This window comes from Gavia stellata, chromosome 1 (assembly GCF_030936135.1).
Source record: "Gavia stellata isolate bGavSte3 chromosome 1, bGavSte3.hap2, whole genome shotgun sequence".
Lineage (NCBI taxonomy): Eukaryota > Metazoa > Chordata > Aves > Gaviiformes > Gaviidae > Gavia > Gavia stellata.
Window position 1 is genome coordinate 101,058,014 of NC_082594.1, and position 144,179 is coordinate 101,202,192.

Consider the following 144,179-nt stretch of genomic DNA (forward strand, 5'->3'; position numbering starts at 1 on the left):
GCTTTTTCCATAGCCAGAACATTTCCATACCAGATGCAACCCTTTCCACAACAATACCTTGCATGCTGCAGTCTCTTCATTAGTCATTGTGTCAGACGATCAAGTACTGGTCAGGGAAGAACTGTCTGCCTCAGACACAAAAAAGCCACAAAAGTATCTGCAAGAACTTGAGCCTCTCATGCTGGGGAACTGATCAACTAGCCTAAGGGTAAAGCTTCACAAGGAGAGCTGATCTGATCCGATCCAAGAGCTTACTGTCACCTGAAGAGGTAGGTGGTCCCACCTCCCTACTCCTACCTTTGCATTCCTATCACTTCTGCCTTAGTACTACAAAGACAACAACTCTCTAACAAGGCCCTGAAAAACAGTTTTGTCCCAAATCCTGGTACGGTAACAGTTTCATAATTGGGTAACAGAATTCCCCATACAAAACCGGCCATCTGAAGCAGCAGAGCTGGCCAGCTGGTTTGGGGCTCAGTTAGGATGCCTACCTGGTCTGAGGACATGCTTGGTGTGCCCGTCTTCTGCTCAAAACCAGACTGAGCCAACTTTCTCCTAATACCAAATACTTAAAATATGCCAGAAACATTAGCCATTCTGCATAGTATTTATTTATAAACAAAAACATTGCATTTGATCACATACAAGTTTTGATCCTGCAAACTCAGATTTATATATTGTTTTTTATTTTTATTTTTTACAAAAAATACATTTTAACAAGTAAATAAAAACCATTTCCATTAGTCCACTGTTCTCCAAAGTGTAAATGTACAGCGTAAATTTGCCATTTTTAATATAGACATATGCTATATTTTGCCAGTTGTCTATAAGAAATTCAACTATAGAGTCTGATGAAACATAATAAATAATGATTAAGAAACGGAAAACTACACACCAATAAATGGAAAATATAAACTTTTTAAAACTCATACAAACCGTTATATTACAGCCACCTCTTAAAAAAATCAAACATTCAATTTACCCATTATAAAGTACAACAGCATTGCATTACCCTTATTGGCATATTAGAATAGATAGCATCTTAAAATTGAAATACTGTCCATCGAAAGAAACTGACTGAACTACAAGTAAAACTGAACATAATCTAATTAGATCAGGACAGTAGCAGTGCAAAGGCCAAAAAATGTTGGCTTCATTAAAAAAAGACACTTCCTAGGAATGAACATATTGAATGCTATTTCATGATTTTTTTTTTAATTTTTTTTAAATTTTTTTAAAAGCAAGAACCATTTTTTTTGATCACTGTTTGGATGACAAATACCATCACGGAGTAAAAGGTGGATTTGCTGTCTTTGCCACCTTTCTTCTCATTCCTGATGACTTCAAAAGAAAAACGTGCAATTGGCTGAGAATACTGTCACCATTATAACAGCGATTTCTCTCAGTACCATTTCTTCCAGTAAGTTTTTGCATGAGCATTAGAGCACAAAACTAGTGGCTTAAGAGTCACTGTAAAACATTTACATAAAAAAAAAAAAGGGGAGAAAAAAGAGGGACTCCCCTATCTTGCCTATAATAAAAGGTGTCTAAACTTTAAGATAGCATAAACAAGTTATATTTGAATATTTTCAGCTTTAGCTCATTCTGTAGTTAACACCACAGGTAAGGAAACATGCCTCCTTTTCAAAGTACTTCCATTCAACTAGTTAATAAAGGATTTAGTAGTCTGACCCATTCGTACTCAGCATGGTACATTCTGACAGGAAGGTAAGTTTCAGAGACAAACCTCAGCACCCTCGCATCTCAGCCTGAAAGACTCCAAGGCAGACTATATGTTTAATACTGCAATGATTCGGTTTTTGAAATAATATATATTAAGCATTTGTATACACCACAGAACCTCTATGTCAAGCCTGTTCAGCACAGGGCTTCCCTGAAAAAAGGTCTTCAGGTCTCAAGAGGCGGTGTTTGATGCAGAGCAGAGGTTGCCCAGGAACCCTACCTAGCTTTGAATATGCCACCTCAGCCTGATCTCGTCAATGGTCCACCAGGATGCTTCCCATTCCACCAGCTGCCTTTGACTTGGAAAAAAGTAGGCAAGAGCTGTGTGTGAAATCTGACCATTGAAGCTGTGTACTGGTACATACCTGGACTTGAGAACCAGCACTGCTGCGTTCAAATAGGAGCTATAGGGCAGAACTGAAGATCCCTCTGCCCACACTCAAACACAAACAGGTTCTTGAATGTAGGCAACAACAATCAAGTACCAAGGGCAGGACACAAACAGGCATATCATTTCCACCAATGAAAAGGCTGAAATATCCTAGCCATACCCCATGGAGTTGTTTATGCTGCAAAACTATGTACAGGTAATGTTCTTTAGTGACATAAAAAAAATCAAAAGGGAGTCAAAGATCAGCAGTTTTTTGGATAAAACCCTTAAAGAATTTTTCTTCTTTTGGTAGTAAACCACAAATATTACCCATGTGGCCAAAATTTTCATCTACTAGTTACATTCTATCCTATTAATGCAACATACAACATTGCTGATAGTAATGAAACAATACTGTAGTATGCAACACCACCACTAAGGTTTGTTCTGAGAAGGAAATCAAGGAAGGTTCTTTCTTGCATTTTTAATATATTCCACTACTTAGATTTTAGAAGAGGAAATAATTGCAAGTATTAATGCTTATATAAGATCAAAAGTCAACAAAAAAGCTTTTGTAGAAAAGTATTAAGATTCCTAATAATAAAAATATTTGTAAATTTAATTACAAATACATTTTAAAAGCAAAATCCTTAATTAAGTACATCAGGGTTGGTCAATATTGACAGTGCTCCTTTAAGAGGAAGTGAAGATAACACCCACTGCATCTGTGGGAACATCTAAACGCATAGAGTATATACACTTATTGATCAAACTATGTCAAGTATATAAAGTGAAGAAGCAGTATATACAATTTTGAACCTAGACAAAGGTTATAATGGAAGATCAAGAGTCTGCTAAAATCTTAAGTACTACTGATTTCGTGCATTTGTTCTACAACTTGTCCTAAAATTTCATCTACTACATCAATATCATAATTTACTTGCTGCAAGTCTAGATCAGGCATGATTGTAGCCAGAAGTTGTCCAACATTCACTCGAAGAGAGCGTAGTTTCAGGCTGTAAAGAAATAATTAGACATGATTAGATGTGGATGAAGTTTTGTGTTCAGATACACAGTGCTTTATTTAACAAAGCTGGACTAATACTTTATGCTGGAAAGGCTCTGTACATGACTTCCATAAACCAATAAAAAACTGATGCAGTTAAAGCTATATCAAGATAATTTCAAAATCTACCAGTTTTTCAAAGCTGACCCTCTCGAGTTTTAATTTTGAAGGTGTATATTCCCTTAGTTTCAAACAAATACTAAGGGCTAAACTGAATTCTGCCTTTCCCAAAACAGATGAGAAATACTTCTGAACGCTTTTATTTAAGTTAACAAATAAGCACTGGCACAATTCTTTATCCCACAACACCTTTTTATTTCTCAATATTAAACCCCAGTATTTTTATACATTTAGAAGCACAAACTACTACCACCAATGGGAACAAGAGAAGAGAAAAAGAAGAGAGAAGAGAAGGCAAGAAAGAGTCGTTTGTCCAAAGGTTTTAGAATATAAAGAGGAAATAAGGTAAGAGTTATAGTACAGGGAAAATGCTATGCCTCCTCTTTTTGCTTTCTTTCCTGGATCCCCTTGCTCCGTCCTCTTCCTGAGGAAATTGCTTTGAAATCATCTATCCCTTCTCTTGATAATTTCCTTCTACCATCAGTTCCTTTATCATCTCCAGTAGCCAGTCTTCACAGTGCCATGATATCCCAACAGGACTTGTGGTGGAAGTTACTTACAAGTTCTGCATATATTTGCTAATTTTTTTAGGAAGCACAAGTCAGATGCTATAAGAAGAAAACAAAACGCTGACAGATCAAGGGGAGATTTAACCACAGAAAAAAAAAATTAGATTGAAACATGTCTCTGGAAATCATCCAGTCCATTCTCCACCCCACCCCCCTCACTGCAACACACATTCAAAGCAGAGCTAACTCAGATCAGGTTGCTTAGGACCTTCTTGCGTTTTGAAAATCTCCAAAGATGGAGATTCCACAATCTCCCTTGGTCCCTTTTTCAGGGTCTGACTACCCTTGCTGTGAACTCTTTTTTTCCTCTAATATTTAATCAGAATTTCCCTTGTTGCAGCTTGTGTCTACTGCCTCTCATCCTATCACTGTGCTCATGACAAGAGGCTGGCTTCATCTTTTCTACACCCTCCCATTAGGCAGAAGAGAGCAATAGGATTTCAAGGTAACCCACAGGCTGTTTTCCTCAGCTTCCCTTTCTATATCAGATGCTCCAGGCTCCTACCCATCTTAGTGGCCCTTCAGTACACTTGCTCCAATATGCCAGTGTTATTCATATACCAGGGAGCCCGAAACTGGACACAATACTCCGTGTTTGGTCTCACAGTGCCCAATAGTAGAGAAGAACCACTTCCCTCCAACTGCTGGCTGAACTCTTGCCAATATAGACCAGTAGGCACTGGGTTCTCCCACAACAAGAGTACACTGCTGACTAACATTCAGCTTTTAGTCCACCAGCATCACAGACCATCTTCTTCCAAGCTGCTTTCCTATGAGTAGTCTCCAGCTAGTTCAGCTACACAAGATATTTCCAACACAGGTGCAGAACTTTGCAGTTGCCTTTGTTGAATTTCCAGGAGGTTTCTTTCAGCCTGTTTTTCCAATTTGTCTAGGTCCCTCAACAGCAGCCCCACCCTCCACAGTATCAATGGTTCCCTCCAATTTGATGTCATTATGAATTTACTGAGTTAATTTTGCTCTATCACCTAGGCCATTAATGAAGGCATTAACCATTACTAGGCTTGGTATTGAACCATGAGCTCAGCAGTCTGGCCAATTTTACAACCCACCTCCTAGTCTACCTATCCAAACCATGTCTAACAAACTTCGCTATCATCACATTATGGCAGCCCATGTTGAAAGTTTTGCAAAAATGAAGGTCCACAGAGCTAGTCATCTCATTGTAAAAGGCGATGAGGCTGCAAAGGCATGATTTGCCCTCAGTAAATCCATGCTGGTTGTTCCTAATCACCTTGACTATCATGGGGCTGCAGGTGGCTTCCAGGTAGATTTGCTCCATGGTCTTCCCAGGGACTGAGGCTACACTGACCAGCCTGTAGTTCTGCCTGTCCTAAATATGGGCATGAGAACTGTCTTTTTCCAGGCATCAGGAACGTCGACTGCCACAACCTTTTGAGATATCATCACAAGGCCAACTCTCCATCTATTGGCCAGCTCCCTCTGCTGCATCTCATCTGGTCCCATGGACTTGTGTATGTCAAATTTGCTTAAATGGTCCCTTAATTCAGTCACCTTTTATTACAGGTAATGCTTCACTCTCTAAGATTACCACTTGGCTCAGGGACCTGGGCGGCCAGAAAGCAGACCTTACCAGTAAAAACCAAGGTAAAGAAGATCCTGGGGACGTCAGTAATTTGTGCCTCATGCACCTCATGTCCTTTGCTACTCAGCATCTGCCCCACTGAGCAGCAGGCCCACATTTTTCTTAGTTCTCCTTGTTGCTGCTACTATGATTACAGAAACCCTTCTGGTTACCCTTCACAGGCCTTGCCAGGTTTAACTCCATCTGAGCTCTGGCTTTCAATTCCATCCTACATGCCCAGGCAGTATGCCTATATTCCTGCTGGACTGCTCATTCCTGCTTCCATCTGGTATGTGTACTTCTTTTGTGTGTTTGCCATTTCTATTAACTGAGAGCTGCAAACTCTCTATTTGTAAGTTTAAACCCTCATTTAGTTCAAAGGTACACTCTGGACACAACCTAGTTCCATAGAACTGGTCTACAGCAAGTCATCCTTACAGGAAATGTAAGTTTCAAAACCAAACGAAAACTCTTTTCAGTAGAGTACTATTAATCCAAGAAAGAAAAACAGAATATAAAAGTGAAGTTCATCTATACAGCATAAACTAATGATCACCCTCTTTCCTGCTTCCTTTCTCTCTTCTTGTTCTGCAAGTCATGTCTAGAAATTATATAACATTTTTGATATTTTAAGTGTCAGTATGGCATTCTCTTGTGCTATGGCCAACCCTGCTCACACAATACCTAAATCATAATAAAAATTAAATAAATCACTTGATAAAAAAATGTTATTGAGTTAGGAGTCACAAGAGGCAGCAGAAAAGAATTCCAAGCATCACATTTTATTATATGATTAGCAAACATGACCTTCATCAAGATGTTTCAGATACAATCAGCCAGCCAAAATCTTGTTTGAAATATAGTCTAGAAAGAACAAAATTGATACCTTTCTCCATCAGAAAAATTTACAGAGTCTTCTACATTACTTGTGGTAGAATCATTTGCACGTGCTACTGCTTGTGGAATTGAAGCTTTTAACTGTGCAATTTCTGCTTTGAGTTCTTCACATTGACAAGCAATTTGATTTTTTTCCACTTCTAGTAGTTCAATCTGGCAAGTAAATAAAAATAATTTTATATACCACATAAAATTGTGGTGGATTAAAATAAAGACAACTTACACAAATTTAAATAATTTAACTTTGTTAAGTTGACTACTTTTAATTAACTTTTCAGTGAGATTTTAAGATACAATAACCTAGACAAACTGCTTTAAAATAGCCAGATGTCAGCTGAACCACTGTATGTGTGCTCCCTCTAAGCCTGCTCAGTCTCTCTTGTCTTGCAGTCAGAGCCACTCAGAGCCTTGCAGTTTCTCTCAGTTTGCTTATTTCTATCTATGGAAGCAAAAACCCAGAAGCTCTTAATATTCCTTCCCCTTTTTTAGGTGGCTTGATGAGTTAGCGGACTGAACTATATAGCACACTGTGTACTAGAACTGCTACGAAACACCCATTAAAAAAACAAAAATAATTTAATTGTTAATATGAAGGAAATCACTGTTTTAACAAACATACCTCACTTTTATATCTGTCTCTCTCAATGCTGCACTTGTCCAATTGCCTGAAAACATCATCCAGTTGCACAGCAATTTCATCTACCTCACTCTTAGTTTCACCATCAGCACACTTGCTGCATTCAGTTTTTAAATTCTGCAGGGTACTGCATTGTTCCTTTAGTTTTGTTATTTCTTTTAAGGCCTGTTCATAAAGAATGGTCACTTCTGCCAAACTTCTTTCATGAATGTTTTCTTCTTCAAATGAAGAAATTGTCTCAGTTGACTGATGGCACATTTCTTTTTTTACATACTTATTATTTATTTCTAAAATCCTCTGTTCCAGTGTTTCTACTTGTTTGGTTAGTACTTCACATTTGTTTTGGTACATTTCTTTTTCTTTGTTTAATAATTGCAGCTGATTTTTCAGTTCATTTCCAAGATCTACAGATGTCTCAGAAACACCATTAGCATTGTGCTGTTTAGTTTCCATCTCTGCCCTAGGCACTTGAATATCCGTGTCATCTTCCACTTCTTCCTTTTTAACAACTAAGTTTGGAAGCTCTGTCTGTGTCGCTGAGGTCAACTGTTCACTCTTTGATTCTGAAGTAGCTGCACTGCAAGGTTCTCTGACATCACAGTTTTCTTTCTGCTTCTCCTCTTGATCCAAATTAATACATTCAGTTTTTACTACAGGAACATCAGAATCTGTTGAAGGCTTTGGAGTACTGCTCTCCTCTAAAATAATGACATCTTCATCATCATCATCATGATTATTGAATGTTTTGTCATGTAATCGAGGTGTCTTTAAAGACACAGGTGTCATGCAATTAGGTGTCTTCCGTTTAAGACTGAGAAGCAAAATATTAAACTGATTATTGTATGGCTCAAATACTGCAAAGTCATTTGTTTCAAACTATGTTTAGTCTTTCTATAAGCACTATTAAAAACTACCACTCAATAATGAGAAAGGGATGTCTCCCTGCGTAGTATTTTAAGACATGTAGCCAGAGTAAATACCTTTCCTGTAAAAACAAGTGGCTGACATCCACACACTAAATTATTACCTTCACACATTATTTTGAAACAGACTCAGACTTAGTATTTGCAGGAATAACCCCCCCGACCCGTTCCTTAACCAACGGAGATTAAGGAAAACGTACTGCAAGTGTGGTTAACACAATACAGTCTCTTCCTAAACAGAAAAGCCACTAAGGAATTTTCCTTGCCAATGCACAGTATTTTTTTGCTGCATTCACTTTTGTACTTCACAGGGTTTCTAGGTACCTTTATCCCTGCTGCCTCCTATACTCCCAGAAGTGACATGAATTTTGGCAACTATCACCTGAAGATGGGACTACACCCAACACCATCATTTTAATTAACAAGTTACTAATTTTAGAAATAAATAGGAATCTACTTTGTACAGGTTCACTAACCTGTTATCAGAATCAGAATGAGGTGAAGATACTGATCTATTTAAAATAAGTGGAGGTCTTTTGACAGAAGCATTTGATGTTTCGGGTAGAAGTGATCTTGGAACAGCTTCCTTTCCGCTCACAGCTGAGAATGTTTTCAAGTCTTTACTTGAAGAAACAGGTGTTTTTAAAAACATTTCGTTACTGGCCTATAAGATAATATTAGTTAAGAATGAAAAGAAACAGACATTAGTAGATTCTTCAGAATAGGTTTCAGCAGTTCTCCAAACTATCTGCCAACACCTAAAATTCTGATCGACTTTTCTTACACATACTACAAGGATCTGCTTGAACCTGGGCTTAGTATTTTGCAATAAGAAAAGCTAACTAGACTCCATGTAGCAAACCCCAGTTTTCTTAACGTATTGATTGCACAACCCTTCCCCCCCCCCAACCCTATTGATGCGTGTGAAGTATTTCCTTCATGTTGATTTAAGACATACAACATATTAGAAAGCAACAAGTTCTGTATCATAATTACAGACTGCTGGCAGATTTCTCAGAGGACTTTGAATGCTGTACACCAGCTGCACACTCCCCTCCATGAACAGATTTATTGCTGTCAGAAAGCAGCTTTCTGTTCTTACACGTCTTTCTCTAGATACAGCTATTTTAAAGTACCATGTAGAATCTCAGGCAAGAGCTTTTACACAAAGTGTGGGACAACCATCTCTGTTAAAGCTACTCATAGTTAATTCAGTTTTTCTAAAATGAACAATGTTTTACTTTTAGAAATTACTTCTGTAGTTGGGTAAAAGTAATGGTAGAAAAATTCATACAATGAAGTATATAAGTTAAAACAGCACATTCAAAATCTCTTCTCCAAAGTGGAGTGATCTTAGGTTAGCACTTCACTTTGAAAGCAACCTAAGCTAAATTACACTTAGGAAATTTGATTCTGAGTTACAGTCTACATAGTTTCATCGCTCAACCATGTTGATTCGCATCTGCATTTAATTTGAATGCCTCCTTGCAAAAGTACAGCTACTACAAGTCTGTCCATTCCTGCCCCAGTTTTAAGGGCATCTTTACTTTTATATCCTCATCACATCTCTTTACAACAAATCCACTTTCAATAATTATGTTGTGCCATAAAACCAGGTATGAGCGACTGACATCTTTTCTAGTACTATTTTATGAGGGCTTTATGCCTCTCAAACTTTTTAAGCACTACATCGAAAGCAATGGTGTATTTTCCATCATCAGACAGCAAAGACAGGGGATTTTTGATTTACTAATAGTGAGCATAACCTGTACAGCCATCAAAACAAAACAGGATGTTGAACTAGTCAGTTGGCCACTAGCTAAAGCAACCTAACTCAAAGCATGGCCTATTTGATCAAACTGCATAGTATTGTTGCCAGCAAGAACAACTGCTACCAAAGTCAGTTTCCTATCAACTTCAAGAGTTACCTGGTGGCTGTACTCTAGTCGCTTCTTCAGTTTTTCCCTGTCTCTGCAGAGCAGCAAGGAAAAAAAATTAAGAGCTTAGATTCAAAATGTTAATTCATTATAAAACCAAACCAACCTCAAAATCTAAAAGCAAACACAATGTTCTTTATCTCACTTAGATACAATAAAGTTCTCATGAACTTATTCTGAACTTATGAATGAAAATTTTCTGCGTGAACTTAGAAGCTAGTATAGCTTAAAGTTAGCTTAAACTTCAAACAAGTTTTCTCAGATTAAGATTTATTTTAAAAAAATTGAAGAACCCCAAAACTCCCACTTCTAGAATGCTAGCTAGCATTAGTTAAAATTACCCAAGTCAGTTTTTTTACCACACACCTTAGCTAAGAATCCTCTTATTCTTCTATCCTCATACTGCTTACTACTATGAAACAATGCTCTTCCAAGAGCTGTGCTTGAACACCAATTGCTACATTGCTTTCCTTAGTAGTTATTAAATGAGAGGCCCCTTTTGTTATGACTTTCTTAATTTTGATTTAGGAGGGCAAACAGGTATTAAGTCAAAGAGAGAAATTCGAATGTAATGCCAACATGCTAATAACAGAGAAAAGAACAGTGCTATTCATCTATTCACTGCTACAATCAAGTCTTGATTTCAGGGCACTATTTTCTGCCTGGATATATTCCCAGAAGAGAAAAGGGCATTTAGTTTTCACATTCCTTTTCTAGTGTTGAGACACTTGTAAGAAAGTCTCTAGTACTCACTTTTTCTTGTAAGTTTTCTCATATGTAGGATGTATTAAGTCATCATCTTCTGGTTCTTCTGGCACATTACAATTCCTGAGTTAAGGAGAAAAAAAAAAAAAAGGCAACAGAAAGAACTTAACATCCACGCTTATAAAAGGTGATGAAATAAGAACTAAAAGCAGTATTTAGATATTCATTGAAATCTAATTTTACCGGAATTGTGGGTCAGGGTTCAGTGGGCAGTACCACTTTTCCGGCAAGTGCTCTATTCCATCTGGCAGCTTCCGCCATTTCAGACATGCATCACATTGTACCCATGTCTGATCAGGCTGTTTTCTGTAATGAAAAAAAAATATCGGAACTTTCACATGAAAAGTTCGTTTTCATGACTGAGTGTAAAACAGTAATAACAGTATGTAAAATTCTTCTATTTAGAAGTGATACTCACTGTATATCCTCAACTGGCAAAGCTAACGGATATTCTTCGTTTTTCTTTGTTTTCATTTCATTCCAGTAATCGTTAAGCTTTTCTCCTAATGCTGCTATTGTAAGTCTAAAAAGGAAAGTTTTTAAAAGACCACCTTATATAATCAAATCCTAGCACAGGAAGAACCTTTATCAACAACAGTGGAAGAATAAATGTATAAACCACTCTAATATTTCTATTTGCACAACAGTAAGCTTTTTGCTTTTAGGAGACCCTAGAAATTAGGAATTGTGTGAAGTCATGTTCGTCAGCAAAGAAATTACTGGAAATACGAGTTGGAGCACAAAGACCGAAATCAAGAGTGCTCAATTCAGAAGTGCTGTGAATGTACAGTGCAAACCCTGAAGCTACCTCACCAGTTCAACCACAATCATAGAAGAAATAAGTACAAAACCACCTCTGTCAATCCAGTACCTAGCTGTGTATTTGGCTGATGTTTCTGTACATCCATTAACCGCAGGTTCATGACTAGTCTAAGTTGACGTACAGCAATACTCCACGGAGACTGCAAATGTATGATCACTTTAATGCACTATAAAGTCTATACACTGCTAAAACAAGCAGGCCAGTCTTACCCTAGTTTAATTTTTAGCTGGATTAGTTTCCTGATCAGGGCTCATAGTGCAGCTCAATGACTACTAGAGCTGGCACACACAAGAGGGAGTGGTGCGGAAGAACAACAACAAGCCCCACAGGTGACATAGAGGTAAGACTGCCTCTTGTCAGCATGCTGAATTTACGTCAGAGTAAAGTGGCTGGGTAACCACAGCCTGAAAGTCAGTCCCTCCCTGCCTGGCCTATTCCGACACCTACACCACCCCATCCCTTGAACTAACACAAATGTTTGTGCAGTGAACTAGTTTGACCTAGAGAGTTTTGATCTAGATCACCTCTGAACCCAAGTCATGAATTTCTGTGCCAAAAAAAGGAAGTACCACAAGGGCAGAAATGAGCAGCAATGCATGGATGGGATCATGTCTCTCTTCTGGATAGGGAAGAGGGGGGGGTCAGCTTATACTGTATTACAGTATTGGTTTTGTGTTTCTGTTTTGGGCTGGAAAGTTACCTTTTGAAAACCTGTAGCACTCTTTGCAGAAAAACCTTTATAGAAGATCTTTCAAGTGTAGTATCTCTATGTCCACATTACAAGTGTTTTTAAAAAAGAAAAAAGTAAAAAGCATTCAATGCTCACTGTGTCAACCTGTGGGAACATAGTGCAAACTTTGGTCAACGGAAACAGCGTTCCTAATTCCTCCCCACTCTGCCAATGGAACTGTTAGTGCCATCACACAGGAAATAGTTCAGGGAACATCTGTATTGAAAAAAACTAACACAAGAGCTGTTTTCCAGTTTGATTCCCTGATCTGCTTTACCATGTGTTCTCATTAACGGCTCTGTAGCACAATGGCGGTAGAAACACGGGAACCGCTTAAAGCTGGCAACATCAGTATGAAGAGCAGCACAAACTGTGGGTACCATTTAAAGATGCAGGCAGATTGAACTGTAGTGTCTGTAGCAGCTCTCAGGCTTGCTGCTCCTCCTCCAGAGGGCTGCTGTTTCAACAACAGCAATGACCAGATTTATCTTGCTATAGCCCCTCAACTGCTGCAATTAACAGCTCTGTTTATTACAGCACTCTAGTGTGGTTTCTAGGTTATGTTTATATGCAGAGCTGCATATAAATCAGCAATTCAGGAAAGGCATTGTGGACAGTTCAGGTTGCCAGTGGAAGCTGAACCACAACTGGTTGAAGGGCAAAACATGCAGCTTGAAAAAAGGTAATGACTTCTGCTGCCAAAGTTAACCCAACCTATGTTTGCAAGTCAATACCCTAATTTCTAAGTCCACACTGAAAACAAGTGTTACGGCACGTAGAAGGAAAGTACCTGCTCCTTTAAGGGCATATGGTCAAAAGAGCCATAAACAAGAACATACAGAGACAAACCTGACTGACTAGGGAGGTAGCGATAAGAACAAACCTGGTCAATCACACTAACTGGTAAGGATATGTGGAGTGTGAGAATGTTTATTTTTTCAGTTGGGAGGATAAGGAAAGAGAAGGAGACAAACACAGAGAGTCATAAAACCAGACAGATTAGCATTAACAAAGACAATGCCCAGAAACAAACCTGGTCAGTCACACTAATTGACAGGCTGTCAAGAAACTGCAGGCAAACTGGGATTATGCAACTGATAAGGATGCAAACCTGAGGGTCCGGGATGTTTGGAGGGGATCAGTGGAACTATGCCAACTGACGAGGCAATGTGCACAGGGAAGGGGGAGCAAGGAGGAACAAAGAGGGGGGTAGATAGAAAGGGTATAAGAGGAGCTGGTTGCGTGTAAAACAGGTTCAGTTAGTACAGTTGTCTGGCTGAGCCCTATGCCTGACCACCACAGTCTGCCCTATCTTCTTGTATCTGCTATTTAATGTTTTCTTAACTCACTACATAATCTCATTCTCTATCCCACGTGGATGTGTATGGCAAGGAATAAGTGCCAGCGACTGGTAAGAGCTCTGTGTGTGGGAGTGGATTTGGTGCCAGCTCCTGGAGTCAAGACCAGGCGTGTGGTGTCAGCTACTGGAGCAAGTGGGGGTCGCAGCTGCCACCTACTGAGGCAGGAACAGTGTGTCCCCCAAAAAACAGCTTCTGGGGTGGACCAGCATGAGTGAGGCGCTCAGCACTGGCAGCTGGAGCAGGACTGTGGGTCACAGCCCATGTGCGGGGTGCTGGCTGCTGGTGGTGGGGGATGAGTGTCTGCATCTTCCCCAGTTCCGGTGTCGTGGTGTGCATGAAGTGCGCGTGTGTATTTGCTAGCAAACTCCAAACGGGACTCAGCAACAAATAGGAGGCCGCAGGTCTGGGCAGGGATATCAGGCAGGCAAGGGTTCATGCTGGTATACCCAGGGGGACTTGTGAATATGGAGTGTCTGTGGTACGAGTGTGTGGGTGCGCACATGTTTGCTAGCAAACATCAAACTGCACTAGCCAGCACGTAGGGGACCAGTGAAGCAGGAAAGAGGGTCTGGAATCCAGGCAGGGGTACCAGGAGGACAGAGGGGCCATGCTGGTACATAGGGATCCACAAATGTACATGTGTTTGTGAATCTAGAGTATCATGCATATGCCTCCACCAGTAAGCTTCTATCTCAACCAGCTGGAGAGGAGGAAGGGGGACTTGGCTGTTCATGTTTTATGTGAGTCCTATATGTAGGTGCACCTTGTCTGTGGCAGTCTGTGTAACCAGCCATGCCAGTGTTCTCTGCATGTGTGTTCCTGGGGCACGTGCTCAGCTTTGCTACTGATTGAATGTGTGCTCAGCTTTGCTACTGATTGAATGTGCAAACAGGAAAGTGGCAGTCGCATCCCTCAGCCTCGGCAGAAATCCTGGGTCCCCAAGGCTGGGCAGGAGGGAATCCTGGGACAGAGCTGCTGGAGGAGGTGGCTGCTTCTAATACCTCTTAAAACAAAGAAGTACACAAAACAGAAAATAGCCTTGTCATCGTGACAAGAAAGAAAGTAATACAGAAGGGAACAATTCTCAAGGTTTGTATTCAGCCTGAAAACTGCTTAGGTAACTCATTCCCTCTAACCTTTCCTCCTTCCACAATGCCAGCACAACTGATTCACAACAGAGCAGTGTAAAAAGATTAGGAAATTCACCTGGCTTAAAAATAATTATTATCTCTGAAAATTTTAAGTCAGACTAGATAACCAATCTGGTTCACAGTTTAACTATAGGAAATATCACATTAGATACTAACTGATGGGATGGATGCAGATTTGTGAAAAAGTGGCAAGTCTGAGTTAGAAATAAGAACTGAAACAAAGCAATGTCCCAAATCACTGCTGCCTTGATATGTCAGATATTTTAAAAGGCTCTGTCAGGTAGCAGAGGATTTAAGGGCATTCAAGTCCACTCTTAGGAAAGAAATTGAAAAGAAAGGCTCAAAAATATCCAACAAAGCTTTTCCAAAAGATACTGAACGAAAATTTTTATGAACGAAGTTGACAGTGTGAGATTCATGTATCACAATTTTAGTCATGTGCCATACAAATATCCACATCTCAGCAAGTGATTCTGTGCTCATTTTACAACCAGTGAGGGGCAGAATTGGAACCAACCACTTTTAGGGCATCTGCATTAAAGTGATGTGTATATGATACTCTATAGACTTCACTGACTGCACAATGAATGCAGTATGACCAGTGTAGATTTAAACATCCCACCTCTACTGTTCAGAACAGTCATGCAGTTTAATGATGGAACATAAGTTTTTATTCTTATTACTTAGAAATAAGAAGCCTTTATCGTCACAGTGAACAACACTCTTCAATAGAAAGTCTACATAAAAATATACATTTACCTGTATTCATTTGTGTAGTCAAAATCTTGTTTGTTATGTGTTGGTTTTAGGAAGTTGCATTCAATAATCCCAACTACACCAACACCCATGTTGTTTGCCTGTAAGAAATTAAGATCTATCAGGAAAAACAACATATATTCTATGCTAATACTGCAAGAGTTTGTCAGAGGTAATTATAAGCTATATATACACTAGGTAAAAACAATTTTCTGGCTTACAATTCCTCTCCAAAAAGAAACTCTTCACACAAACACCCTAAATAAGAAGTCCTCTGTTCCACCCCCTTTTTGTCCTGAAAGATACGATCAGGCCCGTATTTTGTGTTATCAAACTTAGTTTCAAAAAACAAACATTAAAACAACTGCATATAATTTAATACAATTTTTAACTGCTGCACAAACTAAAAAAGGTGGTTTTATAAAGGATACATCGATATCCTAGTTTCCATCTGTATTCTTTTTTAAAATCAGCATTTGAGTGAAAATTATTTCTAAAGTTGTTAAGATGTTTTTGAGCTTTAATTTCTTACCTTTAATTGACAGCCAACTCTTTCATAAGCTTTGATGAGTCTGTTTTTATGGTACATCATTATTCCATAATGATCTTTGTTTCTGCAGTTAAATCCAAAAGTAATTCTTACAGTTTTAGCCTTTTACCAGATATTAAGGAAAAATCTGGCTAATCTCATGTAACACAAAAATATAGTTACTCTGCCTGTTCATTCTGAACTGGGCCCTGGAACTTTCTTTTTTTATATTGAGATAATTCCTTCAGTATGTCTTTAAAAAAAAAAAAAAAAAATCACATGAATATAACTGCAACATACCCAGCAGAATCCAGAAAGCTTACATAAAAAGTCACATCATTAAATTCAGTGTGCACTGATATAAATATTAGCAAAGGATACATTCAAAAACTTTGGCCTATATATATCGTGTTCAATGAAGGCAAGGCTTTTGGAAACCAGCTGTGTTTTTACTTTTTGTCCTCGCAGAATGATCTGCATTGTTGGCTTCAGATACAAAATACTGCAATAAGCCTACAAAACATACAATAACTCCTGTTATTAAAAAACACCAAAACCTCAAGATATTAATACTTTACAATACACATTATGTTTAGGAAGACAAACTCAAGTTTTTATTTAATCTTATGAAATGTGGTTTTTTCCAACTTGAATCCAGAAATATAGGAAATGCAAGTGTGCATAATAAGCATACATATATCACAAATTACATGAATAGCAATTGAAGGACAACTTTTATGACTATGACAAGGTTAATCAAGTGCCTGAAGATGCAGTTTTACCACTAAAAGAGCTCTCAATTAAACACACAAGTCTCTTTTCTTATTCCCTATTGAGAGCTTAAAAATTCTACTACAAACTTTAAAATAACAAAACTAAGCGTGTTAACCTTGTTTCAAACTGCATACTATCATAGCTTGATAACAGCTATGTGATCTTCTTATAAACATGTCGATCTATGAATTTTAATTTGCATTTCATTTATCATTTTATTTACAGCTTCAAACAATTGAAGTGCATACAGGACTTCACCAAGTCTTAGAATAATTGAAGGTTTTAGTTCAATTGGAATAATACTTCTGAATATTATCCACAAGAAGTGCTCAGAACACCTAGTAATTCCAGTTGCACTTTCTTACAAAAAGAAGCCTTCAAAGCTTATGAATTAATAGTGGAGACAACGGTCCTATCAGTTAGCCTACAGAAAAGCCTTGTCCCTATCTGCATGCATGTATTCAAACAACGGAGCTGCTTCCCCATTCCTTTACCTCTTTTTGAAACCTAGAAATCACACTTTGCCAACCAAAACCTATCTGTTTTAAAAGATCCACATGGGCATAGCATCAGCACTATATGCATGTATACCTGCACTACAATGGAATGTTTACTCTGCTGACAACGCCCCCCCCGCTTTAATTTCTGAAGCTACTGTTTGCATTTCCTTCTTGCTCCTTAGTCAATAATGATGGCTACGTTTAACAGCAAAAGTTATTCACAAGACTACATAAAACCCAGTAATTTTCTTCTAAATAAGCAGCAAATGTTAACACAAGTTCACAAATACATTCCACCTTCAATTTTCAAAATTAATGTTGACATATTGCCATAACATTTAAATTCTGACATTCATCCTCCACCCCCAGTCAACACTTCTGTAGTATACTACATTATATTAAAACAAAAACATACACCCTCCAGCTTCCAAAAATGAACAAACACATTTTAAAAGATGTTATACATACTCGCAGTGAGTAGTCACTTTCTGGAACAATCTGGTCCAGTCTCTCTTGTTTTTTGTATCCTCTTTTGCCTGTTTCATCTAAGTCTTCCGGAATTCTGATGTCATATTTATCCTTGTCAAAGTCAAACTCTGTTTTTTCATTTTTATCTCTAAGAAATAAGATTAAAAAATACACTAATTATGGAAAAAAAAAAGCCAACACAAGATGAGATATTGTGGTGGACGTAGCGGTTATCACAAAGATACAAGAGAAAGGGAATTCGTTTGAGCCATGGTGCTTTTCCTCACAGATTTGCTAAAATTCACAAAAATGAAGTTCACCAGTTCCTTTCTGATATCCAAGGAATACAAGAGAAGTGATAGCAAGTGAGACAGTCATGAATTCTAACTTAATTCTAAACAGGTCACTCTTAAAAAATAAAAGCAGTCAGTAGCGGCTTTAAATTCTGGATGCACAAAGACACAGGCATTCCTTCTAAATCCAAAAATTTCTGAACACTACAAATTGCCTTCCTAAGATTTTTAATAACACTCACCACAACCTTCCAACTCAATAATTATAACAGTTTCTTATCACACCACTCACCAGATGTATACACTATATTTAGTTGCAGATGCATACACTGCAGTATACTGGCAGTACCTTTGCACAACATTTGAGATATATTGTAGTTAGCACAAATATTCCGGAAATAAAGTCTTTTAATTCTGAAATAGCTGGGTTTCTTTAAAGCAGATTCGACTACAACATATGAGAAACAACATGAACCCCCCAAAAAGTGTTCTTTCTCACTACTTCCCATGAATACACTCCAAAATTCAGAACACGAAAGTTATCCTGCCCAGTCAGTTGAGTTCACTGTATTTTCTTCTGCTTAAGCAATGAAGTGAAGCACATTCCTAAAAATGTTCATACCTAAAAATAAATGAAAGTCTACCTAGGCAATGTAAATTCATTTCTGAAGCGTAAAGGAAGTGAGTTTTTCTTATGAAGCAGGTGGCAAGGGAAAACAACCAGAATTATACAGTAATACATTTGTTACCTCCAGCTTTCCTGTATTAAAATCTCCTAAGCTAAGACTGATTCAGGGCTCTAATATTTGCAAGAAATTAATAAAATAAAAAAACCCTAAACTCTTCACTTGCTATAATTGACCAAGATATTTTTTGTCCTGTAACATGTAATCTATACTCATCCAGGTGTGGTTTCCTGCCACCCACCCCCCCACCCCCCCCTTTTTCTGACGGGCAACAATAAAGATAAGAAACTGAAAAACAAGCTAGTTTCTTGCCAAATCCATAGGACTGACACAGTTCAAAATTGCTTCCTATGGATACCTTGTTATTTCAGGTATTCAAAAATACAGTAAGCTAAACATTTAAGAACACAATACAAAACAACATCTTCCCAATCAATTAGTGCCACCACAGTTAAAGGCATGCTAAAGCTTTTCTGGACAGACCATCAGACAGGTTCCCTGCTAATAAGGCAGCAGCAAAAATGTGAAGGAAAGGGAAAGAAGGTGGGAAGTGATGACACCCATCTGCCACTGCTACAGCAATAGCTGTTTAAAAAAAAAAAAAGCAACAAGCAAGTCAAAGCTAGAAAAGGCTGGAAATCTATACTGCTGTGAAGAATCCAACAGAGGCAAGTAGATAAATAAGATAAATAGAAATCCAAGTAAAAAAATACAGTTGTGTGTATTTATCTTATGATAAACAGTTAAGAAGTTTAGGAAGGTCTAGATCCCTCTAGAAGGATACTGCTGACTCCAAACTTAAAAAGCTAGTACTATTTGCCTCTACATACATTTTTTTTTTAATTTTTGCATTTATAATTTCATAGGTCTGAAATAACGGATTTATAATTTATCTATTTCAATTTTCCATCTGGCAAAGGCAACAGTATCTTATCAAAGGAAAATATGAAGTCCTTTACATTCTCTTTCCTTCTGCTTTGTTGCTTGAGATATTAGCAACAGTTCTCAATGCTACATTACAGCCCTTCAATCATGCGAGTTTGAGTCTAGTTTCCCAGTTACAGCTAACTGCTCACAACCTTTTGGAATTATTCTACAAAAACCCCCTTGTATGTTTGCATACACTGAAAGATAACAAACTAAACGAGAGATTTATATAAGAGACTGGACTTCACCTTACCTTCTAAGATTCCAAATGATAATTCTCGTTCCTTTTTTTCCTATTACAGCATCTAGCTCTGCCAGTAATTTCTCCTCAGTAGAAAATAAAGAATGTGTCAAGATGGCCTTCAGGCTGTTTTTGGATTCTGTTGGATCACTTATCTGTCGTAAGCATTATGTTAAGGAGAGTAATGAAGTAAGCTTTCAGAAGATAAGGAAACTTCTGCAACAGTATCCTGTACTTACTTCACAGGTTCTCATCCCACATCTCAGAGCTCCTACAAATTTAAAGGCTTTAGCAAATTAGTCTTCCTTGCATCTTACAATTTATTTAGGGTATCCATAAGACTAGACAAGGAGATTTCCTTTACTGATATTATAATCTAAATTTTGCATGCACCCACAACTTTACATTCAAAAATTGTTGAAAGGATATGTTGGTTGTTGAACGTCACTATAGGAACCATGACATGTTCTGCTTTTGTGACTTCAAGGAAAGTCTGAGATAACAGGCCCACACTCATGGTTTCTCCATTCTTGGTGAAGACTATTGCATCTTTTCCCAGGCGCATGGACCCCGATTTAAACCCATTTCCATACAGTCCTACTGGAACACGGCCATTCATCACAGATTTCTCACTGAAGCCAAAGCTGAAACATACGAACACATTAGCAGAGTGTAAAAAGCCCTATAAAACTTGAAAACCCAAAAGATGCATGCAAGATTTACCAAATTAGACTTAAACACAATGAGCTAATCTCTTGTTTTAGAGACCAGGAACTACTGTACAATTAAACAATGTACAGTTAAGCAAATCCTGAATGTTACCCATACAACATTGCTAAAACCACACTGCAAGAATTCAGGGAAATTTACTTTCATCTTTAAGTATGCAAAAGAAGTATCATCTGTCTGGAATTATGCAATACACTTTCTTATACTGTTCTACTAGTTATCCCTGTGGCTTCACCATAAACACTAAGAAAAGCCCCTAAAGCTTCCCCCCCCTGCTTGCTTGAAAATGCGTGATCTACAAATTTTCCATTAGTAACTACACATTACATTTACAGTAAAACAGGTAACTGTATATGGAACATGGAATTTAGCAAGCAAGCTATTAATTATGGTATCTAACAGAAAAAGAAAAACAAGTTTGAAATCAAGTTTAAATCCAGAGATTTATCTGCAGGCAGAGCAACCTTTCATACTAAAAAAAGCAACTGAACAGCAACCTCTTTGCTAAATGTAGAAACAAAAGTTGCAGAAAGATCAGTTCAAACCCTACAGAATAAAGATAAATAGACAAACCACATCAATATAATTATCATTCCCTTAATTTTTCCACAATACCCTCTATTTTCAATACTCCAAAGGGTTTGAACTGAATCTCCCTTTTTCTCTTGCTTGCTAACTTAAACTAAAGCAATCTTGAATTAAAAAAAATAAAAATAGAATATTAAATTCTCCTTAGCTCCACTAAAGGGCATTACAGAGAGTTTACGCAGCACAACTGCACAGAAAGTTAGATGGAAAGGTTGACAGAAAGGATAAAAGGAAATTGTGAGATAAAAATACACTGACAAAGTTGTGTGAAAGTTTTACTAGCATCTGTCTATTCCAGAGTTTCACTTAAGTAATCGCTCACCTTCAGAAATGTTAAGTTCATGGACAAAATTAGTCGATTACATATGAGAAAAAGGAATAAGTTGAGCAAAAACAGAACTAGAAGCTGGAATTTTTACAAGAAAAAAAATGCAAAAGAGGTTATCCACCTTAGCATTTTGTGCAGCTTCTCTGAGTTCATACCGTTTCCATTATCAGTGAATGTCAAGCATATATTGTCGTTTATCACCGTTTTGTCTATCCATATCTGTTTAGCACTCACATCTGGATCATAAGCATTATCTGAAGAGAAAGGAAGCAAAGAGGAGTGGGATACTAAAAAACAAAAATTAAACAGGTTTAAGTGTGAACATATTTTACAGTGTTTAATTCCAGTGAAGATATCAGATAGTAACTCTTCCAAAGTTACTTAAATTCATATGTAGCATGCAACAGAGCCTTATCCAGCAATGTGCCAAATGTTAGCCTTGCAACACTGCCAAACAGCTATATGGTCCCTAACTTTATTATGGTGCTATGCTTGCACATATGTTTATTCGGTGAATACGGCAGCTTAACGTAGTTCCCTAATCGTGGGCCTATGACCCTGAAAAGTGACATGCTAAACTAATGGAGCTTTAAAATTGCAGCCATTTTTCAGCTCTGCAGTTAGGTATGTAATATAGTTGCAGAAATTTCGTGCTGGCATAGATATAAATTTCTCAGCTAAGTCACTGAATATTAGTCAGCTTTTGCACAGAAGCAAGCAGCCATAGTTTTTAATAAAGTAAATGTTATGCTAAAACCTAAGTCTCCTAAAACACTATCTTCTTTATAGATGACAACACTAAATCAAAACATTATGATGAAATAGCTGCATCAAAACCTGGCAAACCTTGCCTGAAAACAAAACACAATTTTGCAGCTATTACAGATGACAGTAATATATGGGCAAAAACTTAGGTGGAGATGAGTGACTCAAACACAAGAACAGAAAATGAAACCAAGACAAGTTTCTACTTTCATTTCCTGTCTCCCAAGCAGCTGTTGCAATATGTACTTTCTCCCAGCCACATAAACATCTTTTCTGACTGGCTCTCAGGAGGCTAAGGTTATTGTCCACAATGCAGACAACGGCACATCACTAATACACGTGGCTGCAACAACATCTTATCTGCTGCACGCCTGTGGGCCTTTTAATTGGGAAATCAGATTTGAAATACTATCACAACTTCAGATAATCAAATTTGAGACACTAAAAAAAGCAAGCAAAAACACTGAAGTCCAACTCCCTGCATCCCAGATAGTTCCATGAAATACAGAATTTTGACTCCACAGGTGCAGGAGATTTAGGTGAAAAAGTTATTGCTACTCTGCTACCACATCAATTCCATATTAACAGAGCTGAGCATCACAAATATGTATTTTACTAGTGCAAGTTGTTCAAATCTAAGAAGGTATGACTTTAACAGAATGGAAGTTCAAAATGCTTTAAACTAGATTTTCTATTTACAGGATTTGAAAGAGCTTGCAGCATTGCTACCGCAAATGAAACTGAAACCATGGCTCCACAAACATTTCTTGGCAGCAAAGCCAGTTTAAATCTCATCTGCCCTAACACCACTTTCTCACACCTCTTTCCCTCCCACCCTCCCCCTTCCCCAGCACTGTGCTACTCATGGAATTTGTGAGGGGGGGAAGAATACGGAGGAGGAGGAGGGGAGTGCTGTGATGGCACAGCAGGAGGCAGTGCCCCTGCCTCACTGCCTGTTTTGCAGGTTCAACTGAGAGCTATAGATAAACAGCTCAAGCCAACTTCGCGGCCTATGAAAAGAAATCACAGTTTTGTAGCTTGCTTTCTATAAGCATGAAGTACAAATTGCAACCACAGTGAAAAAGTTCATAAAATGTATTTCAGCATCAACAAAAGACGACATTTCAAATACAATTGAAAGTTTGCAAGCATTCTTCTAAGACCATACTTTGTAGAAGTCTTCTCATTTGCTAGCTCATCAACTCTCTCTAGATGTCCCATTTATCCTCTTCCAAGTATCACCATTAGTTCACCTAAATTTAATCTGACTGAGGACTAATGAGAGAAGCCAGCAACATAACCAGCAAAAAGTTGACAGGAAGGACTAGAGCTGAAAAGGCAAGTTTTAGCATACAGACCATTATCGTTTTAGGTAAGTTTGCATAAACTAAAATTCAGACCTCCATAATTAACCCTATTTATATTATTTTATATTTGGCATAAGGTATAGCCTTACATAGCATGCAAAAGACATTACAAAACTTATTTAAAATCAACATGACTAACTAGAAGCCTTTACAACCAGTATGTTGCTACTCTGCTTTTGAAGCTTTGTTAAAGCAACATGACAAACCAGAGGTAAAGGAAGAAGACAAGTCTGCATGCCTTGCACAGCACATCTAGGATCATTCCAGCCAGGTATGGCACGAGGTGATAAAACAGCTGAAACAACTTAATATTTTGTTACCCAACACAGCCAGCCCTTCCCACAGCCATGTGGTTCTGGCTTCCTCCTTTGTGACAGCTCTGGCCTTATCTAGCTGAAAAAAATCCTACTTTCTTTTGTTAGGTTAATTTTCTGGATTAGGAACAGCAAAACTCATGCACAGGAAGCGAAGGAATGTGTGACCAGAAGAGTTGCTCCCTTTGGCAACAGCAAACTTCTAGATAAGCTTGGCAAGTCTTTCCAAGCCACACCTTTATCTTGAGGAACCAGTTAAAGAAAGTCTGCTAATCACTCCCTAACTCGGGGAAACAAGCAACTCTGAAGATATCCAGTTAACAGCTATTCAAAATAAAAGGCGAGACGATCAACAGGAGCTAATAAAGAGATACACAAGCCCTAGCTAACAGGAGATGACGGAAACAATAACAAAGAGCAGAACTCTTAGGACACTGATGGATGGACCATTAAAAGGAACCACTCAAGTATAACCCTGAAGATGTTCAACCAGAAACTTGGTAACCCAAAAGAAGAAAATTAGGATGTTTGAGGGGTATTGTGACAATGTGCAAAAATTACTACTGGATGTTTTCAGGAAACACTGAAGAAACGGGAAAGGTCCAAGTGGATGGCAGAAGAATCGTAAAATATGGGGGGCGGGGGGCGCGAGGGCGGCAAATAACACAGGCTGATTGCAAGCTGGCTGCTGGTCAGTACACTTGTATGATTGGACCCCGTGCTAGCCTGTTGTACATTCTTACTAAACACTATTTCAAATGATTTCCCGTGTGAGTGTGCTCTCTATTCTCAGTGCGTACCTGTATGACGTTTGCTAGCAAAGCAAATGCAAGTTAGACAAGACAACAAGTTGGAAGAAACCAGCAACCGTTGAGATCCAATGTCTAAGCCAGAGACTGGTAAAAAGCCCAGGACACAGGTACTGGAAGGACTCCTAGGTCTTGGCGAAACACCCAGAAACATGGGCAAGCATAAGCGAGGAGTGAAAGTATGCGTACGCACCACTAATGAACTTTAAACCTGGTTAGCCAGGAAGCAGGAATAGAATAAGGCCATTTGTGCTGTTCCATGTTTCAAGCACTGCTTGTGTTTATGTGGGTTCTTGCAAAGTTACTGTCCTCCTGTCTGTGCTAATCTGTCCATGGCTACCTGTGTATGTACAGGATGCAAGTGTGCACACACATCTTTGGAACGTGCACTCAGCCTTACTACTCTCTGGGCCTGGGAACAGCAAAAAGCAGTAGGCTTGCATTTGGTGGACTAGAAGAGACGGAATTCACTTGCTGGCACAGTCTTCTGTATTTGGCAATCCTTAATAAATTCAGTAAGATGAAACTGGCAAATCCTACAAGGCCCCAGCAACTGATGTCAGGTAGTATGTATGCTGTTAAGAAAGAAACAAGTCAGTCTGACTGTGTCAAAAAAAAAAAGAAAAAGTTGTAAAATTCTAAATGGTAACAGGATCAACTCCTTCCCCTACCTGAAGGAAAAAAGTTTTACAACAAGAAAAACGATTAAATCAAGTATTCCGGCAAACTAACTATTGATCCACATACCTATAAGCTCTGCAATTGCACTGAAAGGCCAGGTGTGACTGGTAGAGTTGGTATGCAAGAACTTTGGACAAAGCTGAAACAAACCACAAACAATGGCATTAGTTTGCGCTCTTCAGTGATACCACACCAGAAAACAGTACATTAAATAAAGTAACATTAAATGAAGCTGTTTCGTACAACACTACCAAAAAGCTGTAATTTAATTCATTTTTAAATATTGGCATACTAACACCTTTCAAGGGGAACATTAATACAGCTATTAAAGACAAAAGAGAAATACAGAATTCAGCACAATATCATACTATATTCTGAGCATGGGTTATATCATCATCCTATCAAACTCTCTTTATCTTTATAAAAATATAAGGAACTATTGCTATATACTGATGCTAGACGTTACAGAAAACATCAGAGCCTTAGTCCAAATCTAGTAACAGAAGCACATACTGTCAAATGTTAAAAACATACATCTTAAACCATGAGTGTTAAACTTAATTCGAAAAGTGAGCAGCACCTAATATACTCAGTGGCTTACTGTCCGATGCCATTGCTCCTTTTGCCCATATTGATCAAAATCAACCATCAGATTCTCTCAACTAGTGGTTTGTGCTTTTAGCAATTTGATCCCATACATTTTATCCTCACTTGCAATAAGATGTAACCAGGGGAATGTAGCCACTGCTAGGTTTCGATGAGAATATGCAAATAAAGTACCTATTTATGAGATGTAGCTTATAGACATCAGTGACAAAAGTATTCTCAAGTAATTTATGAAAGCCTGGGTCATATACATTCACCTTGATTAAAAGACTAGGAAAACCAGAACTAAGTATCCATGTAACTTAAGGATTTGTCAATGCAATGTTTGGAGAAATTTAACTGCTGAAACTGATACAATTGCACTTGCATTATCACTGAGAATATCTGTAATTATACTTTCACAAGGACTTTAACACAAACTCACTGCACATATATGCTTAAGTCTCACTGGCATCGTTACGTTGATGGCATAAAAAGCAGTATCTACCAATACACAACACTGGAAATAGTCCTTGTACAGTGCAGTTATATCAAAAAACATAATTTTTATATATATGATAATGTGGATTAAAATCATAAAAGTAGTTTAAAATAGTGTGTACATATCCATACTTCATAAATTTTATAGAACTACTACACTGACAAGCACTTTTATTTAGACTTTACTAACTGTATAAAAGCAAGCAACCACTCCAAGTCTCCAAGTTCATTTATCAGCAAAAAGGAATAATGCTACAAGCAAATTCTAGAGCCGTGAGCCAGGTAAGGCAGGAGTAAGGCAGCAGCAGCAGCCCTAGTTCAGATCAGCGTAGAATCAAGGTGAGGTTTCTTGGCAATTTAAGGTCATAAAAGCACAGGACACGCTTTCAGACTGCAATTTAATCCCTGCATTTCTCCATCAAGCTAGAGTACAAGTATGAATAGACATCATGTTCTTCATTGCCATCTGTGCTTTAAAACTCCAGTTTTATAAAATCTGGTAAATTGAGTCAGGCTAAGTCACTGTGCCCCTTTCAAATTCCTAACAGATACTTATAAATAACTCAGAATCCAAGAAGAAAATGACATCAAGCCTATTAATGGAAGCCTCACATATTCCATGGCACATGGTTAAAAGGATCTTTTTATTTCTTCCTCTGCCAAACAGTAACTCAGTGGATCTTAAGATCTCTGTATCATTCTCTGCACTTCAACCTTTCACAGTGCTGGCAGCATTTGTTCCTTTGCTTTCTAAGCTTCTTGATCAAAACACACAAGAAACAACTGGTTTTGTTTGGTGTCGCCCCCCCCCCCCCGCCTGAAATCCCTCATCAAAACAGAAACACTAACACTTAAGAAAACCCCACCACACAGATGCACATTTAAGCATTCAGCATGTGCTCAATTCACTGCTAAAATATTTCTCTGCTGCTAGCCAGTGAAAACTCCAACCGTACAACTCAGGTAGACTGGGACCTCTGGAGTTACTACTGGCATTGTAAGCTCAGCAATATGGACTTGGCAAAAAGTCCTGACTGTAGTTTTGGTAAAGGCATGAACTCAGTCGTGAACCTCCCCTGGTCACCAGACAATGCTGATGAAGGAAGGAACCTCAGTGTCACCAACACTGACATAATCACAGATAAGTGTACTTTTTTCTGTGAAGCAAAGCATACATGTATACAGCAAGAAAATCTCTGCAGGCGTTGCCTGTGTAACACAATGCTTCTCCATCCCTCATTTCACTGCTGCATACTAGTGATTAACTTTGCAAAGAACAGCCTTTTAAAAAAACAGCATCTTCTGTAAACAAACACAAGAATTATGCTGATCTTCTCTGGATTGTTGTTTCAAGTGGTAAGGTTTTGAGAAAGTCTGGAAGATGGTACACAGAACTGGGAATTTGTGAAGAGGTGCATTAAGTGAGAAGATATGGGATGGAACATGGGAACTGTAAGAAATTGATTCTTGGCTTTAATACCTCTCCCAGCAAAAGGCGAGTGAGTACCCCACAGGGTATTTCACAGGAAAGACTGCCTCAGAGCAGATAGCACCATTTGCTCATGTAAGGCATTGAAACACGGGCACGCAACAAAACCAGATTAAAAAATGGAGAATAGTGTTTTAAGGTGTTACCTTCATAGTTTGCTTCAGAGCATACCCAGCTGTCAGTAGCAACTCTTCATTTCCTGATGAGTTCATCAGGAAATATTTAAGCCCATTTTGTCCCCTAACACTTCATTTCATCAAACCACCACTTTAATTAGCTCATGAATACCTGAAGTTCAATAAGTACCATAAGAAAAAGTTAGTCCCCTGGTGAACACTCACTTTTGGCTATGTTAGCATGACCATAGCTGAGATGATTCAGTTGCTTTGTTCACTGGACCCAAAATATTTTGTTACTAAGTGGGTTTTTGTGAGTTTCACTTTTTCTCCTGTGATCAAGTGCAGCCAAATCAATTGCTTTTGGAGAGACAACTAAACCTCCCCCTCCTTCAAACTGCATATAGACTTCAAGTTACAAAGAGACTCGGCTGCAGTAAGAGGAGCATCTCCTACAATTATGACCAGCAAATATTCAAGAATAAGGCAGCTTATCTCTCAAAAATGACAGACTGCTTTGGGAATTCTAATTTTCCAAGAAAACTGGAACTCTTCCATCCCTTGCAAAGCATAAGGCATGCACAAATCAAATGACCACTGAACAATTTGTCTTGACTTATAAAAGTATTTTGCAACTTTTTGGGAAACAACCCCACTGCCATTTCCCCCCCTCTTGTTTTTATTCCACCTGGCTGCTTGTTTCTTCCCTGATATGTTCTCCTTTCTTCCTCCCTCCCAATTATCCTAGTCCGCTTACATGACTGTAATGAACCACATCAGGGAGCTGATCCAAATTAAAAATAATTTTTAAATCATATTTTTAACCTGGATCACTTCCCTGATCTGTCTCATCATGCAACTGAGCAACAGAAGGAGATACATGCCAGTGTGGGAATGAGTTACCAGGCCCGCTCACACTGCCTGTGTTGTTTATATATGCTTCTGAAACTAACAGAAATATTTTGGTGAAACCTAACGTATTTCCAAAGAACAGCTGCTGACAGAAGAGACTGTGACCATCAGCTCTCTACTGTTCTCTAGAAAATAGAGCCTTTTACACTGTAGCATACAACCTGTTAAAAAAACTGGATCAGCTGCTTCACTTCTTTAGCAAAAACCTACAAAAATCACAGCTTTCACTAGAAATAGACTGAATGTAAACTTTCAGTTATGACTACTGACAAACAAAACCAAACAGCATCCTAAAAATAATTCAGAAAGTTACCAACTGCACCAACTTTAGCTTAAATTTCTCATCTGTATCTGTAAGAGTTCAGCTTGCCAAAGTGATTTCAACTTGAGAACAATTCTAAAACACTGCAGTCTGACTTGCGATACGTAGGTTTTTTGCAAAAGCTGATTATTAATGCTGATGTATTTTTCCCCTCAAGGAGACTAACAATGCATCAAAAACAAAAGACAGACCTCCCTCCTCTTCCTTTTTTAAACAGTTATCTAAAGAAGAACACTTCTCTAATAAAATATATCAGACAAACTGTGGATTTCAAACACTTACAAGAATTAAAGACTTGAAATGAAACTGTAATTCTTGAACTTCAAGTAGATGACATTTATAGCTAACCTCTACAATCATGGCAATTTATATCAAGGTAATTTAAGCAGCGCTGAGAATATACTAACATATGTTTTTCACTCAAATTTTTGACAAGTTAGTTACTGTAATGATCCAGCTTCTTTCCACTATGCTATAAGGAAAGTTATGAACCAGGTGTTTGTAACTGTAAGTGTGACTTACAGGCATAGATAGCTTAAGTCAGAAAGGCTTTAAAAAACCATCCTGTTTCATCAATGATGTATTAAACAACCGAGAAAGCAGCTTTAACTTCATTTGTATTAGCACAAATAAGGAAATGACCAATTGCCACCAAAGGACAGGAACGAGCAATACTGTGACTGAAAAGCACAATACAGTAGTGGATTTAACTCCATGCATATTCATCACCCTCGTTAAAATGTGATTAGGCCTCTCACGAGAAGCAGTTAAGACTTTAAGTTACAAGCTTCCAATTAGAGGTCACTACGTTCACAACTAACCCCGTCACAACAGACTGAGAAATCCCCCCGCCCCGCCCCGCCCCGCTCCCAATAACCAACCCACCCACAGACTGTAACCTCCCCTCCCGCACAGCCCCAGCTAACCTAGCTGATTTTGCGCCGAGATGGATGACAGAGCCCCCACGGCCTGCCACGCACCCCGCCCTGGAGCTGGGGACCGCGGCCCCCGGGGGCTCCCGCTCTTCCCCCCGCCAGCGGGGCTCCCAGCGCGGCCGGCGGGCGCTCTACCCGCGCCTTTTCTCGTCGGTAAAGCGACCAAACCCCAGCGCGCAGGGGCTGGGTAAGGACACTACCGGGGAGGGCGTAAGACGAGAGAAAAGTCTGAGGCAAGAAGGGGGGTGCTGGTTTGTTTTAGGCGAAGGGCTCCGGAGCCCGCCCTTCCCAACACTTGGCCGACAACTTTTGACCCCCGGAGAGGCGAGGCGTGGCCCCCGGCCCGGGCAGACTCCGCTCCCCGCTTTCACCGAGGGAACGCAACGAGCCGTACAAGCGGCGGCACGGCAGCTCCCTCCTCCCCAGAGCGCCCGGCCCCTCCGCCACCGCGGGCCTCGCGCAGGCACCCCCGCTTCCCCCGGCTGTCAGACAGCACCGGCCCCGCGCGGGCCCCCGTAGCGGGGACCGCCGAAGGAGGAAAGAGACCGTCCCCTCAGGAGCCCTCCCCCGCCGCGCCGCCCGGGCCCCGCTCGCCCTGCGGGGGATCCGCGCCACTCACCGCGCTGAGGCGGATGCCGCCCTGTGTTTTCGCCGCCATCTTTTGTGCCGCAACGAGAGCCGGGGCGGGAAGCGTCGGGGGCGCGGGAGGCGCGCGGGATCGCCCAGGGCCCGCACTTCCGCCTCGCCCCCTCCTCGCACGCTTCCGGCGCCAGGCGCGCCCCCTCCCGGGGAGAGGCGGGCCTTGCCGCCCGGGCCACGCCCCCTCACGGAGGGCGGGCGGGGGCGGCTGTTACGGGAAGGTGGCGGCTCCTGCGTGAGGCGATCCAGGCGTGGCCCGTTCTTGGTGCAGCGTACCGTAGCCCTGCTCCCCTGAGAGCGGCGGGGAGGAGCGGCGTAGCCCGGGGGCGGGTAAACGCTGCGGCCGCCCCTCTGGGCAGAGCTCCTGTCGGCAGGGGCCGTGGCTGCCGGTCTGCGCTCCCTCCGCTGGCGGCGGGGATGGGCCGCCGCTTTGCTGTCAGGAGCGCAGCGTAATGCCGGTCGTCCGGCGGCGACGCCATCTGAATGAGTACTTGACACGGAGGAATGGGGGAAGAGTGTCGATACCGGCAACTGCCTGCCTCAGGCTGGCCCAGCGAGCCCGGCTGCGCGCCCCGCAACGCGAGGTGAGGACGGAGGGCTCGGTCGGAGGGGTCTGGCTGCCCTCGCCCCCCTCAGCCGGGCCGTCGGGTGCGTTGCACAACCGCGATTGCACGGCCGCCCCGCTCCTCTGTGCCCTGTGCCCGTCAAAGGCAGCGAGGGGCAGATTCCGGTGCCAGTATTTCCAACAGCCGTTTTCCCCGCAGAAGTCACGCAATTAGGAACGTGAGAAGGAGCCTACCTGGTACAAGTAACAGGAGTCTTAATAGGAAGGCTTAGCACTACCTGTATTCTACGGAGCCACGCACAAGTAACACGCAGTCGTCTTCTGCAGGAGGAGTAGAAGCCAGAATTCCTCTTTCGCATGTTGTTTACTCACAGAACTAAATTCCTCAGGTGTTTCATTACAACTGCTGTGGTTCAGCTATTGGCACATATTTTGAGCTGTACATAGTTACTTACCTTAAATCCAGATTATCAGTTTTCTTCCTGGAGGATTTAAAAAACCTAGCTGCTTTACATGCATTTATAGCTGGGAAGGACCCTGGTGTCTGTTAGAAACTAGGTATGTGCTGGTCTCCAGCTCCTTTTGTTGTTCTCCCAGTTTTTCATTCTGTAATCTCAAATTTCTGCAGCTGGAGGGGAGCTGTGATTTTGGTGGTGGACAGATAGAAAAAAAAAAAAAAACAAAACACCCAGAGGTGTAGGTACACATTGCAAGAGAAAATAAAAAGAAAAGCCTGAGATAATTCATGGTGACTGAAACCTTACAAGCCACTTACTCTTTAGTTGAGGAGCAGCCTTCAACAGACCTTGAGGGAAATGCTTTCCCCTGCTATCTTCAACAAAAGTCTTTTTTTTTTTTCTTTGTTTTTTTCCACTCTAGGTGGGGCCTCACAGCCCTGCCTGCCAACATAAATGAGACTAATGACAGTATTGAGGTTGTGAGGAATGCATCGTGCCTCCATGGATGCCTCTGCTCAGGAAATTATCATGGAAAACATACCTCCACTGCTATCTGGAAGCGTCATCAGTTTCGATCAATCATTTTTCTCCATCTGCCTGCTCCCTCCATTCCTTGGATCTGTTTGCAGAAAGAGGATCTCATGACCCAATCTGCTGAGTAATCACCACTGCTGTTAGCCTCACCTGAAGCTCTGGGAACTGATCACCAGGAGACAACCAGTATTTAAGTAGGGGAGCTGCACTGGGACAGTAATTGCAAAAGATGGAGGTTTGCTGTTACAGCCAAACATAAATGGCTAACCCTGCTGTTCTTGAAGCAGGCACTTGAGAGACATTCAGTGCTTCCGTATTACTAGCTGCTATGCTACAGTATTTCCCAGCATACATACAGCACTTATCAATGATTTTCAACATATGCAGTGTAATCAAACATTAACCTAAACGATTCTATGATTAGCAGCTTCTGAGGTGCAAGGTACATCACACAACATTACAAAAGATGTACAGACTACAGAGAAAGGATGAAATCTGAAAAGCAGCTTTCCAAAGTCATCGAAACCATACTTCTTTGGCCTTAGTTTTCAAGCTCAGTTGTATGGAAGAGTTTTCTTCCTTCCAAACAAAAAGGCAGTACTTTCAGGGCATTTGCCCTGAACATACAAAAGCGTACAGACTGAAGTTTGGAAAGCTCTGGTGCACAGAGAAAGCATTATGCAACAGTAGCCCCCAATTTCCCAGGGAGAGGCGCCCCCTTCATACAGGGTGTCAGTGCCTGTCGGTCAATCAATGATCCCCTGATGCTGCAGCAGCAGCAGCTTCCTCCATCTGCTCCACACAGTTCTTCCAGACACACAAATCCTTAAAACTTGTCCCACAGGACTGGGATCCCAGACTGGAAGGTTTGGGAATGTGAAAGATAGATAGGGATGTACGAACCGGAGCAGCAGGGGCTTGTGATGAGAGGATTTAGGGAGGTGGTGGCACAGTCTTTCCCTAGGCAAGTGTAGGGGCTAGCACAGATTAGCATTGAGCCAGTGCTGCTGTGAGCCAAACAGGTTCGTAGAGTTCTGTACAGAGCCCTCATCCATTGAAATTGAATTTGAGAGCTTTTACAGGACCAGATAAAAATTAAAGTTGGTGTTTGAGCCGTAAAGGTGCTCTGAAAAATGAGAATTGCATTTGAAAAGGTATTTCAAAATAACATTTAATATTACTGGAAGAATTACATTCAAATATAGTATCGAATACACTTAGTCATTATTTAATGCTCTGTATTTCAAGTTCTGCTGTTCTTTGGCAGTTACCTTGGTTGCACCTACTATTTTTTTCCTTCAGGAATATTTAAGTATGTCCCCTCTGTGTATCATGCACTGTTGCTATGCTATCTCAAAGCTGAAGTACCCAAAAGGGAAAGCTAAGCTTGGTTATTCTGAAAACAAGCAAAGAACTACACAGCAAAGTAAAAGCATTTTCTCTTTTGTTCTTGTTACTGAGTTCTAGGCAGAAGTTTTTCAGATTTATCTGCAGTTAAGTTATTCTGCTTTGACAGTACTACTGTTAGAGCAGTACAACCCTCCTTCATGTGGATTTAACAGCAGTAGCATAAGAAGTAAAATGACTACAGTTAGTCCCATATAGAAAAAGAATAAAGTTATGCTACTAGACATACCTTTAGGCCTATGTAACTGTGCCCCTCCACCACCCAAGTAGGACTTTTTTAGTTAGAACCTTTTCCTCCTTATTCAACCCTATTTATAATGATACAAGATCTGCTTATATACTAAATTTTAAAGAACTTCATTATTAAGAATTAGATTCTGTTTCAGTGAGAGGATTCTGCAAGTCACAAATATCTGAGGTCATTTAAAGCAGCCATCCGCAGAACCACAGGACATAGGTAAATGTACGTGCGGAGGCAGGCGTTAGAAGCAAGTAGTGTTTTTGTAGAAGGTAAGATCATCTTAGAAGTTAGAAGGGTATACAGACTAAGTCACAGATTCTGTTTTTAAAGTTCACCACCACAGCTGGTGGGGAAGTGACTGATGTCCAATCCTCTGCATATCTGAAGTACAGGCAGCCAGAACAGGAATTCCCTTTCAAGGGGAAGGATGACAAAACCCTCAGTCTAAATTAGTGGTTCACCACCTCCAGTTAGCGAGGAAACTATGTGAAGACACAGGTTTATAGCTTATGGGAGAATGTAAAACAAAAGGTTTGATGGCAAAAAGTTGTCTTAGATTTTAATAGTCCATTTGACAGCATCTCATCAGGATTTTAAGAGAAATACCCAAGTATAGAATGCAACCACCAGAAAGCTGAAAGTAAAACTACCAAATCATCCTGAGTATTAGCAGTATTCTTTTTAAAAATTATTGAAGATATGTAAGTAATGAACACAAACATTTTAAAAACATCCTGCTCCAATTTTCAAGTAATGCTTTAAAAGGATAACTTTTCACTTGTGCTCATTCCAATAGCATTAGAGATCATTAATAATTTATATTAATACAAATAATTCACATTCTTAGTGACTACACAATATTACACTTCAGCCTATCACTTTCCTTAACTGTAAAAAATGCACGTAAGCTATTTAAGTTTAGCATAAGCCTATTATAATATTATCTTCATGAAGCATTACAGCATTATCATAGTAAAGCATATTGTTCAGTGTTTCAATATTTTAGTTTATAATCCAAAGATGAAAACTTCATATATCTGTAGGTAAAAAACACTGCAGAGTAGTCGTCCATGTTTGTTGTGTGAGTTTTGAAAAAAATAAATCCCTGACGTCACAACCTGGTGACATTAAACCATACATTTTGTATGTCCTTTTTTAATTAGCAAAAACAAGAGTGGTGAAGTCCAATACCCAGCACATTTACCTCAGTTGCTATGTTCAAAATAACACAAGTAGCACGTACCAGTCTGCAGGTATATCTTACAAAACCAATTTCTCTAGAGGCAAAGGTCATTAAAAAAAAAGCAGACAAAGCTTTTCATCATGAAAAAATAGGATAAACTTCCCCTCTCAGACAAACCAGCATTGCAAATTCAGTCAGCTAATCCACTAAATGAAAATTCAGTGGAGACCACCTCCTCATTTAAAAAATGTTCTACTAAACCTTTTGTCGTATGTGTTGCTACGATGGTGCTCATCCACTGACGTCCTTCAGACATGCAGCTGCGCTGTTTGGTGGTAGGACTAATCCCTCTCTCCCAGGTCCTGGGTGGCTGTAGCAGTGCAGTTCTGAAATAAGCTGCACCTTGAACATTATTGTAGTCATGGCACTGTGATGATCTCCCTATCTCTTTTAACACCTAGGAACAGCCAAATACATTCTTTTGTATAAAAAGTGTTCTTTAAAAAAAAAAAAGAATTTTCACTTTAATTACGCTGTTGGTATACAGCAATTTATATCTTTACAGAACGATCTTCATTTGGTTGCATTTCAGAAGTTGCAAAGTGACCTTAGTCACTGAAAGAACAAAGTTTTTTAATTTAAAAAACTGATTTAGAATGTTTTTAATCAATTAATTAAAATAAAACCCCCTCATGTAATGTAAATTACAAAATGTTACTGCGTTGGTTTGTCTTTTATGCATGCGTTTGTCTTTTATTTAGGAATCTCCAATCCTGAAGAATGCTATTATAGTACAGAGTTGAAATTGCAAACATGGTAAGTCTGCAGTTATTTGCACAATGCTAAGACTTATGAAATACATGTGTTTGAAATTTAGGTGATTTGTTTAGAAGTTGATAAGTTTTATGACAAGTTAAAGAAAGAGAAGTAGAAGCGGGCTTTAACCTCAGGAAATGGCTTATCTGCAAACTGATTGTACACTGACATGCAATATTAGCTTTTTCTTAAATTTACTTTCAGAACACAGTTCCAAAAGCAGTTTAAAATACTTACTTGAGAAGTTACTGGATAAATGGGACAATTGCTACTTTCACCAAGTCAAAAATATTCTTCCTTTATTTACAAAGTGTCTTTAATCCTTCACATTGAAAACAAGTAAAAGAATACAGTAACTATGATAAATTACCACTAAACCGTATGTTTTTTCCCCCCATAGGAACTGAAGAATCCTGCTTTTTAACACCAACTCAGAAGCCTGGATTACTGAAGAGCACTCCACAACAGCAGGAAGAAAATCCAGAATGTAGTTTCAAAACTGGGGAAAAAAAGAAGAGAAGAATTGCAGTAAAGTTTTCCCTTTTTTCGCTATTTATTCACCACGAGCCAAGTGTCCAACGTGTGGCTTAACTTTCCATGTTTTCAAGGAAGTCACATTCAACACTCTCTTCAAGCTGTTGCAAGATCTTTATGCCATTACTGCCAACATAGTCCACAGAGAGAGATGCAGAAGTATGTGAATTCTGGGACTCGCTCCCATTTGCTGTAAATGCGCAACACAGAATCTTGAAGAAGGGCATAAGCTGGGTGATGCTAGATATAGAGTGGAAGTTCAAAAGAGGACATTTGTGCTTCTTGGAAATTCCCTCAGTGTTGTTTGTTTCCTGTAAGCAAACAAACTAAGATTTACTAAAGGTTTTGCATTAAGACACAATGTTGTTATGGCTTGTCTGAACCCTGTACTATACACTTTTTTCATACTAAGTGATCCACAGCCTGCAACTGTATCACAATATAAATTGTATAGATGGTACACCGAGTTACTTCTATATTTGGATTCAAGGTTCCATTAAATAAAAGTCTCACAAGTCCAGAAGACTGCAAATTTGGACTAACCTTCAGAATCAGATATCAAACAACAACAGAATACAGAGATATCTCTGAGAAATACTAATGCCCCTATTTCCTTTTCTGGAAGAATTAATATGAAGCTTTAATCGTAATATAAAATGCTATTATGGTGAACTTCTTTGACAAAGTAGAGCATGCTCTGTTTTATAAATACTGGTCCTGGCTGAGACAAATTGTTTTCCCTGGGTGGTTGTGGGCAGATTTAAGGGAACGACAGGAAAACTGCCTGTTGTTCCCTCACACTCAAAAGCAATCTGACATCTTCCAGATATGTATATGAAAGCAGGCAGATAATTTTTAAAAGACTCATGAATTTTATTAGAATATCTAAAAACCTCTTGCCTAACTTAGAATCTTGTAACTTGTTTAGAAAAGTAAGTTAACGGATTAAAAAAAAAAGATTCAAGTGAAGCATTCTTTCTTTACCCCATATTTCATCTTCAGCAGATCCATGATTCTTATAATGTGTGGTCTGCATTCCTGATGATTTTCTACCAGATGAGAGGTCACAGTGGATGACTCTGTGTCCACTTCTGGGACAAATGCCCATTTGTACCTGAAACAAATGGATTACTTGATAAGAAGGCAGGCAGAAAAAATGCTTGTTTGGATCATACATAGTTTAGTAGCGCACTGGTTTGTTTACAGAAAGAGCTGTCATAACTATAATTTTATGCTATTACCAGAGCCAAACTTAATGAACAAGAACATTATTATCATGTCAACTGGCTCTAAAAAATTCCCAAGTGTGTGCAAAGGGAAAACAAAAGACAGTCACCGTCTTTCTCTTCTCCCAATTTTCCCAAGTTAGAGAACCTCCTAATGAGGATGGTGAAGTCCTCCTATACTGACAAGACCAAATTGTTTTTCCAAATACCCTGAATTACATTTGTCCGAGTATCAACATCTGTGTGTGTAAAAAGAACTGATGGCAAAATTACATCTAGAAGAAAATAGATCTGGAATTACTTTAAAGGATAAGAATGGTAACAACCTGGAGAACAGGTAAGTAATAGAGGACTTACATTTGAAACAACTGCATCCTGTCAGGTGGAAATGAAAGTGCTGTGTCCAAAAACTTACAAGCTGATAAGTACAAGGACAGCTCATTCTGCTGTTTGTCAGATCCACTGCCATCACCTGAGACTTTCTGTTTGCTTATTTTGCTGTTGCTCCTGTGTTAGTTACAATTAAGAAATGTACCATTAAAACATAAATCCACTAAATGTTTTTCATTCAGCAAGAGAAATGTACACATACACAAATGAGCACTTGCACCTGTGTGCAACAAAAACTATTTTTATTCTGTATGAGCACTGTGATTAATATAAAAGGCTGTTAGAAGAAAAAGTAATCTAAAGTATTGTATGCAACTGATAAGTGGTACTTATGTTTTTTGAACATATCACTATTTTAGCTGCTGAAAAAAAATCCTAAACTGTGATTCACCAGTACCAGAAATACACAAGTGCAATAACAAAAAATCCTGTTGTCTCCTCCCTATCCCAGAGAATTAATTAATTAAATAAATAAAAAATTGCAGATACGGAACAAGCATAATAGTCCAGCTTTTACAAATTCTCTATCAGACAAATGGTAGTTCTTACTTTGATGGTTCATCTTCTTCAGTTAAATCTTCTTCCAGCTGTAGGAATGTCTGAATCTTTAAAGAAATAAATTATTTATGGGGATGCTGAAATGTTCGTACAACTCAATCACACGAAAGATATGCTTCACATAGTATCAGGAACCACAGACTCTTAGTTTACTCTTATGACTTGCAACAAATTAACAAATCATGCAAGAGATTACATTAGCAACAACAAAATTAATCAAAAAAGCATTTCCTAATGACAATGTTAATTCTTTTCCCAAATTATCAGACTAATGTAAAACTATGAAAACAGTTCCTTTTTCAAACAGGGGTGTATTTGGGAGGAAGAAAAAGGTGAAATGGGAAAAAGCACACACTAATTAGTTTCAAATTACTACTTATTCCTTACCAATTCAGTTACCATAATTGGCCACAAGGAGGTTAGATGCTGAGGAGAAATCCTTAACAAAAGAACTCTGAAGAAGAGAAACATCTGTGCAGCAGCTATAGAAGTCTGCCCAACACGGAGGTTCTCAGTCAGTCGTTCTGAAATAAACATAAAAAAGAGAAAAAACAACAAAAAAAGAGAAGTGTTTTCCTGAACATGTGTTGTTTGGGAAATAAAAAATGTAGAAGGTGGCAAAACAAAATTTGCGCTTTATCATCAGTTTTGGGTTGAGTCCCTTGCACTCTACTAACAAAACTGTGATTCAGAAAAAGTCTGAAGACACGGTGGTTTTATATTGGACAAAATTTTGTCAAAACTGACATTTAAGGAGAACAACAGCCCAAGAGTGGCTGGAAGATTGCCACAAAATAATCATATTTCCAGTTATATTTCCAGACCAAAGGCTTTGGAACCCAGATACCTGTCTCCCTTTTAATGAGATTATTTATTTGCTAGAATTCAGTGATTCACAGCATCATAAATTTTGTTAAAAACTTTTAAAAAATAGAAGTACGTGTTGGAAAATAGGTGACACTCCTTTCTTATATGATTTACACACGTTACAGCTGAAAAAAAAAAAGGCATGCGAAATTACAAATGTTACCTTGTATTAAAGGAAGATAGAGATGATACTGATCAATCTCTCCACTAAAGACAGCGAAAGCTTGCCGCTTTAACAACATTGCTTTTTGCTCAAAACTTGGGTACAGTTTTAAGGCGCTGCTCTGCATATCTGTAAGAGAGATAATAATTATCTACCATATAAAGACTTCTTGCATTTTGGGCTGAAAATAATCCCTATGTCCTGAAATCTTTTAAAAACGAAAACTCTCTGCAGGTCTACTAATTGGAATAATAAATTGGTGTTGATCCAGATCTGCTCACGCTAGCAGGAAAATTATATGAAACAAGCACTGCAGCTCTAATGAGGCTGTCCACTATTTTAAACCCCTGTCTTTGCCCTTATGTACATGAATCTTCCCTTCTTTTCAGTCTCCTAAATCCATAGATGAGTGATCTCAGAGCTTTAAGACTTACTGAGAAAAAAAAGGAGATAAGTTTAAAAATATATACTGTTTAAAAAAATGCACTATGAATTAGTCTTGCACTGTAACCCTTCAAATATTCTTTTAAAAGATCTTTTAAAAGAGAGTAAAGCTGCTTTTTCTTTCAAAGCTCCATGCAAATTTAAGGTGTTCCATCCCACCCCTTCCCCCACTTTCTTCTACACTCTCCTCAAGCCTGACTTAGAGGTCAAAGCACGTTACTCAAAGGTTTGCTGTACTGGTGCACGACATTCCTACAGCTTGATGCCAGTATACAGACACCTGCAAAGTTAGCTAAAGTCTCCTTGCTTTCCAACAGGGAACGGTTGCAAAAGGTCACAATTCAGCAACTTAAAATTATGGCAAAATGTGAATGCAGGAGTCTAACATTGGCATTTCTAGAACAAAAATACTTTTGGGGTGTTTTAGACATGACCAAAATGCAGAATTAACTTAGCACAGCTTTTAGCTGTGAATAAAGTTGGCAACATACTCAACTATGCAGATGCATTGTCTGCATGTTATTGATACATTAGTATATTAAAAATGTACCCAATAGCTCAAATGCAAATAGATTTCAAATTAATGTAGAAATAAGTTATCAGTAGCTGATACTTACTCATCAAATCTTTAAACATAGTTTTCTCATGTGTTAGAAGATGATCAATAATGGATCTCCAACTGAATAAGATACAGAAGGAATTAGATAACCAGAGAAAGCTTTGGTATGGATTCACCTCAGAAAAGATCTTGGTCAAACATTTCATACAAGGAAACAGTTTCCAAATGGTATTCAATATGCAGACTCTTATCTGGTTTAGCACATACTGCATTCTAGGTCCTCCAGCTCTACTTCATGCAGTTCCCTAATCACTAAGGGGAATATCAGCATGAGACAAGTTTATTCTTCTGCAGTATAATGAAAACTTCAGTGCTTATAATGCATTTAGTAGAATTAGTTGTTGAGACACGTTTTTAACACTACATTCCTTAAGAAAGTACTAAATAGAATTTTCCTTCCAGTATTAGCCATCCTCCTTTAAAACCTTTGCAAATTCAGAATAAAATCTTGGAGTGCTACAATCTCGTGTCTTACTGAGTGCATGAAGTGTCCATCTGGAAAAAAGCTGGATCCATATACAACTCTACAACTTCTTTTTTCCAGGCTCGCTTGGTATAGGCATATCCACTCAATGAGCTGAGCAACTGAGCACCAGCACGAAAACTAGGAATGTTGTAGGCACTGGGGGAAGAGAACAGTAATGATAAATATATATATATTTTTAAAGTTAAGTTTATGTAACCAGAAGATAAACTCTGGGGTTCCCCAGAACTTCTAAACAAATTCTCTCAGTAACAGGCTATGTCTACATTAGCTTGTAACTCAGAGCTGCAAGAGATCAGTAGATCAAAACAGTTTGTGCAGAAGCTCCTCACATTTCCAGTGTACCTGGTTCGGGGAGATATTTTCAGATTAGATGTATCACAGCACAGCATTGCCTGTCTCCACTACAGATGTGGTTCAAAACTTCTCCAAAATAAAGTTTCCAATAAGCTTTGAAACCTTGTCAGCAGGCCCCTTTAGAAGGTACCACACTAGACTTCATCTGTCACCTGATAACATGCATCAGTTCTCATGTCATCACCTGTATAAAAATCTCACACATAACCCTTTTTCTCATTGTGCTGCCCTATGCACCATCCCACTGCAAATTTGGACACCATGCTCTGCAAGGCACAGTAGGGAAGGACTGTGGAGCTCAAGTCGGAATTGGTAGGAGCAAGGTGAAGGGACCTTGCATGAGCTGATGCTTGTCCTCTGGCTCCTCAGTTTCACTGAAGACACAGATGTCAAACAGCGTCCTGCTACAAATAGTTGCTACAGTAACTGCTTTGACCATGGCTGAACAAAGGTTTCAGGTTGGTGAGGTGGTGCTCAAACTGGCAGGAATGTGACTTTCAGTTGAGAAGGGATGCTGTCAAGGCTCTCTGTTGTGAGGTGGCACCACACCTTCACAGAAGGCTTCAGCAGCCCCTGCAGTTTCAAGGGGGAGGCTACTGCTTTTTTGTGGAGCCCTGCAACTAAACTCCTGCCAAGCTGGGGAGGACAGAGGCATGAAGACAGTCTTGGAGGTTATAGTCCAATTGCTGAGCAGCACATATAAGTAACATGAAAATTATCCAGCACATCTGTGGGCCTGATGGGGGCTCCACATTCTTAACCAGTGACCATCTTGCTATGGTTATGGCTACACAGATCACAAGGACGGCTGGCCTTGCCAGGCTGACACTGGAGAACCATCAAGGGACATCTATAGGCATCTCAGCAACTTCATCAGGACTCTGATGCTCATGTCTTTTGAACCATCAGTCTCAGATCAAAGGGGCAGGTAGTATCTTCCTTGCAAGAAAAAAAAAGCTGGATGACTCCTGGCATTCAGATCCCCACTTGCATTGCAGAAGTTGTCATTTATCCCCTGCACCAGTTCACAAGGACATCCTGACAGCAGTGGTGTCCATGCCAATTTTAACTGTGCCGTTTCCACATATGGGGCAGAGATGGAACAAGTGTTTGGCTTGCAGCCACTGGCTCACAGCAGGCTCAGCACAGCAGGGTGATGACAGCATTCCAGAAACAGTTTCAGTGGTGGCTGTATGCAGGGTTTTCCATATCTTCTGCAAATGGTGAGGGCATCAGATATGCGTGCACCATGGTATATGCCCTGTTCAACAAGAGTGACATACACTCCATACATCAAGAATCTGACTGACTTGGTTAGGGGTGAAGTAGGCAGAACACATTGTAGTAGATACAAAGGAAAATGCACAAATATAATGAATAGAAAAAAATAGCTTCCCTAAATTTCTGTGCATCATTTTTAATCCATCCCCCTCGAGAGGGAGTATGGAAATGTCTTCAAACCCTGCTGCACCCTGAGGCTTGCTGGCTTTACTTGCTCACTCCCCAGTGACACTCAACTGATCATCCCATTTCAGCATGCCTGATTACTCTGGTATATGTTCCCTGACCCTCTATACCCTTTTTTTGTCTTTACTGCATATCGGTTAGTGGTTTTGACTGTGACCTAAATAACGCTTGAGGCAATCCCCCTTCCCTTCCTCCCTGCCGTGAGCTGTGGCTGATGCTCTCCCACACCTCAGTATAGACTGGTCTGCTCAGAAAAACGTTGTAGCCAAAAGGTAGCAGCCAGGAGGAGGGGAAGCTTGATACCTATGACAGCAGGAGCAGCTGCAACTCAGAAAAATGGAACTGATAACGAGCAGGGAAGGTAAGGAGAGGGTTGCTTCCTGCCACTTAGCAGAGAGCTGCTAGAGAAAGTAGGATTTGCTTTCTAAGAGATCTGTGAATAGCACTGGGAGAAAGGGGGGGAGAGATGCATGAGGAAGGCTGAGGAAGCAGGACCAGGAAGGCCCTGGAAGAAAGAAGGAAACCTGCACAACAAGGAAACGTTCTCCTCTCCCTCCTCCTGTCCCTGTGGGAAAAGGGTTATACTGTTTAGCTGACAGAGGATATCATCTATCTCTCCCACACCTATGCTTTTGGCTGAAAAACTAGGCAGAGTATAGGGAGATGTTGCACTCTTTCTACTTCATGATGGGTCCTGTGACCTGCCCAGTGTTCTGCTGTAAAGGCCAAAAACCCAGATGGGAAGAACACCTACAGCTAAACAGAAACAGCTGTCACAAAACAAACAACACAAGGCTTCAGTTCCTGGAGGAAATACAGCTCGTACCTTATTAGAATGGAAACAGAGGAGAGGACAAACACAACCATGTATGTTGCCCTGTGGGCCAACAGAGACTACACAGACAAAATTAACAGAATTTGGCCAACAAGGCCTAACTAGCACAATGCTGGTGGGAATGGAGAGGGCAGGAGAGGACCTTAGAGTCTCCATGCCTCTTACCATACCTCACCCTTCTAACCTGACTTGCATACACGGATGGGGGCTCTGCTGTCCACCCAGGCATCATCCATAAAAGGGTTGGCAGCAGGCGGAGCTGCTTCTTCCAGCAAGTGCCCAGCAACCGCCACCACCAGGGAAGATAGTTCACTGGTCCTCCTGCTGGGGCTGTCCTTCTCCCACCTCTTCAGAGCATCCTGCTCCCAAGCTTTTGCCAGTCTGGTATCACGTGAGCCATGTCAGTCATGCTCAGCATCCTGCAGATGCCTTTCCGCTATGGCCTCTGTCATCTTCCTCCCTCTGCAGCGCTGTCGTGGCCTCTGGGTGCTCTGCTGTGCTGTTCCTTATCTCTGATTGCTGTCCTGGTCTTCATCCAGACTACCAACAAACTTTTGACCACTTCACAGGAAAGAGTCAGCAGTGGCATTGTTTCCTTGTTGCTCTTCTTCCCCAACAGGCAGAAAAGGTAGGTGCCAGATTGGCAGAAATTGAAAAGCAATGATAGTAAAGGACAATAAAAGCAATAATGTTCAGCAATGGAGAAAAGCAACAGGGCAGATAAAGTAGGAAGGGACGACATGTCAGAAGAAACACAGAAGGATAAGGAAGAAGCAGCAGAAAGACAGGTATCAGTTGCAGTGAAGAGCTGAGGTCCTGCAGTGGACAGCAAGTAGTAGGGCAAGATAACTTGGGTCACAAGAACAGCTTCAGGATGTCCCAAATTTGACAGCCTTCTACTGGCACATCTGGTATGTGTATGCTAGATCTCCTCGTGGCAGTGTAGTCAGGAATTAGCGACCCTGTTGGGTCATTTTTGTATAGGAGCTTCTATTAGTTTCCTCCAAAAGGAATTCAGTTCATGTACTAAAACTGCTTGGAGTAGTGAACCAGCCTTTCATAAATGGAGACGAATCAAGAGGTTCACTTCAAAACGACACTACTGCTCTAATCAAATTGCTAATGTAAACATAGCCACCAAGTATTATCCTGAATTCTGATCATCCATTACAGGAAAAAGAATGGTCAAGAAAAACACTCTAAAAGCACAAAACCACAATTTAATGCAAAACATGGCAACGTCCCTAATGCTGCAAACGTTTGGTACGGCAGGGTTGACAGACTACTCTTAGATGTCTACGCTGAGAAGGGATTTAGCATTGTTAGCATAAACTTACTGGATATGTAAGATAATCCTCCCAAAAGAGAAGTTTTGTATTACCCTACTGTGGAGGATGGCTCATCATTCAAGCTGTAAGATCACCAGAAAACTAAGGCACAGAGAACTTAGAACAGCTGACAGGCTCAGTGGCTCTACAGCTGAGCCACTTTGCAAAATAATTGTTACAAAATCTTACTGGCCCAAATACCAATTAGTTATGCTCGTTACCTGTGCTTTTCCAGTTGAGAGGCATGTGTGTGTGAACAGAAGGAAGAGGGTGGTGAAAAGTATTCTCAGAGGTTTATTTTAACTAACTGTGCCTCACTCCCTAGGTCTTCCACAGCGAGTGGAGAGAGAAGCTCTTCTGAGGTGTGATTCAGGACAGCAGTGTCCGAGCAGGAGTTTTACAGGGCTAAGGCTCGTAAAGGAATCTGCCCTTCCTTGGGGAAAATTTCACTTGTTAATGAGAATAATGAGACTTTTTTTTTTAGAGCAAAAGATCAACTGTATGGTACGGGAAGGGGAGAGCATACTTCTCTGTCCTACACAGTTGGTGACTAAGTTAGAGAATTATTTATATGAGATTTTGTATCTCAGGTCTCCAACTCTTACAATTCCCCTTGACTATTAAGCACTCCTGAGAAGAAGAAAAAGAAGTTGTCTTACAGTGCGGTCAAAAACAGCAGACGTAAGAAAAATCACATGTGCAGAGAGAGAAGTCACCTGTGGTTGCGTAGATAAGGAAATACATAATAAAGCAAACGTGAAATCAATGGCACAGCTTTCTCCTTCTCATCGCTCCGGTAAACCATGTCCAAAAGAGAAGCAAGAACCTTAAAAATGAAAAGAATGTCTCTTTAAACCTTTAGTTGGTATTTCCGACAAAAGGGGAAAGCATGCCATATTTCAGGCTAGAATGTGTGTGAATATGGGATGCCTCAATAAAGATTTAAGCTCCCATTTAATCTACCAGGAAAACTTAATGTATTCCTCTGCTCAATAGTATCAATAAACAACCACCCCACAGATGAGAGCAGCAACTATAAAACTGTTCCTACTTACTTCTGCAAGGAGGGAAAGAGCTTGAACACTGTATATCGAAGGAGCAGAGGCAGAAACCATTGAAGATGGTGCCACTGATGTATCTAAAAGAGGCAAAATCATTTAGTTTTCCCTTCAGACAAGACATGTTTAAAATTTTGCTGTTTGCTAATTTTCTCCCCAAACAGAACAGTTATTTGCATATTGGTATTACAGTGAAATGCTTCTGGGCATGTTGCCACAATGACATATCTCATGGCCCATGCTGTTCTGTCACATGTGTTGCATGCACCTGCAATAAGTCTTCCTCTGTATCATACACAATCTGCAGATATTTACTAAACCCACTTAGGCTGACATTGTTATTGGAGGATAATGCATATTTTTAGTTTTACTTTTTGTCTGTATTACTCCCTTCTCATGCAAACTACACACTATCAAACACCTTGTACTCTTCCCTGACTTAAGCAGAAGAGAAAAAGCAGCAGGAAGTCAGACAAAACCACATTACCATTCACATCTTCAATGTTGAAGTCATCTGGTAAAATCTGAGGCTGAGCTTTTACTTCTAAGTTCCGGCTCAGCCAGCTAGTCTGTTCCAGAGAAGAACCAGCAACAGTCCCTACAGCCTCCAAGATTTTTTGGGTCACGTCCTATAACATAACCAGACAATGCGGCATCACATGAAAGGTATCATCACTTGGCCAATCCAGTGAAGTTCTCTTTATATGGAACATGTCGGGAGGATCAGAAATAGGCACGTTTATCTCTTAGAACCATAAATGCTTCTCTGATTTAACTATCTGTGCTCTCAAGATAACTACTGCTTACTTCAAATAAGAACAGGCAAGAAAATGAGAAGCAGGAAAAACTTTAAGTTAGCTTATCATGGAGATTTTAGTCATGATTTTCCATGCAAGCCATTATCATTAACAAAGTATCAATTTGGCATCAGTCCTGCCACACTTTACACATCAGCTGTCATCTGTCAAAGATACGATCTGACTTTTTCAGCCCCTCAGAAATGGCATACCAATGCCTTTTTTGTTTTGAACACGGCTCCTTTTTATTGCTTTTATATTTGGAGAACATTAAGTGAGGCAGGGTTTTATTTTATGTCAATCCATCTGTTCACATTTCAGTCTTTCTATTAGGGGTAAGCAAGACAGAGCATCAAACTATGTGCATAGTCACGCTTAAGCATATTTAACTCCCAGTGAAATGAAAAGCTCATTACTCTAAGGAAACCAAATCCCAAGTATCCAAAGCAAAGCAGAGGTCACTTGCGCAGAGGCTATAAGATGGTAAGATGGCAAAACTGTCTTTTCATCATCATTTTGCTGGCCAGTCTCTGAAGCAGAAGTGGAGACTTAATTTCTCTGTTGGCACACTAAAGTAACCATAACACTGTCTCACTTCATAGGTAGCATTACGTTGGCTCGAAGCCCAAACCACACATGTAGGTAGTGCTTAAACTGTTCTGGTGAAATCACAATCAGTATAGGAAGGGAATCCTGCTCTAGTCCACCCCTTCTTTACATAAAAGGTGAGCTGACAGTCATTTTACATTGCCAAACACATCTATGAGCTTCAAGGATAATTATGCTCCTAGATAGTTTTGAGATTTCAATACTTACACATATGATATGAACTCATGACATCACACTTGTGTTATGATTTAAATTCTGAGAAAAATCATAAAATTACCCAAGGAAAACAGTTTGAAAAGTCCATAGTTACCACTGCGATTTCATGATTTTTCGATGAAATTGTGTTAGAAACATTCTGTGTATCATGTCTCTCGTATTTGAGTCTCCCATATTTACCAAGCCTAAGCCACAATGTGTGGCTGCACATTCACACATTCTAAAAGTACAGGTGAATTCAGATACCAAGTACAGATCAGGCCATCTCCACTTTTACTTAGATGTACAGTGCCAGATTTGTGAAGTAAAAGGTATACATGTATACACTGTACCTGCAAGTCTTTTTGGTCTTTTTTGTTCTCTAGGGTAGGTGTCCTAGTCACAAAGTCATTCAGAGTACTGTGGGAAAATTAATTTACTCCAAGTTAGTAATTGGACAGGTCTACTCAATGCATCTATAAACCACCTTCTCTCTTACACAGTACCTGAGAAGAAGAAAGTGTCCAGGAGGAGCCAAGTTCAACTGCACAGACTCTTTGAGAAGTCCTAATAAGGACTGGAAGTTCTCCTGCAAGGCTGAGACAGGCAGTCTGCCAAAAAAACAATACCAAAACACACCCAAGTCTTAAGTTAGAGTTAAGGAGAAAACAAAAAACAACATACATGGGTAACTTGGTGGCCTAAAAGCTTCCATGAAGATCAGTCCTTTAGATCCTGTGCCTTCCTAACAGATCCAACAACATGGTATAAATATCTGGCAGCACAGGCAATATGCATACAGTGGTAAATGCTAGCAGCACATGCAGTATGCCAGCCAGCACTTTAAGAGGGCTGGGTCTTCAGGGGGAAGAAAAGGAATAAAGTTTAGCTAACCACTCTGCTGCATGCCAGCTTATTTATCTCCACAGCTTATTGCATACAGTATATTGTACAGTCTGATATATCCCAAGGCTTCCATATGGGAAAAGGCAAGTATGTGAAGAGTTTTGATCAAAGGAATATTTCCAATCAACTGCCTGACCCACTACATGTCCAGCACAGACTGCAGTCATAGCAGTTTTATTGAATTTAGAAGTTCTCTATCCATTCATCTGGCAACACAGAACAGATAAGGAGAAAGACCATAAAAAATTACACAAGTATCTTGTTAATGAGATGCCTGAAGTATGTTGCTCTATTAGTATGAAATGAGGCTTTCAGACTGGCATTATCAACAGATCAATGGAACATAATGTCATAGTCCAGTTACTTTGTGTCTATCTGTTACCTAACAATGAAGTGGCAATAATAATTTCCTACATAAAAGTGTTCTGTGACATTGTGACATGAAGATCAAAGTAAAACAAAAATAGTGATGCTGGCTGTTATCCTTACTAGAGTCAAACAGAAAATTCTCTTTTGTCATGACTGAATTACCTTTGAATGAAAGCATAACTGAACTGCAGCACTGGAATATCTACAAGAGAAGATTTCTGAAAAATAAAAGCAAACCAGCAATTATTTGCGATCAGAAAAAAAAGAAGGTCCAAGCTGTTGAGTACTTGTGTTCAATGGTTAACACAGCCTTCTTAGGAGCCACTTGCACTCCAACAGATGACTGACTATGATAAAACTATCTATACAGCAGCACAAGGGAATTCAGAGCTTTAATAGAGGACCCTAGTTCAGAAGCAGTCACATTACTTTGGAATATCTGCTACAGTTTATTCAGAGCTGTAGGAGCTCCTACAATGGTGTGCATTGTAGCAAAACTAGCTTCCTTGAAAGCCAACTGAAAGACAGCAGACTCACTGTGAAGTATTTCTAACTGTTCAGAGAGGGTAGAGAGATAGAAATGTGCCACTGAGTTGTGTACCTGCAACAGCTTTACAAAAATTGTTATCATCTTTGGTACTAGAGGACCGCACACCTTTTCATTACCAGCAACTTCTTTAGCAAAATATTCTGAAGAACCTATTCACACTGACTGATCAAAACACAGAAACCCACATTCTAAAAACTTAGCTTATTCAGGAGCAAAAGAGAATCTCACATTTTAAAAAAAACCCCAAACTTTCCTTCTAACAATATTACAAGACACATTGGAATAGATCCAGAATAGAATATATTAAGAAAATGGAATTATCTTCATGGTTACCTCTTCGCCCTTGATTTGTGATGGTTTCTTGACCACCTCTTTGACTAGATGTAATATAGTGTCAATTTTCAATGTGTTAAGTGCACATATTAAGTCCACAAGAATAAGCTGAGATGCACTAGCCACTGGAAGAATCTGAAAAAGCAGAACAAAAGACACACCCCTCAGATCACCAGGCAAAACATGAAGGTGAAAAAACAGCTTTTTGTGTGATTATTCAAATATCAATACTTATACAAAGCATAAATTAGACAAGTTAAATCAAGCATGCAACAACTTGTCATATACAGATCTTCTCCCAGCATCTTCATGAAAACAACTTCATTATGCTCAAATGAAAGCAGAAGAAGAAAGAGGTGTTCTAGCTTAGTTCCAGAGAAAACTACAACTCTAACCTTTTTCTGGAAATGGAGCTGATCCAAGGTATTTAAAATATAATCGGCAAGTTGCAATTCTAAGATTACAATCCAGTATTAAATAAAAAATGGCTATTACTATCAGACTTAAACTGCCACACTGTCCTTTTTATTTGATTAGGTTTAATTGTAGCCCACATATAAATAAGAGCATTTCAGATTTTTCAGTGGCTTGACATTGTCGCATGTAAAAAACCCCAAAGAATCTATAAACAAGCCCAGAGTTTAGAACTGGTCATATAAATGTAACATTTGCCTTTACACTGGAAAACTAAGGGTGCCTTTCTTTAGTTTCACCTTGATTTTACTTTGATTCCTATGAGGTTTCTTGCTATTCCATACTGCTGCAATTGCTGCCATCAACTGGATTCCAAGTTGTGCTGTCAAGGGATTCATGAAGTCCAGTATTTTAGTTCTTAATGTCTATAGAGGGGAAAAAAATAACTGTCAATGCTAAACTTTGCAAGGCAAAGGCTATCTCATAGTCTGTAAAACATTATTCCTTTTCCCAAGATGTTCAGAAAATACACAACAACAAAAGAATCTATATACTTGGCAGTCAGACTAGTTTTGATAATTTATTTTGAGTTAGTGTATCCTTCTTACAGATGGAAGGCACATTTGTTGGAAAACAGATTGCAAAATGGAAAAAATAATTTCTTGTGTTATATTCTCTCTTCTACAGGTATTTTTCACTACTATGATTTGCCAATATCCACAGAAGAAGGGAAAAGTCTAGTATTTTTATTCCTTCAGGTACATGTTCTACTGCCTGCAGAAGGTGCAGACAATTCAGAGGTGGTTGGCTTTACAGCAGCTATTAACAGAAGCTCACAGAAAAAGCAAAACATTAAACAGATCAGGTAAGGGTGCAGATGGGCAAAAAGAACAGGGAAAAATCTACTTTTGTAGGTAGGTACTGTGCAAGCCTATAGCTCATGAGAGTTCTTCAAAAATTCTGTGTGGCCCAATATCATACTGGGAACGGCAAAACTATTCCTATGAACTCTGTGTAAAATACACTGGTGAGGAAGGGGATGATAAGGATGATGAGATACACAGCAGTTTAAAAGAACTCCTACTTTGGTTGCTTTAAAGTAGACTGAAGAAGAGCCTTTAGTTGTTCCAAAGAAGTCAGTTGGTCTTTTTTGAGAGTCTTCCCTCTTTATAACACTCCAAAGGAGGGACATGGTATTAATAATGCGAGGTAATTCTTCCAAAATGGCATTCCTAGCGTTTCTCAGGTTTGCAGGTTCAGCTAAACATGATGACTAGAAAAAACAAAAATAGAAATATTAAAATACATTATATTATGCACCACAGAGTGACTGCTTTTGTTCTATAATTAGGAGAATTATAGTCAACTTTGTAATGACAACTTTAAAAATAATTCAACCATTCTATTTCTGAAATATACTGCTGCTATTACAGTCTACTGGATTTGCTGTTCACTATTTTGGCACACAGAGAATTGATTTGTCTAGGAAACTGTTAGGATAATATCCTCTTCTGACAAATGTTCTAGGAATAAAAATTGTAGAGAACACAGTAGCATGTTATCAACTCAAAAGAAAATAGAAGACTTTGTTAATGACAGAGCAACTCTAGACAAGCTACACAGGACTAATATTTGCGTGACCAAGATCATCATGAACATCTTCTATTTAAAATTAACTTTCCTGTCTTCAAGTAAAAAAAAAATGAAGTTCAGTCCCCCTCCCTTACACTTTTATTTAGTTCACTTTTTTTGGTGTGCTGTGAGGCTTCTCTAAGGTTATCTTCTCGTACAAGTGCCACTTTACTACTTACATTCTCCTCTGAATGAAAAAGGGATGCATACTTTGACAAACTGGTGCTGAGGCATCAAGTGAGTGGTAGGCATTAAGCACTTACCTTTTTAGTTTGGTTAGGGTGATCCAGAAGGCAGAAGTGACCGATGGTTGTCAGACCTTCCAAAAGGGTTAGTGGGTAATCAGGTGTAACATTTTCTCTTTTAGAAGTTAAGCTTTGGAGGGGAAAAAAAGAAAAAAAAGATTAAAAAAACAAAAAAGGGTTAACAGGCCAAGTGGTATTTCCTTGATTAAAAATTCCAGTTTCTATCCAATGGTTAAAAGAACACTGGAATGACCAGACAGGAATATCAAATCAAAGGATTCACAAACTATGCTTGGACAACCCTGTTTCCTTGTCTAGATATTTCAGAATATTATTCCCCACCTGACCATAAATCTTTCATGTCTAATTATTTTTCCTTAGTCCTTTCACTTAGTGCCTGTTCCGAACAGCATCACTGTATTTTTCTTCTCCAGGATGTCTCTCCCTAATTAGTCCTCCAAAATCCTCAGTTTTTTCAAAACTGGGAACTTCTGTTTACTCGGATGGCAGGCAGAGGGGGACGGGAACATGCAACCGCAGTGAGCCCTGCTGCAACAATACTGGCTCCACCACACCTGGGCTCAAGGGACAGATGCCTGCATGTGCAGCAGGGTTTGAGGATCAAACTCTGGGAGCCACAATGCTAAACCAGTAAATTACTAGGCACTACACTCTAGTAAGAGGAACTTAAAAAAGTTTCAGCACAACACATCCCACACTGCAGACTTCTTACCTTGCAGATGTTTTTGCAGATGTCTTCACAGCTTCATTTTCATACTGTTTGACAAGCTCATCCAGGTTTTTACATATCTGTACAACAAATGGTGCCACAGTCCAGCCTAAAGACTTCCCAAAATAGGGCAGGGAACATGTGACTAAGCCTACCCAAGTGGGATGCATCCCATAGCCATACTCTGGTTGCAAACCTCGAACCACAGCAGAGACGAATAATCCCTGTGAAGTTATTGGGTGCGGATAGACATACTGCATTGCACCAATAGCCTGTTGGAAATTAAGAGCCTGCTGCCACTCCTTAGAGAGGTCTGGCTGATTCTCCTGCTCCTCATGAGTCTGTCCAAGATGGTGCTCCAAGACAATCAATACCTGTAAGAGCTTCAGCAGCTCAATCTGGAGTGGGTGTTCGCTCCATATTTGATCATGACCAAAATTGATTAGGCTCTCTTCAAAGAGTTCTTCTTCAGGAACATTATTAACCCCATCTGCCGTAAGCAGTTCATACCGTTTCTGACTTGTATACATAGATGCAGACAAAGAAAGAAGAACAAACTCCTGAATTTTGCATCTTCCTAGCAAATTGCGTATGAACTCCACGTTCTTACTCTCTGCTGCCTTTGCCATGGTAGCTAGCTGGGTCATCATTCGAATCAGGACTTCCACACTTTTTACCTGAACATCTCTGTTGCCAAGCACATCTCTGTGTGTGACCTTCAAGTAGCATGGATAATAAGAGCGCAGAAAACTTAGACAGAGGTAAGTGAGCAATTCTATTAGAAGAGAATGGGGACACATGGTTGGGGACTGAGTCTGAAGCTTGCCATAAAAACTCTGCCCTACAAGAGCTTCCTGATGGCGAGCTAAGAGATTGTAAATAAGATTCAAATGTGCTGTGGAGCTGGTATCCATGCTTGTACTAGCGACAGCTTCAATAAATTCTTTAGGGTTTGTTTTAAGCACTGCCTCCAGAACAGAAAAAGCATACAATACCCTCTTAGAATCATAAGGCTGCAAATACAGCAGCATGTGTTTGAACAGAGCCTCAATCATCTCCTGTTTTTCCTTCTGCTGCTTGAGCAACCTAGAATGGGTAATTTCCTGGAGCTCCAAGTCCACCTCTTCATCACTTGACAGAGACTCTGACGCTTGAGTCCTCTCAGAGTCAGCACGCACAAGGTTTAGCGCTACACTGGATTTGGAGCTTTCAGGAAGGAATGCATTGAGAGAACTCACATGGTTTGTGGTCTCTTTGCCATCGGTTGCAGCACTGTCATTGTCCTCATTGCTCACTTCTTGCAGCTCCAGAGAAGGAGAAAAAGAGGACGTATTTTCACTGTCATGGCCTGTGCTGGTGTCTGCTGATTCTGTGTGCTCACTATTATCTTGGTCACCATCTGCTTCATGGGAAGTTACTGGATTACAAGAGCTGCGGTTTTCAGACTGTTCAGTTTTTAACTCCTGCTTCTCTGGATCTTTTTCCACTTCTGCCCAAATTGCTTCTCTGTCCACGGTAGTAAACTGGCTCAATGGAAGGTTTTCCTCGGAATTACTCTCAGAGATGCCAGACTCTTTCAAAGAGGCCTTTTTCTTGCAAAGCCAATCACGTATATCTTCTGAAAAAAAATTATTTTTTTTTTTTTCAAAAAGGGCGTATAATCATCTATTCCACAAAACATGCTTTTTATTGAATAAATCATTGTTTAAAAAAAGGGTCAAAAAGCTACTCTGCTCTAGTATACTATTAATTGTAACAAGTGGAGCTAAAAAAAAAACTGGGTTAAGGTAAGAATTACCTTTTTTTTAAAGTGGTAGAGCAGTCCTAACCTACTGTAAGCGCAAGAGAATAGGTTCAAAACATAAAGCACATGCTGTTTCTCTTATGCTATGACTCCCTAGATGTGATAATTTTTTTTATGCTTCCTGAGCATAAAACGTTTGTTGAAATCAGGAGGGAAATGCAAAGGATAGCAACAGAGGAATTTTTTAAATTAAAAAAAAATAATTTTTTTTAAAGAGCTAATGTTTTCCTTGATTACACACTGTGGAACAAGGAAGGAATACATCAGCTCTGTGTTTGTATAGCATCTAATAAACAGGTCCCGTTGGATGCTATAAATGTCTGCCATCTAACTATTTGCCAATCAAGACAGAAAAACAGTTATGCAAGCCGACAGCTAGGTTAACAGTAATGAGACAGACAGGTGACACGGAAGTCTCTTTGCACAAAACTACTGGATACTTCTCCACTGTCTTCCTGCTCTGCTCCAGGAAACAACCTTGGATACTTGGGCCAAATGGTGCAGAGTGTCTTACATCCACACCACTCCCAGCAATCCCAAACCTGAACAGACTGCCAGCCTTCACAGGACTCTGCACTTGGAGCAAACCTTGGCTCCATACCTGTCTCAGCCTTCCTCAGCTGCTCCCCACAGGTCTCTGTCACACCTGTCTGTTCCACAACTGACACATAGATCATATGTGGTTGACAATGGTTCTCATTACAGGTCTTAAAATGGACATCTTCCAGCTGTCAAATTTAGCCTGTCAAGGTAAAGACACCCTGCCACCTTCCTAAATTTGTGTGGCTGGAGGTCATCTTCAATTCCAAATATCTCTTTGATTCTACATCCTAGCTCTGGGATACCTCAAGACTTACGCCACAAGGGCTTAGCTCTCCTCTTGAATCAAGATGGATCTTCTTTGGACAAAGACGTCTTAATTTTTAGAAGTTAGCAGAATTAGGGTTTTTTTGTGTGTGGTGTGCCCTAAACAGCAAGATGTTCCTCACAACCTGTCTGATTATTTTAATGTGATGCTGAATAAAGAAACCTGGTATGAGGGTGCATGGTGTGCTGGGGCAAGACTGGGTGGAGAGTGTAAGATTTGCGTGTCCATCCTGCCTACTGGAACAGTTCCTGGACTGACATAGTCAACAAACTGCTCCTGGATTTCATTTGGTTGCAGACCTAGTTTTGCTCGAGAAGGGATCCTGTGAATAGTGAACACACATGCAGTGTGGATCATCTAGAAACGGCAATGAGAAGTGTGGGACAAGATCTCAGAGCAAAGCAGGGAGCAATCCAAACCAACAGTATAGGTGCAGCCACCATAATAGAAATTATCATTAGGCCTTCAATTAGCATGACTTACTCCTGAACTCTATTTTAGGCATCACTAGCGGTACTTGGATGAGGAGGAATCTATGGAACTGATACAAGACAACTCAGGGTAATAGGATGCCATTGCATTTCAGAGACTACCTTCAGTAGGTGTTCAGGAGTATGCAATGCTATGTTAGCACTTACAGTTTCAGTCCAAGAACAGTTTTACCTGCTGAATTTTTCTGTTTGATGTAGTGGATGGACGTGCGCTGTGTCTTTGGATGAAGCAGCAGCAGCAGGACTGGTTCAAGGATCCGTGCAACATCATTAAGTGAAAGAGCACGGATCAGCCAGCCCTGTGCTGCAGCACCAATTGCGCCATCTGAACAATTGAGACTGTCCAGTACCACAAACAGAGACCTGAGTGGAGAAATCAGAATGAAGAGTACAATTGAAATCCCTAAAGAAGTTAATGCAAACAACAAAATAGTGACAGGGAACAGACATAGTGCATGTTCAAGTAAGCATCAGCCAATGGCTCATGTCTGCTAACAATAGCTGATCATGCACATTTTCCTGAGTTGAGGTCAAGTACACATGCGTTTGTACAAGCAAGGCCATACATATACTCACAGTCTAGAAGAGCAGCATATTTTAAAGTTCTTTCACGTATTTATTTAGAAAGACTCTAAATGCTTCTGTCTCATTTTATACAAAGGTTATGATCTTGTAAATAGGAAGTAAAACTAAAATAAGACTTTTTTTTTTTTTCTTTTTTTTTTTTTTTCCCCACAAGTAGCTGGTTCTAGTTCTTTGGGAAAAAATCTAACCCACTCCAAGATAAAAAAATGTCTGCTATACAGAATCTTGTTTCCAAGCTACTCTTCATATATGAAGCTCTTTATATTTTTACAGAAACTTTCTTCACACAAGAAAGTGCACTATGCACACAGAGTGCTTTGCAAAGGTAATAGTGCAAGAAAGTTGAAGATCTTTCTTTTTCTCATTTTTTTGTTCTTTCTACACAGAACTTTTTCCCACCTCAGAAAAAAGAACAGAAGAAAACATGATATAGTTAAATATATAAATGTAAGTCTAAGCCAGTGGAAGTGGAAAATACCTATCAAAGGACCGATTGTGAGAAGTCACTCTGCTGCCTTGGATCTCTCTGGTCAGATGCCACATGACAGAGAATCTGAACAGTGCTTCCAGCCTTGTCCCCTTTGCAAGGAAACAAGACAGATACATAGTTTTTGCAGCATTTATCTCCAAGTAAAGTTTTAGTGATTTTTAAACCTCTAGCAGAACAACAGCTAATCTTTCTCAGGTAGTTCGAGAGCACTTTTCTATTTTGCAATAGACTAAACCAAAATGACACGTATCCATGAATGCACAACCAAAAGTTAACAGCCATAGTGTTTGTAGGAGCAAAAAAAAGACATGCCAATACACCAAAAATGTATTTTAGGACTCTTTGTGTATAAACATTTTAGACTTGGTTTGGTGTTAGGGAGGTTTAAAAGTTGGATGACAAATGGGAAGACATTGTTATATTAGGTAGCGTTTATTATTGGTAATTTTGTTTGAAAGCTTTTCAAAGATTTCCAAACTTTTATGTTTCAAAATTGCAAAAGCAAAGATATGAAAACAATAGCAAAGAATGAAGGTGGCTGTTTTAAGTTTTATTGTGCAAGGCACTTCTCACAAATATACTGTAAGTTACTAAAGAACTCTTCTGTCATTAAACTAGACAAGTAAAATAATTAATAACTGGCTCACTTAAAATACAGCTTACTTATTATGAGATCTAAATACTAAGGTGGACACAGGGTCAACATTATGTTGACATACACATACAAGGTAATAAAGTCTTTTGTTGGAATATGACGTTTACAAAATCAACACAAAATAAAATGATTTTAGAGTTATTGGTGGAGCTGGGTCAGTTTGGAAATACTGACAAAAACTGCAAGCTTTTAGATACTACATGATTTGGGCTGAAACTAAAAAAGCTTCAGCATTGACTGATAAAGCTTGTATCCAGGGACTAAGTTTAGCAATAGTCCATGATGAATAAATCCCAGGGAATTGTAAGGGCACGAATAGAGTCTGTCAGACTCCTGGAAGACAGAGGGATCATGGGAGTGAAGATGTGGGGTGGAAGGGAACTGGAAGCAGTCTGGGAAGCACTGGAACAAGTCTACAGTGAGGAAGGGGCTTCAGTGAATACAGGACTTACTTTATCATGATCCAAAAGTGCATGGCAGATAATGTCTTCGCAGATATTTGCTGATGGTGCCAAGCAGTGCAGCCTGTAGAACAGTTCCACACAGGCAATATGGTGCTCCCGTGTCTCTTTGTTCAACTGATTCCAGAGCACACAGGCTACTCTCTAGGGAAAGATATCAACAATTATTATTATTATTATTATTATTATTATTATTATTATTGTGCAATTTTAAATTAAAAATGTGCAATTTCTTCCCTGACTTAAAAGCTTTCCATTGCATAAATGCCCTCTATTACCAAAAGGGATTTCCAAATCATTTTAGTTTAGCAAAGAGCAAGAATTCAGGTCATACACTCAGACCTAAAGGAATGCAACTTTCCGACCCTGTTAGGAGAGGTAATTCAAATGTACGTGCACCAGAAGTTAAGAAAATCATTTCTGCTTCTATTTTCTGGGTCAAAAATTAACAGATTTTACATGTGTCAGGCACAGCAATTGGAGACACAGTAATTAAGAAAAAGATCTTGGAACCAACCTTCATACCAAGACTAATACTGATAAATGGTCAGGAGAAGGAAAGCATCTTTGAAAAATATATATACCCAAAACAAGGAGGATGGAATGTTTTCATTATTATTCACCCACTAACATTTTCTCTTATCTGAAAACATAGAGTGGTATAAAAGTTCTCTAAAGTGTCACTTTCAAGCTAATGAATCCAAACCCTTCAAGTCAGAAATCAACTATACCTACCCCCCCAGAATTTGGGCATAAAAAACAACTAGCAATCTGAAAAGAACCTTCCACTTTTGAACATCCTGTTGGGAAGCACACAAAGAAGAATGCAATTGCTTTCAAATGCTTGTGGAAGCAAAAACCAGCAGTGTGTCATTGTAACACAAACATGCTGCCCCTAAACCTCCATGCAAATAACATTTGCTTTCCCACCCCATCCTTAGAATGTCAGTGTAGACGGGCAGTAAAAAAGAAAAAGAAAATTGACACCTGGTAGAAATCTGTTTTCTCTGAGATGATCTTTAGAACTCCAGGAGCAATGGGAGGAAGGGTGACCATCTGTAGTTTTCCAAAGAAGGATTTGTGGCCAGACACTTTGTACCGCTTCATTCTGTCTTCTATCACAAGTGCCAGCGACTGGGAATGGTTGATCACCTCCAGCAGCGTGAAGATGGACACATTCTGAACATAGCAGTCATTCACACAACAGCATATTGTCATTAAGGACTTCAGCCACAGAGGGAAGCTGGCATCACAACCTCCTCAGAAGATAAGTGAGAAAAAATTTTTGAATAATCTCAAGGTTATGGTCATATTTCCAAGAATTCTTCAATCAAGCTCACAGGACCAAGAGACAAAAATGACTGCCCAAATCCAACTGTCATGCTGTCATCAAGTCCCTTACTTCAGGAGGGACTTGCTTCAAAGCCAAGTTATATTCTTTTCCCTATTTCTCCCAGCAGAAAGCTCTTGCAGGACCTCAGTAACCCAGTAACTAGTGGATTTCTGCTTTGCAGTTTATGTTTATTCACAACTAGTTTTTATAGCTGTTGTTTTCCAGCTGTCATTGTCAAAAACAACAACAGAGGTCTGCTGATCCAAGAATGCTCTTTTGGGTAGCATTGAAGCGTATCATTTCAGAAACCATGAAGCACACAAGGAACTGATATGGCTAAGATCAAGTCAAGTCATCTTTGCCTCTCCTGAGGGAATAATGTTTATTAAAGCTTGACTGGAGACAGTCTGAAGAATCAGTTCATACCTCTGGCTTCAAAACCAAATGCTTTAACTGCTTTATTACCACAACAAAAAGACCACTCCTCCTTCTCCACATCAGACAACTTCAAACAACACATTCAACCCAGAGCTTCTTTGTCATAGGTTCTCTCCTTTTGGCTTTAAACCTTACTGTATTCTCCAGGGTGTGCAGTTGAAAAGAATTTTGAAAATAAACTTCTATAAATATTGGATGATATTCCAAATAAATACAATTATGAAAGCAAGCCTTCTAAGTTCAGCTACATTGCTGACCACATGGAAGGCAATGCAAATATACAAAAGTGTCCATGTCAAGCGGACAGCTCACCCATGTAGACGATGGGCATATCACCGCTTTGCTAAGGAAGACAGCAGAAATTTGTAGTGAAGTGAGGAAGAGAACCAAAGTTTCCAGTTTCCCACCTCTCCATTCACTGCTCAGCTATCTTGTCAACTAGTCTTCAGGCCAATAACTGCTCCTGCTAAAGCTAATGAACTTGAATTCCCAGAACAAACAGGCCCTCCAATTACACAAGATTATTCTTATATGTTAGCTTACATTGGACTCCTTTGAATTCTGAGGGTTAGGGTAAGAGCTGGTTTTGCTTCTGTTATGGTTTAGAGCTCCAGTTTTCCACCTACACCCATCTTCCTGTAACACATCCTTTTTTTTGGGGGGGAGGAGGGTGGCAGGGGACAGGATGATGATGGGGCAGATGACACTGGACATGGACACAGACGGAGGGGGACGGATTTTCTGAAAATCCTGAACCATGCCACAAGGCTCTACAAGCTAGAAGGTCTTTTCATCCCTTCAGCGAGAAGTTTTGTAGTGAAAGCTTTCGAAATAATATGAATTTTAAAAGCTTGGTAAAAATTGTCCCTCAGCTGCAAGATACAAAACACATGCTGAAGTCTTTAATTCACATGCAACTTGCCTTCAGCCCTGTCAAAAGGCATTACTACTGGCCCTGGTCACATGTCTTGCAAATAGCCAAGCTCACACTGCTATTTGAATCCTCAAACGCTCAAGTTGCCTGTTAAAGGAATCTTTTCTTACCAGGAACCTGAAACAGAGAGAGATACAACTGTTCCATCTCCTCCTCCAAAAGATAGACTGGGAATGTGGTACAATCCAACAAAAGGTGACAAGCTGCAGAGAAAGCTTCCTTGCAGTCACCTCTAAGGGGTCCCAAGACAAGCATCACTTGTTCTAAGTCCCAGTCTTCTTCCTCCTTTTCCTTTTTATTACTAGAGTTGCGGTCAGAAGGAAGAGGATTAGAACTCTTGTTCTTGAATGGTGACCCTCGAACTGAGAACAAGTCTGAAAGCATTTGTTTAAATTGAGGTACAGTGATTTGCTTTGCATCCCATGGGCTCTTTTTCTTGCTAGCACTTTCAGGTAATCTGTAGCCATTCTCTTTTTTCTCTTTTCCACTCAGATTTATTGCTGAGATGCTTTCATTACTTGTTTCTTGAAATTGCACCCCAAAAATGTATTTACTGGAAAACTTGGCAACTAGCTCTTGGATGCAATACAAAGTCTTCTGAATGCTCCCCCCTTTCTTCCAGACATCCTCTCTCTCAAGGGTCACAGTTGGCACCCCCAAGTGCTGAGAGAGCTCTGGGGAGGAAGCACTTAGACCAATGCCACTGTCTTCTGACTTCAGGGGAGGGAATGGAGTTTCTTCCTCCTCCTGCAGCACAGACTTAGTCTCCAAGGTTATGTCGACATTTTCCTTTTTCACTGGGCTCTAAAACAGGAATGTTAATGTGGTTAATGTGGCACTGCATAGATCATTTAAACTATGTAGAACTGTGGCAGGCACTGGGGAACAGCAATGACAGAAAAAAAACCCCTAGTATTTGCAATTTCCAGATACAGATTACTTTTTTACAAAATCATGAGACATAGTTATTTGTAAGCAGTTCAATTCAATTCAATTATATTTAAAACCTAATGAATTTTTATATAATCCTCAAACCTTGACTCAAACGCCAACAGATCCACAGCTACAGATACTTACCAAATGGAAATGTTTTCTTAAAATCAGTTCACTACTAGAGCAGTATTACTTATGTTGGATTATTTCTAGTGAAATGCATGTATTTGTTCTACTGCAAAATTTTGGCAGGCTGTGCTCGTGTGACTGCTTTATGCCCTCTATTCCTCATTACCTATCACGATCTCTTGCACACAAATAATACCACATTGTGTTAAACTAAAATATTAATTGAAAGCCTTGCAGACCTAACCAGCTGTAAACCTGGTCTTGATTTGGCAACTCAAATCTTTAGCAACTGTATGATGCTGAGTGCCTTTTCAAAACCATTAAGATCACATTCTTCTCAAGAGATAGGATTATAGCCTCAGTTTCAGACAAGACTATATTCCTTCACTGTCACAAATAATTGAAACAAGTCAGAACTGAATACTCGGTAAGAATAACAAAGCATCAGATAGCTCTGGAAGGGGCCAAAGAAGATAAGTTTCAAAAATCTTTATTGCTGCAGTTATCATCTAGGTTTAAGTTAGGAGAACTAGCATTTTAAAATAAGTCATGTCACTAATAATTTTAAACATTTATGAGTAGTTGAAAAACACGTACCCCATTTCCACTTCCTGTCTCAATGTCCAAATAGGAAGGGGGCATTTGCACTTTGCTAAGCACCTTAAAACAGGTCTTTAAGGCATGAGTGAGTTCTGGTAAACCTAATACTTCCATATTTTCCAGGAGAGACTGCACCATAAAACTGAGCATCTGTGGAAGATACTGAGTCTGCACTTCAGAGTAGAGTTCCTAAAATAAATAAGCATTGTTTAAAATAGTTATCACATATTATTATTCAGCTGTTTAGCAACACTGATCAATTATTGATAAAGTCAGTTCATGAATGGTTAAGCTGTACAAACTTGCTTGAGTGCTATTCCTTCTTTCTTCATTCTACATGATGAACACTGAATCATACACTAAAAATCTTACAACAGTCAGCCAGCTACTAAAAGACCAAAAAATCCCAGGAAATTATTTACCCGAGAAGCAAAAGGTACAATTTTTCATTCCCTTGACAGAATCACCATATTTTCAAATGCAAACAATTTTTATTTTACTAGGCAATAGCACAGGTAACCATATATTAGTCAGCACAGGAAACTATACTTTGCTGAACATAGCATGCATATACACACATATGTCAATTTGCCTATTTTCATTTTAGGTAATCACAATATGAATTACTTGATTTTAAGTTTCTTAAGACTTTGAAGCAGTTAACTTCAGGTTGCCTTACCAAAGGAATCACGTCAAGAAGAAACACCAATAGTGTGCAGAGCTCTGAAATTGTAGGAGGAGTGCTAATATTTTCAACGGGATATCTCATCTGTGTGGATTTGTTTCTGGATTGAGAGAAACATTATTTTGTAAGCTTTTTTCCTATCAAAATTCTTGTTACAATAACAAGGCTTCATTAAAATCAGCACAAAATACTGAACAGCTAGGCCTTCTGAAGCAAAGTAAAATGGGACTTCTAATATAGCAGGATAAAACGTTCTGTCAAAACCTCCTATACTATAGCTTGCATGTGGGATGCCAAAGTGCTTCTAATTTTCAGATTGAATCTCTATACACATTCTTACTACTTGAAGTATAATATTCTCTCTTGTATTTAGAAAGAGAGAAAAAGATAGATATCTTTATTTTTCTTCAAAAAACACTTTTTCTTCCAAGGAAGACCTCTCCACCTCCCCTCCTAAACATTTTCCTCCTTCAGGCATCATTGTGGAAGTAATTTCTTTTGTTGTCAGGTTGCAAGTTTCCATCTAATTGTTTACCTGTTTTCATTCTTGAATTACTTTAGGATGCAACTTACATATCTGTCTGATTCTAACATGTATTAAGTCCCTTCCAGAATTTAAATGCTTCACTAAACTTTATTATCTTACACAGATAGCTCTTAAGTGGCATTTTTAAGAGGAGCGCTATTGTTTGACAACATAAACACCTGAAACAATCTTCGAAACATTTGGTCATGTAATCCCAAAGAAAATCCGTGCTTAAGGATGTGATCAACAAATTGACTGTTTTGACAATTTCCGAAGCATTTTTGTTCTCTTTGATTGCACTGTGTGAAAGGGAAAAAAAGGACAAAAAAAGAAACAGGTGTTAGTGAAGATTCTAAAAGCATGCACATCACAGTATTAGCATGTCCAAAGAAGGGCAACGAAGCTGGTGAAGGGTCTAGAGAACAAGTCTTATGAGGAGCCACTGAGGGAACTGGGGTTGTTTAGCCTGGAGAAGAGGAGGCTGAGGGGAGACCTTATCGCTCTCTACAACTACCTGAAAGGGGGTTGTAGTGAGATGGTTGTCAGTCTCTTCTCCCAAGTAACAAGTGATAGGACGAGAGGAAACGTCCTCAAGTTGCACCAGGGGAGGTTTAGATTGGACATTAGGAAATACTTCTTCACTGAAAGGGTCATCAAGCGTTGGAACAGGCTGCCCAGGGAAGTGGTTGAGTCACCATCCCTGGAGGTATTTAAAAGACATGTAGATGTGGTGCTTAGGGACATGGTTTAGTGGTGGACTTAGCAGTACTCGATGATCTTGAAGGCCTTTACCAACCTAAATGATTCTATGATTCTATGGTTTGTTAAAAGTGACCTTAAATTGGTTAGATTTTAGTAAGTTAGCTTAATATAAATGATAGTTTCAGTTAATAGTTGAAAACTTGTAGTTATACCTTGCAAGTATGTTGCCACTTTGATTGTAGCTAAGCTTGAGATCAGAACCAAGTGCATCTTTGCAGTAGGAATAAAAGGCTCTAATAACCTCAAGGAACAGATCCCCAACAACCTGCGGCCCTACAATTGAAGGAAAAAAAAATCTAGTAGTTGCACCAAAGTGATTGCTAGGCAGCTTAGTTACAAACTTGTATAGACTTAAATTAGGTGTAGCTAGACTAAAAAAAACACAATCACCCAAGTAGGAAGAAAACACTTAAGTGGCTTGTTAAAAGGTCACATTTTCCAGTTAAAATAAAATTAAATATGTAGTTAAATATTTGGTTTTTTAAAAAATTCTAATTAAATACCATCTATTGTTCATTGAACTTTTTAAAGTGATACTTGGAAAGCCATAGCACTGGTTCTACATTGCACTTAAGTTACTTCATTAAGGCACCTACACTGCAATCATTTATAAATGGGCATAATCATAACCGTAAATCTGCAGTTCACATGTGAAAAATAATCACCATGTCTGTATCCATAAAGAAAACAAGCAGATTTCCTAATACCCATTTAACATAGTAACCTTGATTAAATTTTGAGGGACAGAAGCTGAAAAAATCAGCAAATAGAGGAAGTTCAAATGCCTAAATATATTAAACAAATGCATATTTATAAACTATATATAGTTTTTAAACTATATATAGTTTTAAGAAGAAAGTATGTTAGGTGTGTGCTGCCAACTGCACCCAATTTTCAAGGATCAGCACTTTTTTGTTTTATCTGAAATTGACTATAGAAGAGGTGAACAAATAATAAGTACAATACCCTAATCATGGAACCATTAAAAAAAAGTGGTGTATCAAGCATTCCAATGAGTGCTTCTAAAAAGGAAAAAAAAAAGCTGAAGTGACTAAAAGTAGCAGAAAAGGGCAAAGAATCTTGTTTTGTTTTAGTTTGTGACCTTTAAAAAAATAAAAAAGTTGCATTGCTAAATCCATTTCAAATGGAAGTGAAAGTCATATTGGCTTAAGGCTCAAGAAGTTATATTTTGTGTGCTGACTGGAACAGAAAGATTAAACTGTATGATGCAGTTTAGCTAAATAACCCTTATTTGCAGTTCAGATTAACACTGATTGCCAGACAAATAAAACATACAACAGGGTAGTATCTGTCATTTACTTTCTAAATTAGATTAATCAAGAAATTTATAATGTAACAACCTTAGTCAATTGTCTGTTCTTCAGCCTTTTTGTCAGGAAATAAAAATGCTTTATATACAAGGCTTTAATTGTGACAGACTTTTTTTTAAAAACAGCTAAAACCAGCGGAAGGGAACATTAGCACCACTGTCTTATAAACAGACTAACAGCTGCTTCTACTAAGGAAGCATTCATTTGTTAGATAAGCAATACAGAATCTGCATTTTTTCTGTCATTGCTCTGATAATTCTTTAACAGGAGATATGCTTAAAAGGACTTTCCTGACCCATGAAAGAGGATAAGCTCACCAATACAGGAGCCTGCAAAACCAACTGCCACTGGAGTGTTTAGTTTCAGTACATGAGTCTTATACTAAGTCTACAGGCTTAATCAATGGTAATGTCACTCCCCCACCCAGGATAATACCTAGAACAACACTTTGAGATACAGTCAGTCGTTAAGACTCTACTAGCTTGTAACAAATACCAGTTAACCAGTCTGTAGGCTTCTCATACCTGTCAGATTCACAGAATATGATTTCAAAGATTTACCTGTACATGGTTCTTACAGAGTACTATTAAATCCTAAAAATCTGTCAAGTCACTTTGGCTTAATTTTTTGATGCCGAAAGGAGAACTTGCCCTTTAAAATAAAGGCTGGCAGAGCCTCACCCTTTTGGTGCTAGCAACTTCATGTACACAACAGGACAGACATGTGACAGTCAGGGAGGAGGAGGAAATTCTTCACAGCTCAGTCATGAAGTCTAAAACAATAGCTCCCACAGCAGCATCAGGCCAGTACAAGCTGGCAGCACCACTGACAGAGGCACCCCCGCCTCCCCACATGCATAACAGATTAATTTCCAGCTGGAGCACCTGCAGGTAAGTTGTTCTGCCCACTTTGGCAGCAGTACCACCATAGGCTAGCTGCCCGTGGGACTACAGTGTCTGGAAAAGCAACAGAGTCATTAGAGTTTGATGCAAGTGTGTAGGAATGCCTGCAAGCACAGCCAAGCAGTGGAAACAAACCCAGGCAAGAGTAGTACCAGTGGTTTTCTAGTTAGAAGCCGCTTTGTAAGACAGAACAAAAAGAGGCCTGACTATTTTTGAGAATAAGCTCCAAGGAATTAATTGAGCAGAATATCGAGAGTGAGGCAGAAGTGGTTCTTTTTAACTGGCCCCTCAGATCGCAGTTCTGGGCATGGAAGAGCATTATCCTCACTAGGATACATCCATGCTACACAGTGGAGTGCTCTGCAGAAGAGCCAGAGATAACCTGGAGAGGGTGTTCGCTTCAGAGCAGCATTCTGAACCAGGTCCAAGGCAAGGAACACAGCCCCCTGCCCACTAATACACAACGCACACATAGTCAGAATTAGGAAGAATTGTGTAGGGTGTTGTCTTGAGTCCTACTGTCAAAGGCGATGAACACCAAGTTGTAAGTCGTTAGCAGTCATAACAGAAGTGACAACCAACATTACCTATTTCAGGTTTGTCAAGGAGACTGATTAGGATGCGGAAGGGTTTCAAATAAGCTTGATGCTGTTCCTCTGTATCAGACTCTGGGAATTTCTGATGTAAAATTTCAGCCAAACTCTAGTAAAAAGAAAACGTCAAAATGTTATACGTAGAAGAGAGATTGCCATTTTATTAAGACCTGAAGTGTTTCTAAATTTGATTTTTTTTTGTACCAACTACAATTGAACTTCAATTTTCCATACAGGGTAGACAAATCAATGACATCTTCTCATCATCTGTACTCAAAAGCTGATCTTATTCAGAGAAGCATTTTTAAATAATTCAGGTAGTTCTTCAAAGATGCTACCCTTTGGTTTCATTAGATTCTATTTGCAAGCACATACAATATTGGGCTAAATACAGCACAGCAGGCATTCCAATAGATGAAAATATAACCACCAAAAGCATGCTATCTTTAGGGACAGAAAGCGAAGGACAAAACAAGTGGCACAGTGAACAATTCTAGACAGTTTATGTTAACATTTAAAAGGATTATAAATACATCTGTATACAATGAACACCAACCTCAACCAAAAGATCTTTAGAATATTTTCCAAAGAAATAAATAGCATGGTCTTCAGAAGTTGTTGAATCTGGAGCAAAAGTACCACCTTTAATATCAGAGCCTACAAGATAAACAGAGGCATCAGGAGTACAGAGAAACACTACAGTACAGAGCACTACACACACGTCATTTATACAAATATTGAAATTGCACTGTATTTAACCTTTGTCATTTCAACACTTTGCTTGAAACTAACTCACATACTGCCCAAGGACGGCCCACATATCACAGTTTGAGGCATCCAGATATGCTATACTGAACATAAATCAAAACTAAGGCCAGATCCAGACATGGGGTCAGCAAAGGCAGCCTTCATGCAACTATACAGCTGCAGCTCTTGTCCTGTCACTTTTAGCCTCCTCTTATGCCATTAAAAGAAGGTAGATGGGGAGAAGCTATAGCTCTCTTATAGCCCCTCCTTGACAATTAAGCTCACGTGGGAATTAATAGACTATTACTTCCAGAAAGGCAAGGTTAAAATAGCTCCCCACTCCTTTCAGTCCACTGAACCATTTCAGAATGAACTGTGGACGTGACCAGAAATAACTCGATACCCTGTGATTCAGGACAGTGAAATGAATTCACCGAATGTTTACATTTATTAAACAGGTACTTAATAAATGGCAACTAAACACACTTTATTTTATCATCATTCATTAGCTGCTGAAAAAGCGTATTACATTTTTAAGCACCGATTTTTTTTTCTCTTAGGGATTCAGAATATTGAATATCACTGTATATTGTACAGTACCTAGCAACCATGCGTATAATCTTCTATTGAGTGACATGTCTCTCCTCAACAATGTCTGTGTAGCTGCTGACAGAATATGGACTAAATCAGTCCTGTGCAACATAATAGTGCTTTCGCTGCAGTCCTAGGATGAAAAACAAAGATACTTTAGCTGTTTATGAACACTGAAACAAATCAAATTGGTAACGAGGGTTTTTTTTAACTCGTAATATTAATATTTTGGGAAAAAAAGGCAAGAAACCATCAGTTACAAAATATTTTGTATACTAAAAATCTCAAGAAAGGGAATCTGACACAACTGTGATCATTTTAATATTTAAGGTACAGAGGTACAGTTAAGCTGAAGATACTAAAGACTTCATTATGTTATGCCTTAAGACTTAAAATTACTTGCTACTTTCAAAATACTGACTATACTACTAGGTAAGTTAGGAAACGATGGGAAACAGCTCTTGTTTCAAGTAATATTTTCTTTCCTAGTCTTTAACAGAAGTATCTTAGTTTAGTGCAGATAATTCCAAATGCTGAACTCTTACTTAAAAAGGAGCTCGATATTTTTGCCATAAACAGTTTCTCAGGCCTGAATACTTCAAGCACATTCCAAATACCATGCAATATTCACTGTGAAAGCACATCTTATTTTGAAGCATTTTGGTGATGTAAAACCAAGTTAGCTGTAAGGACTCTGAGAAGCAGCGGTCTCTACTATTAAAGTTGATGGGGGAACAAGAAACTGCAAAATCTGTTCATTGATTTTGAAAGTACAAAATTCAAACATTTGGCAATAACAGAGGAGCTGGACTGGTCTCACAGAAGACACCTTCCTGCACAAAGTGTGCATGCGACAATATCAAATTAGTCCTCTTACCAAAGCTATATAAAATGGGAAGAAGAAGAGAATCACTTCTAGAGTGTTTCTTTGCACAAGGACATTTGAATCCAATACTGATACACACAAAGACTTTATCTGTAAAAGGAAAAGAAAGCACAACAGTGTTTTACTTCATGATAAAATTTAAATTACAACCACTGTTAATAATCACAAGAAGGAAAGAAAGCAAACTTGGTTACATGTGAACAATATTTTTTAAAATAAGAGGATAATTACTCAGCCATTTAACTCCTGCCCGCAAAATGAGTTTAAAAAAAGTTTTGTGGAATACTGTTTAAAAAATCGTTAATACTTACAAAATACTTGGTTTTGTAACAACACAGAATGTCACACTGTGACATCACCAGCTATCAGACAGAATGTGAAGTCTCACAAAATGCAGATATTAAAGTACTCTAGCAGTACAGTTATTCCATCACTCAAGTTTAACACACAAGTAGTACCTACTGAAGATTTCCATTTTACTGAAAAAATAAAAAGATACTAAATCTATTTTTATAGATTACTAAAATAGTAAATAATAAAAAAAAACCAAAACTAAATTACTAAAATACTAAAACCCAAAATACTAAATTGTCTTCCAGGACTGCAAACACTTTGAGAAAACCATACTAAATGTTGTATATACTGTATTATAGAAAAGCTGGTCTTCATCATAAAATGCAAATTCAGAACAGGTAGAGAAAAGATGTCAGGTTTGTCTTCTCATTTGAAAGAGTCAGTCTTTTAAGGCTGTATGCAGTACCGATTACCAAAAACTGCAGAAGCTTCAGAAGACTTGCATTCTGCGGGCTAACCAAAATCTGTATGGGAGATGCTCTGCTACATTTCAGGTTAAGATGCTCCCATGAAGTAATTGTGTTAAGCAATTCCAAAGTGCAGACCTTTCAGCCTCTCTTTGTCTCTCTACAAAGTATTTTTAAAAGCATGTAATTCTAACTTAATACTGAGAAGGCACAATCTGCTAGTATGCTGGTATTATGGTAGGTAAGACTGTTCTACGAGGAGTGTAATGAACTTACTGTGAGCTTATAATCGGTGCCGAGCATGTACTTCTGCTGTTTTCCAGACAGCTCTCTGTTGATATGACTGACAACAAAAAGAGAAGCAGGCAGCCTGATGGATGGGCTGACCAGGACACTGCCCCAGAGTGCTCCATAGAACGTTTCTTGACCCATCAATAAGGAGAGCTTCACAAGCAGAGCATCTGTTCTGTATGGAAATACATTTGACATTAGAAAATAGATTCTTGTTAGTTCAGTTTTATAACATAAAAAGGCACTTATACACAGAATTAGTATTGTAGTTGACATAATTTATTTATTTTCACAGAATTAGTACTGTGGTTGACATAATTTTTATGATTTCCTCATCTTTGTATTATCAGTATTGCCCTTTTCACATGACGATGGCCAGCACCTGATTGTAGGAAAACAATCAAAAACCACTCAATCCTTTGTCATTGTGCACACTCATTGAAACAAAGTTTCTGTGCATACTGTGGAAACTTCTCCAGTAATTATCTGCAAACATTAGGCTCTGACCAAATTACTGCAGTAGCTCTGACTGCAAAATATTTACGGTGAGAGGTGTGCAATGCTGAATTGGAAATAATTTAAGCTGATGCTAGATTCTAAAAGCCAATTTTATCAGCCTGGGAACTGGAAAATATCCTACATATTTGTACTTACAAATCAATGGGCTCCATTTGTAAGTCACCAAACAAAGAAAACCATGAGATAAAATCATGTCAGTTACTGACACAGGATCGGTACACTGAAATTAGTTTAATGGCAATCACATTGGAGGTCCTGACTAAAGGCACGTTCTCTGCTTTGGCAACTCTGTCAGTACTCCAGTATTTTACTATAATGTAGCAATAGAAACCTCAAATGAGGAATGCAGAACTGAGAAAAGAGGGAGAAGTCCAGCACAAAAGAGGGAAAAAAACCCCAAATCTGATGTTCTTTTCCATTTCTTTATAAAGTAGCCCTCAAGCCATTTTTTTCTTTTCTGTTTTGTGTGTGTGTGCAAACTCACCCATATGTGTGTGTTTAAGGAGGAAATAGTGTCTAGGCTGAAGCATGACCTGAGCTAGTACTTCTGCCACTTTCGGGAACAGCAGGGGATGTATTAGTGTTAGTCCTTAATGTTGAAGATTCTGAAAATATACAGTGGAGAGTCTCTTGTGAAGCTGAATTTAAAATAAGTCTAACTCATCTTCCTACAAGATATCTTGGTCTATCTTTCTTGCACCAGAATCATTACAATGAGTAAACTAAAGAAAGACTTTCTCATGTAATTTTTATATTTCACAAAATAACATTAAATTAATTTTAGCATAAATCTGTCACAGTGAAATATATGATCAGTTCCTGTCTGTGATCCTGTACGTTCAAGGCAAAGAGGAAAACAATGCCATCAGGAATAGGAAAAATGGTATAAAACCAGAAGTCGGATCTTGGAAGTTAATTTGCAGTTCCCATTAACTCACTACTTCAAATTCAGTCAGTTTCAAAATAAGTTCAGTCTCCTTAAAAAGACTTCAGATAGATGGAGATTTAGTTCCAAGGGATCCCCTTTCTCTCCAAAGTTCCCAGCAACTAGTGCTGTAGGAAAGAGAAAACTATACACCATCACTTATAAGCCTGCCTGACAAAAAGCACATACTAAAATTCATGGTTTTCCAGCAGATGTATAAGAGGTATATACTTGTCCATAGATCCGATGTTCTGGAATCGGCAACTGAATGCTACTCACCAAGTTGGGAACACATGCCATCTACTCTTAGCCGCTCCAGCAGTTGATATGAGCCTTCAATTTAATACTTGTTTTAAAAAGAGGCATTAGACACAGAAGTATTTTGCTTATTTTGCCTAGCATATCTTGCTCTCTCTCTCTATTGTTTTTTGTTTGTTTTTTTTTTTTTAAGTGTACACACAGCTATTTAAGATTCAAAAAGACAGAGAGAACAGCCATCACATCCAGACTGGTAAAACAGAAGGAAGTACATTACCAGTGCAATGTTTAGTGACTCTTTAAGCAAAGAAACATTTGGATGAAACCTACAGTGGTTGAGTTCTTGCAAGATCTTACAAAACAGTTCTAGTAACTGAAGTAAAACACAAGCACAAATGGGTGCTGAGCTGCTCTTCTCAGCACACTTCCTGATCCTGACTTTATTGTACTGAATGGCATTTCAGGGGTACCCAAGAGTGACAGAGATACTTTTTTTCCACAATAGATTTTATAAGAGTTGCCTCTCACTCATGTTTTTAGAACCTGAGTGTAAGTAGCTGGTATAGAAAGACTGGAAAGAATTCAGCTTTTCTCTCATGTTACAATATTTAAATAGAATTTATCGACAGAGCAGTGGTTTGGGGAGTCAGTTTAATTATTTAGGAGTTCAGAGGAGCTTTAAGAAATAGTTTTTATTCCTTTCTCTCAGCATATCTATTTTTAACCCTCCTTTTCCTCTTCTCTCCTTCTCTCATCCTGAGATAAAAATAGAAGGGGAAAGGTTTTTTCTACATTAGCGCTATTTGTTGCATCTTTCAGGGACCCACCATTCTTCCACCCTTAGAAGTTCTTTTATCAAGCCTTCTATATAGAGACCTGTCAGAAATTTCCTGAGAGTTCCCTAGGAAAGCAAAATACTGTATATTGCTTTTAAATTAATATTAGTTCTTACCTGTCATAAATTTCTGATCCTTCTTCCAATCCAGGCAGGAGTCCAATTACAAAGGCTTGAAGACCAGGCAGGAGGGACTTTTGGAGAGGAAGAAAGTATTTCTCGTACAAACCAAGGAGAACAGGCCTCACTGACATTGCTGCATTTGCCAGCAGAGGAAACAAACCAGAGCTTTAAAAAAAAAAAAAAAAAGAAAAAATAGATAAGAAAAAAAATATTTATTAAAACAGACTGTGAAATGAATATACTTTTAAAGAAAAGTTTACCTGTACAGGAATAAATCCTTGGCAAGCCATTTTGTTCCAATAATTTTAAAGATTATTTCATAGGTTTCTAGTGCCTTTAAATGCACTCCACTAGGTAGTGCTGGATGCAAACACTGAGATAATCTTTTACTGATGATCAGCCGTCTTGGCAATAAAGAATACTTCAGGCTACTCTGAAGAGCCTGTGGAATAAAGGAGATGAGAATAAATAACTACAATGTAAAAGATGAGGTATATGATGACTGCATGTCAAAGGTTTCATACTAGCACATTGAGAAGTACTAAATGCATTCAAGAGTTTTCTCTCATAAACGCATTTTGTTACACTGAAACAGCATAATTCTGCAATTGAGTTTTCATATGGAATCAGTCATGAACAATCTAGAAAAGTCTGGTCTTACTTTGCTTAGAGGCTGGAAAAGGAAGTCAGAGGACAGGATGTGGACAGGGTACCCTTATCCTATCTCCAGAGAAAGTAGGGAAGTAAGAAGAAGAGCATCTTGGCTTTTAAGGAAAGGGAATAAAGTAAGAATTAAATAACTATCTTTCCTTGTAAATTTTCATTTCACATATAGCTGAAATATAAACAAAACCCCTTCTGACCAAAGCAGGCATGATTAAATGGGACAATAACAACTTAAAAGTTATTTGTAATTCTGTGTGGCCACATTCAGTAAGCTTTATTCACTATACCCACTGTATTGATGTATAAGTAAAAGATCTTCAGGACAGGAAATAGTTAACTAAGTATTGCAGACAGGCCAGGTCTCTGGAGAAAACAAACTGTAGCACCTTTCTTTGGACAGATTACTCTTTTCCTTGAATTTTGCATGCATTTCAGCAGCATAAATAAGTATGCCTCTTCAATTCAGAGACAATTAAAAAAGCAGTTGCAAGTAAATGGCATTTTAGCCTTTGATCACTATCTGCTAACGAAAACAGATGTTTCACTGCAGATTGACATTTGGATGCTTTCAGGATTAGGCAAATTCTTGACTCTCCCAAAGGTTAAGTCATGGTCTTAACCTACGTAATTGTTTTGAACTTGAGGTTCTTCTATCCTGCCTGAAAAAAGGTTTTGAAAAAGCAGCAGACAAGTGAACTAACCTTTCCTTGCTCATTTCCAAGAAAAAACCCAAAACAGATCATGGCATCACTTGAATGCTGAATAGTCTCATCAGTAATAAGAGGAAGAGATAAAACCCATCATATTTCAAAGGTGTGTGCAACTTATCGTTTAAGACTTTGCAGTTGGTGGACATGAGAAGCTAGAATCTGTGAGACTACTATTGCGTTATTGCTCCCATTTGCTGCCCTGTCCAAACTGAGAGAACAGCTGTTAGTAAAGAGCTTCTAGTAAATAAAATTTACTCAAGAAGAAAAAGGCTGAGAATTTGTAACAACAGTAAATAGAAATGTCACACCATTCTGAGATACATACAGTACAGATGCCATTTAGAGCCAATGAATTTCCTTCCTTCCCTCCCTCCCTATGAGCATGAGATCTGTGTTTTAATAGGTACTAAAAACTAGAATCCAAGAATACAGTGATATTTCACATATGAAACTAAACCAGGTTATATTTGTGGAGTTATCTTTTATATTTGAGAGATTTACTCATATGTTACGTGACAAATATTATTTCAATATTAAAGATTGAAATCCTTAATACTTGTAACAACTTCGAAGGCCGCTTGAAAGCTGGACTTTGAAATGTTCTGTTTATATTGGTTGGTATGTACTTGCCCACACCCTCTGTATATATAAAAGAAGGTAATTACGAAAAAATATGCCAATGGTAAGTATTTTTCCTCTCAATCTTAAGATTGAGAAAATGCCATCTTAATACTCTATCAGTTACAATTTAAATATCAACTAGGTAGAAAATTAGAACATTCACTGTTTATTACACAGACAACCTGATCCACTACAGAAATAATGCCATTTCATTAAAAATGTCTTGTTCGGCTTATTTCATTTCCTAAGGATGTGAAGTAAATCTCCACCAGCAAATAAGAACGCTCCTTCCCCAAGTGTCAAAACATTTAGTCAGAAGAGGAAAAAAAATACTCCAGGTATATTAGGAGTTGAATAATGGATATTCAGGGATAAGTCAGTGTTAAATATTTCTCCTGGGTAACCCTAAAACCTTCCTATGTCCAAATTCCAGCAGGTGAGACTAACTTAGAATAAGACTACATTCATGTACATGTGCCAACTATACTGCTTCACCTAAAGAATCAGAAGACATCTCTGTACAGGAAGCATGATTTGAAGACATTTATTATGATGATTTTTTTTATGATGATCTTCATACATAAGCTGAGGAGAGTTTCTGCCCATCACATCAGAATGATTCTGAGATGAAACTCCCTTCTCAAAAGTACATCATCTTTTTTCTGACTTGGGTTGAAGAAATTCACAGTCGGACACAAACTACAATTCTTCTCAAGAGTGGGTGTTCCTGGTTAACAGTTGTCTCTGATCTTCCAGCAGATGCAAGGGATTTTAAACTACGTTGCAATGTATTAGAAAACTGTGGTTGCACCAAGAGCCATTCCAGCAGAGAGGTGGGCTGGCTGCTACTTTGCTGAAAGGTTCAGATTCTTAACAGTTTCCCCAGAATTGCAGGGCTCAAAGAATTTTAAAAAGGTTGAAAGACATTAATTAGCAGACAGATCTAAAACTGTTCATTGAAATAAGAGTGACATGATAATATACGTATTTCCAAATGCTAATTAGTTTCGGTGAGCTGACAGGCAAAGCTAAGAAGCTTGACTTTTAAATATCCTGAGCTCCCACAACTGAAAAAAAGAATCAGTTGTCTGTGAGATCTAGGACTGCTGAAATGCCATTATGATTTCAGCTGTTACAGGTAGTTAAATGTTGTGGTAGCAAGCCTGGTATCATTGGCACTGTATGCAGATGAAGATCCCATGCCAAACCATTGCTTCCACATTCAGAATCCAACACTAATGACTGCAGATGGGCAACTCTTCTCACAGGTTTCAACATCTATTATTCACTCATTCTTTCAGTTCTTGTGAGATTAATTTGATCATCTTTATTTACATATGGGCAGAAGCCCACCCTTTTCTTCCAGCTGCTTTCCACATGAGCAGTTATGGTGGCAGAAGTGTTAAATGTCACTGGAACTGCTAGTAAGGGTTGGCTTGAGAAGCCTGAACTGCCAGCAAGTACTCCACGCTTAATAGATCATCCCAGGGTTCGGTTTTCACAAATCAGTGAGAAATCACAATCCCAGAAAACCAAGAAGTATTTGGCCTACCACTGGCTTTTAAAATAAAGACTTTAATCAGTAAGGCAGGAAAAAATGAGACATGCAAAGTAATGACTTGTGTCCACGTGCATGTCCAGTTTTCAAGTTTTTACATGTTCTTTTTCTTTATGGCTGACTAGAGAATACATTATACACACTAAACATTTTCTAATGCATAAGCATGCTCAGAGTTTCTTCCAATGTGGGCTACACAGGGTAGAAAGGAAAGACTATTTATTCTTTGTAGCAGTGTATACATGTGCCTTAAAACAAAACAAACACAGACACACATACACAGAGGAATATTCACATTTCCACAGTTACTGGTTTAAGTCATTTCGCACTGCTTTATAGCTCCACTAGCGATCAGTTAGATCAATTTGCCTAGACATAGAAAACCAAGCAAATAAAGTAAATATTTTTATTTATATAACTAGAATTCCAGAAAAATGCAGCATGTACATCAGTTTATAAGATTATTTTCAACTAGGAGATACTATAACTCTTGTTTTATACCAGAGTGGTTGGGAGGAGAGGGGGAGGAGAGCCTGTCATTCCATTTTCCACTGATTCATTTTCCAAGTAAGTAAAAAAAATTCTAAACAGAGCTCCAGCTTCCATAAAAATAGTGGCATGATGTTCAAAGATGATTGTGAGGGAACTTTAAAGTAGCAGCTGGAGTTATATTAGAAAAGGGAAAAAAGAAAATGTATAAAATATCCCTAGTCCTGCAGATTGTATTTGTGCATTGGGTGTGGTGAAGTTCCACAAAGCAATTAGGAGGCAAAGCTTCCCTTCTTCTCAAAGATATAAGGCTTGCCTTCAACAGAAGGCAAGTGGTGCTTGTGTTTGTAATTTGGCCAACAGTTGTTACAAAGCCATGACAGTCAGAGTTCTCATGTGAAGCAACTGGTGTAATTAACGGCTATGCTCATTAAATCCATATTTCAGAAGAAACCTTCTCTTCTCTCCCCTCAAGAACAGACGTATTGTAATATTAAGTGGTACTACTGAAACAAACAATAGTTATGCAGCTGCAATGATTTTTGTGCTCTTTCCCCTTCTCCTCCAAACAGATCAAGAGTTTGGTTGAGATCATATTCACCTTCAAGTTTTTGAAGCAAGAAAAGCTTACAGAAACAAAAAATAACATACTTATTTTCTATTGAAAGTCAAATTAAAAAAACAACAACCAACCAACTTTGAAATTGCAGACTAAAGACTAAAAATCAGCATTGTGAGAACTTGTAATCTGTACATTTGCACTCTTGTGTTATGTCCAAGGATAAAAAGCAGTTTGCAAGTGCTCTTTTAGAGCAAACATTCCTATCATTACTGAGCAAGTCAACCGTGCTGTAAGTGTAAAATAAATCCCGCTAGAACAACTGATTTTCCAGAGGTTATAATATTTTGTTTTCATGGTGAACAGTAACTATAAATTAACATCTTGCTCAGAAAAGGGACACTGGCCTGCCAGCCAGGCTCAGTGGCAACAGTCACTAGTAAAGCTTCTGTGAAAGTTCCATACAACTGATACCCAAACACTGTTGAAGAATTGCTGATGGAGGTATTTCTGCCAATACGCATAGCAAAATCCTGTCCATTATCCTTGTCAAACAGATGCAGGTTGATTTTTTTATAGGTTGGTTGTTTTTTTGTTTGATTTTGTTGTTGTTGGTTTTTAATATATATGGACTAAATGAAAAAAGAGGGGAGTTTAAATATTCACTTGCCAAAAACCCAGTGAGATTTTGTGCTCTTCTGTGAATCAGTAAATTTCAGAGACTTTTTTGAAAGCCTCCTTTCATAGTTTCCTTACAAAAGCAGGCTGTGGAATGCTCAGTTCTTCATTTTGCACACTGTGTCTCTCGTCTACTGTTTGCCTGCACCCAGCGTTAAAATTTCTAGAAAATATACACCTATAATCTGGACTAAAAACCCAAATGCAAACTATGCACTTGGATTTTCCTAACTTCATAATATTTTTAGCCTCTTAATTGCCTGAAGTTCCCCCATATGAATATTTTTGTATGTATTTTATATAATATACATATCTGTTTATACTCTGAATAGATGGTGACAAGCATTTTGGATATGAAAACAGTGTTAAAAGCACCTATTTCACTGACAAGCCCACATATGCTGAACCACCACCTATTTCTAGGTTTAAAAAGACAACACCCCTTCCCCCCAGCATTATTTTCTATCAAAGTATCAAAGTGATTTTGCAGAGTTGTATCCTTTTAAAACATTGGAACAAGCTGGCAAAATCTGCAATAGCACAATCACATTTTAGTGCTAAGACAATTGAGAAGGATTACTGTATTCTGGATGCAGCAATCTGTACCGAACATCTGGAAACCTTAGTCACAAAACAGTGCTTCCCAAACAGTGAACATATGCAGATTTGCAAAAACAATAAAAACATGGTTCAAAGCTGTATCTGTGACCAGTACTCAAAAGAGAATAATCCTATTTCTTGAAGCATGGAGCAGCCTAGGCTGCAACTACTAAATGACTGGCTTATAGTAACTAGAGCTTGAACAGAAGCAAAGCACAGAGAGAAAGATATTTACCAGTGGAATAAGAGTAAGTTTCAAGGCAAAGCTGAAGCCCCTCTTTAAAACATTAACATCCATATTTATTGCCTGTTTAATCCACCTGTTTGTGTCTGTCCATTCATATTCTTCCGTAAGTTTTTATGAACATTACTTTCCACTGTTTCTCCTTCACCATAATGATGCATAACATCCACACTATTCAAATTAAAACTCCAAAAATTTTTCCCTTACAAACTTGGGGTGTAGCATAATTTAGCAAATTCTGCCAACTCCAGCTTTTGTTAGAAAACATAGCTTCTCTCCATCCTTCACTCATGCTCACTCTTGGTACTTGCAGTTCTGTTCAGAACACTGCAGGGGAGGTCCATCTTACCTGACCTTAGAAGCCTAGGTCAGCTAAAGAACATGGGCAAAACTGCAGTAACTCGCCTAAGGCTCCCTATAAAACCAGTGAGGAACACACGCAATTTTAGGACAGCATTCATCTGACCTACTTTAAATAGCAAGAGATGAGTCACAACAACAAAAAAAAATAAATCCCCTTGTTCCTCTCTCTGCCTAAAAGTGATTCAAGGTGAAGCTGTCCACACTCAACTCATCTGAAGTTAGACAAGGCTCATCTCCTTTAAGTGACAAAAAATTATCTTTCTAGATCTACAAACTGACCCGTTTGGCTGACCATCCATATTAAAGTCAACCAGTTTCTCTGTTGCTTCTCTGGTTCTACAAGTCACTGCGAAAGATCAGTTAGAACCTGTTAAATTTCAGACAGAGAAACTGTGAAGAACAACCTTCAGTTTAACCTTGGTAGATAAGTAGTAACAGAAAGAAGTAGCAGAGCTGTCTCTTTTCACCAGGAGTAAGAGCAGCAAGAGCTCCAAGATCACTTGTTTCAGTCAAGGCCAAAGGGATCTGGATCAGCTCCCTCCATTCTTTTTCCCTCATCTTTAAGTAGGAGGAGTCTGTGCTGCTTCCTTCAGACCTTGTATTGAAAGAGTAATGCCACTGAGCTTCTATAGAAATAAGAGAGCATATGTGTTAAATTGTGAGACTCAACAGTGCAAAGTACTGTTGAAGCCTGCCTACAGGAGAAAAAGCCTCAGAAAATATTACACCTATATAAGCAAGAACACCCACAATTAAAGTCAACAATACAAAGATCCTTAAGAAACATATGCTTAAGAGAGATCTTCCATGCTACTCTAGAAGCATGAAATGTACTTCCAAAACTCCTCGACTTACTCATCCTCTTTTGTCTGTCCCTTTCTCCACATTTTCACATTTGCTTAATAATAGGCATCACTGCACACCAGTTATTGCCACCCAGGTTCCTGGATATAACCATGTGCAGTGTTTAAAAACATTTTTAATCACTGAGATACTGTGGATCTCCTCCCTCGTACCCATTCTCACCCTGCTCATTCATTCACCCTCAGAACTGACTGTAGAAGAAATTAGGCTCTTATGTTAGAAACACCTCCCCTCCCCCCAACACTAACAGAACTCAACAACAATATTTATGTTTTAAGATGTAAAAGACCAAGTAATGATAGGAGTTAAGAGAATAGCTATTGACATCTTATTTCACAAACTTCCTTTTGGTGGCACATTCCCCTCACATATCATCTTTATTTTCATGTAACAGACAGCAGATGAACACTGGGGATGATTTGCTTTACGAATTCTTAAGCTCCTAAAACGATTAAGTCCGTAAAATACCACAGCAGATGGACTGATGTAACAGCTAAAAGCTTTTTTGCTTCGTTTCTACTATGCTGCCACGTATTTTGGCAATTCTGTACCTGAATAGGAGTTTCAGATAGGTGTTAATCAGTTCAGTGTGTTCATCTAGGTCAAGATAAAAGATCAAAGCCTACCTCTTGCCACAGGTAAAAAATCTCTCACCCTAATTATTTCTTATTTTCCCTTTGAGAGAAGCATTCTGAAGGCCTCTAACTTTCCTTATTGACTCAACAGGAATCACGATGAAACAGTGAAGGCAGAAATGTGTAACTCCACTTGCCAGAGCACTATCCAGCTTCTCTCCTCAGAAGAGGAAAGAACATGGCTGCCCTTAAAAACCTCAATTTGGCAAATGTCCCAATTTTCCAGAAGGGTAAGAAGGAAGACTCTGGTAATTACAGGCCTGTCAGTCTCACATCAGCATCTGGTAAAATTATGGAGAAGGTTATTCTGGGAGTTATTGAAAAACACTTGAGAGACAATGTAGTCATTGGTCATAGCCAACACGAGTTCACAAGGGAAAAGTCCTGTGTAACCAACTTAATTTCCTTTTATGACAAGGTCACCCATCTCGTTGACCAAGGGAAGCCAGTAGATGTAGTTTTTTTGGACTTTAGCAAAGCTTTTGATACTGTCTCTTGCAGTATCCTTCTGGATAAAACTGTCCAGCACACAGCTAGACAAGTCCATAACATTTTGGGTGAGCAACTGGGTGACAGGTTGGGCTCACAGGGTTATAGTAAATGTGGTCACATCAGGCTGGCGGCCAGTCACCAGTGGGGTTCCCCAGGGCTCAATTTTAGGGCCAATGCTCTTTAATGTTTTAATAATGATCTGGACGCAGGAATCGAACGTACATTAAGTAAGTTTGCCGACAATACTAAACTAGGAGGAGCTGTGGACTCCCTCGAGGGTAGAGAGGCCTTACAGAGAGATCTGGATAGACTGGAGTGCTGGGCCATACTCAACCGTATGAAATTTAACAAGAGCAAGTGCCGGATTCTCCACCCGGGACAGGGTAATCCTGGTTATACATACAAATTGGGGGACGAGAGGCTGGAGAGCAGCCCTGCAGGAAGAGATCTGGGAGTATGGGTTGACGGCAAGCTGAATATGAGTCAACAGTGTGCCCTGGCAGCCAAAAGGGCCAACCATGTCCTGGGGTGCATCAAGCACAGCATAGCTAGCCGGTCAAGGGAAGTGATTGTCCCACTCTCCACCACACTGATGCAGCCCTACCTCAAGCACTGTATGCAGTTTTGAGCACTGCAGTGTAAGAATAACATCGAACTATTAGAGTGTGTCCAGAGGAGGGTGACCAAGATGGTGAAAGGTCTTGAGGGCAAGACTTACAAGGAGTGGCTGAGGTCACTTGGTTTGTTCAGCTTGGACAAGAGAAGGTTGAGGGGGCGATGTCATCGCAGCCTACAACTCCTCAAGGGGGACAGTGGAGAGGGGGGTGCTGATCTCCTCTTTCTGGTGATCAGCGATAGGACACGAGGAAATGGCATGAAGCTGCATCAGGGGAAGTTCAGATTGGACATTAGGAAAACGTGCTTCACTGAGAGGGTGGTCAGTCACTGCAACAGGCTCCCCAGGGAAACGGTCACGGCACCAACCCTGTCAGAGTTCAAGGAATGTCTGGATGATGATCTTAGTCATATGGTCTAGTTTTAGGTAGTCCTGGGAGGAGCAGTGAGATGGACTTGATGATCCTTATGGGTCCCTTCCAACTTGAGATACTCTATGATTCTATGGATTCTCCTCCCCTTTGAAAACTCTGTAGAATTAAGGCTTAGCAAAACCAGCAAAGGCATATGAGGCATCTATTGGGTAACAACAGATGTTTCCTTATGAATTCTGCAGGAGTTGCCTCCTCCCACCCCTATTTCCTTCATGACTGTAACTGCTTTTGCCCCACATACACTCAGAAAGAGCTTTATGTTAAAAGAGACCAAGTGGGACACAAACAGTGTACACTTTGTGTCTTGGGCAGGAGGAGAGGAGACACTTCCTAGGTGTTTTCCCGTAAAAGCCTTTTTCTTTCTTCCTATACTCAGCCATATTTTCCATGGTCATACAAAAGACACCACCAGCAGCAAATCAATTATTTCCCCAAATGCAAGGGAAGGGCACGGTGGTCAAGTAAATGTGATCTTTAAATATAAAATTTGACTCAGAATATATACTAAAACTTGTGACCTCCTGTTCTCTGTAAAGACTTTTTTAGCTGCTCTAGAGTGAGTAACCAGCATCCTGAGGGTTTCTTCAATGCAAAAATGAAATTAACTTAGCTGTATGAAGGAAACAAATACCATTTGAAAGAAACCTCTGTTGGTTTTACCAGAATTTCTCACATTTATATGAAAGATACTGACTTAGCTGCTTCCATTGCCCCTCCTTTATGAACTAATATTTTTCTTGAGTGAATTTTCAATTTTGTTAAGTACTGTAAGTTACAGAAAAGTTGATAATAATATGAAGATAATAAAAAATGAAAAAATATTCCTGTGACACTGTACCTTATTGAGTTTGCCAAGGGAAGATATAAGATCCGCCCATTCACTTGATGATTCAAAGTTTCTCAAAGCTTTCTCAATTGCTGAAGAATAATTTCTGTATCTGTAATCACCAAGTAACTCCTGCTCTTCTGGATCCATCTTTGGTTCTCATAGCAAGGTGAAATTTCCTGGTAAACTAAAACATGCACACAGTTATAAAAAGATAACCTGCATTTAAGTTCTGGCAAACCTAAAGTACTGTAAGATAACAATGAATATGTAGAAGCACTGATGGATCACAACAAACAGGTCATCTGATCAAGTTTCAACACAAAGTTAAAAATAATTTAACAGGCATGACTCCAACTCCCCACTGCCTGTTTTAGAAGTTTTGCAATCACATTTTCCTATTTACGAAACATGTTTTTTTCCTTCCATGCACGTGGATCTCTCACACAATAACAAAGGAAAGGAATATAAATTCTCACATAAACAGTCAAAGTGCTGACAAGGAGTTAGGGAGAAGTAAATAGTTTTCATAACTTAGCACCTGTGCAGCCTTTTGAAGGTTGGTTACCTGTAGCCGTGGAATGTGAAACATTTCATATCAAAATTCAGCTTTCCAGAGGAATCCTGTTAAAGGGCCTCTCAGCCCACAGCAGAAGGAGCCCTCAGAACTCTGCATCTCAACTTGTCAGCAGCAGATGCTGAAGTACAAGACTAAGGTATGTGCCAAAGCATCAAGGCATGCATGCAAATCTTCCTTTATTTCACCAAAAAGCATCCGTATATTTTTACGGAGGAAAAGTAAGTTATTCAGACCCGATTTTCTCATCTTCTGCAACACACTTAGCTTAAAAAAGCAAAACATACCTGTTTTAGAACAATGCAACAGGTGTGGCTAGATTTTACGTATTGAAAAATCATACCTTCACTCCTATACTAGCTATGACACTAGTTCTCCTGTTAGCTAATATAAAAACATTCTTCTAGAGAGAGGCTTGGGTTTAGGAATGCCAGGTTTACGTCAATCCGTGCTATATCACTGATACAGAAAAGAAAGCACACTCCTATAACAAAACATTTTATAATGTTTCTGAAAGACATCTGCTTTCATTTTCCTACTGTTAGGACACAAAAATAAATCTAAGTAGTCTTCTACATTCTTTTAAAGCAGCTCATCTCTCACAGCACTTTAAAAAAAATAATCAACAGAACTACTGTGTATTATCCATTAACTTTAATAAACAACAATAAATACGTCAAGATTTTGGTAGCAAACTCTCAGAAACAGAAAAATGCTGGATGCATCCACCAAAGAGAAAGAATTTTAAGGCAGGTTTTAGCCACTTTTGCACTTCCTGATAGTGGGATTCAGCCATTGCTGATACAACCACTCTATGTCATCCAACCTAGATCCACCTCTATGAAAAGAAAAAAAAGTATTCTCACACAATGTCAGCAGGGCCACATTTGGCTGGTTGTTTTTGTTTGTTTGTTTTGCTACAGTAAAGGTTTAATTTTCTGTTTTCACCAGGATGTATGCAGTGCTTCTCACACAGAGAGAGTAAAAAAAACCCACTGCCTTGCAGGGTATAACATTCATCTGGGATACAACTATCCTTGCTCCAACAAGGATTTAAAAAAAAGTCAACCCTCCCATAAAACCTAACAAATTGGCAAACTTGCAAGATACTGTCAGCAAAAATTATGAGTAATCTGATATAGACACTGCCCTAAAACAAGCAGGTCAAGAAATTTTCCCTCATCTCACATAAGTATCTTAATCATTGGACTATTGGATTGTATTCATACTCCCTAAAACAAAGCATGAGCTAGGAAGTATCCTAGTAGCTCTCTGCCAAGTCAAGAGTGCTGCCACTTTCATAAATACGAGATTTGTCCAGATCATTTAGAATCAGGCAGCCGTTTTGCTGACAGAACACATCGAATTTCTTCATTTGTAAATGCAATATACCCACATGAACCCACTTAGAGAACAGGAATCAATCAAATTACCAACAGAACTTAAAGATATTCTAAATATTCTATGAAAATCATGTCTTAAAGCATTCTCACAGCATTAAAACCTGGCCTATTTAAGTAAAATCTAGTTAAGTTGCGAGGGTGAAATAAAACATACTACTCAAGAAAACAAAAAAACTAATAAAACGTCAATTGAGGGAAAAATTGTCTTATTCAGTTCTTAAGATGCTTTCTTTGGACTTTGCTGTGAAAAGACAGGTGAATAGTGTATTCCCACCCTGAAAAGCAGTGACAGATTTAATGATTTAGTGTGCGTTGATGTTCACGTACCTTCGTTGTTAGATATCAGCAAGGTTTGAAAAAAATCTGGTAATCTAAATATGGGCAATAGATCGAATTTGTGCTTATACACAAAGGCAGGAAGATTAAAAAACAAAACAAAACAAAAGCCACTTGCCAGTGACCTTCAGGCACGTCTTCCAAATCCCGGCTGACAAACTTCCTTAGTCAATGGAGACGTTCATAGTCATTCATCAACTTCCAGCATTGTCTTAAGACAGGTTAACGAGGCGGGCGCTCTGCCTCTGATCCCAAGGGACGAGGCGCTGCCTCCGCGGGCTGCGGGGCCTCTGCGGACAACCCGCCCGCCGCCGTCGGCTGCTGAGCGCTCCAGAGCCTGGCTGCGCCTTGGCCGGCCCCCGGGGCGGGGGGGGGGGGGCACGCAGCCCTGCGCTAGGCCCGGCCGCGGCGGGAGCGGGGCCCCTCTGAGGGCCCGCCCTGCGGGGACGGGTCCCAGGCCCCCCAGGACATCCCCCTCCGCGGACGGGCAGCCCCGCGGCGAGGCTCTGCCGCGGCTTCCCTCCAGCCTCACCTGCGCGGCAGGGACCGCCGAGGCCGTGCCGGCTGCGGCGATGACAGGGCGGGCTCCCCGCCGGCGGCGAGCTGCGCTGCCCCCTCGGCCGGCCACCAACCGCGCCGCCGCGTAGCAGCCCCCGGCGGGTCACCCCCGCGTACCCCCCACTCGCCTCTTCCCAAACGCCCGCCCGCCCGCTGAGCCCGGCCGCGGCGGCACCTTCCTCCCCGCCACCCCCGTACCTGGGAAGGGCCCCGGCAGACCTCCCGGGCCGCCGGCGGCGGCGACGTGTCCCAGCCCGGCGCAGGGCGGGGGGGGAGGGGGGGGCAGCACCCCGCAGTCTCTATGGCAACAGAAGGGAGCAAAAAAAAAAAACAACCAACCCTCCCGCCCTGCGAGGGCCGCACCGCAGTCAGCAGCTGGGGCGATACCACTGAATACAGCGCGGGGGAGCGGGAAGCTCATAGACCAGTGCAGGAGGGCTCCGGGTGTCCCCGCCCAGCGGTCGGCCGCTCGCGTCTTTACCAGCTGCCAAGGCGCGAGGGGAGGCTGCCAGTGTCGGTGAGCGCTACAGCCCGGAGCGGGTCATCGGCGCCCCCCCGCAGGGAAATGGTACACCCCGGCGGCCGGGCCCGGGCGCCGAGCGCCCCCTGGCGGCGTGGGCCGGGGACAGGGCCGGGCGGCTGCGCTCCGCACCCCCGGCGCTCCCGGATCCCCGCGGCCGTTCCCCGCCGGCACCCCGCCCGGCCGCGGGGCTGCAGAGGAAGCGTCGGGGCGGCGGGCTGCCGGAGCCGGGCCGCTCCCTGTGCTTGGTGCATCCGCCTCGGCTGGTCTGGAAACAAGGCGGCGGCTGCGCGGAGCCGCAACCTCGCGTGCCCCCCCCCGCTGGGGCGTCGCACCGCCCGGCGCAAGTATGCGCGTCCCTGCGCGGAGCTCAGCCAGGAGGGCTGTTACCTGCTCCTCCAGGCAAAGTAAGTTTCAGCATCTCCATTATGCTGAAGCCCGTAAAGGCACGTTTAACAGTTTTGCTTCTGTTCCAGCTGGTTTTAGGCATGAAGCACTTCTGACAAACGTTGTAGACACAGCTGTCACGGGGATTCAGTCGTTACATTTATAAAAGGCTCAAGTCCAACATAAGAAGCCCTCTGTTCTTTACAAAAGGCTTCAAAGAAAGTTGATGTGCTAGATTTTTAGTACTCTTAAGGCAAAAAAAGAAACTCGCAAAATACCCATGGAAAGTAAAATACATGATCTTGCCAGACAAGGATTTATTTACTGTGGAAACACGTTATTTAACCTCAGCTTTTTTTTTTTTTGCTTTTTTTTTTTTTCCTTACAAGCCAGCAGAACATTATCCTGGTAGTTCAAAGTAGCTGAAAAACTCAAGGAAAAATAACCTGTTCGGTTATTCAAGATGAGAGAATAGAAACTGTGGCTTTTAAGATTATAATGGATACTGCTTCAGGAACGATCTCCAGTAAGTTTTACGTTCATATACTCTTTTATTTTCTTGAGACCACCTGCCTTTCCCCTTCCTAGCCAGATTTTAGTGATAGAATTTGGCATGTTGTTCTTCTAGCAAATAAATTCTATGGTTACTGGCAGCTAATGAGACTGCTTTATGCACGTGAGGGAAGGATGGAAGCAAGACGGGAAGGCAGGAAGGCTTCCAGGTATGATTTCATGCCCCAGTTGTGTACATATCCAAAAGCCTGACCAGGTACCAGAAAGCACTGCTGGCCTAGCTTCAGCGTGTGTTACTTCACTATAAAAATCTCAGCAATTGTTCACAAGCTTTCATGCAACCCACGCAGCTGTTGCACATTCCATCCATTTGGGAAGTCAACATCTGCCCACAGTGCTGAGGCCAGTGTGGATGCCTGAAAGGCTGGGTAGCCTCAGAGAAATATGTAACACGTGTAGGAAATGTGTGTGACAGAATATTAAAATGTTTTGCAGTGATTTACAGGTTTATTACAGATCTGTCATCATTTTAAAAGACAAATCTTCAGAAATGGTGTGGCATTAGAGCTACGTGCAATCAGGTTCTAAATTCAGATGGGGCTCCCTCCTAATACAATAAACTGACTTGATCATATGAGTATAACATTTTTCCTTAGATATACGCGGCAGTAGATACATTCAGTACCATGGGCATCAACATAGCTTATCTTTCTAAACTGCAATGCCATCAATTTAAGTTTCAATTTCTAAATTTTAGGGTTTGTAACTTTCAAGGTAGCATAGCTTAGTTCTTGGAAATTAAGGTCAGTGCTTCTGAATATGTGCCCAACTAAGCAAAGAATTGTATTTTTGATTTTGTCCTTAACACATGACATTTATATCCTAAAATATAACATGTTACTTAGGATATTTTAAAAACAGTTTCTGAGGGTTTGCTATCTCTTTAGAAGTTCTCAGAAATTTGTGTTCTTTGACTGCACCAGTTGTATGTGGGTGCCCAACTATATTCATGTCATTCTGATTTCCACCTAAATTTGAACCCATTTGCCATTTCTACCACAAGAGAGAGGTCTTCTGGAATTTCAAAGAACCAGGCAGCCAGGTGGAGGAGAGGGATCTTCCTGGGCTCCCACTGGGGGAACGGCTGCAGTATCAGGTCAGCTGCCAGCAGGCACCAGGGCATCTCCTGACAGAGAGGCCACGGAAGTGCTTGGCCTGCTGGGAAGCTTTGCTCAGAACATGCACCAAAACCAACCAACCTCCAGACCAATCCACTTCCTCAGCTCTGGTGCTTCCAAATCTGCTGGTTGGTAAATCATTTGAAGAAAAACTCCGAATGCTGTTTTTTGTATTAGCGGTTATGCTAATTCAAAGCATGCCTATCATACTAACTATTCAAGACTTCTTTTCAGGAAAGGCTATAAATCAGTATGTTATATGCACCATGGCAGCACTGCCCATGCTAAATCCTGGCCCTTGGGATGGGATCAAGTAATAGATTTACTGATGTAATCACTTCTGGAGACAGCCAGGCTGAATTTCAATCTAATGAATGTTCACATTAACTTCCACGTGACGTTGACATAAATCTGTTCGGTTCATACTGGAAAAGTCTACTCCAATTGTATATCACTTGTCAGATTTTTTTTTTTTTAAATATCCCTCACAGTTTAAAATATTAAATTTCTACCGTGAAACTATATAGCATTTCTATTATTTACCAAGGGAAGTTTAACAAGTTGCTTGCTTTCAGTATTTTATCTCCCTAGCAGAGTCTAAACCAATACATTCACAAATAAAACACCACTGGAGCCACTACTGCCGTATGTCCTTTAAATAACTGCACAACTCCAATCAAACAAAACAAACAATGCCCATCAGATCAGGGCATGCGAGTATGCAGGTACGTACCTGAAGAGAGACGGGGGTGCTGAGTAGCCACAACTCTAGATCAGTGAGCAGGGTGCAAAGACAAGACAACAATCCAAACTGGGAAACGTGAAGTTGGGTATTGTTAATTCAGATGTAAGTGCTATGAATAGCTAACCTGGTGAAGTGATCTATAGACAACAAAAACTGGCCTCCAAGAGCAGAACTTTGTCCAGCTGACAGTTTCCTTTATTGTCAGCTCCAAAATGAAGTCTTTGCAGAACAAGAATGAAAACTGAAGATTTTCCATTGTAAAACATCATTATTGTTCCTTCTCTTTTTTCATTATTTGAGATTAAAAAACTAAAAACATTCATATACTAATGTGAGACTGGAGTTTGAATTATATTCTGCATTTAAGTGTTTTAAGTAACACTGGGTGGCATATATAATCTAAATTTTCTTGACACATTTTTAGGCTGAGAGGAATGCCACAGCATTCAAAGTCAGGACATTGCCTACATGTTGGGTTATACTACTGTAAGAGATGGGATCAATTAAAATTATCTATGGACATAAATGAATTCGCAGGGGTTCTTGTCATCTTCATTATTTATATAGGAAAACACTTAAGTGGAAAATTTAAGGAAACAACATGTTAAGCTAGGTATATTCTCATCACCTTTTTCAGTAAACTGACCTCAAACTCTCTAGGCATGACTACGGTGCAGTTTTGAAAACCAAATGCACTACATTACACTGTGTTGAAACCGTAACGAATACAAAAGCCTGGCCCACACTATAGTTATCAGCATTGCAGAGGATCCAGATAAAAATGACCTGATTGTAATCCCCTTTAGATTCAAAAAGGTTTAGAGCAGACCAGTCTCCGTACTGATTGCCCCCATACCTTCAGATCACTGGCTTTCCAAAGCAAAGCTCTGCCGAACAGCTGGCCTACTACAGCCTTTGAAAATGACGTCTGCATTGTTAACCAGCACACTGGGATGTCTGTAGCTTCTCCTTCAGAAAGTCCCAGAGGCCTTGCACACTGTTTATATCCAGTGGATGCGGCAGCAGGTACAGCTTCCACTCCCAAAGTTTTGCCACTGCTGCCTGACTGCATCCTGCACAAGCTACGGCATCCCCAGGAAACTGCCTTCACTGAGCTCTCACAATTGTGAATCCAATTTCTTTATTGTCCCATGTCACCACAGCTACTGCGTTGCCAGGCATTTTCTTTGGCTAATAAATTCCAATGTGAAAATGGTAGTGACACACTGTAAAAACAGTAAATCATGCGTAAAAGTTTTATACAGTACAACAGATCACTATTATTTCATCCCTTTCCTAACCCTTAGATTTTACACAACAACCACTCAGCAAGCGTGCCAGAATCTGAAGGCAACAAAATACTTCAGACACAACGGACATGGGAGAGAAGCAGGGAGGCAGCTTAAGAAAAAAAGAAAGGAATTTTGGTTGAACAATGCAAGCCCTGTCCAAAGATCCAGCCTGCCACACACACTGTACAGCCTGCCCTCTGATTCCGCTCTCAGCAAACAGCCCTCTCCTGGCAGTCTGCCCCGCACCGTCCCAGCTCTCTCCCCAGGACACAGTCCTCCTACCACTGTCACAGGGATGCGCTTCTCCTGCATAAGCTCCTTCCTGACTCTGACTGGTCCTGCGAATAGCCAATATTTTCTGCCTCTTGTTTCCACCTCCTACAGCTGAGGTGGTATCCACACAGCTGATTCTCCTTCCTTGAGTACCATGCCACAGCTGCAAATGTTGTGAAAAGATCTGTCCTCTGCTCTTCTTTCTGGTCATACCAGAAGAAACTGTCTGTATTATAATCAATTTCACCATGAGAAATGACATTTCTGAAGGTGACTACTTAGCCATCAACTTCCACTTTGCTTCCTTACCCTGAAACAGGGTAAGTACATTTAACAAAGAACAAGCACTGTGAAAGGGCTTAATACAAGTATTTGAAATACATCTTTTGTAAAACTTTCAAACTTAAAATTTGCTTGGCTTAAATGTTAAAAACCACAGATCCTGAGTTAGACTGAAGAGGAAGCTTTATAGAGCATAGGGGATACTTAGAAACTAATTTGTATTTAACAATGGATACTATCTGGCTACAGTAAACATACCTTGCAGTCTGGTCTTTGCACAAACCATATGAAAGCTGGGGCAAGGTTTGTTTGGAAAGTTTGGACAGGCCAACCAGAAGGGCATGCAACTTCTGAAACCTAATGACTCAAGCAGCATTTCCAGTATGAAGAACTAGGTATGATTCTGCACTGTTGGATTACATCTTTTAAAGTTGTGTACAAACTACTACTAAATCAGAACAGCCATGTTTTGTTTTCCTGGGATACCGTTAACACAACTAGAAGAGCATACACAAACCATGGTTCTTTCTCTTGCACATCAGAACGATAGTCAAGTTACTGTATTAACTGGATGGATTTTGGAGCTATCATACTGTAGGCAGTCTGCGGGTAGCACATAAAATGCATTAAAAACTTTACACAGGGATTTTGTAACTGATCTGTTACCCTTAAACTAAAGGTCTTGGAGATTTTTTCTACATTGAGAACAGATTACCATGAGAACTTTTGGGGCAGCATTCATCCTCTTCAGCGAGCTCTGGGGCATGACTCATTTGGCAATACTTCCATCTTCATAAAAACAACAGCTACTGTATCCTTAAAAGACCAACTAATAATCACACCTTTGTTCTGTGCTGATAAGTGATTACCAAACCCACACATATTATTTATGTCCAACGTCTTTTGATTCAAGGCTTCCCAAACACAAACTGTACCAGGGGAAGCCAGTATAAACCCCTGTCAGCTAAGCCACTTTGGCATTGTCTTGCTGACTCCTGATTAAGAATTAATGTGCCTATTACTGATCTGTCATTACTAATGACAGGTTTATAGGCAATTGTTTCCAGCTCCTCCAGCTTCTCAGAGCAAGAAGAGGGCAGCAGCCTCCCCTGGCAGAGCACAGCGCTGTGTGCACCTTGCTCTGCAGGGAAGACGGGGCAGGGCGCAGGAGGCCCCCCCCCCAGCTTTTGCACTGCCTGGCAGGACATGGTGGAGAAAAAGCTGCACGGTTATAGCCTGGGGGTGACCAAACCCCACCTCACTCCAGCCCCCTGCAGCCAGCTGCTCCACAGCCTGGGGCTGTCCCAGGCACCCTGACCTACCCCCAGGCTGCCTCTGCTGCCACCTCTACAACTTGAAGTGCCATGGCAACCTTTCAAGATTAAGCATTTGAAATGCAATAACCAATATTTAAAATGAGAAAATAAATTTAGTGCTCTCCATGTCACTGCTTCCCCTGCTTGTGATTTTGCTTGGATAACTTGTTTTGGTTACCATTATAATTATGTACTTCAGTCCTATCCTGTAATAGTATTGTAACATTTACAGATCACAGAATCACAGAATGATAGGGGTTGGAAGGGACCTCTGGAGATCATCTAGTCCAACCCCTCTGCCAGAGCAGGTTCACCTAGAGCAGATTGCACAGGAATGCATCCAGGCGAGTTTTGAATTATCTCCAGAGAAGGAGACTCCACCACCTCTCTGGGCAGCTTGTTCCAGTGCTCTGCCACCCTCAAAGTAAAGAAGTTCCTCCTCATGTTCAGATGGAACTTCCTATGACCAAGTTTGTGCCCGTTACCTCTCGTCCTGTCACTGGGCACCACTGAAGAAAGACTGTCCCCATCCTCCTGGCACCCACCCCTTAAGTATTTAGAAGCATTAATAAGATCCCCTCTCAGTCTTCTCTTCTCCAGACTAAAAAGACCCAAGTCCCTCAGCCCTTCCTCATAAGAAATATGTTGCAGTCCCCTAATCATCTTCGTAGCCCTTTGCTGTACCCTCTCCAGCAGTTCCCTGTCCTTCTTGAACCGGGGAGCCCAGAACTGGACACAGTACTCCAGATGTGACCTCACCAGGGCAGGGTAGAGGGGGAGGATAACCTCCCTCCACCTGCTAGCCACACTCTTCTTGATGCACCCCAGGATGCCGTTGGCCTTCTTGGCCACAAGGACACATTGCTGGCCCATGGTCATCCTGTTGTCCACCAGGACTCCCAGGTCCCTTTCCACAGAGCTGCTCTCCAGCAGGTCAGCCCCTAACCTGTACTGATGCATGGGGTTATTCTGCCCCAGGTGCAGTACCCTACACTCGCCTTTGTTGAATCTCATAAGGTTCCTCTCTGCCCAGCTCTCCAGCCTGTCCAGGTCACGCTGAATGGCAGCGCAGTCTTCCAGTGTGTCCGCCACTCCTCCCAGTTTTGTGTCATCAGCAAACTTGCTGAGGGCACACTCTATCCCTTCATCCAGGTCAATGATTAATATATTGAACAGGACTGGACCCAGTAGTGACCCCTGGGGAACACCACTTATTACAGATCTCCAAATAGACTCTGTGCCACTAATCACAACCCTCTGAGCTTTATTGAACAGCCAGTTTTCAGTCCACCCCACTGTCCATTCATCTAACCCACACTTCCTAAGCTTGCCTATGAGGATGACGTGGGAGACGGTGTCAGAAGCCTTGCTGAAGTCAAGGTAGACAACATCTACTGCCCTCCCCTCATCTATCCATCCAGTCACACCATCGTAGAAGGCTATCACACTGGTCAGACATGACTTCCCCTTGGTGAATCCATGTTGACTACTTCTGATAACCTTCTTTTCCTCCAGATGCTTTGAGATGGCGCCTAGAATGAGCTGTTCCATCATCTTTCCAGGGATGGAGGCGAGGGTGACTTGCCTGTAGTTTCCTGGGTCTTCCTTCTTGCCCTTTTTGAAGGCTGGAGTGACATTGGCTTTCCTCCAGTCCTCAGGCACTTCGGCTGTTCTCCAGGACCTTTCAAAGATGATGGAGCGTGGCCCAGCAATGACTTCTGCAGTTCATTTTCTCTACTACATGGAGAGTACTTAATCCAGGTTTTTAATAACGAAACTGGAAGTCCTGAGGAATAGTTTGCTATATCAGTTCTGTAGTTTATTTTCTCTTTATATAGTCTAAACATCACACATTCCAGCTACAAACTTAGCTGCAGAAAATAAAAGTGTATTTTCAAACAGAAATATTTAGTATCAGAATAAGTTGATTGGATGAATACAAATCAGTAAGTAATCTTTATTGACATACATATTAATAAAGCCAACTGATTAATTCTACAAATGATATGTCACTGCTATTTTTATTTTCACCCAATTCCATTTTGTACTGATAGTAAGGAATCTCTATACAGCAACGATTCTGTTCTGGTCTTATTAGCCTCCCCCCAAACTGGTCAGACTGTAGATCTCAGAGCAACCCCCTCCCCCTTTAAGAAACCCTGTATAACCTCAAGAAGCAACTATGGTCCCTAGAAAGATTTACGTAAGGCATGTGCTTCCTCATCCCAACTCCATGTCAGAGATCTGTCTCAGGGGAGTGGGAGAAGGGCTGGCAATGATTTAATTAAGAGTAAATTCAGGTAAGGTCAGGCACCTCTACATTAGGGCAACACCAAATTAGCCTGTATCATCTGGGCTGGAACACCCACAAGCCAAATTTTGGCCTACACAGTCAGTGCTGTGAGCAGGCTAACAGAGACTGCTGGTAAGCGTACCCTAGTGTAGACGTAATCGCAGAGGAGTACCGTAACTGTAACCCTCATTGTAATAATAAAGGACCCTGCTGCTACTGTGGACAGGATGAGACTTCTCCGGCTAAATGCCCTACAGGCTAATCCACAGTCATATTACTGCTTGCACGGGTTCACATACATAAACTCACCAGGTTCGAACAGTTTTGTTGCTAAGAAACTGGCCATGAGGACCATCAGCATCAGAAGGCAAAAGGGCCAAATAAACTGGGGTCTCAGCCCCTTCATCTGGGGATTTAGTAGCTTTAGGGCCTGCCATGTCTGTTCTCACCCATCCAGGACAGCAGGCATTGAGAAGGATGTGGTCACCTTTTCTTTTCTCATTCAACATCCGCGCTTGAATCCTGGACAAGACTGTGACACCAATTTTGGATACCCCATAGGCAGTATTTGGCCAACCCTCTTTCTCATGCACACTTTTCTTGGTATCTTCCACAAATTTGGTCATGAGTTCCACTAACTCATCCTCAGTGATTGTGTCGCTGCGAAACTTTTGCTGTAGTTCTCGGCTGCAGCCTCCCAGAGCTGAGCTACTTACCATACTAGAGACATTCACCACTCTACCTGGTAAAAGAGAATAAAGACTGATTACTTTTATACACATTAAACAAGCCCAGACACTGAAGTGGGGCTTGCTCTACAGTTATGTATTCACTAATTAGATGAATACCTGTAAAATATTTTGTGGGGGCTATTTTGCAGATCTTCTCGAAGATCACAGTTAACTCCATGTTAAGTGTTTCTAGTGAATTCCAATACAGAGGTTAATTTGAGGTGTGAACCTGCAAAAGCTCTCTATCAAACTTCAGGTATTCTTCCAGTAAATAGCCTCTTACAATCTGTAGGCATATTCACAGTACTAAGTGGCTTTCTCAGTAATGGCAGCCAGACTTCACTCTCGAAGTTGTGGTCAAAAATGTTCTCACTTCTGTGACAGCTTGAGTAAAGTGCCGTGAGAACGTACCTCAAAAGCCAAAGTAATACAGAATTCAACAAAAGCAATCTAGTTCTTAATGCAGTGAGACTATCAGCTTGTTTACAGAATACCTGAAGACTTACAAATCCCAGTGTGAGAAACTGCAGTAAGCTATTCTCTCCCAGCACTTCAGTACAGAAGAATGAATCAGCTGAATCAGTAATTCACTCATCTTCCCCAAAGTTACATTACACTGTTTCCCTCTTTCTTGCTAGTTTACAGCCATTCAGGCTATGAACTAGAGAAGGAACATGAGGGTTTAGATCTTAAAAGCCACAGAAATGAATCCTTTCTGTTAATGACTTTATTAACACATTTGTCCTTTGCCCTTAGTACAAGAGGACTAAATTGCCATTTTGGCACTGTTTACTCTCTCCCCTACCAGCTCCCAAAATTCATTTACTCTATCCTTCCTCCCTAGGGACTAACAGTTCCCAGCTTCCCTCTCATCTACTCGACGACTTTTCTCTTAAAAACATCGATGTATTTAAGTGTTGATATAGACAACATTTCATTCATAGCAGCAAGCACTTATCCAAAGATCCATGAAAATACCTAGTGATCACAAGTCTTGAGAAGAATTGTATTTAAAAAAAGTCCCCTAGATTTGGTGTGGGTATTGGATCCAAATACCCTCCTTTCAAATCATCTGTGATATGTCAGTAGCATTCCAGGGCACTTCCAATGCTCCCAGGTTTTGAGAACAGGAGCATTCTGTGCAAGACTGTCATCCAAGGAGTACAGATTATTTGCATGTTGCTAACACCTCTTTATTATCGATGCATTGATTTCTTTGACCCTGGTCCATTCTATTTACCATTTTTGGTAAAGGGTTTTCTTCTAATTCCTCCTAACATCAGCAAATCACAGTAACTTAATGTACATCTTCAAGTGCCATTTATAACTACATCACTAGACACTTGCACATACAGCAAAGGCTGTGATCCTACATAGGGACAGACCAACAGCCTATTGAGGTTTCTTCAGCAGTAGCAAGAACAGGCATGTCACATCAAACTCAGCTGAAACACTGTTTTTAGGTACTTCCTTATCCTAGTTATATCATTAAAAGGTCCTTCCTGAAGGAGTAACAATTTAAGTAGACAGATATCATGGACAGAATATGGGCAAGTTCTTCATGTCTTCTTGAGGGCACTATGAGAATTCCACTTCAGTCCATAACAGAAGAATGTGACTGGCTTGAAAGTAGAGGTAAATATATGCAGCAGAGACATTTTGGGGCTCATGAAAGGCCATCTGTCCTCTTACCTACAGTACAGCAAGGTGCACTCCTCTTGCTATGGGGCAGCATGCTTCTGAGACAGGACAGGATTTTCCCACTTAATGAGGACCAAAATTCATATAAAACTATTTTTCTACTTGTTATGTTACACTCACCATAAGGCTTCACGAGAGGCAACAATTCTCTGCAAACATTCCTGGTTCCAAAAAAGTTTGTCTTCAGTGTAACCTCTGCTTGGACCGCAAATGGAGTTGTGTCATGAACTTTTCATAAGACGTGGTAGCAAGGGAGGGGAAAAAAAAATATATTAAAAAAATAAATCAGAATTATACCACTGTTTGAAAGGCAGTTACCAAACTACCAAAACCCCAAAGTTTATCTTAGTTCCTTCTTTTTTTGATAATTAGGAAACAGGCATATGATCAATTAAAATACATAAGAGAAAAAAAAGCAACAACACTCACATTCTTATTAATGAAAAGATCCAGCTCTGCAATATTGTATTAATAATGAGCTAATTATGTTTTCACCTCTTCTTAGCCAAAGGCTTTAGCTTTGCCCCCAGGAGAGTCAGTTGTATCACTCTGCAGAGTCATTTGCCAACCCACAGGCCATTTGTCTTTCTGGGTGGGCTGCCCAACCTGCCCACTGACCTGCCTGTACCTACACACAGCCAGTGCTCAGCCTGGGCTGCCACTACCACATGCAAGTAAACTCTGAGGTGCCCTCTTCTCTTAAATGCATAGCACAGCACTTCGCCACCATCCCAAGATAGCAGGGAAGGGGCAGAGGGAAAATCAGAAAGGAAGATCCTGAATCTAGGATGCTGCCACTGAAGATGCAAAAGTTAGGCTACCACCCTGGTATTAACATCCAACAACATGGCAGACAACTGCTTCCATATCCTAACTCTTATGTTGTCATGTCTTGGGTTCTTAGCTGGGACTTGAAGTCAGAGCAGTGCCAAATTGCAACAAACTGTAAAAGCTCCTATAAAAAAATGCAGGGGTAAGATGTGGTGCAGTCTGAAAAAGTAAACAAACAAAAAACCCAACCAACCCCAAAACTGATAAATACTTATGTCATAAATTACCCCCTTAACTGACAGATCTGCAGTAACACAAGCAAAAGAGTGGGAATTAGCAGCTAGGAAAGGGAGCTGATCTAGGTAAGCATAAACAGACCATCGAACTGCACTGTAAGGGTATGATTTCACCAGACAGAATTGACAGCTTGTCACAACCAGAAGTAGGGTGGTATGTGCCATCAGCTGACAGTTTGGCTCAGCAATAAGCCATATGCTATGCATCCTCCACTTTGAGGGGGAAGTAAGAGTTAAAGTAACAGTATTCCCCCTCTTCTGCTCCAGGCTCTATCTCTGCAGAGATGAAGGCCACCAACATAGATTAGGCAGGTCTTCACTTGTCTCCATAGCCCAGACCTATGTAAACTCAAAAGAGAAGCAGTAACAGGTCATTTAGTATTTAATGTAGTTGTGTTTGTATTGCAAAACACAGCTTTAATGGCTGACTTATTTATACTCTCAAGCAATGGGCACCCATGGCATCAAGTTTTGCAAATCACTTGCTTACATTTAAATCTAAGACATAAAGCCAGACCATGACCTATTGCAAGAGTTATGACAGTGGGAGAAGAAAAGAAATTAAAAACCTACACAACTCCAAACTCCTGCTTCCATACCCACCTTGCAGGAGAGATGCTTCCCTACATTCCAAAATCCACTCATTTGACTAACAAGATATATTACTTGTAACGTCTGATAGATACACACTCCCTTGATTTAACAAGCATTACTAGAATGACTGTTCTCACGGAAGCTCATCCAGAAGGCAACCCATGCACGGGTACGTATTTCATACATGAACAGTTATTGTTGGACTATCTGTAGTGCAGCACAAAAACTGAACAATAAATTAAATTTCATGGTAAATCTAATCTTTGACAGATGGCAATGACACACAGTACTACAATAAAGAAAGGAAAGCATAAATTCTGGGATAGTAGCAGAAACCTGGCAAGGCAAGAAGCCTGGGTAGAAACGCCTATCTCAGAAGCAAGAATTAAAGCCAAAATATGAGATAAGCATCACAGCAAGTTCTTGCACAGGTGTTAAACTCTCTAGCCTCTGTGCTAGATACTTACACAACAGCAGTTAACGACTGGCTCCTCTATCACATTTCTTAATTGTATGACCTACTGCTGACTCATAGTAAGTTGTCAGCTTGAAGAAAGTCTAGGCTAAACATCTGGAAGCAACTTCTAAATAAAAAAAACAAACTATGATGTAGTAAAGGAAAGAAAAGGAACTCCACTGGTCATGCTATTTTACCTATTTATCTATTTATCTGTTCAGTGGCTCCACGATAATAAATCTAAGATCTCTCGTACGTGACCTCTAGCAAATCTTGCTGCAGCAATTTGAGGAGCTTTTATTTCACCTGTACAGGTACCCACCTTGACAGAGGCTACAGCTGCTGCAAAATCAGCAACAGGAAACACACACTGCACTTCAATTGCTGTAGTTGCAGCCCAGTCTTGTTCAAGCTCACTGTCAGTAGTAGGTTGAGTTAAGGCCCCTATTTGAGGGTTTTAACACCTCTCTCTTGAGCACATCCTGAAGCTCAGACAATTATATTGAGTCGCCTCCTGTTAAGCTGATCTTGAACAGAAGCAATCTTCCAGGAAAGTACCATGCAAAATATACAGTGATTGGACTTCAGAACACCACTGCTGCACTCCCACTACATGAGAAGCTCCATCTTCATCAGCAGGCCTCTACCTCTGACAGGCCTCCTTAACTTATGCTGTGAGCAGATGAGTCAGCATAACATTGTGCTTGAACAGTTACATGAGGTACATGTCCTAACTGAAGATCAGGCAAAGAGATTAAAAAAAAACCAACGAAGCCAGAAAATATGGAAAGAACAAGTTTGTACTGGCAGGGAAATGAACTAGCAGTCATGCTTGTGATTTGCTCTATCTGGAGCCGACATGATTCTCAACTTGTTTTTATAAACACCTACAAGGAGAACACACTCTTCTATCTTACAACTGCTGTGTCTTCCTCATTTTCCCTGCCTTCCTGTCCACCAGAAGATGAAAGGGTTAAATTCTTGCTCAGCACAGCAAGATTTAGTTTAGCTGTTCTATAGGTAACTGAATGACCTGAGAAAGATGACAAAATCACCCAGGGCCAAAGGTTCTTTTTTATCGAATGGAATCCTTGAGCAGATAATGCATAGAACAAAGTATGAGGCTTGCAGAAGAGAGAAAACATGGATCCCCAAGGAACATGGCTGATATTCACACTGACGATGCGCTCCCATGGGCCTGGTGAAACTCATGGGCACTGAGGCAACAAACCCAACTCTGCTCACGTGCACTGTGTGCCTAAAGTATTTTCATGCTCTGTATGTGATGCAAATACAATACCTAAGGGAAGCATCTTTACATGTGCAGTTAGCCCAACAGATGCTAGAGGAAGAGCCATTTCACATTGCCCTCTCATCATGCTTAAGAAGGTAGGCAGCTTGCCCAGCCAAAAAAGCAGCATGCCATTGGCACAGAAGTCCCATATAAGTAGCTTTGTAAAATCCTTGATGCACCTACTACCCTTCTCCACGTAGCTTTGTAGCACATAGGACTATCCCCGACAGTCCATCGCCTACCTTTGAAAGCAATGCCTGCATTGTTAACCAGCACATTCAGCCCTCCATATTTCTCCTTTAGGAAGTCACGAAGAGCTCTGATACTCTGCAGATCATCAATATCCAGCTGATGGAAAAGCGCACGCAGCCCTTCCTCCTGGAGCTTTGCCACTGCTTCCTGGCCACGGCCAGGGTCTCGGGCTGTCAGGTACACATCCCCTGGGAATTGCTTGCATAGAGCCCGTACAATTGCGAATCCAATCCCTTTGTTGGACCCAGTCACCACAGCCACTGGCACGCTGGACATTGCCCTCTCTGAATGTATCCAAAGGGATAGTAACTGCAAACAGCAAAGGAAAAAATTTCACACTGAAATGGACAAAGATGGCTATCTGAAAATGGATTAAAGTGTTTTTTCTTTAAAATCCTATTTAGAATTCCACTTTGAATTATGCAAAACTACATTAGAGTGCACACTAACTGTAACTTATTAAAGTGGCATGAGGCAAAGAAATACACGTTTGTTGTTAATGTTTTGAAGAAAGCCCAACCAGCGATTGGGGGGGGGAAGAAAGTAAGTCAAAGGCTAATCTTTAGTATTAAATTAACTTTTGATGAGAGTATGCTCATCTACACATACACCTTACAGGAATACTGTTTCCTTCTTTTGACGTTATTCAGCTGGTTCAGTTCAAGCACTGAGCAATCAAAGCTGAAAAACTCAGGCTCAAAAAAAAGGGGAGGAACGGCTTGATCTTCAAGTGTCAGGCAGAACCAATGCTAGCATTTTTAGGGGGAAACAACAGACCATAGACTGACTACAGACAATGTTTCTTCTGTTTAACACACCAGCCAGTTCTAGATACAAAGCCCCCTTGCTGTTGTTTTTTTTCCAGACATAGCACGTTTAAAGAAGATGTATTTCCCCCATAAAAGCGAGTTTAAAACGCTGATTTTGTTCACTTTTGACTTAATTGCCATTTCTCTTCCAAATTAGCTTGTAACTAACCACGAGCAGACATCTAGCGAGGATGAAATCTTACCCAGCTCCTAAAAGCCTGCTCAGCTACAGACTGCATTCACCAGGGCGAGGAGCCACCTTCCCGGTTCACCATCAAGGTCGGCTGCAAACCGACACATCTCACTGACTACCACCCCCTCAGGCCCTGTTTTTCTTCCTAACGGGAACGCAAAGCAAACCCGCGAGCCACGATGAAGCCCGACTCCTCAGGGTCTCCCTGCTCCCCGCGGGACGATCCCGGGCCCTGACGGGCGGCCGTTACGCGCCCCCCGCAAAGGGGCTGAATGCAGCGAGGAGCTGCGAGGCGGGCCCGGAGGAGCAGCCGGCACTCCCTCACCCCCCTCCAGCACTGCGTACCTTCCCCCTCGCTCCTCAGCGCTGCGCGGCGACGAGGAGAGCACGAGCTGGCCGCTGGCCACAGACACCCACACACCGCGCAGGGGGCAGGGGAAGATGGCGGCGGGGGAGCCCCGCCTTCCGCGGCGGGCAGGGGCTGCGCATGCGGGCGGGCGGGGACCGGCGGCGGGCAGCGGCGGGAGTGGCGGTCCCTGCGGCCTCTCCGGCAGGTGGGCCGGCGGCGCGTGGGCGGCTGTGAGGCGGCGGGGGGCACCGACCGGCACCGAGCAGCGTCCTCATCTCTGTCCTCTCCCCCGCCGCGATTTCAGCCCGCGAGGGAATCGGGAAGCGGAACCGCTGTTGGGCCGCCGAGGGGAGACGGGATTTCTCGTTACACTCTTCGGTCTCCACTGCCTTAAAATGCGAGGGGGCACAGACGGTCCCAAGCGGTGTTCGCTTCGCTCGGGCGATTCGAGGTGTTGTCTGTCAGACCAGGAGGGGGGTAGGGGCCTACCGTGCGGCGGGGAAGCGCCTGGGCCTTAGAGGGTTATGGCCGTATCGTGGCCAAGATGATGTTTGGAGGTAAAGGCTTCCCGTCTTCCCTCACCCCTATCACCCACCCTCGTTTAGGGCTTTGCTTGTAGTACATTTTCTAAACATTAAAGAGGCAGCTTATTAAACAAGCAGTGCTCTGATTTCTCTTATTGAGAGAAAAGAAACATGCAGTATTTGAAAGGGACTTTAAATATTTTAAAGTAATGTTTTTCTTAATTCAGGTTATCTAAATAAGGCAAAATCTGTTTCTTAATATGAAGAAAAGCAGAGGCCGGACAGGTCGAAAGAGAAGAAGAAAACACTCGCAGAGTTTTATGGATGGAGGTACTATCCCTGGAAGTACTGTTAAATAACAAAGTAACCAGTTATTTGTCAAGGTGTCATTTTGTGGTGCATATTTGTCAAACACCTTTGTGCTTTGAAAATAACATTCATAGATGTTAGCTTTTTCTATGCAAATATTCTAGCATTAGTTTACAGTCCCAAGCAAAGCATGGTCAGTATTGTGAGCTCTCTTTTCTGGCTGATGGAAAGTACTATATTATTCTTAAGTTCTTTGACCCTTAACTATGCTGAATAACTCCTGCAGTTCTGAGAGCTACCTATGCCTGGAGGCCCAGAACTTACTAAGCTAGTTCGCGGGGAGCCTTTGTTGCTATTCTGTACTAAAACATTCAAAATACAGTTTTTCTGATGATACAGTAGAATTTTTCAATTCCCTTTATTTTCCAATAGAGTGCTATTTTATAGCATTAACCCCCTCTTTTTTATTTTTAGTCAACTGCAGTCACAAGCTGGAATACATTAAACTGAAGAAGTGGCTGAAAGACAGAGGATTTGAAGACAGTAATTTAAGGCCAGCACAGTTCTGGGGTAATGTTTTAATTATTTATTGGTGGTACATATTTGATTCTTCTAAGAATGTTAGATTCCTGCTTTCATTTTGAATCACACACCTGGCTGGCATCAGGAAAAAAAGCGAGTTACCGTTAGTCCTTTAAGGGCTTATGGTATATGCACGTGAATGTCATTTAATGTAAACAAGTAGGTATGGAGGCCTGAAGTACTGTAAACTGTTTCTTATATAAAGATGCTCTAGTGTAAAAATCTAGTATGAGAATACTCTGGTATGCTACAAAACATGCACACCTATGTCGAATTCCTTGTGGAAATCAAGATTGTAAGTGTTAGTAGCATAGTTTTAAAGAAGAAAGTAATATCTTTTAAGTGTTTCCAGTATCAGAACCTAACCTTGTTATAATTTCTTCCATCTTTTTTTTCCATCCAAGTTCAGCAGATCTAGTGATACAGAAAAGTAAAAAATTTTACAGCTGGGATTCACTTACTACTGTTTACAGTGAAGGTATATACTTGTATTTTTTCTCTTGAAGTAGATTATGTTTCAAAAACTTCTGCAATATTAGAGAGTAGAGAGAATAGTATGAATGAGAGAAAAAATATTGTGAATAGAAATGGTAAAGTTTAGTTAAAACTCTGAAACCAAGAACAGCAGCCAGTGAGGAAAGATGTGTTTAAATAAAAAATTGGGGAAAAGAAGTTGAGTAATTGCTAGAACTGGACAGCAAGTGTTGCAAGAGATGCAGGGGAAGGGATTTCACAGGGTCCTGAAAAGTAAAAAGAGAATCAGAGAACAAAGAAGTGACGTATATATCTGGAACAATCCATAACTGGCTTTTATGATTTGTAAGAGGTAACGTATGTTCTTTTAGAGCTTTGCCTTGCTGGCCTGTTAATTTATTGCAGCTTATCATAGTATCCTGTATTTTATTATAAGCATTCTCTTTGTTTCTGCTTCAGATACAGGAAGAGGACTGATGGCAACAAAAGCTCTTCAGGTTAGTAATGTTGATTCTAGTGCAAGAGCTCCTCAGATTCTTTGAGATGTAATGACTTTTGCAACAAGCAGAGCTCAAAATTCCGGGCAAGGTCTTCATGGTCCCTGTTGTGAATGTAATTTCTAGCCTAATACCAGAATTTGCAGTGTTCATATCTGTAAGATGATATCCTATGTACCGTGACGACTTGTGGGATGAAGATGTTCCTGTACTCATTTACAAAGATTTAGTATGTAGTCTTGTGTTTCAGTTTAAGGCAATCAGTGGCTAACTGAAAGCAGAATGAGCAGGCCCCTTCCCTCCTGTATGCCTTCTCCCTCAGCCACTGGCTCCCACAGCTTCTTTTGCACTGGCTGTAGCAGTCTTCCCCACTTGTGTGTTAAGTTGCATCGGGAAGCTAAACTAATAGAAAACTCTCTCTTCAAAAAAATTACTAGCTTTGATAGCTTTCCTCCTTGAAATCTCCCACCTTGGTCAGACCAGTGCTGGTACAAAGGGAGGAATGGCATATCAGAAAGGGGGATGGAGTAGAGAGATGGGGCTTTAAGCAGCATTTGGCTTTAGATTATCTTAGCCATGTGAAACCATGGCTTTAACCTCACTTCGATGGCCCTCTTCTTTGTTGGTAGACCAGCTAATACAATCGTAATTTCTATCATTCCTAGCAGAAAAGGGGAATGGTAGAAAAAATATCTTGCCCTTCGGATATTGGCACAGAAAGAATGAACTTTGACTGAAAAGTGCCTCTTGGAAAATAGGCTTGTTGGAGAAGTTTCCTAACTGGTATGAGAATAGTATATCAAATAATGGGGAATCAGACCCAGAGCCTTTTGCAAAATAGAGAGTATAGCAAGAGGTACGAAGGAGATGCAGTGGAGAAATCATGTGTGGAGAACAGTGTGTGTTCTCGTTCTGGCTAAGGGTTAGAGCCAGCAATTGAAGCCAGAGGCTCAGGTTATCCACAGTCCTGGGAGTCTGGAGTGAGTGAAATGAGAGCCAGACTCAACTGGGCTTGAGCAAGATAGGGAAACTTTGGAGAGGAATGGGAAGGGGAGAGTATTGGCTTGATTCATGTCCTCTCTCTGCAGGCATGGACACGTATGGCTCAAGCCAGGCATGAAAGCTAATTTACACACACAGCAGTTTGGCAAACAAGGTCAGGATAGACATGGCCTAAAATATCCCTACCACATAACTGCTATGTTGATAGAAGTCCAGGTATTTTTATCTCAGTACAAAAGAAGTGAGTAGCCAGGCACCAGACTTTCTGTGAACATTTAACTTTCTGCAGGTGACAGTTCCTACTGACTGCAGTTGTCCTCCTTCCCTGGACTGTCACTGTCTTAAAACCATGCCACTTTCCATCAAGTTCAACATCACATCTGTTTGCTTCCTGACATTAGCGTTCTCCGGGGAATGTCTCTCTGTTCAGAAATCGCGTAGTAGATGAGTCATTTACACTTGACCGTTACTATTCTTTGTGTGTGTTGTGTTTTTTTTTTCTCCCTCAAAGGCAGGGGATCTGATTATTTCATTGCCTGAGAAATGCTTACTCACCACGGCCACTGTCCTTAGTAGCTGCTTGGGAGACTACATTATGAAGTAAGTGAAAAGTGACACTTTATGGGCAAGCTGGCCTTTCCTGTGAGTTGATCATTAGTTGATTAATCATCTTAAGTGGTGGTAGGGCTTTAAACTGCATACCCTAACTTGTGTGAGTATTTCTTGTAGACTTCCATGCATGTGGAGTGCTCAGATAAGTAAGGTTTGGACACAGAGTGTCCCCTTTTAGCTAGGCAGACCTGGAGGGATGGTATAGGCTTGAACTTGACCTGCCTCTAGAGCCAGCTTGGACCTAAATGCCAGTTATGAATGGTTTCTTGGGAATTTGTGAATATGCTTCAATAGGAGAAGAGGGATAAAATGGGCTTGCAAAGCAGTCACATGAACATGGCCTTTTAGAAAATTCAGAACAAAGACCTATGCTGGACATTGAGTACTTGTTATGCATCCTAGAAAAACCCCAACCCCCCCAAAAAAAAATCAACCCAAGAAGTGAGCCAGCTTTTATAGCCCCTTTGAAATCATCAAAAGGACTTGGAGATGAACTACAAAGAAGTTTAAAATAGATGCTATTTTTAACATTTAAAGTAACTAGAAGAGAGATAAAATACTGCTGCATCCATTTCCTATCTCACCTCTGTGTGTCTGCTATGTTGGTATTTTTATTTTATTTTCTAATAGATGGAAGCCTCCTGTATCTCCTTTGATGGCACTGTGCACATTTTTGATAGCAGAGAAGCATGCTGGTGAGAAATCTCTGTGGAAGCCATATCTTGATGTTTTACCCAAGGCATACACTTGCCCTGTTTGTTTGGAGCATGATGTAGTAAGCCTTCTTCCTGAACCTTTAAGAAAGAAGGCTCAGGAGCAGAGAACGACGGTCCATGAGTTGTACATGTCTTCCAAGGCTTTTTTCTCTTCCCTGCAGCCTTTGTTTGCTGAGAACACAGGAACTATTTTTAACTACAGTGCTCTAGAGTGGGCTTGGTGCACTATTAATACCAGGACAATATACATGAAACATTCACAGAGGGAGTGTTTTTCTCTTGAGCCAGATGTTTATGCATTGGCACCATATTTAGATTTGCTAAACCACAGTCCAAATGTTCAGGTAAGAAACTAAAAATAGATCACTTTATTTATTTGTAAATGCACTGTCTCAATACAGTATGCATTTATGCGATGGATTAGGAGTGCCTGGAGGTCAGTGAGAGCTCTCATAGTGGGAAATCATCTATTGAGAACATGCGCAGGCTGAGTACTCATGGTTCGTATAAACCCTGGAGGTTGTTATTCAGCGTAAGGCAGTTGAATAATGATGATTCAAATGTTTCAGTTTATGTTGCAAAGCAGAAGTACAGGGAGAGACCACAACGGGTGAGGTTTGTGGGCAGGGTAGCTATTGGGAAAAGCCACTTGTAAATATAACCCTACTCTGCTCTCCTGAAAGGCTCAGCTCCTGAGACAAATCTTGAGTTACGTGGTCCCTGTGTTACTTCACCTCTGGCTGAAGCTTCTGGGCAGCCTTAGAAAAGTGTATAGAGGAGTCCCACCTTATGTCAGGGACTATGTGCCAACACAGCTGGGATAGCACAGAAGTGGCCAACTCTGCATGAAGCCATCTTTATTTGTGGATTTGGGGCCTCTGTAATAAGTCTACACAGCGGGTGGCACATCCTGTGGACTAAGGTTTTGATGTTTGTTCTTCTTCATACTAGTATTTATAGAGTAATGCTGGTACGGAATCGTCCAAATGGGTTGCCTTTTCAGACATCTGTAACACTATCTATTTTGTTCCAGTGTTAGAGAAGTGTTCAATGCTCTTGGGTTTTAATATTCAAGGTCTGATTCCTTTTTCACCCTGTCTTCCTGTTAAGAGTAAAACCTTTTATTTTTAACTTCTCAAAGGTAAAGGCTGGATTTAATGAGCAGACAAGACGCTATGAAATTTGGACAAATTCACAGTGCAAAAAATCCGAAGAAATATTTATCTGCTATGGGCCTCATGACAATCAGCGACTGCTACTGGAATATGGATTTGTTGCCATTGATAACCCTCACAGCAGTGTTTATGTCTCATCAGGTTGGATTTATAGATTGTCTTGACATTGACAAGTATAATAGTAGAGAGCAGAGCGTCTGACCGTATTAATGCTGTCTGTCTTCAACAGGAGATGTGGCTGAAAAGGGATAATTAAAGGATAGTGAAGAAGTTCACGCATTTGCATGTATATATGCACACCGTGCACAATATGCACAACACTTATTAAGGCAGTATGATTTTTTTTTTCAGTGCCATCAAAATATTTATGTGTATTTCCAAAAAGTGGAACAGATTAATACCACTTTGAACTGCATAGAATTTAAGGACTGGAGTTTTAAAATTGAAAGTGTTCTCTGGTGACTTTTCCTATTGTAAAAATCTTACCAGCATATATGTAGAGCTTCCAATTGGATGTCTTAGATTGTACCATTGACTTCAGGATTTAAATCCTGATCCCCACAAAGTGAAGTTGCTGAGAGTGGTTCATAACTTCAGTTTGAGTCAGGATTTCCATTATAAGGATACAATCCTGGAGATTGCTGATAGCTTTTGAGAAGTAGATACATATTAGATTATGTTAAAGTTCACCAAAATGTAGCAGGCTTTGGTCTTTGTCCTGTAGCTACTCGAAAAATATGGTTGAAATGTCATTTCAGAATCAAGGCTTGTGGTTTCTTCCACATACCATTTATTTAAATATCTAAAATGTGTTTTTATGCAGATACTCTCCTCAGATATTTTCCACCACTGGACAAGCAGAGAAATGCAAAACTTTCCATTCTAAAGGATCATGATTTCTTAGAGTAGGTATTGGGAGCTTTTTGTTTCTCTGTGAGCTTTCTTTTCAGTTTTTCTGGGAGTCAAATTTTGCTTCTATTATCCAAATCTAGCATAAAATAATTACATGGATTTTTTAACAAACTGTTTGTGAGAGAATGTAGAAGTGGTAAACATCAATATTGAAGCATGAGATATGTTTCAAGGTCCTAGCTGTGGATAGCAGCAGAGTAAGGGGAATCAAGGAGTCCTCTAGTTCCAAAGAGCAGATATTCCCTTGTTGACACTTGTCAGGAAGAAAGCTATCATGCTGTAAAAGATCACCTATACTTTCTGCTTCTCATCACTTCTGACTTTTTAGAAACCTGACCTTTGGATGGGATGGACCATCTTGGAGACTTCTCACAGCCCTCAAATTGTTAAGTCTTGGAGCAGATGAATTGTAAGTTTTAGTACTTTTTGAATATTTAGACAATGTGCATGTACCATTTTCCTTTATTTGCTCTTTGCTGGCTGTGTGTGAGATAGTGGGACAATTGTTTTGGATCTCCTGTGTCTATCTCATTGACTCCAGGTGTGAATTGAAAGAGGAAAGGCAGAGAGCACTATGTAATGTAAAATCATTGCATATTTGCTGCTTTGGTCTTTTGCTTTCTTGCATTAAACAGTAGACAGCCCCCATTGTTTTCCCTCTCTATTTGGAGAACCAGATATTACTTTAAGGTTCATACTCCAGACCTTTCTCCTGTTGGTTTGTTGAGACTTTTAAATGCTATTGAACTTGCTTGATTTCTTTAAAGCATGTGTTCCACAGGCTGCTTCTGAAATTCTAGGGCCAAGTAAGTCACTAAAATTTGTCTCCAGTGACTGTCAGCGCAGTTTTGATCACTTGTTCCAAATGGCAAATTTGCCTCAAGCACCATTAATAGAAAATGGTTACCTGAGCTTTGCTTGTAATAGTAAATGTAAAAAAAAAAAAAAAAGTTTTCTCTTGTTCAAAGCTGTTTATGCTTTGAAGATTCATTGCTGAGTGGAATAAATTGATTATAAGAACTAAAAATATATCCTCGTGGTACTGGTTTCAAGCCCATGAAATGTGTCAGTATGTGAGCTGAAGTTTAGCAGAAGCTATGCTAATAAGTTCTGAGTGAATAGCTTTTACTCTTCACTGGTGCTGCTGAAGTTGGTGGCAGCATGGTAGAGCAGTAAAGACCAGAAGCACTGGTCTAAGTGCAAACTGTGGCTTTGGCTGAAAGGGTAGGGGTGGAGGGTTGGAACTGCTGCTCCAGACTGTTAAATCTCTCTTCTCTTTTGCTTGCCTTATCAGTCTCATATCTGAATTCCATGTGCCTTTCTCATGTATGCTGACCCTACTTGCCTTGTGCCAGCGATGTTATTCTTAGCATAACTGTATGTTTATCATTTAGTTGGGGAATACAGCAAATGATTGTGTGTTGTTCAAACATTTTTGGTTTAGTGCTTGCTGGAGGAGGACGCTGCTTGGTGAAGTAATTTCAGCCAGAAATGAACAGCAGACTTTGAGTATAACAGCAAAAATATGCCATTTTTTAATAGAGGAGACACAACATGTCCTTCTTCAGGTAATTTGACTGGAAGAACAAGGTAGCCCAGATTCCGTTCTCTTCTAGCATAGAAGTACAGCAGTGTAATTTTCTGGGGTGAGAACAGAGTGATGGAGGGAGTTGACTACACTGGGGTGGTTGTAGGATTTGATTCCAGGGTGACTGACAGCACTAAATTGCTCAGCAGAATTTGTTGCTGCAGCAAAGAAAGGAACCATGTTACAAAGCTTACATGAAGCCCTGTAAACAAGTGAAAAGTGCTTAACCTTGCTCTGCTACGGTGTCAATGTGTTTGTTGAGGTTACCTCTTAAAAAAAAAAATACAGGCTTGTATGAGGTGAGCACATAAGATATTGCAGACCTGCTACGAGTGCCTTGTTGCAGAAAGTGAAGGCTGTGTTCGTTAAAGCCAGTCAAGCCAAACAAGCTACCCATGTCAGCCAGTCCTCTGTGAGGAAAGTCTGTACTCTCAGAAAAACAATCTCTCCTTCCTTTCTGAATTTTGGCAAACAACATGTGTACTTAATATCAAGTTGGATAGCTATCATGGGAAAGGGTTAATTAAAACCACACTTTTGCAAAGGAAACACGTATATGCACAGAGTATGAGGTGAGTCTGGTCTTGAGCAACATCTTGAGGATAGTATGGACTTAGGAGCCTGATGTCAGGTAAACATTTCCCTTCCCTTCCTCTCGTTCTTTTTGATCTGCTTCCTATCCACGTGATGATTTTTTTCCCTTTTTTATTTTTCTTTTTTTTTCTTTCACTATTACAGTTTCTCTTGTGGAAGATTAAAAAAAATACTGTATTCTGACATAGTTCATGGAATCCCTACCACAGATGAGTTTTCCACAAATTTTATGTTCATGTCCTATGTTAAATAATTTGAATTTTTAGTAATTTCATCCCATTTGTATAAACTTCAGATTTCCCAGTTGAAAAGGAGCAAAGAGAACCTCAAAAAACAACTGGCTTTGGCAGAAGCACTACGCTTGGAAGATCTGAAGATACTACAAAAATCAGCTGAGATTCTTTGCAAGTTGAATATCGCAATGGCTTGACCCGCCTGGAGCTGTGATAGCTGTGGCTGATTGGATCTCATTTACCATGGATGTGCCTTGCTCAACTGTTTTAATGGACCTGAGCAGCAAATAATGTAAAAAGTCATCAGAATATGACTGGTTTTGTTTGCAGGGTCACACGGGACCCAGACTTTTACTTTGTTATTTGCTGACCTTCTTCAGTAATACAAAAGGTTAGCCCAAATGCTGGGGAGAGCACAGGTGGCTTTCATCACATCTCATCCAAATCACGCCGCTGTGAGCAAAACAGCTTCTGGGGTAATTTGAGCAGACCCAGGATTGTGGGCTCCAGCAATCCTAGACTTTACAGCTGCCTGTGTGGCTAAAGCATGGATTATAGGGTCAAGCAGATACTCCTCAGCGTGTATTTGAGCTCTGATGCTTGACAGAGAGGAAGAGGACAGAGCCACTTATATTTGTCCTGTACTCATCTTTACTTTTTCCCTGAGGTCTGCACATGTCCCCAAGACTTGGCAGTTCATGTAGTGCTTGTTCGTTGCTGGGGTAATAGATGTGGACTAGAGCACAGATCAGCCCTATTGTGACCAACTCCAAATCATTCCCTTCACAGTTTCAACCCAAGTGTTTCTTGAACATAAGGAAGTGTGAATTTCCCTCCTTTACTCTCAAAGCTCCCTCCAGACTCACTAGTTTGTGTTCTGACTCCTCCTGCTGGGAATGAGAACTGAAAGGATGTATCACTTTGAACTCTCTTGTTTGGAAGACCACCCAGACAATTCTGTTTCCATTCAGTTGTGGTGATCACATTGAGAAATGTCCCTGTCCTGTCTACAAGGATAGTCTCGTGAGCTGCCTTTCGGTATTAGTTCTACTTAAATAGGGAGCTTGAGCTCCCTATGTCGTTTAGAGAGGAGAGAGACTTCTTCAAAGGGCATTTCAGGGCAGGACCCATATTTAGGCTGTATGAACTTAATTTATAATTGTGATTGTGCTGTGATTATTTTCCATTTTGTGGGGAAACACATTTCATAGAATTTTTCATTACTATTTTTAGCATTTTTTAAGAACTGTGTTTTTAAAGAGTTTTTATTTCTGTAAATATATTGCTTCATTTTCTACAAGACTTCTCTATTTTTGAAATAAATGAAATTGTATACAGCAGTAAAGGCATTCTAGCTAATGATATAATTTAAGGAAAAAAATGCAAGAAGTGAAAACTGTTAAGTATTCAAGCTCAAATGCACTTTCAGACTTTCTTTGGTACCTTGTGAACAAGAATGCTATTGTGTAAACTTGCTTGGATTTCAGGATTCCAGGGGTTTTCCCTGCTTTTTTTTCTGTGTCTGTCTGTTTGGGACAGGAAATGTCTTGATATCTGGAGGTCTGAGAAGGGCCTTTCCTTACCTAGAAGGATAAGTTAATTTAGGTTCAGAAGAGTGGGGGAACTGAGAAATGTAGCTGTTTGCTGTTACTCAGGTTCCAAAACCAAAAGTTCTTGGTTTTGAGGTGCTGTCTTCATAACCTCTTCCTAGGATTAGGAAATTCTGAAAATAAGCTATTTGCTGCCTTGTTTACCCTAATGCACTGAGACTTTTGTACTCTCAGGCTTTCTGTATTGTTCATATGAAGATGCTGACAGTGTGTGGTTACTTCACATTTCAGAGTGGAGGGCAGGGTGAGTGGGTTGGGAGAGGAACTGAAGTGCTTTTTGGAGCTAGGAGCACATTTATTTCATCCTTTGGGCCAACTTCATATTTGCCTAAACTATGGTTTTAACCCCTGCAAGTCACTTGGCACCATATTTTATACTCTAGTCAGTCCTGTTCGGAAGTACCTTCTGGGATGAGATGACTGTCTGGATTTGGGAGTGCAATCTCTGCTAATCTCACTGAAGGCAATTCTCATCAGCTCACGTAAGGGTCCTTCTGTACCACTGAACCTGGCTACAGCAGAGATAGCGGGGCTGAGACCCTGACACTGTGACTGTTGCCCATTCATTTTGATTAGGTCTGCAAAAAGGTCTACAGAATTCATGGATGAAATGAAGAGGGTGGATGGTGTCTGAGCATTCACAGTGCAAGAAGTAAGGGCTTTCAAGGGAAACTTGAAGAAGTCAGGTTCAAAACTAATGTGGTAACAAATCTGCTGAGGTTAATAAGGAGTATGGATACAAAAGTTGGCATGGGTGCAGAACACATATACATGGAAGACAGAGCTGTTGGCAGTTACCAGCCAGACAAACAACTTTGGTTTTACGTAGTCCCCTGATCTCAAAATACTTGAAGGTTGGGAGGGTGTTGATAGTAAGTATTGTATATGCTTGACCTGTGCTTGCTCTTTTAAGGTGTTGGTGGACACTGGGAAACAGGATACTGGGCTAGAGGGACCCTTGCTTTGAACACGTCCTGCAGTTTTGATGATTACAGTTGAACTGTTTGACCTCTTACTTTCTTTTAATAAAAGCTTCTTCATTCTCTAAGAACAGATGTGTTTCTCATGTTATAATTTTATAATGAGATGGTACCAGAGTTAAAGAAGATAAGGATGTTTGGTTGTTGGTTTTTTTTTTTTCCTTTTTCTTTTTTCTGGAGATGGCTATTTTAAGAACAACTTCTGTACTATGTGTCTTGCAAGATGGATACTGGTTTGACAGAAGTTTATTTGCTTCAGTATTGCACTATACACGTTTATCCCAGGTGGTTTGAATATGGGCTCTACTTCTGTAACTCCTACACTCCCTCCAGGGAGTAACTGTAACTACTACACTCCAGGGAGTATAGGAAGGGGATCTGGCAGTGCGGGAGAGTAGGTGGTATGAATTGCTTTTCTGTCTCTGGCATATAAACACAGCAGTAAGCCCCCAGCTTTACCTTAAGCACTGTAGCAAGTGGTCTGAATAGAGCCATGTGTGTTTAATGTCAAAGGCAAAATCCTGCCTGAACAAACTATGGAATTGGAACTACTGCTTTTGTAACACACATCAATAGCAATGGATTTTTAACAGGAATAAACCAGCGTAACATAGATCATGGTTAAGCATTTATGTATATATATGCCTAGTCAGCGAAAGCTTAAGTTCTTTTTCAAATCAAAACTAAACTATATGCAAGACAGGGCATCCTAAGCTGGGCCAAGAGCTAGGGTGCCTGAAAAGTAACTGCACTGGGAGTGCTCTCAAGCTGTCTTACAGAACACTAAATCAAGTTTTCAAAGAGTGAAGATGCTTACTCTCAGCCTCTACTTTAACTAGAGCCCCTTTGAGCTGCAAACATCTTAATCACTTAGCTTTAGTGATGCGCTGTTAACATTTGGCTCTGGCTCTCTGTTAGTCTAAGAAGGGATTTAGTTTTCTTTCAGATCGTATCTGCAAATCTCAGCAACAGTAGCAATAACCCCAGCTTTTTACCTTTAGCAATACAAACCTCTTATAGACCATGGCAGTGAGCTAGATTCTCTTCCAGCTTGTGCAGTATTACTCAAAGAGAGCTAAAGTAGGACTACATTCTGTGACTGCAGTGAAGACACTGGGTTTGGGTAGGTGTAGTGAGGGAAGCTTTATTTCTTGTGGTAACAGTGTGAGACAGAAATAGCACAGCTTGATAATTTTTTTTGTTGTTTTTTGAGAGGAGGGAGTTGATTCAGTGCAGTCTGAAGTCATTGAAAAATGATAAACATGAAACCTCATGACAGTATCTTTCCTGTGTCAATTTATGTAAATACGGCATGGATTTTCTTTGATCTTCTGCAGAGAGTGGCTTCTAGTTTACAGTTTTCTTCAGCTGTAATGTGTGGAGATCATCCATCATTGCTAAGTGCCTTTAGACCTGTCTGTTTTAGGACAAGATAAGGGAGTATCAACTCTCATACCCTGATGATTAAAGCTTTTAGGTACACTATGAAAACATTTCAAAGATGACATTCCCAAAGAAAGAGCTTTTAAAAATTATGTCTCACAGGGTATATAGCCCCCCGCACCTAGAAGGTAAAGGATACCCCTTTAAAAATGCCACACTTTAGCATAATTTGAAGTGTTTGTTTGCACTCAGTGCATCTGTGGCTACAGAGATGAAGATAATGAACTCTAGGATGAAGGGAAATTGTCCCAGAAGAAATTTATGGGTTTCATTACACAATAAATATGAACTAAAGTTGTTAAAAGATTTACAATTTTTCCCCCAGTTTGGACTAGCAATTGGTTTTCAACCATGTGAAATTTATGATTTTTATAATTTCAGTACAAAAGCAGGAAAATCACAGCTCAGTGACTGAATTCAACTAGAAGAACTTGATTTTATTTATATCTGTAGCAAAGCTTAGGTGGCATCAGTCTGTTGCAGGTTAGAGTGAAAAGAAAAAATACATTTCCAATTCATTCTACTGAATATTTTAGTGGATATCTGTAATTCCAGAATTAAGTTTTAGAAAGCACTACAATGAGCTATATTCAGTAGAAAAGCAAAGATACTCAATGAACACCAAACTAAAGGGTGTAAAACTAATGCAATCTCTGTGTTGTCCACTAGAGGATGCAACTGTACTACAGAGAAGTAAGAAATTACAGTATATCCCCATGCAATTGTAATCCTATTTACTTTATTATATTCTTAATAGTAAAAAGTGTTGTCTTCACTGATACACCATGGTTGGTATTAGATAAATTGTTGAAAATGTAGTTTGCTTTCTCCTGGTTTCAAGTGACTTGTGAAGCTTTGTAATCTTCTATCTTCTCTCAGTTTAATTGTATTTTAACTTTGTTGGAGTTGCTCCTCTCTCAAGTTGAATCATGTCGTTCTTCCCTGAAACTATCACCCAAGACATAACTAATGGTTCAAATCATCTTTGTTACATTACCTTAACCCTATGCAATGGAGAACTGTCTGCTCATGTGTTTTTCTTCAGAGATTAGGGGCCAGATTCATCTTTTGCACAGATCTCTTTCAATAATGTCCTTTGATGTGTCTGATTGAAGTCTGATTGAAACATTTCCTCTGTGAAGGGTGATTTTGTGGACTCTCCCATATGTCAGTTCTCCGGTGTCTAATAGTAATAAGCTGATGTTTGACCTTTTCCTTTGCTGGGGATTTCTTCACAGCCCGTTTGCATGACTTGCGTCTGCTTATTACTTTTGATGCGTGCTTGTTGCCTTGCTCACTTTCCCAGCGGCCTCTGAAACAGCCAGTGTGTGTCTACGCTGCATGTCCTTAGAGACCCTTCAGATTATCCCAGTTACCCTATAGCTAAGAGGAGGAGTGGAGGGATCTGCTGTTGCAACGCTACTGTTTTCTCCTGAAGCCCTCTCTCTGGTTCCTTGACTCTTTTCCCCTGCCTCTAGTGCTGGACCATACTGTGACATGCCAATCTTGATAGCACTGAAGTGGATTGGGCTCTAGTACCACCCTGTGCCTGGCAGGAGGCAGGTATTTACAATGCACTTTTAATGTAAGAATGTTTTTCCTCTTCACATACACCTGTACTTGTTCCAAGTCTGGCAGGGCCAGCTGTGTCCAGTGCTTTACATCTCTACTAGGATGCTGGAGCTGGGCTGCAGAAATTGTTAGATGGGCACTGTATCCCTTGCAGATACATCCAACAGGCACTGGATGTGCTATTTTAGTAGCTCCCTCCTGCTGGGGCTGCTCTGGAAGGAGTTGGCTGTGGCAGTTTGGCTCTTTTGACCCTTGGCAGGCAATGATGACTACGGAGAGGACGGAGGGACATTCTCAGCATGAGGCTGGTGCCATGCCTGTCTGTACCACCCTGCCTGGGCCAGTATCCAGGGCCTGTATCTCTATCTGTAAGAAGCCAACCCTCTTTGCAGCAAGAAACTGCCAGTGAATTTGTGTATCCTTCCCACAAGATGAACTTTGCATTGACAGAGATGCTTTGGTGTGGGTGGGCTGGCCTGCAGAGGATATTGGCGAGAGATCAGAAGGGACCGTGCCATCCCGAGATGACTCATGCTGCTCTGGTGAGTACTTAGATACTGGGTTAGCCAGTCCTTGGCTCAGGAGTGGGAAAACACTGTGCAGGTCATGGGAGACTCCTAAAGGCCTGCTAGGAGTGCAGTGTGGGCTGGGCTGTGGAGGTGGAAGGGGAAGGGTGGACTAGGACAGGAGGGGCAGAGTGGTCCCACTGCAGAGGGGATATTTTGTACACTAATGAAGAGCACACACTCCTGTTTGGCTTTTCTCTGCCTCTAAGTTCATGTAACTAACTGGGCAGTCCTGCTGCTCCATCAGAAATGGTGTGGAGGCCAGGGTGGCCATTTCTGTGCAGAGTGGGAATGTAGTGGGAAGGTGAGAGAGGTAAACATACAGTCTGGGTCAATAATCCTTAGAAAATCATGTAGTGTCAGGCAAGTACGTATGTGTGTGTCTGTGTGTGCCATGCTGTGGCTAGCCAGCGCTATCCCAGCTTCATGGGAGCAGGGCTCTTCGGCTTACTTGGCTGCGTAACCCTGGTTTGCCATGTTTTCTGCAGTGTTAGAGCAGGGGCCCTAGGCTGAAGGACAGAGGAATAATGCTGTTTGAGCCAGAGCTGCAGTGATAGAGGGAGCCTTCTGGTTGTGCTGGTCCATCCCAGTGTGTTGCTGCTCCATGCTGTTATGCACAGATGAAAATGGGCATGAATTCTTCCATGTTCCCAGGTGGGAAATCTCCCATGCCAGGCTTCTGGTTCGGCAGTGTAGTCAGCCCCTCTGTCATTGAGAGACATGCAATGCACCCCACCATCATTCACTGGTGAGGTTGCCCTGCTGTATAGGATAGGAGTTGGAGGATGTGAGCTGTCCTGGCTGGGATGCTCTTGAGTGTGGAGCTGTCTGGTGTGGGTAGGGAATGTGTATTGGAGGAAACAGAAAGCAATGAGCAGTCCCCAGATTTCCTCTGGCATTTCAAACAGGGTGCACGCATGATCACCCCTTTGAGTATGCTCCAAGGCTAAGACAGTGTGGATGGTCAGAGAGCTTTGACCATACAGCCAACAGCATTCAGAAAGGCAGTGTAGGTGTGGCCTTTGAGACTGCTCTTTTTATGTCATATTTGGTGGAAATTGGCTAATGTGTTCAGAAAATACGGGGGAGAGGAAGGGGAGAGTTTCATATTCAGATAAACTGAGATTTGTTTTCTCATGCAGCCAGGCTAAAATCACAACAGAAAATTGGAAATTTTGAACCCAACCTTGAGCATAACTATGTTGGAGACAATGGCAATGATGGGTGCTTGTACTCCTCCAAAGAAGTCCCTGCCTATGGGAATGGCCATTCCCTTTTTAGTTACAGGTGGAGAACTGCTTATGCTTGGCACAAGCCCTGAGGAGCACAGCAGCTCAGTCTGGTCTGAACCTCAGGAGACTTAACATAGTCTCTGTCCCTGCCTGCTTCCAGCAAAAACTGTGGAAAATCAGTTCATCCCATGTCAGTTTTCTGCCGATTTAAATCCACTTGGCTGGAACAGAGTTACACCTTGCCTTTGATATCTGGCCTCAGGGCTTCATTAGGCGTAGTTGTGGTCCAAAGCTTGCTGACAGAAATCAGTTGGTTTGTATGGGTTCAAGCTTTTTTTTTTTTTTTTTCCCCCCAAGAAAAGAACAAAATGCATTGCAATTATAGGGGAGTTACTATAGCCTGGTAGGAGGATCAGAGAGCATGAATCCTCTTCCAACCTGCTCTTTGCACTGGAAGCACCAGAGTGTAGGCTGAACTCTTGCACTCGGGGAATGCCGAGTGTGAGTTTGAATTCCCCTCTGTGCAGTGTGGCTGGACGGGGTAAGAGGTGGCCAGGTATGGTACTGCTCGGTCTGTCAGCAGACATATATCCCAGCCTGGGCTCTCTGGGAGCACTATATGCTGGAGTCATGATTTGGCTAATGTCCTGTGGAGTGGGTGGAAGTCTTACAGTCACAGGGTTTGCACTGCTTCCATCTACTCACTCTTGAGGTAGCTCTTAATCTCCTCCAGTGCAAGCACAGAGGCAAAGCCATAGAAGAACAGCACCTGGCACAGCTAAGTGCCATGGTTAGGCTGCCATATGCTGGATTTTTTACTGAAAGGAGTGTTGTTCAGGTGGAAAAAGCAGAATTTGGTTCTTACTCTGGGACTTCCAAAAGCCAGAGAGCTCCTTCGGTGCAGCAGTGAGTGGAGTGTGCCTGACCAGCCACATCTATGCAGGTGAGCAGCGCATCAAAGGCTTTTTATGTCCAATGAGACCTGCACATGCTGCTCTTAATGTATGTGTGCCAGGCAATCGATCTGCACCTGCGTACAGTCTGATACATGTCACCTGTACGTGCTCTGGCCACCTGGGCCCATGTGCACAATAAAGCCACCACATTCATGCTTGTGGGGCTTGTTGGCAAGTGAGTCCCTGGTTTATGCCTCCCTGAGAATAATCAGGGAGCCTAAGGCAGGAGTCCTTTCCTGAAGTCTGAAGGAATATCCCTGCTGAAGTTTTGAGCTGTAACATCAAAAGTATGTGGAAACTCATATCACAGCATTGATTATTTTTATTAACATATTTTTCAAAATTCTTGGGAGAATTACCTGATGAAGATAAACACTCCCCTCACCTTAAAAAAAAAAGAGCAGCAGCACTGGAAAAACAATGGCTTAAGCATTCCTAATTTCAAAATAAAATGTTTTTGTTAAAGAAAATGTGCAGAGAATTGTGAAACAAAGAAACCCCAGACCATTGCAAAATGAAACAGCATGAAAAATGTTTTTAATGTACCCACATTCTCTGGAGTTTCCCCCCTGCTTTCCCCACTGGTTCAAGATGAAAGCAAGATTTGAATCTAAGTCAATAACAAGATGCAACTGTTGAATGTCAAGTAGGGGGGAAAATGTGAGCATTACTTGGATAATTCAGAAAGCAGCTGCTGCAGCTACACAGCATTGTACTAGTTAGAAAAAGATGCTACTCCCCTTGGGAGGAAGAGGCAATTTTCTGGTAACTTGGTGTCCTAGGGGCAACAGGCAACATGGTTGTGATGCTGTTTGAACACAGGCCAGGCACAGATCAAGGTGGGGATACCTCTGAGGGTTTGGGCTTTGGGATCTCTGTGCTACGCTTCCTCCCTCCTAAACACTTGCCTGCCTCTGGTGGGGTGTAGAGTTAGAGATGGTGTGGCGAGCAGATATCATGATACAAGGACTTGAGACAAATACTCTTGACAGTCTTAGGTACTAAATGTAGAGCTAAATGGACCACAGTCCTGTGTTTATAAGGAGAAAAGGTCAAAAGAGGACTAATAGTCAGTTATTTAAATCATTCTTTAAACACCTCTTCCAGTCATATAGCTTGAGCTATTTTTACCTGTCTCGAAGCTCTCCATGACTGATAAATATTTTAAAAAATACGGTATATGCTGGTTGTTACTGGTTGCAGGTTGCAGCTTATATGTAAATCAAGTGCCGCTGACAGAAAGCTCCACTGTACACCCTCTTTGCACTCTGACCACTTCAATATTAGAGAATCATTCTCTCCATTAGTGCACTTATATTATGAAGAATGATGTGGAACAGAGGCTTTAGCAACTCCTCCTTTGTTTATAGCTAGAAAATATCTGACTGCTTAAAAGAACATGAAAACGAGTTTTGTCTTCCTTTCCTATTACTGTCAAACAAACTTCACCTCTGCGCTCAACATCACATGGAATTTGTCACTGGCAGGAAGCGTAAACCCTACCTTGTGAATATATAACTTACAGTCACTTCAGAGGGAGAAAAAAAATCCTTTCATCATGTTCAGTTTTCTTCACTGTTTTATTTCACTTAAAACATCACTCACTACCAAATGGTATTTGTCAGTAGTAATTGGCAAATGCTGGAGGCAGTTTTCAAGGCTGTCTGAATGGAAAATCTCAAAGCAGTTGTCTGCACTGAAAGAAAATATTACATTTGATCTTTTTATGATTCTTGCAGACATGATGTATGTCTGCATTCCTTAGTTTGAAGAATTCTTGGTGTTTGGGTTTCTTTTCCTTTAAATGACAGGAAGTAACACTTCACTCTTATTTTGCAGTATTGTCTGAGAATTAACCACAACATAATGGTAATGTACATTTTTTTTATGCTTTACAGAGATTCATTTTTATTAGCCATTTATTGTGGTTTTGCTTGTTGGCAAGATTCAGATCATCTGAATGATAACTGTGGCTATTGCATTTCATCTGCATTGGTATTTAGATGTGTATTTCTTCTGATGCCTTCTTTCTAAATAATGTCTTCCTCAAAGATTGCCTTGCAGTAAATTAGCTTTCCCCTAATCCAATTGTACAAATGTATTATTGCTCTTGTCACCTTTGCACCTGTGCTTTTTGGTCATCAAGATGAAGGATAGATAGCATGTTAGATTAACACCATGGTTCAAGTTTGCAGAGCTGGGATGGTCCTAGTGCCAAGTAAAGCCCAATACCAGGGAGTGGAGAACACAACGGCAGGTGAATAGTAACTCTCAGAGCCCCTGAGAGCCTCAAACACTGCTCGAAATTGCCACTGCTGGGCTCCTCAGAATTTTAAAACCTAATGGCTTGTAAAGTGTAACTGACTCCCATCTTTTAACAATTTTAACTTTGGTTTTATATACAACAAAATGCCCATTGAGGGTTTTTTTTACCTCCAGTGTTGGTGATGGCTAATTCTGCAGCATGCTAACAGTCTGGTAGCACAGATCAGGCGTGCAAAATGTCCCTCTGCCTCGGAGGTGAGCATGTTGTTACTGGCTGCAGACCTACTGTCTTGCATCTGGAAAAGTCACTAATGCCCTGGCCCAGCAATTCCCAACCGTCTGAAATCTCAATGTGATGCCTGAGCTCCTTCAGCACTGGTGCAAAGCCCGGAGGGCAGCAGTTCTGTGCAGTAAACGAGACCTCTTCCAGCCACCTGAAGCACAGCAATGACTTGGTGGTACCATGGTGTTCTCAATAAACAAGGAAAAAAAGAGACAAGTGAGCATGTGGCTTCCCATGGGATGGCTGCCTGGCTCCTTTCTGCTGCTCCCAGCCCGGTGAGGGAAACCCCTCTGTGCCCTGGCACCCCGCAGGGATGACTTCTCCATTCTTGCTGCGACGAGGCACGGCCAGGCTGGCCTCTGCCATCAAGGTCTGCGTGACAGGCAAGGCTCTTCTCTTCTGCCATCTCCTGCTGGCTGCTGGACCAGAGAAAATTAGCACTGCTTGGAGGTCTTTCTAGAAGAGTCAAAATTGCTGAAAACTTCTTCAGAGAGCACCTTTACTGTCGCCTAAGGGCCTGACATCTGCCTCTCCCTGCCATCATAAGGCTGGCCTGAAAATGCTAAGATTACACGAAAAAAACCTGCGCTGATTTTTGCTAGTGTTTTACTTGCCTTCTGGTTTCCAGCTGTACTAAACTCAAATTTTCTTTGTAATAGTCAGAAGAAGCAATGAATGATTTTTCCATGCAAGCTAGAAGCTTGATTCCACAAATGGAGGCTTTGAGCTCTGCCACAAGCAGAGGCTGTGGGCAACTCTGAGGTGTAGCATCTTGGTTATATCACCAGAAACAAATGCAATACTAAAATCCTGGTTATCTCCTGCAAGAAAACTGTGCTATGTGGCTTGGTTTGCTACAGTTAAACAAAATGCTGTCATTCATATAGATGATGCTCTGAGAAACAGTGCTCGTATTGAGATGGGTGCGTGTGTACAATATATACACAAAGACACATGCGTATACATACAATTTCCTTTTAAATGTCAACACACCCTTCAAAACATAGTGTAATCCCATTTGCAAACAATGCTGTGTTTGTTTTATTTTGTACCAGAAATGAACTATTTTCCCTCCATGAAGGACTGGGAGTTTTGCACTGAATCATTGTGGGACTGTTGGCCAGGGGAGGTCAGATAAGGCTTGTGTGGTTGCAACCAGAGACCTGATTAGCTAAATGAGGTGTTTGGGGGCCTTTAGGGGCCTCTCTTGGGGTGCCTGTGGGTTATGCAGTGGGCTGCAAGTGGACAGAGTCAGATCACAGGTTGGGAGAGGGGAGTGAAGGTGCTAACTGAGGTCATGGCTGCTCCTCAAAGTACTAGGAAGGCTGCTGGGGGCTCGGGGGGTGTGGGGATGCCACCCTCCAGCCATGCTGCCTCTGCCCACACCCCTCCACTCACTCCCCGGGGTGCTGCCGCCCTGCTCGCCTCTGCGCCACAGTGCAAAGCCCATCACACAGAGAGCCAGGCTGCTCCAAACCCAGCGGGGCCATTCCCCCTGTGCGGCGGGGGACACGGGTTGCTGGGAACGGTGGGTGCAGACCCATCGGAAATGGAGGTTTGTTAATTTTGCTGCCTATGGAATAACTTGGTTTTAGTGCAGTGTATTAGTTGGTGTTTTCTCTCTCTCATTTGGCTGCGATGAGAGCTCACTCCCTTCTGCACGCAGGGATGGGCTCCTGCTCTGGTTGGACAGAATTCAGTAACAAAACCCAATTTTTTGCAGCCTGTGACTTGAGCTGTTCAGCCACATCTGCTGTGGCTCTGATGATTGTCACTTTTCCACAGTTCCCAAATTAACGCCGCATCGGAGATTCCTAAACCAATAGCACCATTAGTTAACAAAACTATGCAAGATCATGAGAAAATTAAAGACAAGCTGTGACAGTCTTCTATCCCCAGAAGTTTTGTGGGCTTGTTTAATTATTATCCGCAGGCAGTTACTGTTGTCTTCTTGTAAATCTCGTGTGAGAGTATTCAGGAATGTTTTGCTTTATTTTTGTCACCAATGACCAGAACAATAAATGCACAAAGAACCTTCGTTTTTCTCTCCTCTGTTGAACGCGGAGCCAAGAACTTGGGGATGTGCATGAGAAATGATCAGTCTTTTACAAAGAAGTGCCAGTCAAACACTTTGACCAGAAGGTAGCAGTCATTAGAAGTAGTTTTTTCTTTAAGTCATTTGCTCTAATTTGTACGTAAAGTTTTAGTGCTTGGAAAATCTACAAATGCATATTTTTACTTACTTTAATAATTCTTAATACATTTTAATAGCTAAAATATAATTTTTATCATTAAGTATGTGTAATTTTAAGATTATTTTATGGTCTGCTTCCAAATGTTCATCTCCCTATCACAATGCATACAGCTGAACTCAGATAGAAATACTATATTGATTGAATTAATCATCTTAGTGACCCTCCCAGACAATATATGTCCATGTCCTGCAGTACAATTTCTGTATGAGCCATGCAGATCTGCAGAAAGCCATCAAGAACAAAAGAAGTAGAGGTATGGAGTGCTTCTTCCCTTCCTAAAACAGTTTGTTGATGGTCAGAATAAGCAAAAAGCATTTGTATCTGCCAAATAGGCACTGTTTCTGACCTTTTAAAGTTAAATAAATGAATCAGAGTCTTTCTTGCTCAATTCATGCCAACTAGAACTGGCTGGCAGTTCAAACTATTTGGGGTTAAATTCAGTTCTATGCAAAATAGCCGTTCTTCCACCTACTTTCCAACACGAGGTGTTTGAATAGGAGCTAAGAGATGCACAGGCCAGATTCCCTCCATTGCACATTTGTTCTTTGGTTGAGACACTTTGAAGTCAATGGGATATTTAAATTTGGGATTTGACTGCCTTCAGGATACTGGTGTTACCTTGCTACTGTTGGGTTGTGGTATATGAAAATTCTAGTTCAGGGCTCAGCAGCAGTCAAAAAGGCAAATAGGCTATTAGAGATTACTGGGAAAGGAACAGGGAATGAATAGAGCATTTTTTGGCCATTGGGTAACTAACTCATGAGTATACTTCCTTTTAGATGATAGGAATAATATAGCATAGTATTGTATAATGTAATGCAATATAACATGAATAATATAACACACACTTCTTTGGTTATGACTTCTTGAATACAGCAAAACTAGCAATGATAAAAAGAAGAGCAGAGACTGAAGTGATCCTTGCAGAAAGTAAGTTGAACATACCAGTTTTCCTAAGTTTGGGAAAACAGACAAATGGGATAGGAAAGGGTTATGATAGAAGATTATAAAATCCTGAATAGTATGGGGAAGGCAGATAGGGAAAAATTAAATATTCTTTCTCAAAACACAAGCAGTAGGGGGTGCCTAGTGGGATTATAAAGCAAAAAACAAAAGGGAAAATTTTTTCACAGTAGTGTGTAATTGGTTTATTGAGTTTATAGCTGCAAGATGTCCTGGGGGCCAAAAGGAGAAATGGTTTCCAAAACGGTCGAGACAAGGACAGAGCCAACGGTCTGGATGCAAACTGGAACAAGACCATCATGCTTATTCTGTGTTTTACACTTTTTCCTTGAGCATCTGTCCTGGCTGCTGTCAGAGACTCAACATCGGGATGAATTATCTTAGTTCTTGTAAAGAAGTGCTGTTTCTTTCTATGTTTTTATATTCAGAAGCTGACAGATGGTGGCCTTACCAATGTATGTTTTGCTCTTCCAGCTCCATAACCATGAAAGGTGCGTTATAAGCCCATAAGCCACAAAGTGGGCACAGGAGGTGATTTCTACTTCCTGAATGGATAATTTGTGTGCTAAACTCTTATCCAAAGCAGCTGAAAATGTGAGCATGCCATTATATTTTTCAGTAACACAGCTCACAATAGAACTAGTTCATCACAGCTCATTTCTGAAAGATATCCATGGGGTTGGACTGGTAAAGTGCTTGAGGAGCACGCTGATTGAGAGCAGTAAAATAGCTTGTTTCTGATTTTGCAGAGGATTAACTTGAGAGAGAACTTCGACTAACAAACCGAATTATTCATGGCAGAATGAAAGGAAATGATAATATATCTTCCCAGAACAATGGACTAATGCTGTGGTGCTGCAATAAATTTGAGAAAATTAAAACAAAAGGAGGAATTGGCACAGGTCTGCAGTTGTTTCCAAAGGACCAAAAATACAGTGCAGAGCCCACAAGTTAGCAGGTGATAGGGTTGCAGTTTGGAAACTTGTGGTGTCTACCCTTTTATCTACACAATTGTACTTATTAAAAGGTACAAGTCTCCTGTGTCTGCTTAAGCTGTCCAATTTTGTGACTTAAGAACAGACTTAAGAATTGCTCAACGTTTTTATTATTTAAATCTTGAAGAGCCTTTCTTTGGCAAATCCTTTCTGGGTTACAAATTTCATTTAGTCAGGATAAGCTTTTAAGGGAAAAATGCTGGCACTGTAACAGTGTCCTCCTTAAACTGCACATAATTTAAAACCCTATAATGTTTAAAAGAGAAATATGACCCATTTAGCAGATTTCAGTGGCATTTCAGGACCTTAGGATCCTGAAAGTCCATCTCAAAATAAAATGCTGTTTTATTTCTGCTGTATAGTTCTCCAGATGTTTTGAGACCTAAATGCAAGTTTTTAAAAGTTGTATTAGTAACCTTGGCTCAGTGTGTCTCTTACTCAAATTTTCTTTTCTTAATTTAAATTTTTTTAGAATAGCAAATACTAACTGATAGTTGGTTTAAGATTCTTGGTGTGTATGACTTGGATTTGGTGCTTCATCACTTAGCTGCAGACAAGCATATTTTTAAGAAGCTCTTGTAAGACTAGCAGGAAATATATATGAGATTTAAATGTCAGGTCTCAAGGGAGCCGAGAACTATGTACAATTGTTTTTAGTTTTTGACTTGTGTGATTCTACTAATGACGTGAATGATGTTTTTTGCCTTTTTCTGCTCTTTCCAGGATGCCTTTGCAATGAGATGCTTAACTGAAATAAGATTCTCCTGTTTGTGTAGTCCATGCATTATTTTAAGAAGAAACAGGATGAACAATTAGGGAAGTGTAACTCTGGGGTGCTAATGACAAGGAAGATAGGGTGCCCTTGTTAAACAGGGAACAGGAATCAGAAAAGCTGACTTCTCCTAGCTCTACCACTTTTACCTGTCTTTTGTCTGGTTACGTACCTGTCTTTTGTCTGGTTACCTACCTGTGAGAACTGGAGCAAAACCAATACAGGATCCTTTGGACACTATTTTGGCTGTAGGGAGAGCAGAGGCTCTCCCTCCGCCCCCAGCAATCTCTGCATGGGATTCCCTCACTGTTGTTCATATTTGTTGTTCATTTTGGGGAGGAATAAAAGCACTTGCAACACCTGTTCTGGAGAATTGATTACTGTGTTGAGTATTCAGCAGTGAGGTATGAATCACAACATTACACAGTGCAGTTTGTTTTCATAAAATATACATGATGCAAGAGGGGTCACATCAGATATTTGCTTATCTTTTGGCTTGTTTGAAGACCAAACCACAGCCATGTTGGGATAAAACAACTGAGGTTAGATAGTGCTGGTAGCATGCTGTTAACTCCTCTCCCAGCTTACCACGAAAACCTCAGCGCTGATACACTTCTGCAATGTGTACAGATCAGCAGAGTAATTAAAAAAAGTGGCTTACTGTAACATCACAGCTGGTTCTCACTGAGCGGTGTAAGGGAACTGCAAGCCTGTGCTGGGAGACAGCAAGAGGTGTAATGCCAGTGCCTTTCTTAGCATGGTCACACTCCCAGCTGGACTCACCTGCTTGGAAAAGCATAACAGCTGGGCTTTTCAAAGGTGTGTGAGGTGTGCCCAAAGAAAATCAACGTGTGTCAAGTGCCTGATTGCCTCAGGCACCTTTGAGAGTCTAAAGCAAAGGTGATATCATGGCTTATTCTTCCAACATACGTATAGAGCCAAATAGATGTCTTAAAGACAAGGATTTTACAGCATTTTCAGTGTAATAATATTTTTTTATTACACTTCTGACTGATTTATAGAGGACTGTATCAAGGAAACAAGACATGGGATATGTTTTATGACAGCTCCTGCAAACATACCTGAGCCGGTGTGGTGCTGGCTCCAGTGCTGACAGGAGTGCGGGGAAGCAGCCTGCAGCACTGGTCTGAGATGCTGGTCAGTTTTCAGATCATTAGAGATGGTAATGATCTCATGGATTCACAGATGATTAGAACTCCATCCTGTTTAGCTATCCAGTTAATCAGAACTGGATTTAGCTACCTGACAGTTGTCTTGGTTATGCCCACAACAAGGCATAGACACAACTTTTGACTGCAGTATCAATGTACTTACCGTAAGTTGTACTGACACAAGCTGCTGCATTTTGGTCAGCACTGCCCTGGGTCTCATACCACCTTGTACAACCTGTGCAGGCTTAAAAGGTACCAGATGAGGATGGTTGCATTTCATTCTTGTGTTGCCCACACTTAGAGGTCTGCATGAATCACAAAACAACCACCTCAATGTCTCTTGCATTGCCAGGGCATCTTCATTCTATGACATGTTTTAAGGTGAAGTCTTCTGCAGGATTTGAGCACTCTCTAGGTTCACCTGGCAGCTGAGCACTGCTCCTTCCACAGTGCTTGTCCACATTGCAGTTATATGTTTCACTTGCATGCTAACACAGCAGATTTCTGGATGAAACTTTATAGCTCAGTGGAACAAATGCCATTTTACTGTGTTCTGACTTCATATCACTAAATGGTGAGAGACAGACCCCTGTTCAGTAATCGAGAGTATACTGCAGTTTCATTTGTCTTATTTCTGCTTACATGCAGGGTATTTTGGACCTGCTAGTCTCCTGAGCCAATTGCCTCTTATGCCACGTGCACGATGCAACAGTTATGGGATAGACACATGCAACAGGCCCCAAGATGTGTATGGTGTGGATCTTAACCAGGTTTCTTAGCATCTGCAAGGGCTCTGTTGCCATTTTCTGCAGAGCCTGTTCTTTCTGTGAGTAGAAGATGCTGTGCTTTTCAGGGTGTCATTGAGAGTAACACTGACCTTGGGACCTTAAAATGGGAACTTCTTCAGACTGACCGAAAAAAAAGAAATCCTAGCTCTTGAAGTAGTAGCAGCCAGTCGTGTGGCCCACCCACTGTTCAATGCTGCCAGAGCACCACGCTGAACATGTGCGTCTGGATGAGAAGAAGCCACTCTGGCAAGTGCACCTCTTCCCGTTGAGGTTTCCATCTGTTTTCACTCGTTCTGAAGGGATATGGGCAACATGCCTCTTGAATATTTGAAGATAACTGCACACTTCCGCTCTGAAGAGCAAACAACTCCTTGATGATAAGATCTTTGACGAAATATTGTGGTTTTCTGTAATGAAGAATTGCTCATGTGCTGTGCTATCAGGCGCTGCACATGGAAGAGCTGCTGCCCTGGCTGATGATGTGCTCACTGGATATGGCATGCCAATAGCCTCCTCTTTCCCAAAGCAGCGGTGGAGAGCTGTACCTCCCAGTGCCGAGGAAAATGGCAGCAGGTGACAGGGAAGATGATCAGGACCAAGGGTGAGTTCATATGCTGAGACATTAGCTGTATTTTGGCAACAGTCTTATTCACTTAAAAGGGCAGTGCACTTTTTTTTTTTAATATTGTAATGTTAAATGTGGACTGTACCACAGCACTTTCCAAAACAAACACACCCTCCCTTTTGCGTCATATGAATTGTCTGTACCTGCTGCAATATAAAACATGATAAAGAATTGGCTCAAACAGATCATGGGGCAAATAAGTGGCAAGGTTAAGAAAGATAGCTGCTGCTGTTCTGCTGAAGTTTTCTTTGAGCTGGATGTCTCTATAAGCCAGATTTTTATAATTTTACTCACTTTGAACATTAGGTTCTTACTCCACAAATAATTCTCCTGGAGTTTGTGAAATAATCCTCTACATCTTCTCCCAGGATAATCTCACTTGTAAACACAACATTAATCTTCATACTGATGAGTCAAAGGTGCACCTCTCTAATCCAGGTCATCACCTTCTGTCCAAACAAAAATCTTGGCTGCCCCTTGGCAATCCCCTTATGGGTGTCCAGCTGTCAGCTCAACAACAGAATCACTGCAAGTGTACAATAGCATCATTTTGCCTGTCATTCAGTTTATAATCCACGTATTGATATGGGACCAATATCTTGTCCGATTCAAACAGCAGGAAAGTCCCTCCCCCCCAATAAAAACCAAAAAACCCCAGAGATACTCAGGGAACAACTTCAACACCTTATCCTGGCTTTAATAGGTCTTCATCTGTTAACTGCAAGCTAAATTACACACAGGATGAGATGCCTATATCTGCCAAGCCACCTCGTTATCGCTCCTTTGCCTTGCTGCTGACAAATAATTGCACTTGTTTCTTTCTGTTTCTTGCCTGCATGTCTCTTGGTTTGCATTTCAGCTGTAAACATTTTGGAGCATGGGAGAATTTTGTGTGCTAAGATTGTACGGTACTGATCATGTTTGGGTCCTAGTCCAAGAGAAAGGTTTGAGGACACTTAAAAACCAAATTCCACATAAAGTCCATAAAGAGCACTGTGGAGTATTGTCTATTAAACCATGGTACAGGGTCAGAGCCTGGTCATTTTTAACTTGCTGGTCTTTTGCAATTATGTGAAAACAATGGCCTTGTGTCCTTAATTCAGTTCTCATTTATGCAAAAAATTACTACTTAGATTGAAGGACTGGGTCTTCTATGAGGACACACTGCTCCTATGAAGCACTCTGAGGTTTCTTGGCATTGCAGGCACCCAGTGACACAGGCTGCGTCTAAAAATGTTTAACTGCTTCAATCTACAAGGCTTAATATGTCTCTGGAATTTATCTGGAAAACTGTTTTAAAAAATATTCTTTCATGTTGGTTTCCAAGCTAGGGCATTTTTCCTCTGTTCCAAGGCACAACTGCAGGAAAAGGGCCACATAATGCTTTTGCTGATGCTTGTAGTTTACAAGAGATCCACTTTGCAAAATATCACTACCATTTTGTTATTCAGAAGGCAGACAGCAAAGGCAATCTTATACTTCTTCACAAAGCAGATGACCATGTCAACAAATATATGTATAGCATTACAACTCAGGCCTCAGCCCACACTCTGGACAGCCAAAACTGTTGTGATAGGCACCGACCTTTGTATCATGTATGATTTATAGTAAACTGGGCTTGGATATTGTCTGGTCAATACGTGTGCTTACTCTGGGCCATCACTGAGCTCCTTTACATACCTGGTGTATTTCCTGGGCAGTGTGACTCTGTTATCTAGATACTGAGCTTCTGGAGCATGTAGTTTAGCTTCTTAAACATCTTTTATTAAGATGCTTTCTGTGTCTGAGGCATGTCAGATATTCGATTTGTATCCTCCTGGGTCCAAGTGACAATAAACTAAGGAATAGCTAGCTTTATTAAAACATTTCGTGATGCATTCACTGTTGAAAAGCAGAAGAGACAGAGACGCAAGGAAAATAATGAACCCCTGAATGCAATTCTGCAAATTCTCCTCTCATCACTTCCATGACGGTTTAATCTGAGTCTCTTTCTGCATGGCTGCCTTGCTCTCTCCCTTATCCTCTCTTAGCAGGGAACAGTCCTGTTCCCTATCAGCTGTGGCCGCTGTCTCCATCCATGTGCTTTGCACAATTTCCAGGCTTCTTTTCTCCTTCGCTCTTATGCTTGTTTTAAAAGTTGTTTCAAGTCACTGTGGGTTAAAAACTTGGCTCTTCTGCTGGACTGAAGCCTCCAGCATTGCTGGCCCTTGACTCCTCTGCCACCCTTCCCTGGACTGAGGTTAAGTAATACTTCCCTGTTATGAAACATATGCTGTAAAGTCACACTGAAGGTGACTTTTAAAAAGAGGCTGTCATGGCTTTCTGTAATGAGTGGCACCCATAATCTGTTGCAATCATTTCCTTAGTTCTTCATGTGTGGGAATAGCATAATCACGTTGGCTTACCAGAGAGCCAGCCTCAAGGCCACAGGAAGATGTGGTCAGAGAAAACTTACTGGAGGTTTGATTTTGCCATTTGGACCATTTCTCATGTTCATTCAATGTGTAGGAAAACATCCCCTAGACCACAATCCGCTGCTGTGGATTTCAAAAGGCAGCTTCTGCCTGGGCACATAAAAGAATTCAAAGGAAGAGAGTCCCCTCTTTTGGTTCGGTTCACGATCTCTTTCTGTAAGCCCTGAGGTTCAGGCAGAGGAAGAAACCAGCCATTTATTTTCACTGTTGGGAATGAGTTGTGGTAGCTCAGCAACGAAAGCTGGAAACACAAAAGATAGGACGGCTGCCCACCCGCTTTGTAAACTCAGCGCAGGTGGCTGAAAATAATACCTGAGCAAATATCACCAGTCACTTCTGAAACTTTCATTGTATGAACATTTGCTGTAGGTGGTTCACACATCTATTGGCGTTTGCTTGGCAAACAACCTGCTTTGCAAAAAAGGAAAAAGGCTTCCAAGGAACAATTATGCATTAATTAACCTTACAGATAATGTTATCGATGTTACTTTTTCTGCCATTATGAACTGTAATGCTGTTCTCCATTTTAATCTTAACATTGACACCGCTTGACTAACTTCAGTGTTTAAAGGTGGTGAAGTGTTTGGCCTGCAAGTTTTGGAGACCCCTTAATAGTTTCCCCTTGTTCCCAGAACTGCATTTTGCAAGGGAAGAAGAGTCCAGTTGATCAGGTAGCAAACCATGCAGTGTCTGATCAGCTCCCTGATTCTCCACCATGTATGTGGGCAACCTTTTCATATTTGTGGGTCTCAGTTTTCCTCTGTAAAACTGGAGAACTCCATCGCCCTATCCTCTGAGGACTGTAGAATTACCCATAGAAAGATATATATATATATATAGTGGATGCATATCTCTTCCTGTACCTAGGTTTTATTCAAATAGGGAATTCACATTTTTGCAAGCTCCATTTTAAATAAAAATTCATTAATATTAACTGAAGTGATCTACAGGGTGGCCTGGGGAAAGCTTTCTGTAACTGAAAAGTCTGGCCTTCACACTCACCATTGATAGGGTGGGTGTTTGGAGAAGGAATTATCAGTTGTACTTTTCCATAAAGAAAGGGGCCACAGCCTGGTTTTTAGATTGTTGCGTCTTTTCCTGTTCGAGTTCAGCCTTGAGTGACCATGTCTGGAGTTTTGGTGTGGGCCTGTATTAATCAGCTCAAAATGTTTAATTAAGATCTTCAGGAAGAAAATTGTTTGCAGCTTGATTTTGAGAAGCCCACCAGCAATTTCTTTTAGCCCTCATAGTTCAGGACAAAAGAGTCTTGACCCCTGAATAAGGCTGTGGCTACTTTAGGACAAATAAAGACTAGGAAAATAATTTGAAATATGCCATTTAGTTATTTTTGATAAACCTATGGCAGATGCTTCAGAACATTATAACATGATATACATTTCCTTGTACTGCCCTTTAAGGTACCACATTTTTGGGCCTGCCTGAAGTGACAAAGATGCCTGTAGGATCTAACCTCCAAGTCCCCCTCCCTCCTTGCCTCTGACACCAAAGTGGAGGTGCCCTCCATGGTTGGGTGCCTGCGGCTGTATCCCAGGTCTGAAGAGGCAGATGTCTTCCTCCTCCTCCTCTGCCTGCAGCTGCAGCCCTCCAGCCCCCCATCACACCAGGGCTGTATCTGCCCCTTTGCTTGACTACTGTGGCCGGCAAGTTTAGGAGAGGACAGAGCCAAGGCTCCTTGCTGCCCATGTCGTAAGTAATGAAAAGGCAAGGTTTTCCCTCCTGCTCTGACTAGCGCTGCATAGTGATATTCCCACAAGATGATGTTCTGCCTTTAAAATAACTTCGTTATGCATCTGCCAAATAGCCAGAGCTTTGTGCTCACATATTTGAAGAGCAAGGTTTTTTTAATAGGAAAAATACAGCTCCTCTGGGGATAATTTCATGTCCGTCAGCTGAAGCATTGCCTGTGCCAGTGTTTAGAGATGCTCTTGCTCCCTTTTTTAGATGAAGAAAAACTGGCTCCACAGGCCCCTATCCCAAGGCTGGGATTGCAGGGCTCTTCTCCTCAAACTGATAAATATTTTAAGGTTTCAACTTCCTTTCGAAAACATATCTGCAGAAGCAAAGGCTGAGCTCCAAACACAGTGGGTCTCATTTCTGAGGTGAGCTTCCTGCTTTGCTCTGATGCTTGGTGCTCCCGGATGAGCGACAGCCCAAAAGGGTGGGCATGGCCCGTGACACTGACTGGGGGCTCCAGCCTGCGGAGAGTCCTGTATCCTCCGCATGGGGCATGTCAGCACAGCGGGGAATGCGGGTGCTCCAACACGTCGGGTCTGTACTTGCACAGGTATGATGCTGGCAGCAGCAACAGCCCTGAGAACTTCAGTAGCTCCACGGGGTTCTAGGAATGTGTTGATCACCATTACACTCATTAGTGAAAAAAACCACCAAAACATAGCAAGAAACAGTTCTAGCTCCACGGAGTTGTGATTTTTTAAAAATTTCATGGTTAGAAATATACTGGGTAACTTTCATTTATTAGTTAACTAGAGGTTTGTACTTGGCATTTATATTTGTCTTGGTTGGTAGAGCCTCGAACATGATTGATAGTTTATCTTTCTCTTTTAGCCTATGACTCTGTGACTAACTGGAAACACTTACCCTGGTAAACCTCCTCTGTAAAAAGAAGTTCTCAGGAGGGGAGCAGTGTGATTTTTGGGCCACTTGCTAGTAGATGGTCCCTTTTCTTTGAAGGCCAAATGTGCATGGACTTTGCTGCTTCATCAGCTTTTCCTAGAAAATCACATGCTAATGGTTGTGATGAAATAAAATTTTTGGTGGAAATCATTACCTGATCTCACTGTTACGTTTTTCTGATGCTTTTGCTCGTTGGCTGAACCGCAGCAGCTACCTGTGCAAAGAGGGCTGTGTTCGCCACAGCCATCCTGAAGACATCACTGCAAACTTGGTCTCGGGGCCATGCATTGCTTCAGCAGTGGAAATCGGACCTCAGCTCTGCAGATCCCACGTGTCCTTCCTTCCCAAGCCCTCCCCTCCAAAGCTGGCTTCCTTCGGCTGTAGGTGGGGTTTGTGCTGCTGCATTGTTCCCGGAGTCCCGAGCCCTATTTACCCAGCTGGTGTCAGTTCAGAGCGCTGTTTGGATTGCTCTGTAGAAAGATTTGCCTGAAAGGTTTGCATATTCCAAGAAACCACAATGATTAAGTACACATGAAAGAAAGCATTATGATGAATAATCAGGACATAATCAATGATACCCTTTTTGCATTATAAATGATGACGCTTATGCTCAACAGCTTTTAGGCAGAGCGTGGGTGTGACAGTTTGAAAAACAGCGTATAGCATGACATGAGACCTGTCAACTCTTAAATTAAGTAATTAATGACCTGCTAAGCATGCAGATTTTAAATGTCAGTTATTTTTTTGAAATATCTCAAGAGTAAAAAATTGTTTTCAATTTACCATTCTTATTAGTAAAAACTCAGAATAAGAATACACAAGTGCAATGAGAACTAACACTAACTGTTATGACAAAAATACTTTACGCTTTTACCACTAAAAAAATAAAATCAAACCTCCCTCTGAGATTCCTCTCACTCAACATCCTCTTCAGTGTATCACTTTAGAGGTAGACATCTTTATTTTTGTATACATGGACTGGTTATATTTTAGGACATTGTCCTCAAGGCCAGAAGCAGCTGCTTAAAACTGAGGCTCAAAAGAAAACCATGGACTAATTTATTTTGTCAAATGTCTGATCCTAATGCTGCAATATCTGAGTTTGTGTAACCCTTTTTCCAGGACTTGACTGGTATAAAAAAAGGACAGGTTTCAATTTTAACGGAGGTTTATAAGGAATGAGTTTTCAGGTGTTTGTCAAGTCCTGTAGGGAACTAAGACACAGATCTACCAATGTCTTCTTGCTCTGCTTCTGGCTGCACCTTGTTCTGATAGCTGTGGCTCACTAACCATTGCAGCTCTGTAATTTTTTTACCATTTTATTTTTTGGCAATAATTCATACAAGATTCAAATTGGACAAATTTCTTCTCCACAGAAGACCTTTAAATATCTTCTTCTACTTCATGAACTAACAGTTTTTTTGGCAAAACTCCACATTATGGTCTATGGTGCTTGTACCCAGTGCTAGAAGCTGATGGTGTGGGACCTACTCACCCCAGACATGCTCAGGGGCAGCTTGGCAACTCAAACTTCCATCTGTTGATACAATCCACTTTCTGGTGTGTGTTCCCTTTCAACAGAAATCCCTCTGAGCATAAACCAAATGTCTCTAAAGCTTGTCTCTTGGTCCCCTCTCTCCACCAGACGTTAACAAAGTCTTCCGCCTTTTCAGATGTTGTTCCCTTCTGCCATACTTTGGAGATTGCTATGGGGCATGTTGGGCAGATGGTGGGGAGTTGTGGGTGTCACCTCAGCCTCTACACTTACATTTGGCCTAAAATGATGATGTAAACCATTTTCCAGATTTCATTAGCATTAGCTGTCTCAAGGCTGGCTGTTTACAACATGCCCTATTCTCATGAGACAGTTCTCTGCAAACCTCATTGCCCATTTTGTTTGAGTCCTTGTTCTGGTGGCTGTTCTCGTTGTATCACTTGATAATAATGGATGCTGCATCTGGTGTATGGATGTTCCTTCCCTGGGAAGCCTGTACAACAAGGAGATCTCAGAGACTCATTGCATGAGCAGTGTGTGGCATTGCCTGAGTAGGTGTAATACAAAGTTCTCATCCAATCCTGATTTACTTTGCCAGGGGATATGACTATTGACCTTGAATGAATTCTCCCATTTCCTAAAATAGCCACTGCTTAGACCTTGTTTCACTCAGCATTACTGCCCTCCTTTCTCTCTCTGATTTTTTTATTCATATGCTCTCCTTCACACCTTTCAGCATTATTTGTTTAATCTTTTCTTGCCTTTCTCAGGTCTTCCATAAGATTTGGGTCCTCAATGTTCAGCCTATTCTTATATATGGATTCTCAACTCTTTCTTTGCTCTTTTTTCCTTTCTGTTTGCTAGTTTTCCCTCCTTCATTCTTTAAGCTCCTTCACAGTTTTCCCTCACATCCCTACGGTAGTGTGGACTTCAGCATCTTCAGGGTCCTTATGCTTTGGTAGCCAGACCCCTTGCTGTTGTACATTCTCCTCTGGAGAGTACCCAGACTGCATGTCTCTGCTGGCATGTGGACGTGCGCGATGCCTGCCTTGCCAACACCATTAGAAAGGGAGCAGGGAGGAGCTCCAAGCTTGCAGTGCCCGCGAAGGGGGGGAGGATGTGGGGGGACCCGGGAAATCTGAAATGACCCATGAGAGCATGCAGGCAAGCCAAGCGTGGGTCCCAAGTGGGAAGGCAGCTCTGATGAGTCCGGGGAATTGAACACCATGCTGGTAACAGTAAATGCACCGGGGAAGCCGGGTGACTTCCTTGAACAGGGGAACACCCATGAAGTCTTTCAGGGTTTTCGCACGTGTATTTTCCCTTAGTGTTAGCCTAGAAAAATGCCATGTCCCGCTGAGCCATGTGCATGCCCCGTGCTTGGAGGCCAGTGGTGTCCCAGCGTGTCTGCAGGGCATTGTCTCCTCCTGGATGGTTTGAAGGGAGGCGGTGCTGCTGAGGTGTCCAAGGGCAGGTACAGGGATATCTGATCTCCCCACGAACTCATGGAGCCACTTTTGCGGGGTGGCACGGGCTGCCCGCAGGCAGGGCTGGGGGTCTGAGGAGGGTCCCCTTGGTCTGGGCCGATGTCAGAGCAAAGGGTGTGGGTGGTCCCCTGGAAGAGGAGATGCAGGTGGTGTCCTGAAGTATGCGGACCAAGCTGGGATCAGATCATCTCTCCACTATGATGTGGAAGCACTGTTCTTGCTTGCTGCACTGCTCATGTCGGTGACAACAGCCAATAGCTTCTGTGTCTGAATGTATGGCTAAACTCTGATCTTGCACCCCTCAAAAAAGAAAGAAAAAAGCTAGATAACAAGTGAACTGTAACTGTTCTTGTAAATTAAGAAGGCTTCTCATGGCCAAAATAAACACGTGGGATAGTTCCAAATTAGTGTTAATGTACCAGTGGTGGCATATACAGAGACTTTAATTGTCTCCCTCAAACAACACTATGCATTTGTGTTTTTGTGCAGTAAATCTTACCTTTTATATGGTTTTAAATCCTGAACATTTAAAAAAAACAAGGCACAGAAAAGGTACACTTTAATCTCTCTCATGACAGCTGGAATATAGAGTGAAGCTCAAGAGATTATAATTTAACAGACCATTTTCTAAGTGCTGTCTTAAGATTGTGTTTACCTTTTGCATGCATGATGAAATCTCGTTTAGATGCTTTAATAAATGAAAGGACAGAAAAAACCATACTGATATGGTGTTTGGAGCAGTGTGTGCCAGGAATCATAATCACTGAAAACTATCTTTAATCCTGGTTTTAAAATCAAAGTGTATCATTTGGTTTAGATGTCTGTCTTGTAATGTTCATGCGACCAATAATAGCAGCTTTGCGATCTCATTGTAATAAGATTTCCATAAAGATTAACACCCCCACCTTGCAAGGCTAGATGGATATTTTCTTCTCAGGGAAGAAGAAAGGATGCAGGTGTGCTTCTTAAGTCTTCTTCCATAAGTACTGTCTGGGGGGCAGAGCTGCCCTGGTCTGTCGGGGCAGCATGCTATAACGGGATGCCTCCGACTCCGAGTTTTTGTTACCAGGATGGCAGTTAGTTTATTAGTTTGAGTCATACAGAAGAAAAAGGCATCAGCAATAAAATAAAACACAAAAAATACGAAAGCAGTGGTGTCATAGAAAAGATATAATTTGATAAATATATTTCAGGGGGTTGGTGTTGGCTGCTCATTGTGGAAATATATGAATCTTCAACTATGCCAATGCATAATATTAATGGAGTCTAAATTCCTGTCAGCTACAGACTGATTCAAAGCTCCACTGAGATGAATAAGAGCCTTCCTACAAATTTCAGCAGGCCTCGTGTCAGAATCCATATATCTGCACACAAATAGGCGGGTGTGCGCCTTACACAGCAGAGAGCAAAACTAATTTCTTCGGGTGTTGGAAGACAGGTTATATCACATAGTGTGTGAGCCAGAAGGCTGTCAGCTCCAGCTAGTGCATTATGACCAGCTCTTCAAGTTCATAACTCTGTATGTTATAAGTGTTGTCTTTTATCTAGTTACTATGTGCACTGGAGATCCTTATCAGGCTAATAAAATAATGTTTTTTTAAAGGTATAATAATTTTCACTGTTAACCCCCAGCAATCTCCATTCCTGTGTCAGTATATGTGGTAAGCTGGTGGATACATCTAATCTAACTTTTTGCTATTCCTTTTTTTGTTACTTCACCTGACACTTTTGCTTCAGTTTACATAACTTCTTGCAATTGCAATTCGGAAAATAATCCTCTAAAGTAGCATACTATATATTTTAAAATAAAAAATATTCTCTCCTATAATGCCAGTAGAGTAATTTTACTTCAAAATCATCTACAAATGCTTTTCATTGCACTGCATATTCAGATAAACTCACTCTATGCAGCATAACCTGCACCTCTTAAGTTAGATCCAAGCTTCCCACTGATTTCAGCCAGATAATGTTATGAAAGACCAAATAGATTGTTGTCTTATTGCTTTGAGTGGGCTTTGACTGAAGGCCAGGGTCACTCTCCTGTCCCCCTTTTCAGATTTACGATCCATTTTCCAGCGTCCTGTAAATAATACAGTTTCTCTACTATGATGCAAGATAAAATGGTCTTCAAGCCTTCCTTTTGATAACTATGGTAGCACTGACTAATTAACGTCTGGGAGAGTCAGGGTACTTCTTTCCAAAGCTTCGAAGTTTCTGGCATCATTGTGTGCAGGTATTGGCATGAGTGTCTACATCGATATTAATATCACATTGCCCTCATCAAGAGGCAGTGTTTGAGACTTCGTTTTATTTAGCACTTGCCAAAATCACACGCTTGAGCTTTTGGTTGAACACAGCTGTGCTGTGTTTCTTTGCACTCTATTCAACATAAATATCTATGTCTTTTCTCAACCATATTTGGTGTCCTTTGCCAAAGAAAGGACTACCTTCACACTATTTTTACAACTGATCTACTGAGGCTGGAAAAAATGTCTGTATGGTCAATGCTTGAAAAGAGTTACTGCAGGAGAAGGATGCTTCAAAGACAGCTGCTTCACTGCCTTTAGAGCCGCAAGTGTTCTTGCAGTGTGAGGGAACCAAAGCACCCATCTGAAGGAAGCCATAAATATCTATGGCTTTTCTGAACCATCTGGGTTCACATTTGTTTTCTCATGTTAAACCATAGACAAGTCAACAGTAAAGTCCTCCTCATGACCCTGGTTTTCTCTAAAGCTGTCAGGGGCATGCTCATTGGGATATATATCCCAATTCATATTTCGTTAGAATGTGTAGGGATCAAGCATTGCGATCTGAATGAAAATCCCAGGTACTTGCTTGAAAGATTGCTTTGAGTTCAATGGAGACTCATTATTTTTTTTCTTGCTCAGTGTTTGCGAATTAAAAAACAACAGCAAACCCTTCTGGGAATGTGTGTTAGCAATTGGAGAATTCAGTGGGAATTCTGCTCTGTGCTATGCTGTGCTAGCCTAGCCTAGTTTGATACTTCCCCACGTATTTTTCCATATATTTAATTGCAGAGCTATGCTGGTTTGACTCATTCTGGTGTCTTTCGCAGAGTGCTGCTCTGTGGCAATGATTAGGCTGTGTACTGACCAAAGAATCCCTTACTGGCTTCTGTGTCCAGCCTGATCTCTAGGCAACAGGTTGGGCTGGAAGCTCCCAAGGTTCTTCCAACCTGAGTTATTCAAGGAGATTCTCTTTTTTTACCCCAGCAGTATTGCAGCAGAACATACTTAACAGCGTAATTAGTTGTAAAATGTGGCAACATTAGCACACAAATCTTTATCCTGTTGTAGGCTAAAAGGACTTAGCAGCAGTCTAGGCTGTCTGATCATTTGTTCCAAAAATAGCTGAACTTTGAGGAAGAACCAGTGATTTTTGCACAATGGATTCCCCTTGCTCTTTGGTGAGGAAAGAATGAAATGAAACATATCTTTCATTGCAAACCTTGTCAATGACATGTCAAACTGTAGCCACAGTGGTATAACAACTGGAACATCATGGGCTGAGTCTCTGCTGAGCTTATTTAGAGCCTATTTAGAGCCTGTCAGTCCCCAATGACAGTACCAAGAGGATCCAAGGGAGACTAGCTTTCGAACTTTGTCGCCTAGCTGAGGTCTAACTCTTTGCTACAATGCCCAGAGCCTTGTTTTCTGAAAAATAGTGCTCTGGAACAGCTCCCAAATGTTGGTGAGAATATCCTGTTATCCTCTTTTTGGACTCAAGCATTTGGGAAGTAGTTTGGGCCCCACCAGGTGTTTTCCATTAGAAACTGAGGCTTGAATCAATGTCTTATGTCTTTGGATCAAGCAAGAGTAGCATCTTTGCAACAGATTCAAGACTTTTCTGACAATGCTTGCCTTAAGAACTCACTCTCTCAACTTTTTCTCTGCACCGTGCTGCCAAAGCTCCTGTGTTTGGTGCTTCCTTGCTGCCTTCTTTGTTAGCTTTTCGGATTTTCTCTGCTGTTGCTTCCTTGAAATTCCTAGCAAAAGAAAATCCAGCTCCATTGATCAGTAGCCTAACCTCTCCTTTTTCTGTATTAAAACCAAATGCCTTTAAGCCAGATGGTTTCTACTCAGGACTAGCTCTATGCCGATGCTTTGATCAACAGTGGGTGCTCTCACTCTTTTAGTCACCTGGTTCCATAAAAGACCTTAATAGCTTCTTTACATACCTCTGCATCAAACCTGGGCATTAATTACACTTACCACTGATTTAATCTATAACACCATTTTTTGGCACATCATGGATTTAAAACAGAGTACATATTCTCTTGCACTGATTGTTGTTTCTAATGTACAAATTGTTGGTGAGCCATTTCATATCAATATTTCATACACACCCAATTCTCAACCTGTTTTTGCAGACATACCAGGGCTGTGGTTGTCCACACTGCTGTCAGAGTAAAAGTTGTTGTGTAAGAGCGCATCTCTCATACCACCAACACTGTCTGGAGAAGGCTGTGCAATACAGCTCTGCTGTGCAAAGGGAAATATATTGTCCTAGGAGGGAGCAAATATTCTCCGGAGGGCTGCTGAGATGGTGCGACTGCACGCTGACTGGCATGGTGGTGGGGTAGGACCTCTGTCCAGAGCAATGGGCGCGACTATTCATGCCAATTGGTTTTGATTTCCAGACTAGACATGAATTGGTTTTGATGCCCAGGCTGGTGGTGCCGTGGGCTACATTTTGGTGTTTCACTTCAAAGTGTGTCAGTTGAAACATTTTTTTTCTGTTGTTCAGGTGAACTACAAACTAGAGGTGGGATGAGCATTGGTTAAAAATAGAGACTATCACAATGACATTACAGCAGTGGATTTTCTAGAATGATTCAGTTTGCCAAAATGATTCTGTTTTGCATCTGCTGTAAGCAGCAGTAACCCTAGTGTGGAAAACAATGCAACACCCTTGAAAACCAAATGAGGCCTCTTTCTTCTGAAGATGACAGTTGAGTCTATTTTTTTATGATGTCTTTTAAGGCTGCTAAATTGTTGTCTAATCCTTACCTCAGGGCTAAAAGCCTTTCAAGAGAACAAACACATGTAATATCAAAAAGGAAAGGTCTGTGCTGCACACTCTCCAAAGCAGCTTGTGTGCAGATAACTCCTCAGAGGTTGCATTCAGATGAGCAAATGTGACAGAAGTGCATTCAGTAA

The 144,179-nt window shown here is 40.7% G+C and overlaps 4 protein-coding genes across 4 annotated transcripts; 1 reads left to right on the top strand and 3 right to left on the bottom strand.

Moving 5' to 3' along the window:
• Positions 1–2,753: 2,753 nt before the first annotated feature.
• Positions 2,754–30,985, bottom strand: MORC3 (MORC family CW-type zinc finger 3). Its single transcript, XM_059820896.1, has 17 exons — positions 30,930–30,985; positions 25,517–25,589; positions 21,636–21,768; positions 20,299–20,513; positions 19,882–20,029; positions 17,723–17,870; positions 16,362–16,493; positions 15,984–16,103; positions 15,455–15,552; positions 11,049–11,153; positions 10,814–10,936; positions 10,619–10,693; positions 9,857–9,899; positions 8,405–8,592; positions 6,988–7,816; positions 6,358–6,521; positions 2,754–3,129 (listed from the first exon to the last, which is right to left on the bottom strand). Exons 1-17 carry the CDS (start codon positions 30,966–30,968, stop codon positions 2,976–2,978), a joined length of 2,787 nt encoding a protein of 928 aa, XP_059676879.1. The 5' UTR covers positions 30,969–30,985; the 3' UTR covers positions 2,754–2,975.
• A 5,028-nt stretch (positions 30,986–36,013) lies between these two features.
• DOP1B (DOP1 leucine zipper like protein B) lies at positions 36,014–84,223 on the bottom strand. Its single transcript, XM_059825394.1, has 36 exons — positions 84,086–84,223; positions 73,980–74,161; positions 73,714–73,884; positions 71,045–71,234; positions 69,999–70,097; positions 69,131–69,254; positions 68,340–68,440; positions 67,778–67,892; positions 65,110–65,230; positions 64,369–64,494; positions 63,664–63,757; positions 62,982–63,173; positions 61,433–62,126; positions 59,605–59,876; positions 58,609–58,761; positions 57,490–57,590; positions 56,599–56,789; positions 53,267–54,881; positions 52,552–52,663; positions 51,741–51,929; positions 50,956–51,081; positions 50,243–50,377; positions 49,522–49,577; positions 48,591–48,695; positions 48,438–48,504; positions 46,971–47,112; positions 46,481–46,563; positions 46,142–46,251; positions 41,430–41,576; positions 40,953–41,014; positions 39,892–40,020; positions 39,249–39,385; positions 38,853–38,908; positions 38,271–38,420; positions 37,672–37,801; positions 36,014–36,998 (listed from the first exon to the last, which is right to left on the bottom strand). Exons 1-36 carry the CDS (start codon positions 84,221–84,223, stop codon positions 36,741–36,743), a joined length of 6,873 nt encoding a protein of 2,290 aa, XP_059681377.1. The 3' UTR covers positions 36,014–36,740.
• Positions 84,224–94,721: 10,498 nt separating this feature from the next.
• CBR1 (carbonyl reductase 1) lies at positions 94,722–103,285 on the bottom strand. Its single transcript, XM_059818103.1, has 4 exons — positions 103,190–103,285; positions 101,833–102,151; positions 98,299–98,406; positions 94,722–96,488 (listed from the first exon to the last, which is right to left on the bottom strand). Exons 2-4 carry the CDS (start codon positions 102,116–102,118, stop codon positions 96,052–96,054), a joined length of 831 nt encoding a protein of 276 aa, XP_059674086.1. The 5' UTR covers positions 102,119–102,151; positions 103,190–103,285; the 3' UTR covers positions 94,722–96,051.
• A 692-nt stretch (positions 103,286–103,977) lies between these two features.
• Positions 103,978–113,580, top strand: SETD4 (SET domain containing 4). Its single transcript, XM_009810120.2, has 10 exons — positions 103,978–104,047; positions 104,501–104,596; positions 105,542–105,579; positions 107,093–107,181; positions 107,824–108,253; positions 109,051–109,225; positions 109,908–109,989; positions 110,325–110,405; positions 111,441–111,564; positions 112,474–113,580. Exons 1-10 carry the CDS (start codon positions 103,978–103,980, stop codon positions 112,606–112,608), a joined length of 1,320 nt encoding a protein of 439 aa, XP_009808422.2. The 3' UTR covers positions 112,609–113,580.
• The last annotated feature ends 30,599 nt before the right edge of the window (positions 113,581–144,179 follow it).

Bases quoted from the DNA above. Each gene is read 5' to 3' on its own strand.
- SETD4 (XM_009810120.2), top strand. From the start codon at position 103,978: ATGAAGAAAAGCAGAGGCCGGACAGGTCGAAAGAGAAGAAGAAAACAC. The intron at 104,597-105,541 runs GTAATGTTTTAA...TTTCTGCTTCAG, and splicing joins AAGGCCAGCACAGTTCTGGG to ATACAGGAAGAGGACTGATG. The intron at 107,182-107,823 runs GTAAGTGAAAAG...ATTTTCTAATAG, and splicing joins TTGGGAGACTACATTATGAA to ATGGAAGCCTCCTGTATCTC.
- MORC3 (XM_059820896.1), bottom strand. From the start codon at position 30,968: ATGGCGGCGAAAACACAGGGCGGCATCCGCCTCAGCGCG. The intron at 7,817-8,404 runs GTTAGTGAACCT...TTTGCTTCTCAG, and splicing joins CATTCTGATTCTGATAACAG to TCTTAAACGGAAGACACCTA. The intron at 3,130-6,357 runs GTATCAATTTTG...ATTTCTTTACAG, and splicing joins AATTTTTCTGATGGAGAAAG to CCTGAAACTACGCTCTCTTC.
- CBR1 (XM_059818103.1), bottom strand. From the start codon at position 102,118: ATGTCCAGCGTGCCAGTGGCTGTGGTGACTGGGTCCAACAAAGGGATT. The intron at 98,407-101,832 runs GTAGGCGATGGA...TCTTATGAAAAG, and splicing joins TGCAGGCATTGCTTTCAAAG to TTCATGACACAACTCCATTT. The intron at 96,489-98,298 runs GTGAGTGTAACA...CTCTTTTACCAG, and splicing joins GCCTCTCGTGAAGCCTTATG to GTAGAGTGGTGAATGTCTCT.
- DOP1B (XM_059825394.1), bottom strand. From the start codon at position 84,223: ATGGATCCAGAAGAGCAGGAGTTACTTGGTGATTACAGATACAGAAAT. The intron at 50,378-50,955 runs GTGAAACTAAAG...CTGCTTTTTCAG, and splicing joins GGAATCAAAGTAAAATCAAG to ATTCTTCCAGTGGCTAGTGC. The intron at 40,021-40,952 runs GTAAGTATCAGC...TCTCTCTTACAG, and splicing joins TATGTTTAAAGATTTGATGA to ATATGCAGAGCAGCGCCTTA.